The sequence below is a fragment of the Doryrhamphus excisus genome, linkage group LG4 (assembly GCF_037039965.1).
Source record: "Doryrhamphus excisus strain RoL-2023G ecotype Guam linkage group LG4, RoL_Dexc_Guam_v1.1, whole genome shotgun sequence".
In the NCBI taxonomy this organism is placed as follows: Eukaryota; Metazoa; Chordata; class Actinopteri; order Syngnathiformes; family Syngnathidae; genus Doryrhamphus; species Doryrhamphus excisus.
In genome coordinates, this window is record NC_136360.1 from 7,139,775 (window position 1) to 7,283,953 (window position 144,179).

At 40.4% G+C, this 144,179-nt stretch overlaps 1 protein-coding gene and 1 long non-coding RNA gene across 3 annotated transcripts; one reads left to right on the forward strand and one right to left on the reverse strand.

The window, feature by feature from the left end:
- Positions 1-22,494: 22,494 nt before the first annotated feature.
- Positions 22,495-75,268, forward strand: trabd2b (TraB domain containing 2B). 2 transcript variants are annotated; one of them, XM_058074208.2, is made up of 7 exons: positions 22,495-22,766; positions 25,220-25,789; positions 60,920-61,066; positions 62,534-62,708; positions 70,915-71,011; positions 74,225-74,482; positions 74,586-75,268. In XM_058074208.2, the coding sequence occupies exons 1-7, from the start codon at positions 22,650-22,652 to the stop codon at positions 74,818-74,820; spliced, it is 1,599 nt and encodes a 532-aa protein (XP_057930191.2). In that variant the 5' UTR covers positions 22,495-22,649; the 3' UTR covers positions 74,821-75,268. The 2 variants fall into 2 exon arrangements, with proteins under 2 accessions (XP_057930191.2, XP_078646007.1); XM_078789881.1 differs by having other exon boundaries at positions 74,228-74,482.
- Positions 75,269-77,517: 2,249 nt separating this feature from the next.
- On the reverse strand, positions 77,518-86,365 carry LOC131130084 (uncharacterized). Its single transcript, XR_013627219.1, has 3 exons — positions 86,127-86,365; positions 85,974-86,040; positions 77,518-78,261 (listed from the first exon to the last, which is right to left on the reverse strand). It is a non-coding gene; the product is annotated as an uncharacterized LOC131130084 (long non-coding RNA).
- Between the last annotated feature and the right edge of the window lie 57,814 nt (positions 86,366-144,179).

Below are 144,179 nucleotides of genomic sequence, written 5' to 3' on the forward strand. Positions count from 1 at the left end.
AATTCCATTTGAGACTGCCATCCTCAGTGATAAGACATTCTACCATGAAATGTACTTTATTTCTAAGGATATGTGATGTAAACACTTTGCTGACTCAATGAATACAGAGATTGACTGTGCTGGGAGCTTCATGGCCTGTTTCCATGACCAAGAAGCTCCATACAAGCCTTACATCAGCAAGCATGATGCCAAAGTTGTTAAAAAAAAACCCTGCAGCCTGCTGCCCCTGGACTCTGTGGAGTAGTGGAAAGTTAGCATGTGGAGGTATGAATCATGCTTCTCTATCTGGAGTGTGGATGAACGTTTGATGGTGCAAGGATAACAACTCTTGTAGAAGAACCCCGAAGATGCGTGTTTTGAAAGAAGGGAGATGATGAAATGGAGTTTCCAATAAGCTATTCTTGTTCATGTGGCCAGACAGCTTGCACTGGCAAAAGTTGGCATGGAGTCACTATGCCAACCGGCATTTTTGGCCATCAGCACTGTATGCACTTCATCCTCCACTACACTGTTTCCTTTATAGTACTACATGGAAGATTGATGATGGAGGGGCTCAAGTCAACAGAGTCGTTTTTACTAGTAGAGGGAGCTTCCAAACATCACTTCAGGCTTTAAACAACTCACCCCAGGTGATGGGGGATAGATCAGCCATAAAGTGCTCTCATGTTTTTGGACGAAAATTGTACTTGCACATGTACTTTGCATGTTGTTTCATTCCTTTGCTAAGTAAAACAAGGATACATCGTCATACTGTATAAATGTAGTTGATGAATCAATGAATCAATGCAATCTTGAATAAAATAATAAAACACTAAAATAATGATAATAATGCTAATACTTGAAAATATACAAATACAGTATCCAAAATATATAATGTAATGTAAAATATATTATACAAATTTCCATGCTAACATAATACCTCATAACAGTGTAGAATTTTTTTTTGTGAGGTTTGCACATGTTGAAAAAATGTCTTCCTTTTGTTCAATATTAGCATTGATTACTTATGATGTCTCAGTGTCTTTAAACCTTTAGAGTCCAGTGTAATTTTTATGAAAAGATTTTTTCATTTTTTGTGTGTTCACGTTCCTGTGGTACTGCTGTTATTTTTTTTAATTCTGAGAAAAGTGTATCATAATCAAATATGGGCTATTTAAGCAAATGTTACATATTTGTTGCCCAAAGAGTTATCAAACATAAAAATTGTAAATAAACTAAAATACAAATATAAAGCATTCAGAAGACGCAATGTTGTGGTGACATGTAGTATACTATATGTCTATATGTGCCCTGTGATTGGCTGGCTCCTGCATACCCCCGCAACCCTAGTGAGGATAAGCAGAATACAAAATAAATGAATGAATTAAATCATTACCTTTTCCATCTGCAACCAAAAGGCTATTCATGCTTTGATTTTACTTTACTTTTATTGACACTTCCAGAGACTGTGCCTAAAATATAAAAATAAGAAACAACGTGTTGAGACAATGACAAAATCATGGCAAACATTATTGACCAAGAATCTAGTTTTACTGAACCGATTTTCACCATTTAAAGACTTGAATGCAGTTTGAAGTCTGCACTTTTGCCAAAGTTGAAAGGGAGTACCTGTGTTGCTGTTATTGTGCTACAGTATCTAATATACAGTGAAGAAAATAAGTATTTGAACACCCTGCTATTTTGCTATTTCTCCCACTTAGAAATCATGGAGGGGTCTGAAATTTTCATCGTAGGTGCATGTCCACTGTGAGAGAGATAAACTAAAAAGAAAAATCCAGAAATCACAATGCATGATTTTTTAACAATTTATTTGTGTGATACAGCTGCAAATAAGTATTTGAACACCTGTGTATCATCTAGAATTCTGACCCTGAAAGACCTGTTAGTCTGCCCATTAGAAGTCCACCTGCACTCCATGTATCATCCTGAATCAGATGCACCTGTTTGAGGTCGTTAGCTGCATAAAGACACCTGTCCACCCCATACAATCAGTAAGACTTTAACTTGTAACATGGCGAAGACCAAAGAGCTGTCCAAAGACACCAGAGACAAAATTGTACACCTCCACAAGGCTGGAAAGGGCTACGGAGCAATTACCAAGCAGCTTGGTGAAAAAAGGTCCACTGTTGGAGCTATCATTAGAAAATGGAAGAAGCTAAACATGACGGTCAATCTCAATCGGAGTGGAGCCCCATGCAAGATATCACCTCGTGGGGTCTCAATGATTCTAAGAAAGGTGAGGAATCAGCCCAGAACTACACGACAGGACTTGGTCAATGACCTGAAAAGAGCTGGGACCACCGTTTCCAAGGTTACTGTAGGTAATACACTAAGACGTCATGATGTGAAATCATGCATGGCACGAAAGGTTCCCCTGCTTAAACCAGCACATGTCAAGGCCCGTCTTAAGTTTGCATATGACCATTTGGATGATACAGAGGAGTCATGGGAGAAAGTTTTATGGTCAGATGAGACCAAAATAGAACTTTTTGGTCATAATTCCAATAAGCGTGTTTGGAGGAAGAAGAATGAAGAGTACAATCCGAAGAACACCATCCCTACTGTGAAGCATGGGGGTGGTAGCATCATGCTTTGGGGGTGTTTTTCTGCACATGGGACAGGACGAGTGCACTGCATTAAAGAGAGGATGACTGGGGCCGTGTATTGTGAGATTTTGGGGAACAACCTCCTTCCCTCTGTCAGAGCATTGAAGATGGGTCGTGGCTGGGTCTTCCAACACGACAACGACCCGAAGCACACAGCCAGGAAAACCAAGGAGTGGCTCCGTAAGAAGCATATCAAGGTTCTAGCATGGCCCAGCCAGTCTCCAGACCTGAACCCAATCGAAAATCTTTGGAGGGAGCTCAAACTCCGTGTTTCTCAGCGACAGCCCAGAAACCTGACTGATCTAGAGAAGATCTGTGTGGAGGAGTGGGCCAAGATCCCTCCTGCAGTGTGTGCAAACCTGGTGAAAAACTACAGGAAACGTTTGACCTCTGTAATAGCAAACAAAGGCTACTGTACCAAATATTAACATTCATTTTCTCAGGTGTTCAAATACTTATTAGCAGCTGTATCACACAAATAAATTGTTAAAAAATCATGCATTGTGATTTCTGGATTTTTCTTTTTAGTTTATCTCTCTCACAGTGGACATGCACCTACGATGAAAATTTCAGACCCCTCCATGATTTCTAAGTGGGAGAAATAGCAAAATAGCAGGGTGTTCAAATACTTATTTTCTTCACTGTATTATGCAGCACCCACATACGTAGATTGCAGATACAAGGTTGTGGACGCTTGAGAGTTAAACACACTGTGCAGAACAATACAACATTCATCAAGAACAACTTTAATACCTGTCCTTTTCTTTTCACACTAAATGTTTACAAAGAATGAATAAAAGTGCGAGTGTTTTACTACAGAGGTGCTAAGTAACATGGAGCCATGGCACTTACATAAAACTAGCATTTTTATTAGGGTAACATCACTTTAGAAGGAAGAACAACATTCTAATAAAGTGCCTTTAATTGGATTTTGTGGCACACTAACTTAGCTACATCTTATCTGTAGCTGTGTGGTGGTTCTTGTTGTTGTTGGATATAGAAAATGCTTCTTCCCTCTGTTTTTCCCTGGACGCCTAACTTTTAAGTCTTGCTGCGTAAAGATGTTTTGTGAGTGCTTGCAATGAGGGCATTAATCATGCTGTCAACTCTCTCCTCTTATAGTCTGTGCACCACATGAGCCTTTGCATCATGGAAGAAGTGCTGGTGTATTATGCTTTTACTCCAAAAATCACAGATGATTGTTTACATTTTAGTATGAATTATTTCCATCGACTTCTTTGTCAAAATCAGGTCTATGGCCCTGTATTTGTATCTGTATTTGTGTATATGATGGTTAAGGGACAGAGTTAAGATGCAAGGAGTACAGGAAAATATAATATAAGAACATGTAACAACTACAAATTGAAGACGACCCCTAAAGTGTATACTGTACTAAAGTGTATATCTCAGAATTCATTAATATTAAAACATATTATGATTAAAATGTTTTTATTTAGAATAGAATACATTAGATTTTTATCCTGTGTATCGGCTTACTATACACATAATAAACAAAAATATCAGAGCTGCATGGTGGCCTACTGGTTGGGGAAGATATTTTTCAACCTCCACACTAAATATGTACTGAAAAAGTAAGTACTAGAGCAGAAAACATAAATATATACTGCATACTGCGGAGATGTCATTAAAAAGATACGACTGTTGTCAGGTAAAAGAAGAGGGCTTGCTGACATGTTGTAAAAGTGAGCAAACATGAAATGTGAGCGTAATTCTTTTTTTAAAAGGGTGCTGTATAAAGGGCCATGTGTGCGCAGCAGAGAGTGTGTAACTCAGGTGACATTTACAACAGTAAACCGGAGGAGGAAAAGTTTAGTAGGGAGTGCATTGGTCCATGAGATGACTTGGTGGGTGGAGCGTGGATGGCAGGGGACATAATGGACTCTGTGGCACACAGGGTGAGTGGTTGAAACCTCTGCTTGACACTGAAATCCAACACTAACCTCCGGTAAAAAACCCACAAACGTCTGTGTCAGCTCGGCAACCCTTGATGAGGATGACTGACACCCGTCGACTGACTGCTCTTACATCTCGCTATGGGTCACATCCTGCTGGTGCCGCCCTTCCCAGTTCCCATCAATATGACGGTCCAATGGCTCTTCTCTATAGACTGAACTCTAAACCTGCCATTTAGGCGTCCCAATCCTATGTAGTGTAAATCTCTTGATTATCATTGTTAATTGGTACTGGACCCAACCGTGATAAGTGAATTTCAAGAAGTGCAATTTCTTATTCATAAATGGAATATTTTTGTAGTTAGAGCAGAAAAAACCTGATCACAACCTTCTAAATAATTTGTAAAATTATTACCAGCCTCCAGACATGAACTAACACCCCTATAGTCACCTTTACATTTGTATCACCCAATATAGTAGATATAATATCAGGAAATATGCCACTTAAGACAAAAATAAAACCTGTGCTTGTGTGTGTTGCTGTAAATGTGTTCCAGTGTTGGCGGACAGGAAGTGACGTCGGGGGTTTAGAGTTGACTTTTAGCTTGGTGTGGGTTCAAGCCGCAATAGTAGTTTGTGTTAGAGATTATTGTAACTCAAACCAGCCAAAAAAGCATGTTGTTCCGGTGATCAAGTCTGGTGCTTGTGTGTCACACATAACATTACAGTAAGATTACTGACACCTAGTGGCCATTAGTGACCATAGTATACTACATGTCACCACAACGATGTGTCTTCTGAATGCCTTATATTTTTATATTTTATAGTTTATTTACAATTTTTATGTTTGACAACTTTTTGGGCAACAAATATGTAACATTTGCTTAAATAACCCACATTTGATTATGAAACAGCATCCATCCATTTTCTATGCTGCTTTTCCTCACTAGGGTCATGGGCAGGGGTGGGCAAACTACGGCCCGGGGGCCACATCCGGCCCGCCAAGTGTTTGAATACGGCCTGCCCAATCTTTCCAAAGTATTTCATTTAAACTCAACATACAACCTGGCATCATGGCCTGAGCCAACCTTTTGATGGTTTTATCAATTTCGTTTTTTGACATGGTCTGTTGTGTACAAAGTGCTCCTGAAAAAAGGGACACAAGCACATAATAATAATAATAATTATTATTAGATTATTAGATTATTATAATATTATTAGAACTATTATGATTATTATAATTATTATATTAATGCTAATTATTATACTAATTATATATAATATTATTGTTATATTTGCATATTTTACGTAATAATAATATAATAATTATTATTTTTATTTTATTGTAATTATTATAATATTGTATTATTTTTCAAATATTTAAATATATATAAAATAATAATAGCAGATTGCATGACAATTTTACAGATACAATAATACCAGGTGGACTGTTACGTGTAAAATATATAGTCTGCCCCCCCCGCCCCCGTAAATTTTGTCATATCAATGCGGCCCGCGAGTCAAAAAGTTTGCCCACCCCTGGTCATGGGCATGCCGGAGCCTATCCCAGCTGACTTCGGGTGTCAGGCGGGGTACACCCTGGACTGGTTGCCAGCCAATCACAGGGCACATATAGACAAACAACCATTCACACTCACATTCATGCCTTATTAACCTAGCTAATTAACCAAGCATGTTTTTGGAATGTGGAAGGAAACCGGAGTACACAGAGAAGACCCACACACACACGGGGAGAACATGCCAACTCCACACAGAGATGTCAGCGGAGATTGAGGTCTTCCCAATCTCTGGACTGTGTGGCCTACATGCTAACCACTCGTGCACCATGCGGCCTGAAACAGCATGATTTACTTAGTAATTAGTATACTTGTGAAAAACCTTGATAGAGTGATACTGCAAAGTATTGCTTGTTTCATAAATTAGAACCAGGTGGCAACCTTTGTAAGAATGACAACACTGACAAAATGAAGAAGATCAGTGACATGATGAAGCCAAATATTTAGCATCAATGCTAACCCAAAAGCCTTCAATGCACCAACAGTGTTTCTGTGTGAGAGTTCAACTGAGCACGTGTTTAACCACAAATGAAAGGTGACAACTTCAACACCTCAGTAATAACTTCCACGTAGGGTGAGGGCCTCTACTTTAGGTGTGTTTTCTCTGGCCATGGACTGACGCTAGAGCAGGTACATCACACCTGATCCATGACTGGTGCCTCTATCTGCGGGAAAATGTGCCCAGCCAAACACTGAGTGGTCACAAATCCACAGAACGCCTTCTCTGTGCTCTCACTGATCCTTAGCTAATGGAACTAGTCTCTGGTTTTGCGGGTTAAATGGAGTCAGATCCCGAGGGTCAGCACTATGGGAGGTTCATGTAGTGTAATCCAGGAATGGCAGGAACACATTCAAACACACATACGTATATACAGGGGATTACTCCAAAAACAACAGTATAATACAATTTCAGTATATTACATTATTTAAATCATATTCTATTAACTACAATAATTCACTAAAATAAAGGTTTTTTTTTCATCTGCTGGATGTGGTGGGAGTGTGACAACAATGCTTAACAATATTGAGACCTTTAACCCGCTGGTGACCCACAAATCCCTAATGCACAATCAGAGGATAAGAGCAGTTTGAGTTTGTGGGAAAAGAAAGAGACAGTGAGTTTGTTTCTGTAGTGTGTCAAAATGATAAATGATTTAATAACACTGCATCACTGTGTGGGTGTACTTTACAGTGTGCCAGTGTGGTAAATGTCCAGGGAAGCCTGGGATTGGTGGTGTTGGTCGAAGGGGAAATTAAACTCTTGGACTGATTTAACCAGTTTTGAAAAGTATGCAAGCCAATAAAAAAATTTGACAGTTTTGGTCTTTTTGCACCAATAAAACTTGATGTAGGTGGGATATCACAACAGAAAGCCAAGGTTTTTCCTTGCATTTTTGGGTTCGGTTTGAGTAGATGATTGACAAGTACCGCAGAAACCGCTGAACTGGATCAGGTGGCAAGCCTGAGATTGAGTTAAGATTGGGTCAGACAATGAACAGAGCGGTTTCAGGACTGGGACAAGGCCAGTTGTTGATACACAATTTTTATCCAGATCCGCTGCCTGTGTGGCCGCCAGAGTACACATCATTATGGGATTTGCAGTGAAGAGTAATGGTTCCCAGTAATAACGCCCAACAGAACCGATCTGCCTCTTGGGTTTTTAATCGTCTTGTGGTGTGTTGAATGCTGGGAACGCTGCAAGGAGGAGATGAGGGTTAACAATGTTGTATTTTCAGGAGATTATCTTGCATTTTCACACATAAAAGACCACACCCACTGGGTGAATATTTTATTCAAAATGTACATGTTTCTATTTACCCACTATCTAACCATTCTCTATAGCACATGTGTCAAAGGCCCAGGGTCCAACTCTGGCCCGTGCTGCAATTGGCCCGCCTCACTGAGCTTATCAAACCAAGTGTTTACAGCAACCTGAGTAAGTAAGCGATTCCTCTAGTATAATCTACTTGTCTGGCATTTGATTGGAAGTGGAATCAATATTGTATATGGCATTCTTAATAAGGGTCCCAGATTCAGAACAAAAGTCAAAATTATTTAACTGTACATGACGAAAAATGGCAGCAATCTAATTATTATACCCTGGCTGTACAAAATAACATCTACCTTAACAGGGACATGTTATGCTGATTTTTCTACCCTTTGTATTGAGTTGTGGTCTCCTGTAGAGCAGCTACACACAATAACCAGCACAGAAAACATTTCCGATTTTGTAGAATTTTATATTACAGTTGTATTTCCTTTGATTTGTTTTAATTAATTCCACCTACGGGCATGCCCACTCCGCTGTGATTGGTCACACGCCCAAAGTGCTTCCTAACGATGAAACATATAAGGAAGTCTGCCCCTCTGTGACATCACAAAGGGGCAGTTTTACCATGCCTTTTGAAACCAAGTGTTTAGAGCTATCCCAAACTTCTTTCAGGTCTCACTTCCAAATGCGCAAACCTCATTATCTGAAACTTTGGTATTGCTTAACAGGAGAATACAACATTCTAACTATAATTATAGGTCAGGAAAGTGGAAAAAGCATAATAGATAAGGCATAAGACAGTCAAAAGTGATAATTTTAATGACAGCAAAGTATTTTAAGTACAGCAAAGTAAATGTGTAATCTGCCCATTCCACTTATGGAAACTCTTCCAGGTTACACATCAAGGAGTTGATATAAAATACTGTAGCTTTTTCCGGACATTGAGAGAATGATAAAGAGGTGGTCGATCAACAATCATTTTACTGAAACGAACCACTACTCCAAAACAGCTGTAGTTGTGTGTCCACAATCAAAAGTCAAAATTTCAAACACGAATGAATGGACCCACACACGAAAAATGCACATTTCCCCCCTCTGATGTAAAAAAAAAATGTCCATGTGGGTGGAGGGTAAGGTCCAGTTTCCCCCACAACCTAAAGTAGGCTTTGAGTTTTGCCCCCCTATCCTGCTCGATAGCATTTACTCTGTTCAGGGTTGGTGAGATGGAGCCTTTCCAAGCTGACTGCACCCTCAATCACTGGACAATGGATGTACAAAAGACAGATATGTGATCTACTGCACTACCACCAGCTTATAGCGTTGATGTATCAGTACGGTGAACAGCAAAGCCAAGACAAACAGGAACACTGGCATTCTTCGGTCAGTTTTATCAACATCTTTTCCTCTCCAAATGTCTGTATGTGGTTAAACAGTTGAGTCTCCATCAGAGGGATTACAGTTCAAATGACTGACTCCGTGGCTCATTCATACTCCCGATCCAAGTACCTCGTAGACATGTTCGGTGATACGATAATGACATTAAATGTGAAACACATTTCAAAATAAGAGATGTTGTCCAGCACTGAAGGACTGAGGTTTTATGTGTAATACTTGATATTACATTTGTATCCAGAATGTGAAGGATAATATTGAGGTGTGAGTTCGCCTGAATGATCAGAGCGTGCAAATATGTGCCGTTGATACTGAGTTGTATATGAAATAGCCCCTCTCGACACTGTAACAAGGGTACATACTCTTTAATAGTCAATGTTTTATTGTACATAGTTCATATTGTGTATCACACATCCTTTATTTATGTACATTCTGGGTGCTTTATTCAATAAAATGTGGTCTCATGTATCAAGTGCTCCTGAGAAAGCACATATAGCAGATAGTATGACACTTTTACAGATAAAATAACAATAATAATTCCAGCTGGACTGTTAGAATTACAAGTGTAAAATAGTGTGCGTCTATCAAATATATAGTCTGCCCCTCCCAGCCAATTTTGTTAACTCAATACAGCCCAGGAAAGAGGTGCTGCCTATATTGGTATCGGTTGATATTGGTATTTTTAAATGTGTAAAGTGCATCAGCAAGAAAGCCAATATGGATCATATCTTCGAATACATTTATTTAATAACCTTAAGTTAACATTAATAACTGGTGAAAGGAGCGATCTCATTAATGATATGACAATTTTATGTTCGAGTGGGAGTCTACCCTGTGAGTTGAGCTTAGCTTCACTTAGCCTTTGAGAGACTTACGAGGGACAAAATCCAAAACGCGGCCCCATAAAAACAGAAGACTGTGTATATTCTGTACGCTCATATTACTTTGCAAATGTTACTCTGTCAACTTTGGTGGAGAGCATGCAATATCAAAACAGAAGCCAAGTCATTTGTGGGCGTGTGCAGTGTGATGAGTGAGGAGTCCGCCATACGTTGGCGGACTACGAAAAGGGACTTTCAATCACAGCGGTGTGCTCCCGGCCCAAATAGCTGAAATGGGCTCAGTACCGGCTCATAAATCAGTCGACTGTCTCTGTAGTGTTGGCTGTAGAGTTCTGAGCCCCCCAGAGTGTAATGTATAGTGGAACCCCTTTGCAGTCAGACCACACCACTCCTGTCTGACCTCTGTAGTGGTCATAAGGGACTCCCTCTTAAAAAAAAGTTAATTCACCTTAAGTTTGACTCAGCAGCTATTCATTCATAAATTTGACAACTTTATGGAGCACATACTGTAAGTGTTTTTATATACTATGGTATGATGACATCACTTTACCTCCAAATGATATAAGTATTAGTGTTGCCTTGGTTAGCGTCATTAATCTGTTCCAGAAAGTCAGACTCAAACCAAACTAACTCTAACCAAGGCAGGTTTTCACATATAATGTAAATCCAATTAATTTCTTCCCAACACCCGTGTTAACACAAACCACGCACGTGGGTGTCAAGAATAACTTGCGTATGACAAATAAGTACGACATGCAAACGCTCTGACTATACTCTACATCCAATAATCAGTTTATAAAGTGTGATAAATGATAAAAAATCCTTATTATTGTGGCCATGGTTTTGGTCGAGGGATGTCACACTTAACACCTATAAAAAAATGAACACCACTTAATCTTATGTAACCAAAAGCACAGTAGCCTATCTGTATGTTCAGGATATCGTAAATATATGTCCTCCTACATATTAATGACATCCCAAGTGGTGTTTTAAGACTCCCACTTTCCACCTGGGCTCCATCTGATCCACACAATAATTCATTTAAACTATGAGGCCCAGCAGAGACTGGAGAATATCTTTGCCATTATTATTATTATTATTATTATTATTGATGGTCGCACTTCAGTTATGGAGGTACATTTAGGTTGGGTCCAACATGGGTAATATTTCTATGACCTTCACTCATTCCAGACATATTCTTGTAGTTTGCAGCGGTGCAGAACCACTGCATGTATGGCTAGTAAGCTGCAAGCTAATTACTCCATTGAGGATAAATAAAGTTTCCTGAATTTGAATCTGAATCTGCATCATACTGAGAACTGTTCATACTATTTTGATGACTTTATGTAACTCCAGAAGGAACAGAATATTCTAAACAGCTCTCAATATGAGGCATTGCAATTGTACACCAGGGAAAACTGAAACTGAAACTCACTAGTGTAACTAACAAAAAATACAGTAACTCACTGTTACCTGGAGACCTGATTTCATTATTATTTCATTTGGGCCCCCTGGTTTGGGTCCCCCTCAGGGCCGCAGGCAATGCCTGTGTTTGTCTAACGGTAGGTCTGCCCATAACTGTTACATCTCTCTGACAGTATCACTCTGATGTGTGCAAACACATCTAGCCATGGTGCCACGTAGATGATGAGATCATCAACACCAGTCAGAACCGCACACTCCGTCTATAAACAGACGCAAAGGATAATAAATAAATGTTCATAAAGGTATATTTTCTTTTCTCTGTCTTCAGGATAAGCTGAAGAAGAAGAAGAAAATCAACCTTCTTATGTGTTTCTGTTCTCTATTTGTGCTGTTTAATGTTTTTATGGCGCCTGAGAAGCCGTGCTGCTGACGTGTTTCATTTGCGTGCGCGTCTACGGATGTGTGTTCACTATGTGTGTGCAGCACCGTCAGGCCAAACTGTTTCCTAACGGGCTGCACGCCTGTTGACAGCCCTTCTGCTTCCCGTCAAGCACCAGAACAGCTCAATGTGTCGGTGAAGAGAGGCTGCAAGAACGATGCTCACAGCGGCGAGTGCATGTGTGTTTATCGGCCGGGTTATTATTAGCAGACAAGTCTTTCAAAGCTCCTCTGTCCTCTTCTTACACACCATCAATTGTAGACACTTGAAAGCATCACTTGAATTATTTCATTATGCTTGGCGCGCCGAATCCTATAGTCATAAGTAAGATGTATTCATCTCCATGGTACCTTGGATTAAACTCTAAATGTGTCTTGAACATGTCTGCCTTTACATCCTTCACAAGCCACAACAATATTGCAACAATATAGAGAAGTGGATGTCATTTGACAGTCATTACAGTACACTCGCATCTTGTGCACTCTGAGAAAAAAAAATGGAAAAACTGTATAAAAAATGATGCCACTGATAATACAAGCAGATACAATAATACTTTACAGGAGTCGAGTTACGCAACTTGAACTCGAGTCAAACTCAAATCCACAACTTCACAATATCATCAAAGACTTGTAACTTGAGTCAGGAGTTCACTTGGACTTTCTTATGAGGACTTGAAAATACTTGAGATGTTTAGTGAATATGAAAGCCTATCCCAGCTGACTTTGGGCAAGTCGCCCAGCCAATCACAGGGCACATATAGACAAACAACCATTCACACTCACATTCATACCTATGGACAATTTGGAGTCGCCAATTAACCTAGCATGTTTTTGGAATGTGGGAGGAAACCGGAGTACCCGGAGAAAACCCACACATGCACGGGGAGAACATGCAAACTCCACACAGAGATGGCCGAGGGTGGAATTGAACTTGGATTTCCTAGCTGTGAGGTCTGCGCGCTAACCACTCCCTCACCGTGCAGCCCGGAATAATGTGTAATTATCTTTATTTTCATATTGAATATAATTATATGATGAACTACTTTGATTACCTGTAATCTTGGAGTGAAATGTGAATGTGAAGCTGAGAATCAAACCCAGGTCTTTTCGATCTCCTGACTGTGTGGCCAACATGCTAACCACTCGTCCACCATGCGGCCTAATTCTATAATATTTGGCAATTTGGCAAAATTCCTAAAATACTGCATTAGAAACCGCATTCAGCAAAGATCTACACCGCTGTACATTTAAAACACAATAATGAACACATTGAGCATTATTATTAAAAATGATTTTTGATGCGACTCATCATTTGTGTTTATGAAATGCTACAGAAATACCCGATAAAGTGCCCATTGAACACTGTCGAGGATTCTGTGAATGAGTCACAATCCTGAGACCTCATTATATGTCCAGACGGTGTCTAAACAGCTACTTCCTATCAGCCAGTGAGATACCTTCATACGTGAAAGCTTTGATGCCATGCTGTCAGCATACATGTGCCTTCAATAAGATAATCTTCAAAGAATCATGATGTCCATCTTCAAAAGAAGACCAAATCCTGACTGTTGCCGTCTTGAAGGAGAGTTCATGTGGAAGTCACGTGTGGTTGGTGCACACTGGAGAACCTCACAACACATGCTGTTCATGCTATGCTGCACCAAATGAAGACAAAATGCCTTATTTGCTGGCTTTGACATTGTATGGAGCAGCAAGACTATCGGCTGTATGTCTTCTGTTTCCATAATATTATGATATAATGAGCTCTATTGTCCAGTGCAGAGATTTGTAGATGTTGTTTCAATGACAAAAGGGGAGAACATTATTATTCCAACAGGTAAATCTGCTTAAAACAGCATGGATGAGCCTGTTTTCATCCATCTGCTTTGCTTCTTTTCTTAAGGGGGGGGGGGGGGGGTGAGCTTCTATGGATATGGGTAATACAATTACTCACAATGGCCGTGATCAGTGGGAGAGAGGATGCATCACGGGGGTGCCCACGCCAGCCGGCTTTGATGTGCTTGCAGTACTATGAGTGTGTGATGCAAAAAGCAAAGAAATAAACACTATAATCACAATAGTTGATTACTAAAATCTCAGGTCTGGTCAGGCCATTTGGGTAGTGCTTGTAATGGCATGTTTATGCCTCATATACTGAATGAAAATTTCTCCTTTATCTTTGAATGGGTGTCTTATTTAAGGAGTCCCCATTATGGGATGTTTTGGTATTGGCTGCCAAAAATGTTATAATAGATTTTAAGACCACTTTCTGGCCAGAGGTCTACAATTAAGTATTAAGTCAGCCACAACATTAGGTACGCCAGCACATTGTAATGATTTTGCCGTTACAAATGTAACAATGCTCAGTTTTGATGTAAACAGTCAGGGGGGCATCCATTTAACAGTGTTTATTATTGTAGTTTTGCAGTGAAAATTTTCATTAAAATAAAAATTATTTTGTAGAACCTGACAGGATAGCAAACCTGTCTTGGTTTGCTACTACAGGGGTGAATTGGGTCGTGAGATAGGTTTAAAAAATAATTTTGTAAATAACTATAACATTGAATTTTACATAAATAAGGACTATTATATTCTTGGAAAAACAATACTATTAAAGCCCATAATTTGTTCATGTCTTTGTTGTTTTGGTTCACCGATTAGTCACATTCACATTATTCACACATTGTTTATCAGTCCTTGAACACACCGTAGTACTGTAACTTTCTCCAATGCTGCAACAAATAGACGTCTATTTTTCCTCTTCTTCATTCACCTCTTTGTTGTTCCAAAATGCTAATGCTATGTGTGAATGCATAAATGTGAGGTATGATGATATCATTATATTTGTGTTGACATGTGTTTGTCATTTTTGTCTCAAGTTAATCAATGCTATCAAACTGTGACCCACACATCCAACAAAGACGTTATAACTGGACAACAAACACCAGGCTCGTTCCAGCGGTGAGTCTGTATTTATTTTGTACTTTTAATGTGATTTTGTTGGAAGCTATATTTCGATTGAGACTGTTATGGTGTTCAATGCTGTCAGGCAGGATTTAACACACAGCGCTTTTATTGTGAAGGCTGGAAGTTTGTTGTTTGGTCTTTAACTGCTGTAATGTGTGATGGGAAGACGAAGTTGGGTGTCACTTAAGGGCCTTTCGAGTTCATGACTGTCGTTCTTCCTTTATGTTGAGATATTTGGGGGCTATTGATATACTACAGGCTGCATGGTGTTCGAGTGGTTAACACACAGGCCTCACAGCTAGGAGACCAGAGTTCAATTCCACCCTTTGTGTAGAGTTTGCATGTTCTCCCCGTGCATGTGTGGGTTTTCTCCGGGTACTCCGGTTTCCTCCCACATTCCAAAAAAATGTTAGGTTAATTGGCAACTCCAAATTGTCCATAGGTATGAATGTGAGTGTGAATGGTTGTTTGTCTATATGTGCCCTGTGATTGGCTGGCGCCCAGTCCAGGGTGTACCCCGCCTCTCGCCCGAAGACAGCCGGGATAGGCTCCAGAGCCCCCAGCAACCCTCGTGAGGATAAGTAGTAGAAAATGAATGAATGATTGAATGATATACTGCACTGAAATTAAAGGATTATAAACCAATCCTCTATCTAGATCTTCCAGATTCTGCACCTACATTTATAGGTCAGAAAGGTGGGAAAAGCACAATAGGTTGTCTTTAATGTTTGTTGTCAGCTAATAAGAATGACAGAAGTATATTAATTTTTTATTCATTCGTTCATAAGCTGAGTCTGCAACGAGTGCTGCAAGTGTCAGTAAGGCAAGGCAAGGCTAATTGATTAAGAGAGCACCATTCATACACAAGGTAATTAAAATGCTTTGAATGACAGTAATAGTAATAACTTCAACTATCACATTAATATGCTCGATTTTATGTTGATTTCTTTATGAGTATGTTCCTAATGGTCATAACTTTTATCCCAAGCAATGATGAGAAAAAAATTCACATGCTGCTTTGCCGAGTATGACCCCAAGTGTGACCCCAGTCACTTTATCTCTTCCTGCCTGTCTGTCCTTCTGTGATTTTGACCCCTGAAATGATGAAGATAGACAGACAGCCATCCTGTGCATATGTTGACCTGCCTTTGGGGGGAGTGGACTATACACAGACAAGAGGGGGGGGGGGGACTCATCAGAAAGTGGATGCTCCTTGGGGTCAAACAAAACACTTAGGCCATAGTCAACTTGTCTGGGATTTACCTGTCTCCAGCAGCTGGACATTCTTTGTTAACTAGTCCACCTCCTCCTGACATTGTCCTCCTCCAGTTCCTCCTCTGCCACGTCCTAATTCCCACTTTTCTCAAGCTATCCGGAAAAGAGAAACCACAATAACAATTCACCGGAGACTCCGTCAATATTATTCTTTGACATCTTCAAAGCAGGACAGAGGATATTGGAGTCCAAGCTGGAGACGGGTGGAGATAGAGCGAGGGAGTGTGTGTCTGTGTGTGTGTGTGTGTTTTTCCAGCAGAGAAAAGACAGAAAGGAGTGTTCGGTTTGGGTCATTCATGTCTCAAGTATGGCTGCCTGAAGCTACGAGCTCCTCCTAGGTATCCGTCATCTTCACGTTTTCTTTGAAGCTCTATCTTTGAACACTAGGGTTACAAGCATATTTCCTTCATGTGCACTGTACATGAGTCAATGCCTCTGCCCAACACTAGGGGGCCCCGAGTGTTAAACTAACCCAGGGGTGGGCAAATACTTTCACTCGTGGGCCGCATTGAGGAAACAAAATTGTCCGGGGGGCCAGAACATATATATATATATATATATATTTAACACACACACTGTTTTATACTTATAATTTTCCTTGAATTTTTTTTTGTCTAATTTTATCTGTAAGTGTTATATACTATCAGCTGTATGTTTTCATGTCCCTTTTTTTCAGGAGCACTTTAAACATCACACCACATCTAACTACGTCATTTAATTTGACAGTTTTGTTGTTTTTTTTTTACTAAATAAGACTTGCAAGTCATGTTGCCAGTTTGTATGTTAAAAGTTGAAATACTTAGAAAGCAACTGGCGGGCCGGATTCAAACGCTTGGTGGGCCGCATGTGGCCCCCGGGCCGTAGTTTGCCCACCCCTGAACTAACCAGTCAGCTGGGGGTGGTGTTTTTTTCCATTGCTCACTCATAGACAAGTTATGATTTCAAGGAGCTGTGCTGCATTTTTGAGGCAAGATGACGCTGATGCTGATGCTCAGCATCAGACAGGAAGACCAGCAGTAGGTCATAAACCTACCATCTCCCAAGCGACTAATCCAGACTTCCAAATTTTGGCCTGCAAAGGCTTGATTCACAGTGGCTCCTGAACATGCGATCTCACCAGCTAGCTATGATTGAGACCTAGGTCTCCAACTTAAGATCAATCAAACAAAACTCATTCCTGACTCCGCCAAATGTTCTGAAACTGCAAACTCTTCATTAACTTGTTCACTGCCATTTTCAGAGAAGAGATCTCCATATTGCCAAACTGAGTTTTTGGCCATTTTTGCCAAACTTTCAAGACCCACAGAGTATTGAGTTTAAGTACTACATAAACATTGAAAGTGTGTAAAGAAACTTGAGGCTCTTTCATCAAACAAAAGAGTTTGTTTCTAGCCTTTTGGTGTCTTTATAAATCAGCAGTAGAACATAGATTTTGAACATAAACCAGATAAATTTTGCCTTTTTTTTGTTTTTGCAGAAACTGACTGACGACCATATTTTTTGTTTTTTGTTTGTTTTTTTTGACACCTCAAACATCTGAACAGTTGCTTACTTCTATGAAACAAACATAGGAAAGAAAACATAGGAAAATAAATTTTGATGAAAAAATAACTGCATTTTTTTCACAGATTCGGGAACATAACACAAATCATAACACTAGATAATCATCCATTTAAAGATGCAACCTTCGCAAACGCAATATATCCCCAAGCCAGATGAACTCTAAGCCAGTGTAAGCTGCTTGTAGTTTTGTCTCTGCTGCATTCATCGCCATTTCCCTCTGTCAGCATGCATTTCAGCAACTTCTGTTTTCTTCATATGCTGATCTGAGGAAAATTAGAATTGTTGCCCCCTACTGGGACAGAAATATATTGCCTACAAGTCACACACAAGATACACAACACTTTGATTTGTTGCTCCCGTGAAAAAAGCAAAAGGCGTCGACAAACAAATCCAGTCTTTCTACCGTGGTTGCCCTGACAACATCACCGTCATGGTGGTCAAGTTCAAAGGCAAGGCTGGTGAGCCGTAGGCAGAGAACAACTAAGAAAGAAGAAGCACCAACCCTGAAATTTTCTGACGTCAATAGACGTCTTTGGGAGTGAATGAGTTAATTAACCCGAACATCCATATTTTGGTCCATGTATTTGGCCTGCACAATATTTCTGTCCAGTGTCCAGTCCCTTAGACTGATCTTGAAACTGTGATCACTTCAACAGTCATTCGCAACCTAAACATTTTAGTTGGCATTCATTCGATCCACAGAAAGTGCCAAAACCGTAATCTCTCAAATGAGCAAGCCCGAGATTCCCCATTTGAATCCGTACACGAGTGGTCCACTATCCCCAGGAACCAATCTTGACCTTCAATTGTTCGACTTATAGGTTTCAACCCTGACATACCCAGCCAAGCCAAGCTTCACGTTCTAATCTTATCATCTTTCCCAGATGTGTGCGCTCTTAAGTGACCACCTCTTGACAACATTAAAAGTGTACTTTGATCCCTGGCTGTGCGCACTAATGCTGTAAGGACTGGACTTCATCCAGGACTCTCCTGGAGCCAGCAGCTTTGAAGCGGCCAAGAATGCACAAAAGTTCCTTCAAAGGAGAGAAGTGCGGTTAGAGCGGGTACTCGACTCCACAGGTGCCCACATTTGAGCTGCCGCAACCGCTAACTGAAATATCACACCTGCCGCAGAACAAGAGAAACACAGAATGGGACAAAGGATAACAAGACAATGAGAACCCAAAAGAGGAAAAGAGACTTGTCTTGATGAATGGTGCCCATGCAGTCTTGGCTTGGGAGTCATGGGTCAGTCACTTACAGGGTGCGACTGTGTTAAAAGACAAGACCATCAAAGAAATATAATGAGTCTCGCTGTGAACGGACAGAGGAAAAGACGTGGCCCAGGACAAAGAACCGTTTGTTCTACATTCGTCAGCTTTCAGCCCACAGTGAGAGGAGGGCCTGGGACCTCGATGTGATAAATGTCCCCACTACTTGACTCTGTCACTGGGTCCTCAACTTAGACAATGGCTGGGGTCAACACAGAGCAGAGGGCCCACTTTCACTCTCACTGTGTATGTTTATTTCAAAAGCATCTGCTCCACATCAGGACTGGACTGGAAAGTAAATAAAACACTTCTGACTGTTGTCTTTACTCAGGCCTGTTTATTTGTGACCATTCATCATGCATATAAGGACTCTACACTAGCGGCCACAGTTGGACTCTCATGCTGCAGCCTAGTCAAACACCAGCGGACAGAGATGAATGTAATCATGCCAAGAAGGAAGCACATGACAACCTTTGATTTATGCTTCATTTACATTTTGGGAATAGATTGAAAAACCAATAGTCATAAAAAAAAACTGCCAGACCTCCTGGCATCTACATCTACATCCCCACTGCAAAATCTCATAGAAAAGTATGTTGGCCGTTTGGTTAGGAGCAAATGCACACTCCAATAAGATCCTATGCCTTTACAAAGAATAGCACAGCTTTCCGACTCATTTTCAGTTTTGATTCAAAGTATTTTCACAATAACATAACATAAACATGAATTAAATTCATTCATTCATTTTCTACCGCTTTTTCCTCACAAGGGTCGCTGGGAGTGCTGGAGCCTATCCCAGCTGTCTTTGGGTGAGAGGCGGGTTACACCCTGGACTGGTCGCCAGCCAATCACAGGGCACATATAGACAAACAACCATTCACACACAGAGACTCCACACAGAGACGGCCAAGGGTGGAATTGAACCCTGGTCTCCTAGCTGTGAGGTCTGCGCGCTAACCAAGCGACCACCGTACCGCCCACACATGAATTAAATATGATCAAATAAATAACAAAGAGTTATTGTAGAGTTGTAGTAGCAATTTATATATATCATATAATGTCTTATGTTTTCCAGGATGGAATGATTATACAACACTTTGAACAATTCTTTATTCTTAGACCATCATTGAATTCCTTGGATTGTTCTATTGTTCTGGTTATTACTTGATCCAATGAATGCTGTTAAATAACTTCTTTATATGCTGCCAAAAAGAAACTATCAATTGCAGTCATGATCAAAAATGAGACGTTATTAGAGCTTAGCCTTGTCAAGTCAAAAACAATCTGGCATCTGTCAGCCCCACCTATAAAATTTAGGTGACTGTATGAACTGTATGGATGTATTTGAGCCGGTATGAATAATAATAACAATGAAATAAAAATGAATAATAATAAGAATTTTAAAAAATCATTGAAGATGTATGTTGTGTAATGAGTCCACTCTGGAAAAAGAACAGTTCAAATACATCATTAAGGCCCCAGACTTAATATGACATTCACACCCATGATGAGATTAATTCTTTTATTATCCCAAAGTGTGGAAATTACCATTACAGCATTACAGAAAAACTCACTCAGCTGTTATCATCAAATCACAGAAAAAAGACAATACATAAAATATGGCAATATGTTAAAGGGATTTTATATACAACACGCTCCAAATTACATTTATTGAAACCAAAATATGTGGACACTGGCTAACATCTATTACCAATAGTTTAAAGAACACATTGTACAAAAATGTCTATATTTCTAACAATACAAATTAAACTGCATAAAAATTGTCTTAAAGATAAGATATGCATTTATTTGTCCCTCAGTGGGGAAATTTGCAAATTAAACTTATGTTTAGCACAAATAAAATAACTGGCGTTCATGGCTGTCTCGTATGCACGGATGCATATACATGCACAAATGCACGGACAGATTGGAGTCAATATGATTGGCTATACATTCAATGATAGCTATCGTGAGCTAAACTTTGCTTGATTGGTATCGTTCGCTGACAACAAATATAACTTGTGTGTGTGTGTTACGTGGGACGTGGCTTACGTATACTCAGAGCAAAAAGAGGTGGGATATAAAGCTTTTAGTACTTTGGAAAAGGCAGTTGGATGACCTCTAAACTCTAAGTCCCTTTAAACCAAGGGTGCCCAATACATGGATAGCGAGCCATCGGTATCGGTCATGTGAAATCAGTCAGCTGACATTAAGGTCGCCTCTTGATTGCTCTTGGTCCCCGGTGGCGTTTCAAGCTACACAGGGAGATGCAACTGTCATTGTTATTATTAATACTACTACGAATTACGGATAAACAAATCGGTAAGATGTTGATAACTCTAGTTATGCTTTCACTTGTAGTGACTAGTTAGTTAGTTAGTTAGCTATTATTTCATGACAAAATGGAAAATATGCTTTTTGATGAAACCCTTTGAATATGTTGCCTTAACTTTAGTTGTATTGTCAATCACCATTCTTGTATATTGATCATGTTTGCAAATAAATGCAAATGTTAACCGGATTTAATACATGAATTGCTTGATACATGAACTGCTCGTCCTAATGAAGGTTATATGTAGTTATTTTAACGGTACTCAGGCTATGTACACAACTATTGCGGCATAATGTGTAATTATCTTTATTTCCATTCATTCATTCATTCATTTTCTACCGCTTTTCCTCACGAGGGTTGCGGGGGGTGCTGGAGCCTATCCCAGCTGTCTTTGGGGAGAGGTGGGGTACACCCTGGACTGGACGCCAGCCAATCACAGGGCACATATAGACAAACAACCATTCACACTCACATTCATACCTATGGACAATTTGGAGTCACCAATTAACCTAGCATGTTTTTGGAATGTGGGAGGAAACCGGAGTACCCGGAGAAAACCCACACATGCACAAGGAGAACATGCAAACTCCACACAGAGATGGCCGAGGGTGGAATTGAACTTGGGTTTCCTAGCTGTGAGGTCTGCGTGCTAACCACTCGACCACCGTGCAGCCCGGAATAATGTGTAATTATCTTTATTTCCATATTGAATATAATTATGATGAACTACTTTGATTACCTGTAATCTTGGAGTGAAATGTGAATGTGAAATATTAATCAGTACAATACTAGCTGCTTCTATAATAATACACAATAAAAAATTAAGCATTATTATCTTTGTCATCTTTATCATTTTTACAGTGTTTGGGAAGTTTACAGGCTGTCATCCTGCGTCCTGCCCTCCCTCTTGGAGCCTTATGAGCGGAGCTTGTGGAAGTGGAGTATGAGGAGGAGGAGGAGGAGGAGGAGGAGGAGGAGGAGGGGGTCCACTCTCCTCGTCCCACCTCCCTCCAAAGCAGAGACGCTCCAAACTTGTGGAGCGCGCTGCGGAAACTTTTCCAAAGCGGTTCACAGCAGCGACAGGACAGTCCGCATATTAGACCAAGTTGTGGGGGGATGATGGCGAGAAGTCGCGATGGTGGCGACGTGAGGCCGTGACGTTTTTAAAAAAGTTCTAGCCGGCTGGCCGCCAGTGACAACAAACACACACAGGCCGTTGGTGGGGGAGAGAGAGAGCGAGAGTGCGCAGAAGAGGGGATACAAGCTGCAGGTCCACTATGGTGCGTGTGCAGGGGCTCGGTTGGGTCCTCCTGAGCGCCCTCCTGCACCCTGTGGCACCCTGGGGTGCTGCTGAACGAGCCGGCAGACCGAGGCAGTGTGACGCGCCAAGGACGGTGAGTCGTGCTTTGGAACACTTTACGCATGCAAAACTATAACAATACAACTTTTGTTAAGCCAACTTGGGGATGCTTATTCATCAAAAGAATGTCATCATAATAATATAATAATAACATTTAGAATAACCACGATAGTGGTCTTTATTATGTCTTTCTCACTTTGGTAAACAACAAGGAAAATAATAATGATATGATAATGATAATTATAACAATAACCTCTTTTTCTAATAAAAACAACATCAGCAGCAACAAGAATACCCTGACAGATTTTTGAAAAAAATATTAAAATTGTACTTGAATTATCTCATAAATGTTTGCATCAAATCTTGCTAACATGAAATACGATAACATAACCTGTTGAGTGGAGAAAATGACAACAATGTATCAAGTCTAGTGCTACTACTAATAAAAAACAACAACATGCTTTAAAGGCTTCTAAACTAAAAGTAGATGACTTTCACAAATGATGAAAAAGTGAGTTTATGAATCGTGATATTTCTCTACCAGTCTTCTAACTGAGATATTGTATTATATACAACAAAAGTGAATGTGTTGAAGCAGATGACTGAAGGATGGTGCTCCTTTAATAACTTCATATGATTTGCAATGCGGCACACTGCACTCTGGTTTGTGTTAAGAATAATTACGGCCATAAAAAAACAGCTCAGAGCGTCAAGGCTCTGCAGAGAAGTCCATGGTATAAGATCACTTTTTGAAAGGCTTCACTTGAGTGTGCACGATCTCACTGCATGACACCATGACTAATGGCATGCAAAAATATGACATTCCATTCAATTTGTCTTAAAAGAGAAGATCGAATTAACGTTGTATTTCTGCGTATGTGGCACAGGGCAGGACGACGCTCTGGATTAAATAAAGCCTTCTGGATTTATTTTGTCTGGGAGGAAATTGTGCCAGATATTGCAATATGTTCATTGCACTTAATTTGGATGATAAAAAGCAAATCCTGCAAGACAATTTGACTTAGTTTTTGGCAGTCGACAAACGCAGCATTGGCAGCGTGCTATAATTGGAGCTGAAGGAAATCTCAGTTAAGATTTTTGAAGTCAACGGTTTCAAGGAATAACTTTAAATCCCGGCAATGGACTTGATCCCTCAAATGCCTGATTACGCCGTGTCTCCTAAGCCAGATGATTGTTTATAAAAGACCAAAGTGGTGACAATGCCAATTGCAAAATCGCAGCACATGCACTTTTGCAGAGCGTTTAACAAGAAACATGTTCTAATTCCAATCCGGTTTTACGCTGATATAATTCGCACCATGGCTTGCTGCAGCAAACACATGGTGTAATGTAAGAAGTAGGCATCACAAACAATGCAGCAAGTATGGCTGTCAGCAACAGAGACCCCCTGTGGTGTCAGAAATGTCCCAAACCAAATTCTCTCAGCAGGGTTCCAATAAGGAACAGGCTTCTTTCAGCTTTTGGACTTTATGAGCTCAGCATAGTATATTTGCACTGCGGCCTTCAAATACTTCCCAGGCCAAAAGAGGCTTTGGCAAGTGAAGTATGAACCTGGACAATAAACAGGGTTCTGTTTACAGCCAAGCGGTCCCCTCTGCAAACTGAGCCGTGGTAGCATCATATCTACTTTGGATCTTAAAACTATACATGGGAAGCTGGTGACATGACCCTTTTTGTATTCTGTTTGTAAAACTAATCATTCATTCATTCATTCATTTTCTACCGCTTTTTCCTCACGAGGGTCGCGGCGGGTGCTGGAGCCTATCCCAGCTGTCTTCGGGCGAGAGGCGGGGTACACCCTGGACTGGTCGCCAGCCAATCACAGGGCACATATAGACAAACAACCATTCACACTCACATTCATACCAATGGACAATTTGGAGTCGCCAATTAACCTAGCATGTTTTTGGAATGTGGGAGGAAACCGGAGTACCCGGAGAAAACCCACGCATGCACAGGGAGAACATGCAAACTCCACACAGAGATAGCCAAGTGTGGAATCAAACTCTGGGCTCCTAGCTGTGCGGTCTGCGCGCTAACCACTCGATCGCCGTGCTGCTAAAACTAATCATAAAGTTGAAATTATGCATTACAAGTTCTATTCTTAAAATGTCATTTTTTTCATTGACACGTTCTGTAAAACCTCACATTGGCTTGCACAAAACTATTACCAGTTTATCAGTCAAAGGTACAATCTTTTCGCATACACACACTGTGAACAACTGTCGATCCCTTCGCATCAGCATCAATGCTTGTCCATTCACTTACACCAGTGAACGTCACTGTTGTTTCGCATACACACCTGATCAGTTTCACATACACACAGTGTAACCATCTGTCTGTCCACACACATAAACCTACAACATAGTAGGTGTAGTAAAGGAAACCTGGGTCAGCAAATGCAGATGGTGCTTCTTTTATTTCTTCTTTCTCGTCCTATTCATAATTTCTGCCTCTCTCTCACAGCAAAGCGATATGAACTCTTTCCTGTGGCGGGTAAAGCGTGCGCCTCCACATCCGCCATCGTACCTTTTTGGCACCATCCACGTGCCTTACACCCGGGTGTGGGACTTCATCCCCAACAGCTCCAAGCAGGCTTTCCGCAGTAGCCACAACGTTTTCTTTGAGCTGGACCTGACAGATCCGCTCACAGTCTCCAAGCTGACCAGCTGCCAGCTGCTTCCCCACGGGGAGAACCTGCAAACTCTACTACCTCGAGACCTGTACCGCCGCCTAAAACGCCACCTGGACTATGTCAAGCACATGATGCCTTACTGGATGACGGCGGACCAGCGAGGGCGTGGCCTTTATGCAGACTACCTATTTAACGCCATCGCCGGAAACTGGGAGAGGAAGAGGCCCGTGTGGGTGATGCTGATGGTCAACTCGCTCACAGAATGGGATGTGCGGTCCAGGGGGACACCGGTGCTTGACTTGTTTTTGGCTCAGGAGGCTGAGAGGATGGGAAAAACTACAGGGGCAGTGGAGCGAGTGGAGGAGCAGTGTCACCCCCTCAATGGCCTCAACTTTTCTCAGGTAAGATGCTTTATCGTACATAAGTGTAATGACACGCCAAGCCTGTAAGGGGAATAGGCCGGTGATGCTCATGGTTGGTGAGACACTGACCTTTGGATTTTTTCTTAATGTTAAAGGGGGCCTATTATGCTCATTTTCTGCCCTCTGCATTGAATTGGGGACTCCTGTAGAGCAGCTACACACAATAAACCACTCAGATAGATCTTCCAGAATCTGCACCTATTCAAGCTGTATGTCCTTGGATTTCCAAAACAGTCTGTTTAATGTATTCCACCCATGGCCTGCCTCCAGGCATGCCCACTCTGCTGTGATTAGTCACACTCCCAAGTGTGCTTGCACTTGTGTAGACAAAGGGAGCACATAGCTAAATTGCAGAATTGTCAACGAAGGCACAGAACAAATTGGAGAAGTTGAGAAGAGCAGAGCACACTTGTCTTTCATTAATGTGTCTGGCTTTTAGATCTACTAAGAGGGCTGGAACAATCCAATACCACCATGAGCAAAACATCCATCTTTAATTAATGAACAAATTATGGGACGGAGCATCAATTTAAATAACGAGTCACCTAATCCTAAACTATTTGTTTCATGGGAGGTCCCATAAAAATCAGCAATGAGCCTTGACAGCATGAGGAAGAAGCTCCGCTCTAATTTATGTTCTTCCTCACTCTTTGATCCCAATGGAAGAGGAAAAATATCTCAGTCATGCAGGACTCCCAGCCTGACATGTGCACGCCATGCTGACACACACACACACACACACACACACACACACACAAGGTCCAGTGAGAGCTCGATACAACAGAATATGTAAATGCCTTAGCCTCCACGTGATAGGTCAAAGGGGTCCTGGGGTCTAATTTGAGAGGCAGTAGGCTCCCAGCATCTCCGCTTTCATCAGCACCTCCTACTAAGTACGCTGTCAAAGCTGAACTGTGTGCCCCTTACATGCCAGGAAGATTTGCAGTTCCCCAAATAAGTTTGGCAGTGCTTGTCAGTATGGAAAAATAATGCTGAAACTTCTACAATCTGAGGATGTACATTACCCTTAATTTCTAGAAGCCCTAATTTACACTGTATGGACAAAAGAATTGGGCCAAGGTCACCTCACTCACCACTATGAGCTCTATGCCAAAGCAGAGTAGCCTTCCTTGAACTCCCAGTGGTATACACATTGGATGATGTTGATTTATAAGTCTCTTATTGGATTAGTTCCATCCTACCTATGCTTTCTCCTTCACAAATGAAGATGTACCTATGCCTTACGGTATTGTACTAGATACCATGTAAATGTGCCTAGAGTTAGGACTGAATTTGAGAAAAGAGCTTTTTGTTATGCTGCCCCCACCGCTTGGAACGCTATACAGACTGAACTGAAAATGTCACAAGTGGTCTGAGTCAAAGCTTTTCATTCTATTTTAAACACTCGGCAGCGGGAAAACTATGAGCAATGCTTGTGTTTTTAATAATTTATGTAGTTGTAATTTATTGTCTTAAACTTTCTTGAATTTTGTACTTTTGGATTTGTGTTGCTGTTGACCTCTTGGCCAGGCCAACCTTGTAAATGAGATCCTGATCTCAATGAGATGATGAAAATGATCATATTAATGATGATTATAATGATGGTAATAATGATAAAGATTATAACAATAATGATAATAATAACAACAATAATATTACAATGATAAATTACAATAATTACAATAATAATATTACAATGATAATAACAGGGGAAAACAAGACAGTGGCATGAACATGATTATATCTTGCATTTATAAGCTTTTGCTTCGGCCTACTCCTTTTGGGCTTGTGATCAGATAGTTGAATAAAAATGTATATAATGGAAAGTTATATTTTGATTGATGTAAGAAATGCACTGTAATGTTTCATATATTAGCCCAAACAAAATAAAATAAGAGATTTATCTGGTTAAAGAAAGGTTAAATAAAACATGAAAAAAGGTCTATTCAGGGGTTCTGGAGAGGAGGATCTGCCGGACAGCTGAATCTCGGATTCAGTGGTTGTCGTCCTGAACTGAGGACCAACTCTACACTCTTGGCAGGAGCTGAGTTCAAAGGCAAAGCACTCAATTTACCGGTCAATCTACATTCCTACCATCACCTCTGGCCATGAGCTTTGGGTAGTTACCAAAAGGACAAGATCACGGGTACAAGGTATCTTGACTCAGGTATCTGCCCAAGATGCTTCCTGTAGGTTGCCCTTAGGAAGACCCTGGACATGTTGGAGAGACATTTAAATAATGCCGCATTTCAGAAAAATAAAATACCAAGAGTAAAATTTGTGATGGTCTGGGGACATTTCTTCAGGACTTGGAATACTTTCTGTGATAAATGGAACCACAAATTCTCCCGTCATTGAAAAAATCCTGAAAGATAATGTCTGGCCCTCTGTTAGTGACCTCAACCTTAGGTTCTACCGCAGGACAATGATCTAAAGCATACCAGCAAGTTCACCTTCGAATGGCTGAACAAAAACAATATGAAGGCTTTGGAGTGGCCTAGTCCAAGTCCTGACCTGAATCAAACTGAGATGCTGTGGCATGACCTTAAAAAGACGGTTCATGCTGGAAAACTCTCCAATGTGGCTCAATGACAACAATTCTGCAAAGAAGAGATTCCTCCACAGTAGCGATCCATTGCAAGGTATCTCAAATGTTTGGTTGCAATTGTTGCTGCTAAGAGTGGCCCAACCAGTTATTTTATTTAGGGGGCAATCAGTTTCTCACACAGGGTATTGTAAGTTTTGATTTTTTCTCCCTTAATGAAAGGTTTCATTGAAATACAGAACTTTGTGTTCAGTTGTGTTGTTTATTTAAATTCAGACAAGCATCACATGAAATCCCAACCTTCCGTCTAAAAATGTACGAGAACGACGGTGGGCCCAGCTGACATGGAAACCATTATTGTCAATTATAACAATTTGCGATTTAATCTGAACGCTACGGTTGATTGCATCCCTCTACGGTCAACTGTAAGAGTGGTGAGGTCAGCGGTTTGCATGGAGGATAGACGTTGAAGCACACGGAGAACACGTGGGTGAAAATGAGAAGAAAATCAAGTGAGATGGATAGCGACTGGGGAGTGAAGGCGGTGTGGTGTGGTCACTCTGAAACATGAGTAATGTTAAAAAGGAAAAATTTGTGTTGGGAAAGTGTCCAAACACTGCTGGCCAACATGCTATTTGTTCTCAATAAAAGTAGCGGCTTACAATATCCTGTAGAAACAAGAGGAGTAGTGATTCATCATGTAAGCACCTGGTCTTGGATCACCCAATGCCGCACTGCATAGATCTTGACAAGGGAGCCCAGAGGAAGTCATTTTCCGAGCTATTGGATCGGAGAAAACGGTGCAGGTGTTTTGGCGGCTTGTTTGTAGTGACCGCTGGTGCATCACGTCTCTCATTGTGTTCTATAATGACAGCTCCAGTCTGCCTGGGACCACTCCACAGGCCAGGGGTGTGGATATCTTTGCAGGAGCCACTTCATAGAATGTGGGGAAACAATGGCTGGTCACAGCACATGATTCTGGTCTTGTTGCGCTGATGTAGCTTGACAGTCTGGTTCTGCAGTCAGTTCTGAAGCCAGTTGCTTAACAGACACAGAAAGCTAAGATTTGTTTGGAAGACTCTCCATAAACGTCCTTATCATGTTGGCTGCATTTATACTGTCGGGCAATTTAATGACTAAATTCTCTTTACGCTCCTACTTTTAAGTCATTGTGCTTCCTTTCAAAGGCTGGATTTAGCCACCCTTTTTATGGGTTCCTGTTCTGTAAAAACAGCACTGATATTTAATGAGGAAGAAGTCATCCCCACAATATTATCCTGTAGGAGGTAATGAGACAGGATAAAGCCTGCATAAAAAAAAAATACCAGGACAGCAGGATCTGCTTACAAAGGAAACCATACTGATAATATCCTGATACTGCAATAATGTAATAATCTGTTTAAATTAGGGGTGTCACGAAGAAAGGTGTAAACATTAAGCTAACCTGCAATCTGCAATCTATTCTATGTGTCTTTACATAACTACGCGTCTACATAAATAATTAGTAGTAGCAGCTACAAGTGTTTTAATTGAATTGTTTTTCTTAAAAGTTATGTTAATTTTTGTAAAAAAATCGTAAAGTAAATTTTAATATTATTTTCATAAAAAACTACTTCTGGTGAACCCAATATCGTGCATTGTATCATCTTGTGTGTGAGTTTCTTGTATATATCTTTGTATGTCTGTATACATCCACAACAATTAAATGATTATTTAAATGAAATGAGGAAATAAAGAAATTGAGTTTGAGGGAGATGGCCGCCCCCATAGTATGTTAGTTGTGCTAATTGAACAACTATACACACTTGGAGGTTAGACAGCAATAGTATCAATATCAAATATTGTGATATTGGGTAGCATGATATTTATTTTAGTGGACTGTAGACCAGTAAAGCAACTGAAGTGACACATTTGAGGACATCCTGGTAATGTCCAACTGTTAAAGAGCTGGTGTCCACATAGTGTAGATATGCTACAAAACAGCTAATGCATGTATCTAATGTGTGGCTCCAGTCTGTGTGCCTTTCAGCAAATAAACACTTTTGTTTATTTTCCCTGGGTCATGTTGCAAGCCGACAGAAATTACATCATATCGGTGGCGCCTGACTCCTGGGCAGCGGGTCAGGGGTCACATGAGAGGTGGTATGAAGGGCAGCAGAGCGCTAAGGAGACTGGCAGTCTGCCGGGGGTCAAGTCTGGCCCCCGATGTGATGGAGTCCAACCTCTGACTACTTTTATTACAACTTAGACTTGAAAGATGTGGCTAATTGTTGCCGGTGAAAGAACAACTGGGGGAGATGGTGTGTGATGGTGAGGTGACAGCAGGAGGGCATCACCTCACGGGTGAGGCAGACTCATGTTTACAGCTTCAGCAGATTGTTACACATGCCTGTTTGCATCAGTGCACATTCCCTGCTTCCCCCTTGAAACACAAGGCCTCACGTGAGCTCAGTGTGCAGCCTCACGCCTGCATGCTGTTTTCTGGTGGGAGGGAACTTGGAAATGCATGCAGCCAAGACTGCAAATGTATCATGTAAAGTCCAGTAAAACGCAACACTGCACGTTTACAAGTTTACACCACTGCAAACTATAACCACAATAATAATGCGCCTCTTTTATCCAGAGATCCTGCAAAATAGTTGAGACCTAACAGAAGATCCAGCATTTATTTTTCCTGTGACTTTTACACAGCAAGAATAACTGGGCTGTAAAATGGCAGCAAAATCGCATTTTGCTATCAGATAATTAGATACATGGTGCATATTCAGATGTCCCACCTCTGCAAATTGCCAGAAGAGAGGCTATTATTCACAAAATGTGGAAACTTATTGGATATAATCATTTTCATTATTAATAGAGCAGTAACAGAACCAATAAAAAAAAAAAAACGCTAAACAAAAGAGTTTCATACCAATACCTGAGTAGCTCAACTGATATTTTAAAGCACATACAGAGCTAGATAAAGGTGCTAATGCTGACCACAGTATATTTATGAAACTACATTAGGAGGTTGCGGGCGGCACGGCGCTCTAGTGGTTAGCATGCAGACCTCACAGCTAGGAGACCAGGGTTCAATTCCACCCTGTGTGGAGTTTGAATGTTCTCCCCGTGCATGCGTGGGTTTTCTCCGGGTACTCCGGGTTTCCTCCCACATTCCAAAAATTGGAATGTTAATTGGCGACTCCAAATTGTCCATAGGTATGAATGTGAGTGTGAATGGTTGTTTGTCTATATGTGCCCTGTGATTGGCTGGCGACCAGTCCAGGGTGTACCCCGCCTCTCGCCCGAAGGCAGCTGGGATAGGCTCCAGCACGTGAGGAAGAAGCGGTAGAAAATGAATGAATGAATCAGGAGGTTGCCCGCAGCCACAGCTGGGATAGGCTCCAGCAAGAAGCGGTAGAAAATGAATGAATGAATGAATCAGGAGGTTGCCCGCAGCCACAGCTGGGATAGGCTCCAGCAAGAAGCGGTAGAAAATGAATGAATGAATGAATCAGGAGGTTGCCCGCAGCCACAGCTGGGATAGGCTCCAGCAAGAAGCGGTAGAAAATGAATGAATGAATGAATCAGGAGGTTGCCCGCAGCCACAGCTGCGATAGGCTCCAGCACGTGAGGAAGAAGCGGTAGAAAATGAATGAATGAATGAATCAGGAGGTTGCCCGCAGCCACAGATGTTAATATAAGCGTCTTTGATTAACATAACAGAGATGTTTTTTGGACTCATTAGATTCTAACTGAAAATGTGAGCCTCATATTGTGTAGGTGTACCTAATGACGCAGGCCTTTAAGGGATGCGTTGGCTGCAGAGGATGAATCTGAACCAACATTGTTCCCTCTTTCATGTTGACCTTCTCGCTCCTCTTAGAAGTCGCTTCCCTCCTCCTCCTCCTCACTCTATCACTCTGTCTAACATGTCCCGAGGCTGCCGTTGTCCTGTTGCTCACCTACTGCTCATCAGCACACATCAACACGCTGCAAAGAAAAAGGGGATGACAGAGGAGGAGCAGGAGATTACCTTTAAAGTGTGCAACCTGACGAGTATCCCCTATTTAAGGAGAACATCTGAGGGGGTTTTGCATCTACACTGTAATTACTTGGCCAAATATGTGGGAAAAAAAACTGTGAGGCAACATGTATCAACCCGATCACCTGGTCCTGTCGGCAAGCAGACGGCAGCGTACTGTTGCACTAATGACTTAATAGCCCCTTAATGACCAAATAGGCCGCTGCCATCCAGAAGCACTTAGACAATTACATGCCGGCCAGGACTGATACTGTTGGATGGATATGCTGAGAAAACAAAAGCACAGTACACTGCACACCTTTGAATAAATCAGTGTCTTTTACCTCAGTTTCATTTTTGCTTCAGGAAAAATGAAATAAAATAAGAAAACACAGCAGAAATCCCCATGAGGTTTGATTTTATACTACAGGAAACAATAAAGTATTCTATTAAAAGTTGAAAGAGTGTTTGGTGGTGGTTGGAGAGAAAATAGGTGCAAATTTTTGCCAGGAAGTGGCAAAAATTTAGCTTATATGGAAGTGTGATCATAACCACAAAACCAAGCACCACCTGTATTGGCATTTTCCTTACAGTCAAGGAAGCGCACCCAAACTAGGTTATTCTTTTTCCCTGGAATATGCTACATCCTGCTTTAATGGACGTTATGCTGGTAACAAACACTGAAACATAACCTGTTGTATACGTGCCATAACATAATTCACAAACATGGTGGGTGTATTGCGGGGAGGACTGGGTGTTACGTTGGGAACTCCTGCTTCCATGTCATTTTATTGAGAACTGGAGAAGCACTTGGAGAGCGAAGATCTCCACCGAGCGCCATCTTGTGATTCAGACCAAGTTAGTAATCCTATATTTTCTGGATCAATCTTTGATATTTAGTAGAACTTGTTGGAAAATTGCCCTCCATTTTTTTGTGGAGTTGTATTCACAAATGCAGAAAATGCGGGATCCGGATAAGTCCCTTTAATAAGTTTGTCCATATCCCATTTCTGACAATTCCTGGAAATTTCATCCAAATCCATTCAGAACTTTTCAAGTTATTTAATGATTAATGATTAAAGATGAATGATTCCTTCCATAGAGGAGGTCTGCACAGATTATTTAATAAACCTAATATCTAAAAGTCTAATATGTATGTTTTCTACTACTTCATTTATGCAGTACATTTTCCCAGAGTTAGTTGCGCACAGATGCATAGTATTTGTGTTTTTCCCACCAAGGTGAAAGTGGGAGTTGAGAGTTTGTTTTTCGGATGGAAGAACGGTCAGGTAGTTTCCAGGAAGGCTGAGGTTAATTTCAGGTTGTCTGGGCCAGAGGCTGATTGATCACAGACAGGAATGTGACTGACTGATTTCCTCAGAGAACCAATTGGCTCCTCTCTGGAATGTCGTCTTCTGGGACACTGTCCTTTGATAACTTGAGTTTACCTCCAGTTTAACCAATTATGGCTATGGTGGTCGCCTGTACCTGTAATATTATTTAAATATTATTTCTTCCAATTAAATGTGTTTTTCTTTTTGTACAACTATTGCAAGATTGCATCTTTTTGCATTTACACGACAATTAGTTATGTCACCATAATGGTTTGAAGATTTCTGGCCTACGTGGTTTGAACACTAGTGAGCATCTCTTATCTCTTATGTTCCTGCAGTCATCCTGTAGCCTGCGTAATGTGGTGTAAAAAAAAATAATAGTGTTGTTATTTCATGTCTACAGGTCTCTAATAATGTTAAAAAACATATTTAGAAAGTCATGAACAGGTTGTCTATGGTCTAACTCAGGGGTGGGCAAACTTTTTGACTGGCGGGCTGCATTGATATGACAAAATTTACGGGGGGGGGCAGACTATATATTTTACACTTAACAGTCCACCTGGTATCATTGTATCTGTAAAATTGTCATGCAATCTGCTATTGTTATTTATTATTTATATTTAAATATTTAAAAAATAATAAAATATTATAATAATTACAATAAAATTAAAATAATAATTATTATATTATTATGTAAAATATGCAAATATAACAATAATATTATATATAATTAATATCATAATTAGCATTAATATAATAATTATAATAATCATAATAGTTCTAATAATAATTATAATAATCTAATAATAATAATAATTATAATAATAATTATAATAATAATAATAATAATAATAATAATAATAATAATTATTATTATTATTATTATAATAATAATTATTATTATTATTATTATTATGTGCTTGTGTCCCTTTTTTCAGGAGCACTTTGTAAACAACAGACCATGTCAAAAAACAAAATTGATAAAACCATCAAAAGGTTGGCTCAGGCCATGATGCCAGGTTGTATTTGAGTTTAAATGAAATACTTTGGAAAGATTGGGCGGGCCGTATTCAAACACTTGGCGGGCCGGATGTGGCACCCGGGCCGTAGTTTGCCCACCCCTAGTCTAACTACAAAATTATTTTATTGATTTATTTAATGAATCCGACTTTACGGAAATTCGCTTATCAAGATGGGGTCTGGGAACAATTAACCACCATAAATGAGGGATAACTGTATTCCTAAAAACCTTACTAGTACAATAAATCAAAGGTTTATACTGGCAAAATGTCAATCTCTGCAATGGATTAAATCTAATTTCATTTCTTAAGAGAGTTATAAAAAAAATCCAAACAAATAAGCATGTACTGAAGTTACAGTAGAAAAGCCAAGTTGACACAAAGCGAAGAATAAAACCTTTAATTCTGTGTCATTAAACATAGGGCTCACCTTGTCCAGTGGAAGTGAGATGCCTGCACACTCCACTCCACTTAGGAAAGTGTTGCGCGTGGACCAGGTGTGTTAGGCAACATGGAAAAAAACATTTGCCAGTATGCCCAGGCATGCAACTTTCCATGTCGGACACTTTTTGGTCCTGAGATGAACTCAGCGTCCTGGGCTGTGTGTGACATCAGCCACACATAGTAACACACCTCACACACACACACACACACACCCAGGGAGCCAGCAGTTGTAAATAGGTGCCAGCAAAGAACAAGTGTGTGTGTGTGCATGTGAGGCAGTCTTGTTGAGGATTAGGTGGAATTAGCAGAGCCCTCTCACTGAACCCAGTTTTAATGTGACCCATGTATCTTTTGTGCCCCCTTGGCCTTGTACCCTATTATACACAAGCCAGTGGAGCACTTCAGCAATGCACCGCTCGCCTTTCTACATCATTTTCACCCTCATGGCTGCACTTTTCTTACATCATGTCTCTGATTACTGTTCTTCAACTAGTCACTTAGAGGAGTAGGCATGTTATTCAAACCTGTTCTCGCACAAATTTAGTAGGATTTTGTATGGAAGGTAAGTATTCTGGGGGTACGTTATCATAATAGGGTCCAAACTACCCCTGACTGCTTGGAAATTGTGACAAAATTGTTGCTTTTTGATACAGATAAAAGTAGCAGGATGTCCACCATGCTAATAGAGAGTGACACTATTAGGCTTGTTGGAGGGAATGACACCAATGTTGCTGGAATATAATCTGGTTTAAATACAGTAGATCATGATTCAGCATTTACTCCCCACAAATGTCAAGATTTTTGTTAAAATAAATATATATTTTTTGTTCAGTCGGTAATAGTTTATAATATGTGATAGTTAAGTATAAAATCATATGTACAGTATTCTACTACGTGACATTAGTGCAAAATGTTGGTGTCTCTCATCTTTCATTATCATTCATTAGTGGTGAGGACCTATACATTTTGTACTTTAAAATGTATTTAATCTGTGAGGCTTAAACCTGGATTGTGCTTCTATGTTCTTGTTAGCTTCCTTCGTCATGAGTGAACAATGACAGTTGATGAAAGATGGCAAGAGTTCTGGAGCTCAATCCAATCTAATAATTACAGCAGTGACTTTTAGTGCAAATGTTGATCTGAAATCGAATGTGTCGTGGAAATTTTTGTGGAAAAGCACAATTTTTCAATTCAGCAAAACAAAAGAAACAATGGAGCAAAATGAGGAGCGTTGCAGGCAGGAGTTTTGTGCCGCGTCTATTAGTTCCAGCTCCAATAACAAACTGCATGTCGTTTTCAGTCAGCATTGTTCAATACCAGAGATGTCACATTCGTAAACGAGTCCAGTCCTTTTGAACAGCTGTTTTAAATTAATGATGAGAATCAATTTGCGGTTGCTGTCTGCATGGTGGACGGGTGGTTATAGTATGTAGACCACACAGTCAGGCGATCGGGAAGACTTGAGTCTGCATGTTCTCCCCATGCGGGCATGGGTTTTCTCCGGTTACTCCGGTTTCCTCCCACATTCCAAAAACATGCTAGGTTAATTGGTGACTCCAAATTGTCCATAGGTATGAATGTGAGTGTGAATGGTTGTTTGTCTACTGTATATGTTCCCTGTGATTGGCTGGTGGCCAGTTTAGACTGTCTGACACTCTGAAAAACCTGCCTGTGAGGGTTTGGTGACGTGTCTGCACTGTGTACCTGTCAGCCCATCTTGGCACAGCCCAGTCTACCAAATTACCAAATTGACTGCCCACAGTGGTGCGCTGGACGAAGTTACCACTGTGTGCGATGCGGGTGCGCCGCGCTGCACCACGAAATTAGAGCCCTTAGACCAGAGGTAGGGAACCTATGGCTCGGGAGCCAGGTAGGGCTCTTTTGATGACTGTATCTGGCTCTCAAGCATTTCTTACCACAATAAAAATTTATTTTTGCTAACATAGTTAGCATTTGATTGTTAGTATTTGATTTATTATTAGACACTGCGCTGCTCACGAAAGTGTGCTGGCCACACCCCATTGGCGTGGGGTAGTGTGCCTGGTCTACGTAATTAGAGCCCATTATATCTAAAACGGTTGGTCTTACATAAAAATGCACACATTTTATTGCATTCAATGTTTAAAAAAATGTATATGGCTCTCACAGATACACATTTTAAAATATCTGGCCTTCATGAGCTCTCTTTGCCAAAAAGGTTCCCGACCCCTGCCTTAGACTCAGAGCCGGTCACACAGTAGCCTTGTGCATCAGCTCTAGCTGCTAGTAAGCTGCACATCATGGCACATATAAATAAATAAACACATTGATGATATAGGGCGGAAAAATGACCAGTAGCCACCACTGGAACCTGTCCATTGTGCTCTGGTGCTGAGTAAATGCATGATGAAAGAAACACTTCTTCATTTTTTTTCTTTTTTTTAAATGCGCACCGTGCAGTTATTCGGAGCAGTTATGATACAAAAGAAAAGAAAATATTTTTATGTAATCTGCCTCTGACGGTGCTTCTTAAAAACGAAACAGTTTCCAAACTGATCCAAACCAGGAGCCGTCCGTCAACGGCTTCAAGTTACATCACCCGTCTTTAAAACCCGGGGTAACGAACATGTTTTATAACGCTTTGCCCATGCAATCACCTTGAAAAGAAGGAGGGGTGGAGAGGTTCAGACGTTCAGAACTCCACTTCACCTTTGAAATTCCCAGTACTTTCACTGAGCCTGATTGACTGAAGGGGGGAGTGGTGGTGGTTGTCTTTGGCCTCTCGATGAACCCCCTAGAAGCCCCCTTAACTCACCCTCCCTACCAACTGAACGACCTCAACCAATTAGTCTCTGCAGATGACATTTAATAGGATAAACAGGTGGGAGAAGCATATTTTGGAACAAGACGTAAGCATATATGTACAGTTACTTCAGCGTCATAGTCATTTATTTATCCATTTTAAAACCTGAAGTGTGCTGAGATAGTGGGGGGATGCAATATTAACAATTATACAATTTTATAAAATTGTATAAATAAAGTAAGTTAAATGATGAAAGCATTAAATTAAAGGATTAATTATTAAGAACTACAAAAAGAATGAAAACTTTATTCACAATTCACATATGGCACGGTTTATGATGGGTCATCGTTAAAGGCGAATAGCAGCAAATTAAGGTAAAATAAAACAGTCCTGATTGGTGGTACTGGACTAAGTGGGGTGAAAAAGGAAAATAATAACACAGGAAGCCCTCCACTTTCTCCTCTTGACAGGTTCCGTTAAGCCAAAATCCAATAATAAAGTGGTGAGGTCTCACTCCTTTCACGGTCAATTTCACCCGTCATTCAGCGGCCAGCACTGGAACAGTTTAGGCGTAATATCGCACACATGGCAGAGTTTATAAATGAGATGAGAAATCAAATGTACTTTAGGGGGTACTCACACGAGTACATTTTGTGGCCAACAGTCTCCATCCTTCTCCTGTCCCCCCACTCGCACTCAACATCGGTGTGTGGCCCATTTTATTGTTGTCTTACTTATAGACTGTATTACTGACATTTCCTTATCGCTTATATCATGTTGTTGGGATTATTTCCCAAGTGTAAAATGGTGGTTTTCAGGAATTACTAGTGAGATGAGCGATTGCATTAATTAAATGACACATCATAATTACGTACATGAATGTAGACATGAGTGAGCAAGCAAGTCTATTTAGAGCAGGGGTCTCAAACTCAATTTACCTGGGGCCACTGGAGCTAGGGTCTGGGCAAGGCTGGGCCGCATCAGGTTTTCAAAAAAAAAACAAATTTCAAATATTCAAACTTTTTCAGTGCTTTGGTTCCGATTTTCTACAATAAAAGCTCTGATAAAACATTCCACTGTTCTCAAATATCTTAATTTTATTTTTTTTCTGCACAAAATAAGATGAAAAATAAATAAACAAATCAAGAATAAAGAAAATCAATCAATCAGTAATAAATAAATATAATAATAATAATAAAACGGCAAATAATAAAAACTTAAGAAACCACATATAGTTGGTGGGTAGACAAATTATTTTTTTCAGATTAAAATTAACAAAGCATTATTAGAGCCCTGTAGACATGACAAAACACGACTATAGTCACATTTATACTCTTTTTATTTACAACATATTGCGCAACTGCAGGGTCTTGAGACACATGCTAACTCGCAAACTAGAGAGCTAGCGACCTAAACGGTAGCCTTCAAGTTATTTCCTTTAAACTTAAATAGCCAAAAACTTACCACTTCCACACGGATAGGGAAGATACGTAACTATTAACAGTTATTTAACCTTTAACATGAACATTAACCAAAAGTAATAATTTTTTCTGGGTACATGATACCATACAGCATCCATATCAAACTTGCGCGGGCCGCACTAACATTAAACTTTCATATCAAGGCGGGGGCCTCAAACTAGTGTCCTGCGAGCCACATTTGGCCCGCGGGCTGCGTGTTTGAGACCCCTGATTTAGAGTATACTCACACTAGGCCCGTTTGGCTGGTGTGAGTCCATGGGCCGCCAGGGCCATGGTATGATTCCATGCACATGCATTCCTCATGATAACTGACACAGTTGATAATAGAAATAAGTAACAAAGACCAATAAGCATGGAATAATCAAACAGACCAGCAGGGGCCACGTGAGGGAAGTGGAATCACACCCAAGACTAGCATGGTATGAATAGTTCATTGTGTTCATCATAAAAAAACCTAAAAGGAGCGATCGCATTACGATCATTTTATGACCTCTTCCAATCGTGCTTGGGCAAGGATTTACAGTGGCGGTTCTAGTTATGGGCCACATAGGCAATTGCCCGGGGTGGCATTCTTTTGGGGGGACCGCAAGGAGTAAGATTAAACAGAAATCCCATGTATACAGTCAGCATACATTTCCTATTAGTGGCAGATGGGCGCCCTCTACAGGCGGGATACTCGTACCCTCCTGCTGCTCAGACATGATCAAACGAAATGTCCATCAGGTTAATTAGAAAGTTTAAAAAAAAAATTAATGAAATCAGTAATTGCTTAAAAATAATGTCATTCTTTTGAGGCAATGTTTAACTTAACATCCATCCATTATCTATATTGCTTATCCTCACGAGGGTCGCGGACATGCTGGAGCCTATCCCAGTTGTCTTCAGGCGAGAGGCGGGGTACACCCTGGACTGGTCGCCAGCCAATCAAAGGGCACATATAGACAAACAACCATTCACACTCACTGTAGCCCGCACATCCTTACAGACTTACTCTAGCTTTCGAGGAATGAGGGAACAAGACAAGAAAGAGGATCTTCTGTGAGAAAATGGATGATGATGATGATGATGAGACTCAGTGGGTGGCTCATCTCTCATTTTTTCTCCACTTTATGCGTCTCATCCCGGTGATGTGTGATTGGGCTGTCGTGGCGGCAGAGTTGTGCAAACAGATTAGCAGGGAAACATGTCAGCGTTAAGGGGCGGTGGCCCTTGTGATGAATGTATGCGCTGTGCCGCTCACACATGTGGGATTGTGCAGGGTTACGATGGGGGCCAAACACTAAATTAATGACGAGCAGGTGGGAGGGGGCGAAGTATGTGCTGTCTTGGTGCAAATAAAGACGTGTCTATTAATACGCTGATTTTAATGGCCGCTGAGTAAATCACATTTGAGCTCGTATTCCACAGCGTCTCTGTGGTTTGTGGATGGATGGAAGCTATGTGCAAAATAAACCCTTTAACTGCTAAATACGCTCTTGTGCAGTGGAAATGACACTTAGAGGCCACTTCATTAGGTACACCTGCACACAATGTAACAGGATCTCCTTTTTCTCTTTGTATGAAGTAGCTTTTGTTGATACTGCCAGAGAGGTAATAACTCTACTTGATGTTCATTAGCGATGTCCGAGTGGGTGTTCTGTCGTGCACATGGAATTTTATTGAGAGGTGTTTTAACATTCTGCCAACCTCTTTTCAGCAAACGGGGTGGAAAGTAAGAGAAACACCTCACAGTCCTGCTATAAAAATATGAAATTATATAGATGAGAACTATACATGGTTCTATTCATGTTGGCCCAGACAGATGCTGCATTCAAGACTGCTGGGGTGTTGGAAATACACTCATGTCCAGAATTATTTGGACTATGACAAAGTCACTTCAAGATGTGATTAAAGTGTAGTGTTTTCACCAAAATCTGCCATTTTCAAGGACTAAAAAAAGTACAATAATATTTGGGCAATGGCTGCCTTTACTTCTGTTTGGTGGGTTGAGATCAACATCAACAGTTGCACATTTTTATGTTGAATATGTATGCAACGGGGTCGAGTGGTTAGATCTCACAGCTAGGAGACCAGGGTTCAATTCCACCCTTGGCCACCCTCGGCCATCTCTGTGTGGAGTTTGCATGTTCTCCCCGTGCATGCGTGGGTTTTCTCCGGGTACTCCGGTTTCCTCCCACATTCCAAAAACATGCTAGGTTAACTGGCAACTCCAAATTGTCCATTGGTATGAATGTGAGTGTGAATGGTTGTTTGTCTATATGTTTGATCTATATGATGTCTATGTGATTGGCTGGCGACCAGCCCAGGGTGTACCCCACCTCTCGCCCAAAGACAGTTGGGATAGGCTCCAGCACCCCCGGGACCCTTGTGAGGAAAAAGCGGTAGAAAATGAATGAATGGATGAATGAATGTATGCAATGGCTGCACGGTGAGCGAGTGGTTAGCACGCAGGCCTCACAGCTAGTAGACCCGTGTTTAATTCCACTATCTGTGTGGATTTTGCATGTTCTCCCTGTGCATACGTGGGTTTTCTCCGGGTACTTTCCTCCCACATTCCAAAAACATGCTAGGTTAATTGGCGACTCCAAATTGTCCATAGATATGAATTGCTGCTGAATAAATAAATCAATATTGCAACTTCTGATCAATCCATGTCCATCCATCCATCTTCTATACCGCTTATCCTCATGAGGGTGGAATGACTTAAAATAATTTACAGATTGAACACTACCCATTTCTGGTTAAAGCATGCCCACTACCAGTTAATGCCCCGTTCATGACCCTAGGGATACAGATCATTTAGATGGGTGAACAGATACAGATACAGATAGTCCCTAGTCTCTATGGCTGCGTGCTGTCACTTTTCATTCGGACTTCAGGTTTTTTTTTTTGAATGCACCAAGATTCTTTCCCCCGTGAGGATTCCTGGATCTGAGCAGATGGCGGTCAGAGAAAGAAAGACTATATCAAGCTAAACATTTTTTAGTACTATAGGCCACTGAGACGTGACAGTTTAACTTGGCGGCATAAAAGACACACACACACACACACTCACACTTATTATTGCTTCTTGATGCACATGTCAAGTCACTGTGCCAGACCACCCGCACTATGGCAGAGGCCGCATCCCATTATGAGGCCATATTTTATCCTCCGACTCCGGTCTTTATATGTAACTTTCCCTTCTAGTGGGTCATTGTATGTTTTTGTAGTAATATGCCACAGTGGACGTTTTATCAACACTGGAAAAACATCTCATTTTACTCATTTTATACATATACTATAGCGTCTGACAAAAGTGAGCGCAACCCAACCATTTTTAGTACAGCATATCTTCCCAAGGGCAACACTATAGAGCTGAAACTTGGATACACTTAGAGTAGTTAGTGTCTAGCTTGTATAGCAGTATAGATTTACAATTCACTGAAAATTAGTAAACAGATAGCCATTATTGTCTAAATACATAGCTTCAAACATAAGTGAGTAGCAAGATAATTGTGTCTAGCCCACAGTCAAGCATGCTGATGTTCACGTCATACTGTGGAGCTACAGGAATGCTGCCAGCACAGGGGAGCACGGTTCATTAAGGGAAACATGGGTTCCAACATTTACTATTTATGTAGGTTTATCGTTGTATTCTGCATAAGGATATAAAAGTATGTTTTCTTTTATATTTATGTACTTTTTTTCTTGTGTATCTGGAACAAATCATATACTCTCTGTAGTTTTTACCCCCCCCCCCCCCAGCTGATCCACAAAGGTAATGGTTTCAACACGTTGAGAGCCAGCAGCCTCGGCGAGCGTGCCATTGTTGACAGGCACAAGCTCCGTCCCTGAGAAAGATCTCATAGATGGAGCGAAGTGTTGGAGTGGAAACACAAGTGTTTGTCATCAACGTGCCAACATACAGAAAAGGAGAAGGTGAAGAAAAATACAGCATAGTGGAAACTTTACAGTCGAAAGCCCACCATTTAATCAAAATGTGTATTGCCTTTCTGTGACCAAAACTAGAAGCACTTTCAGGAAGGGATGTTAAGAAAAGTAGAAAAATGGACATACAGTAGTTTTCTATTCACCAGAATCTAAATGTATGTATATATGAATATATACACTACCGCTCAAAAGTTTGGGATCACTTGGAAATTTTTTTGGCCAGTCTGAGATATAGCTTTTTCTTGGCAATCCTGCCATGAAGACGTACTATTTAGTGCAGCTGCCAGGTGACAACCTGTGAGGCGTCTTTGTCTTAAACTACACACTCTCAGATATTTGTCTTCTTTCCTGTCCTTGTTAGACCCAGTTGGTGCTGCTCTCTGAAGGGAGTAGTTAACAGCATGGTAAGAGATTTTAGTTTTACTTTAGATGGCTTTTCTAATAATCTATTAACCTTATAAAATGATTAACTTGGATTAGCAGCCATACCAGGAGATTGATGCAGTAGGCCTCTATGCAAAAATGTAGATCGTTCTTTGAAAATCATCTGATTAATTTTAATTGTTTGTGAAATTGATAAAAATGTTTGTGAAATAGAAAAAAATGTTTGTGAAATGCATGAAAATTTATTTTTCTTTGGAAAACAAAGAAATTTGCAAGTGATCCCAAACTTTTAAGCGGTAGTGTATATCAATGTACGTGAGTGACAGGAAAAAAAAGCTCAGACTTGCTTGGGAATAAGTCATTTGCTGCCACCTGTGTAAATCTCTAGCCCTGGCATGTATAACCTTTTTCAGACTTTTTTCTCGCGAAACAATACTTATATTTGGGTCACTTGATACCCTTTTAACAAGTGTGACCATGTGTCTTGTTATGAAAAATACACAATAATCCTGCCTGCATAATTACCACATCAGAGCCTGATTTACTTCTTTTTACACGTGTATGGCAGGAAACAATGAAAAATGCTGACTTTAAAAGCATCGGTTAAGAAATATTTCAAATCAAATATTTCCACTAATCCCTTTGGAGCTCAAATATTGCCTTCAAGAGCATGTAGTATGGATGACTTTTTAATCCAAGAGGGATGGGAGGCGGATGAGTGAAGAGATGTTCAGTGGATGAATGTGACATTTTGTCACTGTTAACCAGGAATGTAACACCACCATCCTTAAACATACTCTTTAGCTTACAGCGCTTTGTGAACTTGCGGTCTTTTGCTCCATCTGTCTTAGTTCTTTGTCATTTCCTCCCAGAGCTGCCACATAGGAAGCCTCACTTATGTGGAAATCACAGACTTAAGTGCCTTCAACACTCTTTAGTCTACAGATGAATGTCCAGCTGGCTGCCGCTGATGCATTCAGACACATATCAGTGTAAATTTATATCCTGTTGAGAAATGAAGTCCTAAGCTAAGTCTAAAGTTGAACATGAGATCAATTACAATTCTGACACATTTGCACCCTTGGTTTGTTATTGATTGTGTTGGAGTGGTGCTTCAAACGTTTGACATTATTTCCATTTCCTTACAGCTGGCTCGGTACAAGAGCACATTGATGGAAAACTTCACGACTTCCATTTTTGTTGTCACTTTTCACACCAGCTCCTCAGACTTGGCAAATGGAAATTATGATTGCCTGAATTTCTACACAATTGACTTTACAAGCGCTATTAATAGTTTTTCACAGCACATTTCGGGTGCGTTCCAACACCAGTACGGTATGTCTCTGATTATATTTGTGCTGCGTTGCCGAGGCAGCAAGTTGTGTCAGATAGCTTCTGGAAAAGAAGTTTCCTTGAATGAACAAAGAACATTTCATAGATGCTGCTGTCATCAGACTCAGTACAACAATATATCTCACTATCTGTGTCATATCCAACAAACTAGGAGCCAAGAGGAGAGCTACGATGCATTCTAGCCAATGATCTTACCCTCAGCCTGGCTGCTGTTTACCTCACAATGACCTCTGACCTAAACAAATGCCGCAGAGTCTGCCCTGGAAACCAAGTGAAGAGTGGAAAAAGAGATTATTTTGAAGGGAAAGTGAGGGAAAGATGCACGCAACAACCACATTAGCTGGTAACAAAGCACATAGAGAAATATTTAGACATGCAGCCAAGGAGTTTATGACTTTGGTGACATCAGTGTGTTAGAATGACGCGACAAGGCTGATTTGAAATGAACTCAACGAAGGAACTGAAGACAGAATGACATTTAGGGTGGGACAGCCACTCTCTCACCCTTAACGTCCAATCGTTGATAGCTTTAATGTCAAAATTATTAACTTAGGAGGATTGTGTGCAGAAAATCTGAGACAAAATGTGCTAAAAACCAAACTGAAACATATATAAATAATTAGAAAATGGCTAAATATGGGAATTAATTTCTCCTATAGTGGTGGAGAGGGGGAAAATTCAAATTGTAATGATACATAACAATGGAATTAAGCATGATTTCATAATATATTTGGGCAAAATACATTGAATTTAAGCAATTACTGAACTACCTGAATTCATGTAGCTTGACCTTGTGAGGGGCGTTTAATTAATATAATTAAACTTAAAAAGTATATATAAAATATCTATAATAATTATATATAATTATATATATATAATTATAATGAATAACATTAATAAAATTAAGTGACAACTTATACTTTAAAGATAAAAAAAACTTATTTTCCTGAAATATTGCATAATAATTATATTTTAATAACATTATATATTAGAAGCAGTGGTGCCTCGATTTTTGTTATTAATTCATTCCAAAAGTTCAGACAAAAACCAAAACATCTGAAAACAAAGCAATTCTTCTATAGGCACAGAATGTAAGTCTGATTTATCTGGAGGTTATTTACCAATCATACTCAATAAAAAAATACATCGACAGTGAGTCACTGATCAATTGTTGGGTGCTTGGTTAGGCTACTCAATTTCGTGGAATGATCCAGCACAGGGCAAATGGATTACTTTGTTATCTGCAATATTGTAAAATAACAATAACATACAAAAATTCGGGCAACTGAGCTGTGACTTACAATACATATTTAGAATGTATAATTTAAATATGATGATATTGAATTATTCACATAATCAGTTGTTGAGCACATTGAATCATCTCATTCAAAATGATTTCAAGGTTGAATCCATCATAAGGCACTTTTAAGTTTTCCCGTCAGTGGTCAATCACATAAGTGGTTTAGCTTAGTTTTTGGGTTTTACGCCATTATTGAAACAATGGATTCTAGTACTACAAGAGTATATTTAATTATAATACTATATTCATACAACCACCCGGTAGACTGCAAGGAATTTGATCCATCATCACTTGCTCTAAATCGGGATGCATTGGATTTTTTTGTGGGAGAATTATTATTATTATTCTGCTTGTTTTATAAGGTAAATGCTACGCAATGTTGTCTTTATGGCAGGAAAAACAAAACTGATGCTTGTTTTGGACATTGTGGGTTATTGTGAGTGACTCATTGAATGTGGATGAAATTATTGTGATTGATGTCTGCTTGGACTTCAGCTTCTTCTGCGGCCTCCTTTGCCCACCCAGGACGACGACCCGCTGATGTGGTTCATGTAAAAAAAAAAAAAATGATTCCACTTCTCTTGGAGAAACACAAATAAATTATTTTTAATCAGCCGTGAGCTCTTCAGGGGCTCATCTGGAAAGAATGTAATTGAAACTTAAGGTATCTTAATATTATTCATACGTGAACGTGCTTTTTCCAACACTGCTGCACCCGAGGGGCGACGGAGTGGCTCCCATGGACGTTTCACTCCAAGTGGCACTGATCTTGGCTCTAAATCCTTAACGTGAGTCATAACACTCGCAAATCATGTGAGTTATTCCAACAAATGGCTCGTCGGTAAGCCTACAATAACACGAGGCCCTCGGCTCTCCCTTCCTGTCTGTCGTCTTTCCTCCCAATGTTGGCTCCGCTCTCTCTGGAAGTTCCTGACGTGGGGAATAGGTCCTCCTCCCAAAGCAGATCCAAACCGCATGCTAACGGAAACGCCAAGCCTAACAGGGCCTGACAGCTCATCGTGCTGAGAGGAGTTTATGTGTGTCTTTAATGTGCCAAATATCTGTTTGCCTTGGTTATGAAAAAGGCAAACATTCTCGGAGAAGCTCATTAGCTCACATCTCCATGTTTTGTTTGTTTTTTCCACCCATGTGTGCCTGCAGAAATGTACACAAAGCAGATGTACATTTGTTCATATACATCAGCAATAATCAGGCGAGGAATTTGATAGGAAAGGATAAGTGACTCCCTCCTCCTCCTTCTACATCTCATCCAGCTCCCTCATGGCCAGAACCAGCAGCTTTTCTTCTCCATGATGAGAACCAGATGCGCTTACAGGGTAGTGAAAGTCAGAAATAAAAGGGACAGGAAGAGGAATAAAACGGGTATAAGTCACACGGAGGCGAAGGGGTGACAGCCTGATAAAGGCGATGAGGAAGTCAAATACCATGCAGGGAGTTCCCTTAAAGACAAACATGTCTGCTCGCGATGATATGCACTTGTAAGCACAAGCTGACACCTTGTTGGTTCAATCTCGCAGCTGAGTGTTGGCTGACACAAACCATCACAAACGCAACAAAGGCTGCAGATAGCAAAGCATCACTTCTGTTTTATTGCCCTTTGACCTCTGCAGTGTCTCTGACCGTGATAATAAATAAATAAATCATTTTAAAAAGTAGCTTGCACAGTTTGCTGTAAGTTCCTTTGAGAAAATTGACCACACAAGCTCTTAACGTCCATCCATTTTCTACCGCTATTCCTAATGATGGTCGCGGGCATGCTGGAACCTACCTCAATTGTCTTTGGACAAGAGGTGGGGTACACCCTGGACTGGTCTCCAGCCAATCACAGGGCACATATAGCCAAACAACCATTCACACTCACATTCATACCTATGGACAATTTGGAGTCACCAATTAACCTAGCATGTTTTTGGAATGTGGGAGGAAACCCACGCATGCACGGGGACAATGCAAACTCCACACAGAGATGCTGAGGGGGAGAATCGAACCCTGCGTGCTAACCACTCGTCACTCAAAATCTCTTAACAATTTAACACAAATATTAACAAAAAATGGAAGACAAACTTGACAGATAACAAAACAATTTATGTCTTAAAATTCTAAAGTCACATAAAACACATAAAAAGAGAGAAAGCATAATAACACACATGTGAAGTTATGGACTTAAAGACTTAAGATTGTGTTTTTCTGCCAAAACCCAAATACATTTAATTGATAATTGTTCATTAATTCATTCAAATTTAAAATATAACATTATATAATTATATTGAACTGATTTATTGAACAGATCACAATGGAAATATTAATCTATTTATATGTTTCATGGCATTTTATTTTATTTTTAACATTTGTTTTTATTTAATGTTACTTAAATTTAATTGATGAAGATTTAATTATAGTTGCAATTTGAACTTGGAATGGATTACACCAGTTTTCATTCTATTTCAATTGGAGCGGGTCAGACTGGCCATCCAGAGCACTGGGATTTTTCCTGGTGGGCTGATCAATAATAAGCTGATTGATGGACGTTTATGTATTTATTTAATTATTGGCACCTTGTTTTGGTAACACCAGTAACTAAATCTCCCAGGCCGGCCCGCGGACATATCTCTGCAGACACAACACAACAGAGGCTGTGAGAAGGGCCCCACAATCCACGGGGTGTGGGTGGGGTATTTTGGACAAGGGGCCCATATGCGCAAAGGAGCAAAGGATCGGCATTGCTGCTGTGACATGTGCATGCAACGCCAGGCCGAGGCTCTGTCACCAATTTGAGAGGCAGAAGTGGCAGATTCAATCCCAAACTGGACACTTTTTTTCCATAAATATGAGCAGACTCATAATAGGCAGTGAGGCTAGTCTGAACCAAATTGGTCCACCCCTGCACGGGAGATCTTGTTTTGATGCAAAAAGTCCGATTTGAATGACCGAGTGATGGTGATTTTTGTATGCAAAACGAATGAAACCAATGAAAATAAACTCTTTTATAACAAATGCGAATGGCAACAATTGTCAACTTGTTGATCGTGGTAGTAAATAACAGTATCTGCTCTACCCTTCAGCTACTTTACTGTGATACACAAGGATGTGTTGGGATGTCATTTTTCTCTGAACTGTACTGCTTTGTTGAAAACTCTCCTGTCTATCGCTTATCTGACACACACTTGGCCGCTATCTGCTTTAGTTTTAGATGTTTCTAAGAGACAGATCTAAACAGGCCTGCCCACAAGACATTGGAGTAGTATATCCCAGAATGAAAGAAGGACTTAGTAGTTTTTTTGTCCACTGTTTCTCATCCTCCACCCTGACACAGAGGACGGGAGCAAGCAGCGTCTGTGTTGACTCATCCACCGTATTGGAGGGTTGCCATGGCCACTACTTTCTTAAAATGAACCAGGTGTGGGGGTTGGGTAAAGATACGTGTGGGTAAGAGAAAAGCAATGAAGAGGGAGTGTTATGTTTTGGTGGAGTAAACATTCATGTTTTTGTCTTTCCTTAAGTCACACACACTGCAAATATCCCAACCTTTAGGCCAGTATGTGTTTGCTTGTGTAGTACGTCCTTTGTAATCTCTACACTCATAGGCAGAACGAATGAGTCACAGTGCAGTCTTTCCTTTTCATTCTTCTGCAATAATCCCAAAATGTGTGAGACAGCTGTCAGTGTGTGCATGTACTGTACGTGCACAGCCCGTGAAACCACGAGCAATCAGCCATTGCAGAGCACATAAACACTCCCGCCGTCGCGCTTTTTGATGTGGCTTCATTTCTGCTCAGTTGACTTTGACAGATATTGTTTTCAGCAACCCTCAGCAATGTGTGTGTGTGTGTGTGTGTGTTTGACATACCACGGGTGACACACAAGCAAGCCGACCTCCAACACGGACGCTGGTGTTAAGTCAAAAGTGATCCATGTCCGATCCCTTTGTTAATGATGGTTGGCTTGGGGCCAGCAGGGTGTATGCGGGGAGCTAGATGGGATAAAAAAAATGAAAAAGGTCTATTAAAGGTCTATGAAAAAGGTCTATTCAAAACAAACTACACAGTCTGGACAGAGGCAGACTGGGTGGAATACAAAAATGGATGCACACAACCGGAGCGTGTGAGTCGCCCCCAAAGGAATGAATCAGGCGCTGAAAATAATGTAAGACCATTTTTAATATACCTCAGGAAAGAAAGCAGGTCATGCCTCCCCACTTTAATTTGAGAGACTGTATTCATGCCTGAGTAGGTGCTGCTGTTTTGGTTAGCAACAGAGCTCAAATGGACATTGCAGTTACCTCTTTAGTGTCTGACAATGGAATGAAATGGAATGGAAGATGTACAACAAGATGGAGAGCTTCTCCTTTCAGTGCAGTAGTCAAGTTTGAAAAAAAGTATATAAAAGTCGAGTAAAAAAGACAATTTAACAAGATATATACAAGATAACCAAAATATACACATAGTATTGCACAGTAGCATATGCAGGAGCAGATATATTGCGGATATATTAATTTTAGTGCAATGATAAATGGGTCATAGTGCAAATAATGACTGGTGTATACAGATGAGTAAAGTCACATATGAGTGTATTGTATTGGGTTGTTAAATAAATAAATATGAATGAGGTAGTAACAGAGGCAGTGATGGAATATTGCACATTTGCATTATGCTAATGACCGGGTACGTTATATGTCTGAGTTCAGGGTGGTGATGGCTCTTAGGAAATAATGACAACTACCGTCACCAACAGTTTATTTTCCTGAGGGCAAAAAGGAGGCATCCATTTGCTGGCTTTTGAATTACAAGTAGACAATGCACTTGGCAGATAATTGAGACACGGTATCTACGTATATTAATGGAGGCCAATATTTGAGAAAAGCCCCGGGGCATTACATAAACATATACATATTACATACACATTATATACATATAAACCGCCAAAAGGACATTTGAAAAAGACGTTAATTGTAAGCAAGCAATAAGTATATAAAGTAATGAGAGTTTGTTATTTCTGAAATTTGAAATATATTTGTAACTAAATAAAAAAATTAAAAAAAGAATAAAGGAAGTGGAAGTGGAAAACACTGTAGTTGGAATAGCAGCGACAATAGGGAAGCAGTAAGACTCAAGTATGATTATTTAATTTGAGGTATTTTAAAGAATATCTCTCACTTTTATTTTTCAATCTCACTGAAACAATACCATAATATTGATGTTTTTTATATCCATGTTAGCTTGTGATGACTGGTGTGGTGACTGTATAGTTGGAGTGGTTCCTTTCTTTCTTTCTTTCGTACTGGACTATGTACGATACGATGACTAGTAATGAACTGGTTGCTCTTGGCACGTAGTTGGGTGCCTCAATCTGGGTGACGGTGGTTGGATGTGGGGTTTTCATTCTGGTAGACAAGGAATAATATATGTTTTGTTGGGATGAGGTTGGAATCTGGGTGGTTAGGGGGGTGGGACTAGATAAGTCTTGACTTCTTCCCATTCCCTTTCGAATTTGTGTTATTTGTGTTGATTTATGTTTGGTTTGTTGTGCTTTGGATGATGTTCGAAATAAAGAAAAAAAAAACAAAAACAAACTATATTTGTTAAACTCCATCAATAATTGTGAGTGCATGAGAAAGTGGAAAGGAAAACGTAGCTCTCATTGAGCACATGGTCACTTAAAAGTAGACTGCAAATAGCAGTAAGCAGCAACATTCATATTGCTGATTACATGAGCTTTTATGAGATTTCATGAGTTTTTTGTTAACAATAGTACAGTAAAACAATTCACTTGCTGACGCTGACCACCCTTTGCAATAATTATGACATCTGCATTGTGTGCCTGTAGTTCTGGTTATTAGAACTAATATCCTGGTTTGGGTGTCCATGCATTTTGCTTGTGTATTGAAAATGGAAAATACTGTACTGTAAGTACTGTATATCATCACTTTTATACTGTTACTAGTAGCTCCAAAGTGCTTTAAGTGTGTGGAAATGTGGTGGGGAGACAGTCATCCTACAGACAATGGAATGGGAAAAAAATCTACTAAGGTCAGGGGTCAGGCAAGGTTCATGTGTGTACATGTGGGTTCTTTCCACACACACAAAGCTAATAATAGCTGTCGTTGTTCCCATACAAACAAAGACCTTGTGGTCACCATACTGTAACTGGCCTAATTCTGGAAACTTTTCTGTTAACGTCCACAAGAGTTATCAGTGATGGAGCACCACTACTGTCTGCTGCAACATTCCTCAGCATCCGTGTGGTCCCTCTGATGATTTGTGGTGCGTTTAAAGGCCACAATCCTGTGATGTGCTGACGGAGGGACCACAAAACCGCCCGAGTCTGCCCTTTGAGCCCCTGTGGGCTCTGCATGCGCTGGCGCACACACAAGCATACACATGAACAGATGTGAGATGTGCCCACATGCTTAAACCCCACACATACACACACACACTCAATACTGATTTATGGCTCTTCCCCAATGGCTGACCCCCTCGATCAGAAGCCTGAGCCGAGCTGTGGTGGCAAACCCAGTGTTTGCCTAAGAAGAGAGCCTGGGTGCTAAAACTATTACAGGGAGTTTTAATCATATTGTATTTCTTCATAGCATGCACTTTCCCTGGAAGGCTGCAGGGCTGCCATATCTTGGTGTGTTTTTGTGAGAGAAAGAAAGAATGTAGGAAGGCGAGAGGAGACAACGAAAAGGGCCAAGGTTACTTTTAACTGATTCCAAGAGGGCAGTCTATGTCAGTCTTTTCAGTTTCATGTTTTTTGATGCACCTGCCAAGACAAGTGTTGCACTCCTTCATGCATAGTACAGTGTCTCACAAAAGTGGCTCACATTATGCTTATATTTTGCTTTCTCAAAACATTTTTTTTATTCTACTTCTACAACCCAATTCCCTATAGGTCTAGTGTTTCTTTCGTGCATGGAAGTTCTCCGTGCCATCCTTGTTTTTCCGCAGGCGGAATATGGTTGCATGAAATTGAACATTTCTGCGCTGATTTGCCGTGAAATGTGTATGCTTGTGTGGGATTACGCCGCCTTAGCTTCAGCGCTGAGTCAAATAAGGGCCGAGGGGGCAAGCCCAGTCCTCCTGTTGCTCTTTACAAGACAAAGTTTTGGTTGAAAAAATTAAGTACAAGTTTTTTTTTCCAACAACATGCATGTGCATTAACATATATTAAATTCTCACTACCCTCGACACATGGCAGACCTGGACAATCTAATACAACAACAATAGCAACAATGTGACAATAATTTTGGAAGAATCAAATGATCAACAAAAAGCATTGTTGGCAAGGAGTGGATTCCAAGAGTTACCACAGAGAAAATATCATGGCGACAGGGCTTTGAGAACTATTGAAAGATGTGGCGGCATGTTTAGTTTTGGAGGATGGAGGAGCTTTGGGAGGATGAAGATGGCTGATGGTGGAGGTCACAGCTGCCCAGATGTGCTCCAGACTTGACAGAGAAGGGCGGGGGTGTAGACGAAGACAGGGTGGAACCTCCCATCGCTCATTTGTTAACTGTTAAATATATACATTTATTCTCAATGACACACCATGCTCTTGTCTTTTTTTCAAATGACACAAAAGTAGTAGGCCTGTCACAATGACAAATTTTGTTGGATGACAAATGTGTTGTTTTTTGGGTGGTTTTTCGTTGTGGATTTAATTTCATATTGACTAATTTAGTTATTTTATTTACTTATTATTGAAGTATTTCTATTCTGTTCAATTTGCATGTCACAGAATCCCATTCGTTTGGGCAACTATTTCCTTTTGTAAGTACCACTTGGGGTATACTAAGTGTGTAAGCATGACAGGAAGCAGAACTGGAGGTAGCAGAGATGAGGATGCTGAGGTTCTCATTGGGCGTGACCAGGATGGATTACATTACATGTTAGAGACCTTGGAGATAAAGTCAGAGAGGCCAGACTGAGATGGTTGGGACATGTCCAGAGGAGAGATAGTGAATATATTGGTAGAAGGATGCTGCGTTTAGAGCTGCCAGGTAGGAGGCGTGGAGGAAGACCAAAGAGGAGGTTTATGGATGTAGTGAAGGAGGACATGAGGGTAGTTGGTGTGAGAGAGACAGATGCAGAAGACAGGGTTGGATGGAGGAGATTGATTTGCTGTGGCGACCCCTGAAGGGAAAACCCAAAAGAGAAAAAAGAAGAATTAAATGTTGTACCTCCTATTTTTTTTCAATATGTACGGTGCTGCCTCGGTTTTCTTTATTAATTAGTTCCAAAAGGTTAGAAAAAAATGTTCAAAAACCCCAGCCAATTATTCCCATCGGAAGTAATCAAATTAATCTGTCCAGACACCCAAAAATATTAGCGCAAAATACATTTTCTGATAATAATAATACATTTTATTTGTATAGCGCTTTTCAAAATACTCAAAGACACTTTACAGAAGAATGGAGTTGAATAAAAGCAAGTAAACAGAGTAGAAGACACACCAAAATACAACATTCATTCGATAATACACAGTTAAAACATGAGTAAAAGCGGGGCGGGGAACAGCAGTCAGATATAAAAAGTTAGACATTAAAAACAGATTAAAAGAGGTGGGTTTTTTGTTGTTTTTTGAAACTGGGAAGGTCAGGGCAAGCACTGACTGAATGGGGCAAAGAGTTCCAGTAATTTTCCAGTTTTTTGGTAATTTTAGTAATAATAATATTTTTATGTGCTTACTGTATACATCACAATGAAGAGACCATTCTCTGTTGACCAATCAATGGACAGAGCTGTGTCTTCACACTCCCCTTTTTAGGTAAAGACAAATGGTACAGATAACTTTGGTACCCTTAAAAGTTTTTACAATGGAAATGTAAAAACATGAAGTTACAATGGCAAACTGTACTTTATTATGTGTGAAGCCCACATTAAAATGTGTGTTAGTGTCGAGGTGGGTGTTGACATGCATGCATATACACAGAGCTTATTTCTTAAAAGGAGATTTCTTCGGAATTCGTTTGACGCAATTTTGCATGACAATAATACAATAACCCAGGAACAGCCTCCACGGCCGTAAGTTCAGTCACCTGGCCCTTCTAACCATTCCGTGTTCTCACATTTCAGCCGCACCTCTGATGTGGACTTTGCAAAAGGGACAAATCATTCTTTGGGAATTTCTTAAGCCATAAGTCCCGGCAAAGCTGAAGAGAGATAAGAGAGGAGAGTGAGTGGGCCAGAGAGCAAGAGAGGAATGTTTTAAACATATGTTGATATTTCTAGTGGATCCTTTCTCATCTGGTTTAGATAGGATCACACACATCGTGATAGGAGGCGAATAGAGAGGATGGAATTCAAATAAGGAAAAAAGGGTTGTGAAATGTGTCGGGATTAGCAGAGCTTGTATTAAGATCTAAGGACAGATCATGGATGTGGAACTCCAGGTCCAAAACTCCAGAACTTAAAGACTCAAAAGAAGGTCATAATTGGTTAATCAATGTACAGTCATGGACAGAAGTTTTGAGAATGACACAAATATTATCCACAAATTTCCTTCAGTTTTTATAATGGCAATTTGCTCATACTACAAAATGTTGTAAAAAGTGATAAGATGAATGAATTGCCAAATCAAAACATCTTTTAGTTGAAAATGAACTTAATCCCCAAAACACAATTTCCACTGCATTTCAGCCCTGCCACACAAGGACCAGCTGACATCATGCTAGTGATTCTTAACACAGGTGAGAATGCTGACAAGGACAAATGTTGACGATGACTCTATCATTCCGATTGAATGAGAATAACAGACTGGAAGCTTTAAAAGAAGAGCTGTACTTGGAAAGTTGTTTTCCCCACGGTTACCTACAAGGAAACAAGTGCAGTCATTGCTTAGCACAAAAAGGGCTTCGTTAGGAGATAGAGTTAGGACTGTCTTTGAAAGTTGATTCAGCTGCGTCATTGGGGCCCCACCAATGCAGCGCTTGCTCAGGAATGGTAGCTGGCAGGTGTGAGTGCATTTGCACGCACAGTGAGGCGAAGACCTGGTGTCAAGATGGGCAACAAAAAAGTAGACAATTTTGCCCAAGAACAAAGCCATGACTAAAGAATCGTACCATAGCATCCAAGAGCAACTTCTCCCAACCGTTCAAGAACAGTGGAACCAAGGCCACAAGGTTTCTTGTTAAAATGTCAAAACACATTCCAAGGGTGTCCAAAGTACGGACCAAATGCAGCCCACCATGAAAGAGTGCACAATTTTTAACTGGCCCATATCAAAGCCTAAAAATATAATTGACTATGGGCCACGTATAATGCTTAACTGTTTTGTACTTCTGTGTTGCAATCTGTGGGCCATTGGCTCCCTGTATCTCGTGTTTGTTGGGTGCACCACATGGTAGAAATAAAATAAACAAATAAACCTCCATCAAAAATGTGCAAAATTGAGCTGAAGGCACTATATAAAGACACAAAACTTCAATATTGACATTGTTAACAAGTACAATTTTTTTAAACGAAATAATGAAATAATGAAAAAATGTATACAAATATCAAAGTAGTCCCCACGTCCTTTGACTTTTCATTATGCGGCCCGTGCTGGAAAAAATTTGGACACCCCTCACATATGCCATCATCAGAAAAATCATACTGTAAGACTTTCCTCACATATGTACATAATTCTTAACTTAAAATTCAATCAATGCTTTCTTTACTCTTGAAACACCTCATAAACACCATGTTGTATTATTTCCTCAGCAGAAGTCATTTTATAGACACAAGCAGGCCTGACTACGTGTGTTCGCTACACTTTCGACACGTTATAAAAATGTCAATAAGCGTGGCAGCGCATGCATTCGGCTCATGCGTTCTTTGGGGCCAGTTGTGGCAGTGCAACAAGTTGTAAACACTGACAGTAAAACACACCGTGGATGTATTAACACCATATTACAAACCATTAGCAACATTATTAGGATCCATTAAGAGCTTGATGAACTATTTGGTTTTAAGATTTCAATGGGTGGAATTGCATGGTTCTTGTTTTAAGTAGCCTATTTTGATACAAAAAAAAATTGTGGTAATAAAGAATTGACAATGATATATGTGTTTAACAGAAGATCTATACTTACCATGCATTAATAAAATCAATGCTTCAGTGTCATAATCTAAAGGAGCTGACGTGGGTGTTACTGTAGCTTTGAATGCTCGGAAGCCTGTCAACACCGACTGATTCATTGGCTCATAATGGCTACTAGTGTATCATCCAAAGTATGGAAGCATTTTTGAAAGGGCTGAAGATGACTCCGGAAAGTAAAGTGCCGCTTGTGTCAGCAGCGTATTCCATATCACGCGACGACAAGCAACATCACCAGATCGTGATGAAATATTTAAAACAGGTAAGTCTGTTAAAACCTCAAAGTCAAGGTTTATTTATAAAGCACATTTTAGATGCACATTTTAATGCAATAAATTAGGCTGCTAATTGAGAGTTTTGGCAAGTAGTTGTTTTGCAAGCCATGTTGTTCCTATATATTATGTGCATTGTTTTGATTAAGGTAGATTAAGGTACTGTTTTTCCACACTTTATGTTTTATATAGTCAAAATATAAATAAAATAATTTAACTTATGTGCGTTCTAAAATCTGACAAAATGTTGTTCCATTTGGGTAAGCGCTCTTGATTGAGTGTAGACCATTTCCTGCTGACACAGGGACGTAATATTGCACTGGCAGTGATAAACCAATCAGAGAACTACACAAAATACGCACAGCACATATTTTAATGTCCGCCACTCCCCCGGAGCTGTCCAACAACACCGCTACTATCTTCCTGTGAAAAGCTAAGTGAAGTGAATTGAGAGCTTGCTAGCATTCTAGGAGTACCAAAGTAACGTTGTGCCCGGCGACCACGGACTACCTAACAACACCAGACACCACACACACCACAAGTTGAATGGACTATCTGACGATGACAGACTCCGACAATGTATTGTTTGAGTGTATTTTTAAAGATTCTCAAATTCTAGAACTTTACTGTGAAGGGACCAGCTCTGAGCTTTTTTTTGTGATGTTCAGGGGCGGCAGGAAGGCCGGGTGACTTGCGCAGCAGCGGTCCTGCCAAGTCAAACTGAAGGGTTTATTTGTGAGAGCGGAGGCAACACCCAGCCAAGCCCCCTGTCACTCCTATTCATTTTTATTCAATTTCAGTGCTTGGGGAGTGGAGCAAAGACACATCGGCCATCAAAAGCCTCAGAGGTGTGGAAATAGAATGGAAGGAAAATAAAACAAGGCTTTTCTGCGGAAGCTGGAAGCAGCAGGCCTTTGCCACTGGGATTGTCATAATGGTAATCCCTGGATTTCCTATGCTAAAACGGGAGGTCCAGCAAGACAAAGAACCCAAAATGAGAACTCAATTTGGGGTGGGCAATGTGAACATGCTGGTGGGTGTCTTTGGGAGTGAGCATGTGTTGGCATTATCAGGGACAAAGACGTTGGAAGGAGGCAATGACGCAACGCCAGATGAGATGAGCTGAATGTGCTGCTTACCTTTAAACAAGAGAGTCAAGTCCACATGCTGGAAGGCGCCAAGAGGCTGTAAAAGTCTTCTGGCGCAGGGAGATGTTAGACTGTTGCCTTGAAAAGCTCCTGACAGATTACACGCTTTCCTGGGAGAGAAGAAACCCAAGAGGAGACAACAGGGGCGCTATCATGTGAGACGACTTTGATGGGGTCTTGTGTGACACCATCTCTTCCCCTAGTTAATGCATTCAAGGTGATCCTCTTCTTCTGCTGCCACAGTGAGATACTACAGTAATGGAGAGGAGGCCGTTTAATAGCTTATTTTATGGGCCTACACTGTGGTCATGAAGGGAAAGTACTCTCTGCTGGGAAAACGGTACACAATATCTCCTATTCTCGGGCTGCCCTGGATGTTATTTCAACTCCGGTCCCGCAGTCCCCGCAGGGTGCTGTGAACCCAATCCCGTCTCGCCATCCAGCCCCAGAGGGATCCATCGGTGCGTGTCTTCAGGGTCAGGGGTCCAGCAAAAAAAAAGCCTTTTCAAGATGAAACACAAGCGGTTCTCAGTGAGGGAAAAGAGAAGGTGACCGAGGGGGAAACGAACCACCCTGTTTTCTTTATCAGCCTATGATTAAACGACTAGCAGATAAAGATGGAGAGAAAAGACTGTCATTTCGTTTGGTAGGTCCCAGATTGGAGTCGCCACAAACTTTGAATATCCAACAATAAGATCCAACATCAATTGTTGGAAACTCTTGGAAGACTTAAAAATCAGGACCACATTTTTCAGTCACCCTGTCACTCCATCACACAGTCAAGATTGCAAATTGAACAATGAGAACTGCCATTTTTGCAGCAAAACCACATGCTCAACAAAATTGAGGTCAATGCTAAGCCTAACTGTAAAAAGCATGGGATTGTTCCCAGCCAATCAGCACATATGTACTGATATTAAGGGACAAGTTACAATAATTACATTTGCTTGAACTGAAAAACCCAACTTCAACGACCACACCATGCACTACAATGAGTGATTTCATTTAAATATTTGGTTTTCTAGAATTGATTCATTTGCTTGCCATTATTTTGTATGCGAAGAAACTATTCTGCTAGCATCTGTTTCGGTTACAGTCAGACCTTCTGGGATGAATTAATGACTTTAACCAAGGTTTCACTGTATAAATCTTTAGAACCCAATTATGAGATGCCCCATCTTTTTCAAACATGTTCTATTTGGGTCAATACGGTATTTATGAAGCTGATTCCAATATCAGATCTAGTAATTTTACACTGCTGTTCTGTGTGAACAAATTTCAGAGGTAGTATCAGGGTTGATACAGTTCTTGGCCAAGTGTCCAATGGGTGAACAGTATGGTTGTGAAAAGAACATGTAATTTGTGTAAATTATGGCCCAATTCCCCAGCTAAATTGGCTATACAGATGTATCACACATAAGCTGCTATGCGAATGCTGCTATTCGGTCCAAGGAAGCCAACTGAGGTTTGAAGTTATGATTAGATGAGTCATTTGGTATAATCAAGTCTGCAAAGCTGTTTAGGTGCAATGTAGAAGTGTGTGAAATAGCTCCATGTGGGCCTCTTGGTTCCTGTAAGAGAGCTCAGTGGACATCATCAGCTGCCACAGCCCACATGTCAGACCAATCAGATGTGGCGTGGCGCTGTAGGAGGGGGGCAGGAGGGAGTAACCTTCGATTTGAACCATGGAGTGGAGTCACTGCACCGGCTGCTTGCAGTAAATTCTTTCTAAAGAGAGTTTACTTTTGGTATTAATGGCCGCTGTAGATTTACAGCCCCCCGGTGGAAGACAAAAAGGGTTTTAAGAACTCACGCCAAACTTTCTCCAGCCTTCACAAGAAAGTCTGAACGTGTATTTTGTGGTATGCTTTACCTGCAATTGACCTCACTGGAGGGATCTACCACAAAGAAAGTACCTCGGACATTGGCTGTGCTGATGCAGAGCAGAAATGCCAAACCACAAAATGAAGATGATGCATCATTGCATGTGTATAACCATTGTTCCCTCTTCTTGCAGGTGCTGTTTGCCTTGAACCAAACACTGTTACAGCACGAGGGTGTCCGAGCAGGCAGTCTGCAGGGCTCCTACACCACCGAGGACCTCATCAGCCACTACAACTGCGGGGACCTCAGCTCCATCATCTTTAACCATGACACATCGCAGGTTTGCACATGAAGGCTACTACTACAATAATTTTTATTTTTCTGCACAAAATAAGATGAAAAATAAATAAACAAATCAAGAATAAAGAAAATCAATCAATCAGTAATAAATAAATATAATAATAATAATAAAATGGCAAATAATAAAAACTTAAGAAACCACATATACTAGTTGGTGGGTAGACAATTTTTTTTCCAGATTAAAATGAACAAAGCATTATTAGAGCCCTGTAGACATGACAAAACACGACTACAGTCACATTTATACTTTTTTTTATTTACAACATATTGCGCAACTGCAGGGTCTTGAGACACATGCTAACTCGCAAACTAGAGAGCTAGAGACCTAAATGGTAGCCTTCAAGTTATTTCCTTTAAACTTAAATAGCCAAAAACTTACCACTTCCACATGGATAGGGAGGATAACTATTAACTTATTTAACCTTTAACATGAACATTAATCAAACGTAATAATTTTTTCTGGGTACATGATACCATACAGCATCCATATCAAACTTGCGCGGGCCGCACTAACATTAAACTTTCATATCAAGGTGGGGGCCTCAAACTAGTGTCCTGCGGGCCACATTTGGCCCGCGGGCTGCGTGTTTGAGACCCCTGATGTAATGTATTCCTTTCAAATTCGATTCCGTAATTGAACCGAATCCAGCCTGCATAACCAGCTCCAACTCCTTAGTCATGTAAACCAACGATAGAAGCTTTTTAACCAGCATGATGTCACACAATCTCGACAACTCAACACCACAAATACAGACACTACAAATCAGTTTCCCTCGCTGATCGTTTATAGTGTCATTAAACCTGACATACAATGTAACCCTAACTTTACGTGTTATTCACACCAGAGACCCGCAAGAAAGTGTGTGAGAAAAACTGGCTCTACGTGTCACTTTCCTGGTCTGCGTCCATACGTCTTTCTAACTGAGTCAGCCCCCGGGAGCTTGTTTCACTGCTCCTATCACCTGCAGTTGCCACCAGTCGTGTCTTGCATGCACTCTTTAAATCAGCAACAAATGGGCCGTAATGCCATGACATGTGCAACACATGCTAGAACCATCAGACGTACATGTGTGGTTGTGTGAGCGTAGCGTTAACATTAACACTGAGTTCACATACGTACACTTTTTTTTTTTTAGCGGGTCTTAGCGTCTGGGCTGTGTGTGAGTGACTGGAAGAAAAGCTATGAGGATAAGTTTGTTTGCATGTATATATCTCTAGACCCCAAAGATAGGACGAACAGTGTTTTTACATCAGTGTAGCGCTGGTTTAAAAAAAAAAAAAAGTTGTGATAGTACTCCAAGATAATAGTGATTCAAACCTGGACCGTCCAGGGACTAGAGTGTTGTGATGATTGGTCATTATATGATGCTAATGAGATGCTGATAGACGTAATTCAAATTTTCCATTTCGTTTTGTTCGTTACTCATACATTTTCTTTCCCTCACAGTTGCCTCACTTCATCAACAGCTCTCTACCAGCTCATGACCGCAGCACGGCCCAGCAGATTGACAGCTACTTCCGCCAGGAGCTGATCTACAAGCGCAATGAGCGTATGGCACGCCGCGTGTCCAATCTGCTCCAGAGGAACCCCAACCAGACCTACTTTTTCGCCTTTGGTGCAGGTGAGCCGATTACTTGTTACTTTCCTTTTCACTACACTAGAATGTCTTTCTGCTAAAGCTTGTTTATGGTGAACAATTCATACTGTGTTTGAAAGCATAATTGGAGAAAGAAAGCGGGAAAATAATAATAGCGCACAATGGTTCCCAGACCTCTGGCATGGAAAAGTGTTTTGTTTGTGCATTTCAACACACACACATACACACACATACTTGCACACGCACGCACACTTGCATTTAAAAGTCTCAATTACAGCTAGTTCCCACCTCACAAATGAACCATGAGCTGTTTGTTTCAATTAGCATTCCTGGCTAATGCTGCTAATGTTTCCTGAATTGTGTTCGTCCTAAAGTAAGTGTGTGCGCATGTGCATGTGTGTTACAAAAACACATGTGTGTCTCTACAAACAGGTGGTGGATGCTTTCGAGCGTGTTGGCAACCAACACAGGTTGTGTGTGTGTGTGTGTGTATTACATCAGGGTTTCTCAACTGGTCTCATCCTCTGACCCACATTTTCCCATAGTCATTACGATGTGACCCACTTTTATAAATGTAAAAGCATGATAATTTATTTCAAGATAAAATAGCCTTCAAAACACGTACATGTCTAACAACTAATTTATGCCAAATAAATCTTGTTATGAATGACTTTTTCCTTTGTTCAAATCAAAACGCTTCCTGTCTCACTTGAATTTGGGATGTGGGCCAATGGCTTTAACCAGTGGTGAATTTTTATCCACTATTCAATGCCACACAGCACCAAACAACAGCCCAAGTATCCCATTTTTCCAGAGTAGCACAGAAATTCTGCCTGTTCATACTTTACTTTTTGGGGGTTTAAAGAACGTGTAATAAGTGATGAGAATTTAACCAGACGTGCTTTAGAAAAAAAAAGATCCAGCGGCGCAAACTGTGTACAGTAACATGATTACATAAGATTAACCTTTATGTTTAGTTTTTGTATCATGTCACCTCCCCTTCTAACTTTGTGGGAAACGTTTAGGGAAGGGCCTTATCTGTTCCAGCAAAGTCTATAAATGCATGCATGGATGGGTTTGGTGTGGAAGAGCACCTTTGGGATAAATTAGAACAGAAATTGTGACTGACATGGACTCTCTCAGGTCTCAAACGCTCAGAATTCACACAGACAGACTCCAAAATCTTGCAGAAAGTCTCACCAGAAGAGTGGAAGCTGTCATATCCAACTAAATGTTTACTTCCTGTAGCCATGGAACCCAATGCTTTTGCTGTGGTATGCATGCAAGGGTCCACAACCACGGGTTTGGCAACCAAGCGTTTGGTATGGGGTTACATAGAAAGAATAGAGTTGCAAAAACACAAACGTTAATACAATAGAGCTCATGCACAGCAACTAGTACTATTTGGAGAGGCAAACACTCGGAAAGTGACTACTGGCACATCTGTCCAATCCAGGAGTTTTTCTACAGTGTAATTAAACTATACGACGTGTGGATAAAGTGGCCCAGGTTGGAAATCCATCTTTGTCCCCTTTTGCACACCTACACCTTCCTGACTGGAAGTACCCTTTATGCAGAAAAATGCTATTCTACTTGAACACTTTTACATCTGCATACATTGTTAGAAGTTCTCACCTAAAGCTTCTTAATGCAAATGACAGCGTTGCAAAAAATATCCCAGAAGTGAAAGATGAGAGACGTGTTCATCCATTTATCCATCCTATTGTTGTTTCTGGAAACAATCTCTGCTATACCTCAGGCAGTGAGCTCATTAGCATTAAAGCTACAGACCAGTGGGTAAAAGAAATTTCAAATGGTCTCCAGTATCAAGGCTCACACTTCCAAAACACTATTGTGGTACCTTTGAGACTTGTGTAAAATTGTGGAAAAATGTGAATATGACTGTATAACTAAAAAAAACAACTTTCCAATGAAAGACATTGAGGGCAAGGCTTTGGTTTTCCTCTGGACTAACGTGACTCACTGTTGTCTCCTCAGGCTGATGGTGGTACAACAGGCTAGGGCGGGTGTTGTTTTGATAGTTTATTACAATAGTTGATGTACTGTACTTTGACAGTTTTGAAGGCACTGGCTGCGGTTGAGTCATGTCAAGGGCGGCAACAGTCATTACTGCCAACTCTCAGACAATGATTTGTGCTGCTTTAAATCTTTAAAAAGAAATGTAAGTAGTAAATCATGCACTAGCGAGCCTCATAATCAGACACAGTCATACAATCCAAAGCCACGCATTTTTTGCTGTTCTCAAGGACTTTGTTGAAATGAGGATACTATTATTAAATATTATTAAAAAAACAAAAAAACAAGGGTCTCAGCAAGAAAGAGTGGGGGTCCTATTTATAATTTTTACCCTTTTGTTTATTAATCACACAAAAATCAATCCACGGTAGTTCAAGACATCCATCTATCGTTTTTCGCTTATCCAAGGTTGAATTGCGGGGGCATCAGCCGAAGCAGAGCCACCTCATCCAGTTCCTCTCGATGTGGAGGAGCAACAGTTCTACTCTGAATTTCTCCTGGATGACAATCCTTCTCACCTCAAAATGAGAATCCACTTTTTTTTTTAAATAATAGGCCATATTCAACCACGAAACGGCGATCATTTATTAATGAATTAATTTTTGAAAAAACGTGATAGAGCAAGGGAGCGACTGCTTTTTTCCCCTTTGAAAAAAGTCTGAAAAAGACAGGTTCTCTTAAAGTTGGGGTCTAGAGCTTTTCTAGACTCTAGGGAGAAAAAAAAGTGTCTCAAAGGTTGTTAGCAAGTTAGCAAACAAAAGGGGAGTTCTAATGCTAATTTTAGGATCACGATGAATGAAAACAGTCATCAGCATATATATATATATATATATATATATATTTAATCCCCCCCATGGCCTTGTGAGGATAATGGATGGATGGATTCATTTTGTCTTTAAAATTATTTGATCCAAAGATGAGTTGTCTCGTATTCAGTGCTGTCTTATATTCAGGTCTTTTTTCTGTCTATGCATTGTTTCTTTATGTCACTACTGTTCACTTTCTCCATTATGTATTGATAAGCAATCAGATGCAACTGGGCAAAAGTATGTTGGTAATCCTAACCTCCAACACCTTAGTCATGCTGGACACTGAATTAACAGCTAGAGCTCGGTGCCTCACGCTCTCCACTCTCATTTAGTTGACCCTGATTCAAGGGCGCAGGGCAGACCGGACGAGTTACACAACCTCCAGCTCATTCTAAGTGAATATCTCCAGAACAACAACACCAACAGCGCATGACACTTGACAAACACAAACACACACATTGTTGTGGTACAATAACAGACCATCATGCCCTTTTCCACCTTGACTTCCAGATTCCTAGCACACACACACATACAGTTCTACACCAGGTTCTCATTTGCCAGCTCTCTGGCTGCCGCTGTTTGGTGCTTATTGAAAACATCCAGTGGAATTTCCTGACGCGGCCACAGCTTTAGACGCCACTTCACACACATACACTATGTTGGCGACGGCAATCATGTGATCCGCAGTTATTGCCAAGAAGAGAGTAGGCTCTCTCCAAAATACACATGTAAGGTTTGTTTGTTTGAGCCACTTTCATTTCCTCTTCTAAGAGATGATTTTTGGGGGGGTGAGAGGCTGTACCATGTGGTCCAATGTGAGGGTGAAGCGAGTCCAAATACTTACATGAAATTGTACAAAAATTACTAAAAAGACAACAAAAACATATCAGGAACTATGTAAACAAGGTTGTCCTATATTTGTCAAAATGGTACCAAATTCTCATGAGGACAAGGTATCGCGGCATCGCTTCTCAGCTCTTTAACTGAGCTTGTTTGCTGTTCTCAGCCTCGCTCCCTGTTTGTCTCTCTACAGTCTGACTTCATCATTCATTCCACTTTGTTTAACTGTCTTGGCTCTCAGGCTGTGTCCACATGTACAAGGGTAAAAAACACAAGTCTGTCTAACTATAGGGCCAAAATAAATGCCAGTCCACATCACAAGTACAGTTAGACAAAGTAACAAAGTAACAGGTGGCTCTATCACCTTAAAGACATTTAAGACATTGGGAAATCTGAAAAAAGCAATTTCCAGGAAGATCTGTCTTTTTTGGGGTGTTTATTCTGCAGAAGACAGTTGAAACAGATAGTTGATAGTCTGCTGCAAGTGCCACCCCCTTCTCAAGGACAGGACAGAAGCATAGTTATTATCAGGACTTTATCAGATGCAAGAACGCATCCCGGGTTAATCAGAACCTGTTGACGTAGAGATGCCGTTGGAGAAACTTGCTTTGGAGACAGAAGGGCTCAAGCCACAAGCAAAGTCACAACACAAGCCACAAGCAAAGTCAAGTCACAACAAAGCATTGTGCGTTCCTCTAGCTAATCAGTCTGACCTTAATGCATATTAGCAAAAATAGTGTATTTCCTCGAATCAATTGACCTAATGCTAAAATATAACATTTCCATCACATGCATAATGGTGGTGGAAAGGGCTAAAGGGCCTCATGTGGATTGATATTCAAGTACAGTTACTTATTAGTGTAGTAGTGGTACTCTTTCCCCAAAATTATTTATTTCTGTACATTTTCTATCCTGGGCATGCTGGAGCCTATGCCAGCTGTCTTCGGGCGCATTTAGACAAACAACCATTCACACTCACATTCATACCTATGGACAATTTGGAGTCACCAATTAACCTAGCAGGTTTTTGGAATGTGGGAGGAAACCGGAGTACCCGGAGAAAACCCACTCATGCACGCGGAGAACATGCAAACTCCACACGGAGATGTCCGGGAATTGAACCCGGGTCTACTAGCTGTGTGGCCTGCACCACTTGTCCACCGTGCAGCCAAATTATTTATTATCTATGTCAATTCAAATATAGTTATCTCCTGGTGTGCTATTGAGGCGCTGCGCCTATGGAGTGTAATGCATTGTCTGGATGCTTATTGCATCAATGTTCAATGAAAAAACATTATTCATAAATTAAACAAAGTTGAAAATTAGCAGTGATGGGCTTATGGGTAAAAGTCCAACATGTAAACCTATAGACATTACATCAGTGTTATCCGTATTGTATTGTCTGTTCTATTTGATACTTTCGCATTATGCACTTCAAAAAATATCATGAAACGATGCAGACATGTGCTCATATAATTGGTAGTCCTTCTGAGAGTCTTAACATTTTATTGAGCAATATTATGGTTCGGTCTTCAAGCCTAGTTTGTGTGTTTAATGTGTGTCTGTGGTTGTGCAGGCTGTAGTGATCTGAAGATACTTTTGTACTGGATAATGGTTCTTTAAAGTGTACTCCCCTCCGCTGGCCACAAATCAAACCCAACAAGAGTAATTTGCGGTTTAATCTTGTCATCTGGTTTTATGACTATTAGAAGGTCAGGATACGCGAGTGTATCATTTTCAACTTAAGATGACTATCAGGAGTTCTTTATGGAGTTTGTCCCGTCAATACAGCTAATTCATATGCTTGCATTATTACCTAATAATAAACATTGCTTCGCCTGGGCCATCATTTTAATGTAGCATACCTTGGCTGCTGGCAGTCTAGTTGGCCCACATTCAATGCTCATTGCTAAGGCACACACTCGCATACCTGCACACTTACTTTTATCTCTTCGCTATCTTGGCAAGCCAGCAACACACTCCAAGACAAAAAATAACCTAAAGAAATGTTTTTAAGGAAGGGAAAATAAATAAGGAACTAATTTTAAACTTCCATGGATAATAAACTGCACTTTTACTAAAGGTTGAACGAGTGTGTGGGGTGTGTGATCAGATAGTTGAACAGCTGCTTCTCATACTCTTCTCATCCCAGCAGCTGAACAGAATACAAAAACAAACAACACCATCCCATCCGCTAAATGTTATCAGCTCTCCTCCACTGGGAGATTATTACATTCTGCAGAAGCAATACGTTGGAATATTTGAACACCATGAGCCCATTGGGCAACAAAGGCTCTATCCTGCAGTGTTTCAAGTGTGTCGTACGGCTATTAGAGCTTTGCAATTGACCAGAACATGAACCAGAACTTTGAATGTCCTTTAGCTTGGTACAAAGAGAGACAGACAGACATTTTGCTGCATGCATAGGAAGTGAAGTCATTATGGAGATGAGGAATGAATGAGGGGATGAAGAAAAGAGATTCTCAGTACATAAACCGGAACCTGGTGTGGTCGAACTGTACCTGTAGACACTCAACAAGCTCCACAATGAGTGGGGGAAAACCAATATACGGATGGAAGAACAACTGCAGATGCTTCCAATTGTGACTTGTTTTTTTCACTCAACACACGTTTCTAATGAATTGGAACATTATGAACAATATGGGATCATTGCAGCATGATTAAAAACCTGCCTCAAGGGATATATTTATAGACTTTAGGAAACACATTTACATACAACATTGAAGTCCACTTGCACAATCTAATAAGAGCCAATACCTAAAGGAGACCAATCTAAGAGACCAATCCAAAAAGCACAATAGAGAAAAGAAGACCATTTTATGCTTTTTTCCACTTTTCTGACGTGTACATGTTGTTAGAATGTTGTATTCTTGTGTTAAACCATGTCAAAGTTTCAGATAATGAGGTTTGTGTATTTGGAAGTGAGCCCTGAAAGAAGTTTGGGATGGCTCTGAGTGCTAGGTTTCAGAGACTCACTGTGATGTCACAGTGAGCCTTGTGAGAAGTCACTGGCTTTATCCAGCTGGTAAATTCCATATATGGGCGTGCCTGGGTACAAGCTGATATTGGCTATACAGTATTATCTAAAAAAAAGGGAACCATAAAATCACCTTAATTCATATGAAACATACTTTATTTACTTTTCAAGAGAACAGACTGCATATCACTTGTGAAACATACTGAGGATGAGATGCCTTCTTTAAGGAGATTTTTGATCTGATACACTGTCTGATGGAGGATCTATGAATTGAATTATTTTGTGTTACTTAGCCTACTGACTGTCACGCACAAACGGGCGAGTGTAGCCCAGCCTTAGCTGTGACAGAACCGTGAGCCTCAAAAACTCACCATAATCCGCAAAGTGTTTGTTCTTCAAAAAAAACTTATGTATTAAATTTAAGCCATCAACATGCTACCCCGCCTGAAGTTTTTTGTGACATTGGTTGCAAGATATTAACTTTTCACAAATGGCATATACATACGTTTCACACAGCAGACATGTTTGTTTGGGTTTATGAAGTAAAGGGGGTGGCGGGCACTACTAAAGACATTTCAGCAGGATACTACTACACTACACACAGCGGTCTCTACAGGCTGCAATAGCATGAAAGGCATTGATCAACATATGTCGATCATATACGAAATTTTCCATGGAAATTGGTCGATAATGATATAATAAAATGGTTGGTGAAATATAGAGTATAGAGAGTAATATAGTATTAAACGTCTGTTTACATGCTTAGAATTGAGACTAAATTTCACATTTGTGACACTTTGGCACAAAAATAGTAACTGTTCTATCTAAAACATCAAAAAGGATGACCTCAATTTAATCACATTATTCTACAAACTCTGCCTTTTCACCTCGAGTCAAAGTTTTAAGTTCATAAGTGGACTCTCCCTTCTCCATTCCCTCCCATAGCAGCCAATCACAGGCCTGTTTAGAAGTTAAGCTTCCAAAAGCAACATCTCTAACATATTCATGATATGATTAAACATGAGAAGCCGACAAAAGTCATGAGAGAGACAGCTGGGTATTTTAATGTGTTGTTAATATGCTGCAGGAGCGTTCTGGTACAGTATGGGATAGCGAGTGTATGAATTCCTGTGTGCATAAACTTGAGGCGTAGTTTGGTGTTATCAGATGATCTGATAAGCTAGAGGCCACATGTTTGATATCATAGTGATGGAATCATATGAGGGAGATGGTGGAAACAGGATGCTGACTCTGATGTTGATCAGATCAGATGATCAGATGAGTGTCAACAACAAGGAAGTAGTAGATGAAGATCTGGCCATGTTATGTTCCACCATGTGCTTGATCGAATAAAGCTAACCAAACGGCAACTCTTGGTCAAAGTCCGGGCCGGGAATAACATCCAACTGTCCAACAAGTTAACTGTCAGCCTCCCCAAAACAGCAGAGTACTGTCACATAAAATAAGAATAATAGTGACAATAGTTTTGTAAAACTGCGGCCACCAGAACAATTTAGTTGACCCGCCTGGCTTTCCCTTCTTTCAGGTCACTTCCTGGGGAACCACAGCGTCCTGGACATTCTCCGACAAGACGGTTATGAGATTGTTCACGTGAGGCCTGATGACCCAGAGCATGGGACACAGTGAGTATATGGAAAACTGAAACAACACTGATGAAAAGTCTATAAAGGCAAGCCCGGTCTGTCTGCTGTCTTGCAGTGTTTAACCTCACTAAATGTATTGAAGTGCAGTGCAAATACTGTCTAAATTGGGCTTTCAAATAAAAATAAAGTTTGGGAATCCTTCGATAATCCTTTGATACTTCATCAATTCACTCCTTCTCTTGCTCCAGAGGCACATGGCCAGCTTTGGTTCTGTCTGTTCTCAGCAGCCACTGGTACGGCCATCCAAACAAACACATGTGCATGCAAAGACTGCAGACTTGTGCACTGTGCCAAGGAGCAGGGGAGACAGTTTGTTTAATGTGCGCTTTCTCGTGAGGTTACGTGTTTACAGCAAAACGCCAAATCATGAAAGTACATGGTAGTTGCTTGTAAAGATAAAGACTTGAATTTATTTTCCAATATTAGCAACAACTGTGTTTACTGCACAGGGGAATAATACAGCAGCATTAAATTGAACAATAAAGTATCAATCATTCATTTCAACAGCAGAAGCATATGTGCCAATGTCAACAATATTAAGCATTATAATATTTTATCATTCTTTAATAAGTTATTGCTTATTTGATATCCAGCATTCATTTATACTGTACATCACAGTAATCCCTTGTTTATTGCAGTTCATGGGTTCCAGACCTGACCATGATCATGAAGTAGGATTCGATATTTATAAATTGAATATTTTTGCACAGTGGACTAGTGGTTTGCATGTAGGCCACACAGTCAGGAGATCTGAAAGATCTTTGTTGAATCTCCGTCTGGCATCTCTATGAGGAGTTTGCATGTTCTCCCCGTGCATGCGTGAGTTTTCTCCGGGTACTCCGGTTTCCTCCCACATTCCAAAAACATGCTAGCTTAATTGGCGACTCCAAATTGTGCATAGGTATGAATATGTGAATGGTTGTTTATGTGCCCAGTGATTGGCTAGCGACCAGTACAGGGTGTACCCAGCCTCTTGCTCGACGTCAGCTGGTATAGGCTCCAGCATGACAGACCCATGACAGTAGTGTGGATAAGCAGTATAGAAAATGGATGGATGGATGAATAATTTCATAGTCAGAGAAAAGAAAAGTGGTTTTAACATTATTTTACATGAAACACGTGAAATTTTTTACATGAAATAACACCCGTATCGTCACCATTACCCTTGTATCACCAAATTTAATAGTCATAATTACAGAAAACATGACATTTAAGACATAAGAGGCATTCTACATCATTCTACATTAGTCAATACGTGTCAGTAATGTCAATTAGCCACCAACAAACAATTATGCTCACATATGAGTCTATATTCAGAATCTGAATTAAGTAGATTGCAAAGTATAGCTCACACAGTATGAGGACTTTGTTCCGGTGGGTTGGTGCAATAGTAAAAAAGTCAAATAAAAAAGTACATGATAAAGACACAAATGCAGCTGTTAATTGGTTCCTGACCCAATAGCAATGAGTGCATTTCCGTAATACAGGATTCAAACTTAATAAATGGAATATTTTCATAGGGCATAGTAAACCTGTTTATGTAAATGTGTAAACCTTACCCTCATTGTTTACAACACATTGCGCAACTCTTATCCTGCAGGTACTTGAGACACTTTTTCTTTTTCGCTTTTTTTCTATCAGTGCATGAGCTATTTATCTCTTGCTACATTTTAAAAAATAATAATTTAAATAGTAACATTTAAACACAGGAAGTGAACAGACTATAGGCAGACACAGAGAAGGGGTATGATTAAATATAAGCTCTACTTCTTCCAACTCTATGTGGAATTCTTGTTGGAAGTGGAAACAAAATGTTCCTCAATGTAAGTTATTAGCATGTTCAAAACAAATAAAACCATGACCATGAAGTAACTAAGGGCTTTGAGTTAAATGGGAGGTAGTCTCCAGGAAACACACTTTGGCATCAAGTAGATCCCTTTTCACATGAGGGGTTGATCACGGCAATAAAACAGCAAAAGGCATTTGAACATGGATGAAAAAAAATCGGCCCCAAACTCTCTAAAATAGATAGTGAAAAACAACCACATTCCTCCATCCAGTGTGGGCTTTTGCAAACCTGTCTGCAAATTCCGGCAGTAATGCTTTCCCCAGTGCAGACCCCTTCTGGTTTAAAAGCTGACAAGTGGGCTGTTGACTGTGGTCATGCTCACACACAATGCAAGGTGACACAATGCACAAAGGGGGAATAAAACACCACACGGATGAATTTATGAAAGCTGTTATCCTCCATTGAGAATGATGCTGTGACTGACAGGCCCAGCAGAGCAGCGCTGGCTTGGGCTCCATGTGGAAGCCCGACCACAGGCCCTGGAGCTATCATCACCCTGACCAAGCCATCAAAAATGCTGCGTGGAGGCCGTAAAAGTAGAAAAACAGCTTGTTGAATACATTACAACACTATGAATGAGAGAGAGAAGGACTGCAGGAAATCCAGACATGTTTATCTTAAATGGCTTTTCAGACACAATACAAATGAGCATGTTTCACGTTAGCATGGTGGATTCATTTGATTTTATGTTGCACTTGTTACTGCTTTTGGTGTGGCATTAAAGGAATAAAACTGGGGCATAACAGGCTGTTTTTTCAAGAGGATCACGTGCAAGCCATATTGAAAGAATAACAAGGGGAGAGAGGAAAGATGAGTAATGGCTGGAAAAGAGAGAAGCATGGCAAATTATTTAATTCTGGGTGGTCTGCTTTTGAGCCAAAGTCAGACCTGATGCAGAAAGAAAGACCACATAAGTTACAACTTCCTCTTAATACAGTGGAACATCTAAGGTCATTTGCAGCAGGGCGAAGGTCGACCTACCATTTGTTTGCCCCATAGGAAATAATGATAATGCAAATAATCTGTTTGGGGTTCAAACTGTCGCAATCATAGAATTATGACATGCACAGCCTTTTTTAATGGTGGTATTAGTGTAAAAAAGACCTTAATCACCGTAACAAGAACAATGTGTCACTGGTCTAGTGATACATGGATGAAGTGTATAAAGTTAACACTGATAGTATAGTGGTTAACTTGGCTGACTTCCATGTAGACAGTGTGGGTTCACTTCACACTCACTGATGGTGTGCAATGGTCCTCATGACCACTTAGAGAGGAACAAGTTGACTATTAATTCTGACCTGAAAACTCAAACTGTCCCTCTATCCTGTTCTCTTCCTCAGCAGTAAACCAGACAACGAGCCAGGCATTGTCACAAGCACGACCCCTCCTACCGGCTGGCTGACCAGTCCATCCGAGATGGAGCTGGAAGAGTCCGGGAACATCCCCGGCATTGGACAAGAGGACCTTCCTCACATGCTGCAGCCTGACAGCCTGAGCCAGCTGGAGGAGTTTGGACGGCACAAGCGTCCTCGCAAAGCTCACCGCGGACACGGCAGGCCCCGACTCTTCAGTGACCTTTGGGTCCGTTTTGGAGACAGGTGAGATTTCTATCTATGACTACTATTTTCCTCAAAAATTGTATATGCCAATACAGAGCATCTCTCAGTAATCGACTAAACCTCTATGTTCCTCTTCCTGCAGCACTGCCTCGCCACCTAATGTGAGGATAATCAACGGTTACGTGACAGTGGAGCCTCCGCTAACCCACTCCCAGCCAAACAAACATGTGGAGGTCCACTCCACAGATAAACACCCACGTCCGGCATCTTCCACGCCACCCAGTCCCACCTCAGCGCAACCGCCTTCAGGCCACAGCTCACTGTCACTGACGTGGGCTTTAGCCTGGCTGCTATCACACATGCTGCTTTCCTCCTAACCTCAAGGCGGCATCATGCCTCCAGACAAAACTAGCAGTAGTGGAATGTACCAAAACAACACAACAAAAGAAAAAAAATAGCACAATGCAGGAATGTTTTTAGTGAAGCTGCCAAGCCCTTCAAAGTGAGTGGACTGCAAATATTATAAGGACTCTAAACCACAGGGAAGAGACACAGCAACACAATGGAGAGATAGCCTATTTAGAACTTGTGTAGTCACGACTATTACAAAGCGTAACACGGTATAGAAGTCTATGATTAACGTTGATATTGAGAATAGAACCTAATAACGACTATGACTCTGTGAAATAACACGGACAGAAACAGTGCTGTTTTATTTTTATTTTTTGTAAATTGTGCATTTTGTCCATAAAGAAATATTGTATATTTATTATGTCTGAATGAAAAAAGGAGTATATTTTCTTGCTTTTTAAGATACATAGAAAAATAAAGAGACTTGGAAATCTGACAATTTCTTCTTTATAAAATGTCTATTCAACTTACAATCTATTTATACATTTCCTATGCCGCTTATCCTCATTCAGGTTTCATGGGCATGCTGGAGCCTATGCCAGCTGTCTTCGGGCGAGAGGCGGGGTACAACCTGGACTGGTCGCCAGCCAATCACAGGGCACATATAGACAAACAACCATTCACACTCACATTCATACCTATGGACAATTTGGAGTCGCCAATTAACCTAGCATGATTTTGGAATGTGGGAGGAAACTGGAGTACCCGGAGAAAACTACGCACGGGGAAAAATGCAAACTTCATACAGAGTCCAGCGGAGAATGGAACCCAGGTCGGTCACCGTGTGGCCACAACTTACAATATATACAGAAATTAAAGATGTTCCTGTTTGATATAAAACAAGAGATTTGACATAACAGCAGATTTTGTGGTTTGCAAGCTGAATTCATCATTGCATAAGGTACAGTGTATATTATGTATATAGGTATGCAATGTTGGTAGTCAAATTCCCGCATTCATTCAGCAGAGCATAAAAATATCTTGCATTTGAGTTGTTTGTAAAAGCACCATGCCTCTGCACTGTTGAGGTGTTCAAGCACACTACATGTATCTGGGTGTTGTGTGAGCTTTAAAAAAAAAAAAAGTTTATTACACCTGCAAAATAACACACTATAACTTCCTCTACCTCAACACTCTCATAGCTATTGTTTACAAATATTTTTCTTTCAACTGCACAAAGGTGTTCCAAAATATTTCACAATCTTGCATACATAGTTACAGCGTTACAGAGTGATAATTCTCAGTCAAGAAAACAAATGAGCACCAGTTGGTCCATAGCCACCAAGTAACAGTACCTTTCACAAAGTACAGCACAGGGTCCTCTGCTCAACCGAAGAGGAAACCATAAAACTAGAAAGTGCCTACTTTATTATGCTATTCTTGCGCCCCACGCAGGGGTGTTATTCTTTCCTGAGTGGATCAATATGTATATCGGTCTGCATCTAACTGCATCTAATCCTGCTTGTGTCAGTCAAAGGTTTGGGTGTATGCGTTCTGCATGTGTAAACAGAACCAAGCAATCTGTCTGTGCAAAATTGCATTAACAGTGAATCTAATATTTAATTCGTCATTACTTTATTATTGTCTAATTCAAGTCTTCTGGTCTATTATTATTGTGTAATTCTAGTCTACACTAACACTGACTTGATGAGGAAATGAGTGCTGATTTCTCCCCAATGGCGCCCCCTAGTGAATGCCACCCTGGGTAATTCCTCATGTGGCCCATAGCAAGAACCTCCACTTTCTCTTTTTACCTGCATTGTAACCCCACCCAGTTACCTATTTTATCATGGAACTAGAATTAAAGTGGTTGACTTAAGAACATTTTAGATGCAGTAAATATATCATGAGTGTAATGACTACAATGTACTTAATAATTCCCCTTTTCCGTGCGTTCATAACCTCCTTTGGACATTGACTTGTGCAAGACTAGTCTTGTGATGTTCATTAATGTGATTGGTTAAGCATGGTCAAACAACTAACTATTCAACCATCACCATTACCATGATCGCTGTTTTTTTTCATTAACTCTCCCCCCACACTCACACACAATTTTCTCACATAGTTTGCTAATGTGAACAGAATATTACAAACAACAGTATGATGCATTTTCTATACCATTGAAAACCACAATATATGAACCATAAACTCTGTTATGCTCTGTTAGCGTTGACCTGTTACACCCAGTATGTCACATATAGAGCTCAGTTGTATATACGTAAGTGTATAAGTGGTTTGTTAGTATGTAGCCTCAGACTGCCACCTACTGGCTAAAACGAAGAACTTCACCTGGGGCAGTCCCTGCTAAGATTGCACAACAATTAAATAAGCATTCACTAATTGTTTCTTTCATCTTTATAGTAAGCTACAAGTTAATCATCTAAGGTTAGAGAAGGGAAAAACGAATTTCCTATGGCGATAACGAAAATATTTAGCAAGAGACTAAGGGCTAAGAAGCTGCAGTTTGTTTTTCCACCACGAGGTGGTGCCAGAGTCCCATGCTAACGTCAGGCGTTGCTTTGAAAGGAAAATGCGATTCTGTTTTCTCCAAATATCCAAATATAATAGATGTCTAAGGAAACATGATGGACATTGACACAATGAGTCACTTAATTTCAAGAGCCTTTTTAAAAAAAATTACATATTAACTTGTCTTGATTTTATCTTTTGTAGATGTTGAGCCAAATAATACATACGTTGTTTACGTGAAATTCAGGTGGCAATAACTAATACGCATATACATGTATTCAGCCACTTTGCCAAGCAATGACAGTCAAAGATCACAAAAATATTAGACGCATGTAACAATGAATTGCAGAGTACACACATAATTGCAATAAAAATATTGTTAAATGAATACCTATTAAAACTGAACAATATTGCTTTTTCAATCTCAAAGTTGATCCTCCCTAATATTGTGATAATTCTAAAAACTACAGTATGTCCAAATATACCAATACATCTCAGTGTAATTCAATTAATGTGTTCTTAAATGTATGAATTACTATGTATTATAACATAATGCTAAACAAGGATGGGTATGTAAATATTGTAATGTAATGTAAATATTAAAATGACTTGTAGAGATTCAACAGGCTGATCTCAACCTGACCCTGACTATTTTATGAAAATAAATGAATTTGATTATGTGAGAAATGAGAGCCACATTAATGAATGTCTCTTCCTCCCCCTTCTGCCCTTGAAACGCACAGGAAGTAAAAATAAAGAGTGAAGTTTTTTAGAACAAACAGCCTTTTGGGCCCCTTAAGCCGCGACAAGACAATATTTGCCCTGGCTACAATACCATTTTCCCTGGGCTTTGGAGCTGTTGTTTGAGTGGGTGGAGGCCTTGACAGGCTTGCTCCGAGGTGTGACCCCACCTCCCCGGTCACTCTTCTGGGGGATGCCTGCCGCATATAAATAAAAGATTACAGTGGAAAAATCAATTTCTGAGCAAACTCATTATAAATGCCCCTGCACCTTAAATGATTCTCATTTCCTTCCATTCAACCCTTTTAGGTGGCCCTTCCTCTGCCCCCCTCCTTCCCCCTGGTGGTAATTACTTGCACAAGTTGCTTTTCGCCCTTTGATTTGCAGCGTTTCACAAATGAAGGTTAAGTTTGTTTAACCGTGCTGGATTTGCCAGCCATGTTAGAGCATATAATGTGGCAGGCCTTCTGGTTTCTCCTCACACCTCCAGCACACCATGGTCTGCTCCCCTCTCAAGCCCCGACATGCCTACGCCACTGTGCATCTTGAAGGTGGAAGGGGGCGCAGGGTCCAAGGTGAAGGCTTATTGGATGGAGCTCTGAAGCCATTGATTTAAAAGAAACAGGGACAAGGAAGTTGTTAAAAATCACCTCATCTTTGCCCTGATGGAAGGGATGAGGGGATTATATGTGCCTCTCCTCAAGGTCTTGGTCACCACAATGTACAAACACAATGCAATTATTTGCAGGAAAAAAGACGAGATGCACAATGAGTGTGAAAGGGAGTATGTTGTCTTGATTCACGAGGTTGATCGATCCCTCACAAAAAGTCATAAAAGCCAAGGTGAACATTCATCGATCCTTTAACACGTCAAAATGTCTAGCACTGATCTTAAGAATTCACAACCGAGCCAAACAACAGACATGCAATGTTCCCATGTTGTTGTGTGTCGTTTCTTTAATGCCGGCTCTGTAATTACAATCCAAGGAAGGCATGATGTTCCGAGTCTTACTTTTGTGTTCACACTTGTGGTTTGCTAGTCTGGTTTGGAACAAAACATTTTAAAAGCTTATGTGACACATGACGTGATGTAATGTAAATATTACAAAGCGAAATGTCATCGTCTGGGTTGAATGCGTTGGTTATTTTTGTATTCTGCTATATTTACCATCTTAGATTTTGTAGATGTTAAGACAAATAATACATATGTTGTTTACGTGAAATTCAGGTGGTAATAACTAATACGCATATACATGTATTCAGCCACTTTGCCAAGCAATGACAGTCAAAGATCACAAAAATATTAGACGCATGTAACAATGAATTACACATATAACTGCAATAAAAATATTGTTAAATGAATACCTACTAAAACTGAACAATATTGCCTTTTCAATCTCGAAGTTGATCCACCCTAATATTGTGATAATTCTAATGACTAAATTATGTCCAAATATACCAATACATCTTACCGTAATTCAATTAATGTGTTCTTAAATGTATGAATTACTATGTATTATAACATAATGCTAAACAAGGTTCCAAGTCTTACTTATGTGTTCACACTTGTGGTTTGCTAGTCTGGTTTGGAACAAAACATTTTAAAAGCTTATGTGACACATGACGTGATGTAATGTAAATATTACAAAGCAAAATGTCATCGTCTGGGTTGAATGTGTTGGTTGTTTTTGTATTCTGCTATATTTACCAGCTTGGATTTCTCAAAAAGCATTTAAAATATACTTTCAAAGAGTGCAGTTGTCTCGCACACACATAAACACAAGAGAGGAAGAGAGCCGAAAGACAGCACTAATAACAGATTTTCTCTTATACATATTTGTCTACTTTTTTCTGTCATTTGAATGCCTGTCCGTGTCTTTTGCCATTGTTGCGTTCACATTTGAGCCCAAGCGAACCAAACTACACCAGCGTCAACTTGCACGTGGACGGACACCCACGCTCAAGCCGTATTTGTCAGAGCAAAGGCACCAGAGTTCATTTGAACCGAAAAAATATACAACCTTCCAAACCCTGGTGTACACCAAAACAATACCCAGAGGCAGAAATGACAAATGGACTGCATGCTCCCTCTGCGTGTTGTGTGTGGCAAGGGCACAAGATTTGGGGGAAAACTAAGATGGTAAATATAGCACAATATATCCACCAAAACAATAAAGGCATAAATAAATAAAGTTTTTAAGTTTTAAAGGCAATAAAGTTTTTGTTTCTGTTCCAGTCAGTAAATGGTGTGACCATGATTTGCCTGAACATTATACGTTGATATACACAGGTGAACACAGGTGAATTTTGATGGCAATTTTAATACATGAAGATAGCGTGACAAGATCCTGGGGCCCATTGTTGTGCCATTCATCCATTCGCATCACGGTATGTTGCAGCATGATAATGCACGGCCCCATGCCGCAGGAATGTTTAGGTTGCGTTTATTTGGTCCCACTTTGGTCCCATGATAAAATTGCCAGTGGGAATGCTAAGCGACTAGCACCACAGTACACACCAAGTGTTTTTTCATGAAAATTTTTGGTCCAGCCAACTAGCCAAAAGCTTTAGGACAACAAAAGTGTGTTAAGTGCCAAAGCAGATGGATGATAGAGATAGAGCTGCTCTCTCTTTAGATAATCCATCTGATAGCCTGCGCAAAGCCGCACTGTTTGGCGAGGTCTTCCAACTCAAAGCCAGTGTGTGTTTGTGCAGGATGAGACATTATTTCGCTCCATTGTCCACATTCCCTTGAAGATGTGCGGATTGGAGCAATTGTGTTGAGCCCGGTGGCCTTGAAAGGGATGGGGGGGGCGTCTTATAACTGGGATTCTGGTGCTTGTGTCAAAAGGCAGCTATAGAAATTTACCAGCATATAGAGTTCATCCTACATTTGTTGAATGTATTACCAAAATATTGATATAAAGTCACCGCCCTTTAATTACAGAATGTCACTTAGAGTGTGCAACTCCGCAAAACCTGAATTATTAACAAATTAAAATGCCATAAAAAATTGTTGCGTATATTTTTGTTAGAAGGGGACTATGGAGCATGACAAAAAGCAGAAAGAAACAAACAAACATTATTATTGTCAATTACTTGTTATTTTAAATAATCATTGGTATTATCATGGTAACCTTGTAAATTATTGTGGTCAGTAAAACTGAACTTTTTCTCAAAATAGTTTAGTACATGGAAAAAGCACTTTTACTGGTAGTCAATAGCTTAATTATTTGATATTCAACGAACAGGTTTAAATGATAACACAGCAGCAAAGTATTGTGATTTCAGCTGAATATGTCCACCATGTTTGTGTACAATAAATGGACAATAAATAAATTACAGTGGGTTATGGTACATGAATGTTGCTCATGATGCTCTAAAATAGTGTAGTGTTAATATAATATAGTCTTCATTTTTCGTATGATTTACAAGTAAATTGTCCAGAAAAGCTTAATGAGGGTTGCTCATGCTATTAAGAAAATATAGCAGTTTTAATGTAATTATGGTACTCCACCAGTGTTATCAGCTAGCTACACAATGACAATGTAAAAATAAAGTACATACGCAAATAATTTCAAATAAAATGTTGACTGATGCATTGGCTTAAAAAACATGAAAAATCATCAATATATAGTATTTACAGTATTTATCCTCATCAGGGCCGTAGGGGTATGCTGGAGCCTATCCCAGCTGACACCCTGGACTGGTCGTATTTGTATTCATATTTATATATATTCATATTTATTATATTTGCACAAACTCAATCTTATCCAAACATATTTATCTTGATGATAAAAAACAGAATAAGACTTTTTTTTGAAGATATATCTGCCTTCATGTGATGCTACACTATAAAACAAGAGTAGCAGTGTTTTCCAAGAAGAGTAAAGAAGCTCCAAAAGAGAAGGGAATACCATGTTTGAGTACACATAAATGTGCTAGCGCATGCATTAAAGCAGGGTGCTGAGAGTGTTGTGTTTCACAGTTTTTTGCCATGATATACTGCTTTATTATTACGAACAAGAGGCACTTCACATGTGGAATGGCTTCTCTTTGATATCGACAGCAGCTTGAGGGAGAGAGTGCACTCAACAACAGGCCAGGGTGAATTTATTCTCTGGGGGGGTGTGTGGAAAAAAACAGATAGTTGTGTACTTCCCTGGCAGCAGTTGGCGTGTATGCGACAAGTCCAAGCGCTTTGATGCTACGGCGGCGACACTCCACACGCTAATGAAATATGGTAATTACAGACACATGAAAGCCCTCCCAGAGAGGGCTGGACAAAAAGGTATAACAAACAAATATGACTTTACCCAAAGATACCACTGTGATTATTTCTCCTTTTCATGAACATATATTTTGGGCTGTTCACTTGCTGCAAAGCAATGAGCCACTGGTTCGCCAATGGCCGGGGGGAAGGAACACGATAGTCCGCATTTAAAGCATTTAAATCAACAGGGGGAGGTGACAATGTGAATGTATGTAATGTATGTAACAATTGTTCATTCATTCATTCATTTTCTACCACTTATCCTCACGAGGATCGCGGGGGTGCTGGAGCCTATCCCAGCTGCGGTACACCCTGGACTGGTCGCCAGCCAATCACAGGGCCCATATAGACAAACAAAAAGTGTATGGATGTGGTAGTTTTCTTTTTGTCCAGTTTTCAGCTTTTGGGTTGCCATGCCAATCTAATCTGCCTCGGGCCTTCAAAATCGGGAACGCTGGTCCACCTGAAGTCCATGAGCAATGGTCAAGTAAGCCCCCATTGGAAGCCCAGGAACCAAATGCACCACACAGCAGTGAATATCCTGATTCAGTTTCCATATTAACAAAACCCCGCAAGTGAATGTCGAGTATTGTCGAGAAAACTTACACAGACTAAAATGCCACATTTTCTACTTGACACGTACAGCCTGTAATTAGCTGAAGTAACACAATGCACTTAATGTCAAGAGAGGGACTGCGAGGGAGGAGGGGGGGCAGCATGTTTGACCATCAGTGTTTTCGCACAGCCAGACGGGCAGTGCAGCCCCACCTCCCCTTTCCACTCACACACACACTTTCCACCTTGCTGACCAGTCCTCCCCAAGGGATGGGGCTGGAGGTCAGGGAGAAGGTGGAGGTCAAATGGGCTCTACTAATAGGACAGTGTGTGTCCAGCCAACTGAGGCTAAAAGCTAGGTGAACAAACACCAAATGCCCCCCCCCCCACACACACACACATACACACGACTCATGAACGATGTATGCATGCGTGCACACTCTTTAAGGTCAGAGCACAGGGTGAGAATGTTAAATGGCTGAACTCAAATATTTTCCCAGCCATCACTATCAGCAAACCTCCTCTTGGTGTGCACGTGCATTGAGGAGACATGCAATCAGCAAGATTGGTTTCATGATATTGCGGAGTACCTCACATTTCATTTTTATTACAGTATATATTCTAGAGTGACAATACTACTGAAAAGGAACTTGGATGTACTGTACTTTAGTGGTACAGCTGTATATATTTACTATATAGTGGAGAATAATTCCAACACGCAGCTATTATCGTCTACGTAGCTGGCAACGCAAGTGAGCAGTAAGGCAATTTACCTTGTCTACAGTCAACCATACAGTCATATTGTCATGGTCTGGGCACTGGGGAAGCTGTGGTTCATTGAGGGGAAACACAAATTCCAACAGGTACTGACACTCTTGTGAAGCAGACCATGAGCCCCTCCCTCGGGCAGCATGGCAGTTTTCCAACATGATACCCAGTTTAAATACAAGTTCAACTTCAACACCAAATGAAGCATTTTTTTCTGGTTTCGGGTTTTATGATATCTACCTTATTGTGTGGCGATATGGGGAAATAACTATAAAAGTACACTCACTAACTGTGCTACAAAAAAGATGAATCTTTAATACTGCTTATACAGTACAGAACATACAAACCCTTTATTCCTAAAATTACCATCATTAACATTTGCTGATCTGGTAAACCTTCAATCAGGTAAAATTATTCATAACCCAAACAATAGCCTGTTGTTGATTATTAAATATTACTATATACTAAACTATATATAGGGAAAAACTAAACTTAAAACATATATACATGCAAACAATACTAAAAATGTTTAGCATATCAGTATTTAGAATGAAATTATGCAGCAGACTGAGTAAAGAAGTCAAACAACGCCTAAAATGAGTCATTTCAAGAAACAGTACAAACGGTTGATGTTTACAAAGTACTAGGTAGTACAAGGTAGGAGAGTCCTGAACCACTGTGTATATACATATTACATATACATATATTTATGAATGTTACATCATTTATCAAGACCTTACAACCCTTAACTCCCATTGCAACACATTATTATGCTGCCTTATCATTGTCATGTTATTTCAATGTAGTTTTTATTTTAAAATTGGTAAACAGTACATGTTGAATACAGAAATTGCAAGAACTCCTTTTTGGAAATTTGGAATTGTGATATGTCATTTGTTCCAATGTAAAGTGTATGCATGTTCAAAATGAAATAATACTATTACCCTTACCACACCTCCAAGATGACAAGTGCTTTGCTCAGGAAAGTGAAGGTGGATGTGATGGTGATGGAGTGCCCAAGTTTGTCTCCTTTAAACCTGAACCCTATTTGAGCACCTGGCATTCTCCAGCTCTATCGAGTTCCATCCATCCATTTTCTATGCCGCTTATCCTCACTAGGGTCGCGGGGGTATGCTGGAGCCTATCCCAGCTGACTTCGGCAGAAAGTTGCCAGCCAATCACAGGGCACATATAGACAAGCAACCATTCACACTCACATTCATACTTATGGACAATTTGGAGTCGCCAATTAACCTAGCATGTTTTTGGAATGTGGGAGGAAACTGGAGTACATGGCCGTTCGACACCAGAAGAGATAACTTCTTGTATTTGCCATAGTTTTCATTAATAGATTTATTCATAATGTAGATTTTATTCCCACACATCATGGAATGGACAAACAAATTGAGAAAAATATTAACACATATTGAATTGGGGAAATGGGGAATTACTGTTTCTTTATAGTGCTGTACCATGAAAATCATCATCATTAAATGGCTTCTGAAATGTGAAGGGTGTATACACTTTAGTGAGATACTGTACGGTGACATCTTCGAGACAGACATGGTTGGTTTATGTGGGCGCCAGCAGCCAAGCCTGTGCAGACAGACAGATGGAGGATCCAAGCACAGAAGACGCTCAGATAGGAACAGGGAGTGGGTGAGAATGAGTCGCTGTTATCACTCGCCTTCAGGTGTATCCAGGTAACTCCAAGGCCAAGCTGCTCTTAAAACCGCGACAGTCAAGGTAACGACTAATGGTCCTCGTAAAAAAAAGCCTGTTTGCCTACGACGAAAGTCCGCACCGCCGCCCATAAGTTGCCAAGCTTATAGGATGGACATGGACGGTATGATGTTTTCATCGTTATTTTAAGCACATTCTCTCACTTTTTTTTTTGGTCATGGGAGGTAGCCCATCTTCTATCTTCTTCTAGAGTTTTCTTACATTTAACTTCTTTTATCACCCAGCCTGTGTCCATATTTCTCCGTATTTTACGACTCACCTCTGGCTCCCTCCCTCTTTTAATGTTTGATTCCAGCGATAACAGGCAACTGAGGGATGAGTCTGACGGCAGCAGTTAATGTGGTCAAAGTGCACACAGGCTGTGCAGTGGGGTATAGCGAGGAGGGGCGGCTCCGACCACACGGCGCTCCGCCTTAAAACGGTGAATTGTGGCTGGTGGCCACGTGCCAAACAGCACAAACACAACCGTGAAAAACGCTCATATCGAAGCAATTGTGCGTCGTCATTATCTGACAAGGTATCAAGATAGAGATCAAGAGTTTGTGTATACGTACTGTCACATGTACTTACCCTCTGAACAGTGATAAGATCGCCGCTTCTCTATGCACACGAGGCTCGTAAACATGCTGAAAGTACTCTAAAAGACAAACAAGAGTACATGAATGGATGCGGTCGGTCAGTGTGGATCTACAAACAAACAAACAGCAGCTGAACTCGCCTCACCTCAACCCTCGCTTATTCTCCATCTTTGCTCGTCCTCTGTAACCCTGCTGCCATTACAAATTCATCGTATGCGGCTGCGGCTGATTGAAGTGATGGGCCGATTCCTCAGAGCTTCCCGCCTGATGGAGGGTGCTATAGCAAATAGCCCAATGGGTGTGTTTAGATAACACTGACCTCTCTCGCAAAACGCTGCCATGACTGCAGAGTGGGCTTTGAGGGGCACACCAACATATCTTTTAGGGATCTGAAATCATACAAATATGGTCATGATTTAGATTACTTCAAAAATGCGTCACAATGTACTTTATGTCCATCATGTTCACAGTTGCATAAACAAACAGGCGAATAATAAATAAGTAGAATTTGGTAAGTAACGGACAAGCATCCCACCTTTCATGAACAAAACTGGTAGTCATCATCAGAGTGAATTGTGAGGGGAGACCGGACCCCCAGATCTGCATTCAGTCCTATGAGGTTACCAGGGTAACGAGTACAGTACACCAAAGGGCCGAGGAGGAAGGGGGCACATGGAGAGGGCACTCACTCTTTTCCTTAGAAATTGATATTCATGCTTTTTTGTGGAGCAGGGGGTTACAATCGTGTTGATTTGGAGGAAATAAAAGAACATTTCAATAATAATGGTGCAAGCCTCCAAGATGATGATGGAGATGTGAAAAGCCTAGTTTTCCGTAAGGCCAACAGTATCAACAAAGACCAGAAAACTGACAGGTGAAAGGACACATGCGCAGTTAAAGAATCACAATCTCATGAGATTTCAGTTGGCAACTGGAAACATAGTAATATAGGACATGTGCAAAAAAAAAAAAACAACCTCAGAGTGAACCACACCCCCGGAGAAAACACATATGTTGAATTTGTTCCAATTCAGGAACTCAGCCATACATAGCAGACATACAGCACTAACACTGCTATACTCTGCCATAGAAATGCTATCATTTTAATTGTAACTCTTTAGGAGTTTATTGGTAGCATATGTACAGTACAATGATAGCAAATGGATGATAGAGATCACTACCAAATGTAGGGTTTGTGCCCTAAATTATTATTATTAAAGTATTGATGGTTTGGATAGTGTTCTTTTTTTTTTAATATAAATTGGATGTTTCGGCCAGTAACACCAATAGAGTTTTTTTTAAATGCTGAAATATAATTATTTTCTATAGCACAAACAAAGTAAAGCATTATTATTCCTTGAGTAAGATGCTAAATTCTAGTTCTGCATTGCATTCTTGAACAGAAAAATGTTAATTTTTTTAACGAGCGTGATAAAATATATGATTAGATTATTATGACTGAATTGCACTGTACTGTATATACTTTTATATACACAAAATCACACAAAATTCCCACCGACCTGAGCTAGTGGATCATGAGCCCTGCTCAGAAAGTCAAAAATAGATTACATAAAAACATGCATTTGATTTTGGACTTATATTTGAAATGTTTAATTTGAAATGTACAGCTGTTAAAACAATGAAAATAATAATGACGGCTATTTTAAATTTTGCCTTTTTAATGTAACATTTATTTGTACAATTTGTTTCTGTCTGAATCAGGGTATAGTATCTAATGTCTCATTCCATGTCTGTGAATGAATTAAAATAAATGTGTGACTGAAGTAAATGCTTTTTTAAAAGCTTTTCACATTATTTTACTTTACCCCTTCCTCTGGTATCCACTTTGTGCATGAAATTATACGTATTTATGTGTAAAAAGTTGAGACCAGTTGAAAAACATCTGTTCTATCAAGTCAGGCTGTATTGTACTGGCTGTCAGTCACTCAATTTGTGTTTTAATTATTAGAAAATGGCCCTAAACAAACATGGAATTTGTGATATCCGTCTTGTTTTTCTACTTTATACATAGCTGTTTTGTGCATGTTTATTGGTTGTCGTCGTGAAAGCGTGTCCGTACCCAAACCTTGTGTTTAAGTACCCACTTTATGGTCCACGACAGAACACACACACTTTTAAGTGTGCATTTGAAAATAATGGTCTGAGGCGTTATGCAACCCTTTTGCACACACTGGGCCTGCTTTAAAAGTTACAGGGGGGCAATACTGTGGTTCATCTTTGAAAGCTTGCAGGCTGTAAAACAACACTTGCAGAAGGTGTTTTACAAACACACCAGTAAAAGCTACAGAGGGGGATAGAGAGACGGACCGACAGCATTCCTCACTGCTAGGAGTGCAGCATGCACAAAGATAATGTTGTTTTTTAATTAAACTATCTCTGCCGTGTAGTGTCAAGTAAGCGGGGAAGACGACACAGACGTATTGCAACTTTGGAATGGTCCATGCAATCAATTCTGCGCAAATTATAAGGGGGGCATTATTAGCAGTGGCCAGGGAGGGCATTTGGAGAAATACATAGGTTAAAGTCGTGAGTGTGTGAGTGTGTGTCCTCTTTCCAGACTGCTTGCCAATTCAAACACGCTTAGTGGAAAGTGACTCTTGTGATCACAGCTATATTATGAAGTGTTAGCTTTAATTTCCGAATGAGAAAATAAAATAATGTCATGTATACGTACAGACTGTATGTAATGTTGGGGAAGAACTCTTCTCCTGGACCGCTGCACATAAAAGGGTGAAAATTTGTCAAAACATACAACTCCAGCATGTTGCTTGTGCTATCATTTTCCGGACCAATATACTGTTATTAAACAGCCAAAGTTCCAGTTTCTCACATGCCCATATGACTCAATACACTTTACATGCCACTCATGAGTAACTAATTGGCTGTACTGTGTTTATAGGTTATCACATGGTTTGTCTGGTATCAGGTTCTTCGGTCTCAGGCTGATACTGACATTTGGGGGCATGATACTGGGCCTGATACCAGACAAACCATGTGATGATCTTATTATCACATACTATTTAATCATGAGCTTATTATCATGTACTATTTAATCAAAAGATCATTTTGTTTCCAGAAACTTTTCAGTTTATTACATGTATTATATCTAAACAGTGTAAACACAATAATTGCAAAAATATTTCAACAATAATATTTAATCAACAGTTTTATCTTATCAATGTCTGACAATTAAAGTTCCATTAATCAAGTTTGGGTTTTTTGGTGACTGGAGAAACACTAGGAATATTTATAGTTAGTTTTTTCGATCATTTCAAGAGTGTCCTCCTCATTAATGGTGATAAAACGTTCCATTTCTAATATCCTGTTTGCTATTTTCCCTATTTGTCTTTCGCCGGGAGTGTCAACCGCTGACATGTTGACAGAGCACAGACGGCAGCAAAACAAACGCTGTGTGTTCACGCTCGTGCGCTGTTCTCTGATTGGTTGTTTCACGGGCACGATACCACAGCAGCACGCTCTGAGTGGACAGCTACGGGGGCTGATACTGGACATGGTTAAAGTCTATATTTTATCAGTATCACTGCCCTGGGCTTTGACACAGTATCATTTCTGCCTTTTCCCGTATCATTCATGGGCGGTTTCTAGGGTACAGGGCCAATTAATACTGTAGTATGTGATAAACTGTAATATTAGATCCTCCAAAGATCTTGCCAAAGGGGTGGATTGGACGGAAGTGTTTTGTTAACTAACCTCCATGTTCACCAGATCTTACACCACGAGACCACTCGGGGGATATACCACAAAGACAAAGTCGACACTATGCTGCTTGTGATCTTGCATTTTTAAAAAAATATACAAATTATAATAAACACCTCTAGTTGACAATCATTATGGGACACCAAATGTATTTTTTTTTCTTGTCAGTATGCAGCCCTCGCTGTAAAGCCCTGACCAACACCCATCGTACAAAACAGCTAAATTGTTCATTCCACCTAGTATGAGTCTTGAACGTTAAAGATTGCTTTATTGCAATTGCAGGCTATTGCTAAGCTATTCATTTGTACACAGTGGTCTGAATGATGCAGCATCAAAGTACACGCAAAGGAAAAATCAAGGCTGCCAGAAGAGAAAGGCAAGACAGGAGAAGGAACAAACACAAAATTAGGCATGCATTATGGATGCAGAGTTGAACATTGAAACCTGACTATGTGGGTGGGTTCAGGGTAAGGAGGGGGGGGGGGGGGGGGGGGCATTCAGGCTGCTTATGTACAAGTATACCTCTGTCTGTATCATACAGTATATATGCAAGCATGTCTTCCAAAGCATTTGAACAAAACAGTATGGGATGTCATTCTATGTCCCTGTCATTTTTCACCACTTGGAAAAAAAAGGCAAACTTTGTCTTCCTGAAATATTGAAATTCACTTTTTGGGTGGTAGTTTATGTTTGATTTCTTGACACAGTGCAGCAGCAACCTGAGCTTACACAGCCAGTCTGCACTTCCTTTCAGCTCAAGTGCTGGTTGGGGCACATCGACTATGTACTGCTGAGAGCTGAGTGGAATAATTCAGCTATCACAGTGCTGATCCACGTCCTGCGGTTTTGTCCGCCCGGCCTCAGGGCTGCTGCCGTGCGAACAGAAAGTTGGCTCGCCGTTCCGACGGCCGACAATTCCGCTACTATTCATTCAGACAGGAGGTCGCTCCCGCTGTTGCTGATGTAGTTGACACACTTGACGGCTGTAATTTGGGTCTTGAGCTTCCTTGTACTTCCTGCTGCGGTCACTAGGAGGAGGTATGAATGAGGACTGGCTCCTGTGGAATATGGACCACACACTGAAACATCAGCCTGCTCCAGTTGTATGTCTGTAGGCTCACCCGACACTTCATTAGGTATATCATCACACAGAGCTGCATCTTGGCTTTAAAAGGAGGTATTAATTTAACAATGTGTGCTACTGTGGTTGTAGCTCACTGGGGAACTACGCAGGAGTTCACAGGGTTGTAGTGCAACACCACAATAATAAACATATTGTTTAATGAAATCATGATTATCTGTAATGTGTCTAAATGTATCAATAAGGACTATACGCTTGTGGTTTACACCGTGTGACAAAATGTATAATGTGATTGAAAAATAGATAAAGTCCTGTTTTAATAAGGCTGCCCTGAGGAATTGCCTGGAAGTTGAGCTACATTAAAGCAGACTTCCAAAAAACTTGACTTATTGTTGTCCTTTAGTTTGCAAATCAGTGAAGGTCAAGTCAATGGCACCTCTAGTAGTGCACAGATACTGTATATACATTGCAGTAACACATTTCCGAGAAAAAAGCATTGTGAGTGACCAAGTTGTCACTATTATCTGCATATTGTTGAAATTTGATGAAAATAACATGCGCTTCAACTGCACTCTACAAATACAGTATCTCAGTCAATTGATTCATGAAGATTTTTCTTGATGCAATGGAAATGCAACATACAAATTCATTTTATATTTGCTGGCAGTTGACTAAAAACTTTGGATTGAGCACCAGAAACTGGCGCTAATCTTGCTATATAATATAAAATATAATAATATAATGAATCTTGACAATATGTTATGTTTTATGGATAAACCATGTACCGTTTCTTTCGTGATAGATGGCTTTCAATAAACATATTCATACACGTTATGAATATGGTTGACTGCAGCTATTAATCAGAAATTAAGCAAATATATTGATGGGCTTCAATGGATTTGCATAAATACATTTTGAAATGGTAAGATAAATGTGATGACATCTATCCATTCTCTGTACCGCTTATCCTCACGTGGGTCACGGGCATGCTGGAGCCTATCCCAGATGTCTTAGGGCGACACCCTGGACTGGTCGCCAGCCAATCACAAGGCACATATAGACAAACAACCATTCACACTCACATTCATACCTATGGACAATTTGGAGTGGCCAATTAACCTAGCATGTTTTTGGAATGTGGGAGGAAACCGGAGTACCTGGAGAGAACCCATGCACGGGGAGAACATGCAAACTCCACACAGAGATGCCCGAGCGGGGAATCGGACACAGGTCTCCTAGCTGTGAAACCACTCATCCACCGTGCAGCCTTATATGACGACATTTTATCAATAAAATATACATATACTGCTTGTACCCTAATCGATAAACATAAACACACTGTAAATCAAGATCAGGGTTGGGCATCAATGGGACCTGGGACTAAAATTGCGATTCTCCAGGGATCATTCATATTTCTTTATTTTGCCTCCTAGTTTTGATTCTCACTTCATAAATAGTCACCAACACCAACGAAGAAGAAGCTGGCAAGCACCAATGAAGAAGAAACGGCTAAAATGTTTGGCTTACCATCATAAAAAAAACAAAACTATTAGTTCAGTGTAACATTTGCAACACAATATCAGGAGGGTCAACATAATTAAACATCTATTTGAGACCCCTGTTGTAGGTAATGTAATGGTAGGGGTCCCCAACGACCGGGGATTGGGATGTGTCAAATTATAGCAATATAATTTGTCTTATTTATTATGTATTGTGTAAAACTTTGACAAACACAACATAAAATTAAAAATACATATTGAATACAGACCCACCAACCACCAGTCTGACTTTTTCAGCGCAAATATGCACATGGGTACTCATTACAGTCAAACCTTCTCTTTATGCATTCCCACATAGTATCAGCATTTGGGAACAAATATGAGGTGAATAAAATTATTTTTTAACAATGGAATAATAATGAATAATGGTCCATATTTCCAAACTGGATATGGATTTACAGAAAATTACATTTTGTAAGCATTTTTTTTTTAATCCTTGCACTTGAACGTTCCCTGCCAGGTGGTTGGGGATCCCTGGTAGAATTAATTTTAACTTTAATTAATTTTACTTTCTTAATATTACTTACTATATTAAGTACTCATGCTCATTTTCGGCACTTTGTATTGAGTTGCTGCGTAGTTGATGAACAACTTTTACGGTATAACAGTCAACACAGTTAGGATGACAGTGATGACAATTCGGTTTTGAAACAGCATCACGCTTTATCGATAAACTGCTAGATAAATAGAAGGAGTCTCATTTAGGATTCAGGTTTCCATCTGGCCTGCCTGAGAGCGACTTATCGCTAATTGTCCTGCTGGACATCTCACTTGATGGAATGCAAATGGTGAGGTCTATAGGGTGCACGGCGGCAAAGCCATTGATTGGGGATGAATACAGTGGCTACTCTCAGGCCCTTCACAGTTATTAGGACTAATAGAGAAACCTAAAATAGTGAAGGAGGAGGCACAGTTCGGCACAAATAACTCTTAAATAGCTGGCTACTCCACGGGCCTCTCGGAGAGTTTGGCTTGCAATTTGCATTCCTTTGTGTGACAACTTGTAATCCTCCCCTCAGCATGCCAAGAAACACACAACAGATTTATTGTCCCAGTCAACAAATCGCTTAGGTCATCCCAAACCTATTACTGGCAAATGCAGAAAAAAGAGAAAGAATGAGAGAGAGCAACCCCCCCTTACTCTCCATGCACCGCCTCAATAACCACCGGAGGCCTTGTGTTGACCACGGCTCGAGTCCAGTATACTCTAGCTGCTGCAGCCTGGGAGGCATGCAAAAGGCCAGAAAGCGTGAGGCTGAGTCCATATAGCGAGGAGCTGAGCAGACATGTGGTTTTCACACTGCAAGGCCCACACAGGCTGCGCGGAGACTGCCGCACTGCTCTAAGTGCACGTTTGCGGAAGGCGCAAAAGGGCCTACTTGCTGCGGTAGAATAACTGCAAATTAGCGACACAACCCACACCGCACGTTTTGGAAGCTATTCAAAATGCATGTGAAATGAAAAGAGGGCTGGAAACGTGCCGTGGGTTTTTTTGTCGACTGTTTTGTCTTTAAATAGCTGCTTCTCATCTTTCCATTTGCTTTTAGCTCCAGCTCTGCTCCTTTTTGCCTTTCATACTACAATTGTAGTTGAAAGCATGGGTGGCATGTTGAGCAAATCTTTGCGATCACTTCCTATTGTTTTTCCACAACATGACCAGAGCGTGACAGTTCAGGCCTGTTATTGTTTGTTTGATGGGCTGCAACCACATCCTCACGTGTCTGCAAAGAAAAACCATAACAACACTGTATTTTTGCTCGTCTGGGACATGCGTGGGCCAACTGACCAATCTGTTGCTTGTTTGTTGCTACGCGGAGGACAAAAAACATTTTTAGATATTTCACACAAGGATCTATGTTATGGAGTTATGGAGTAACTATGGAAAATAATAATATTTTTTCCCATAATGGCAATGTCACATTAACCGTGAATAAAATAATTTGCATTCAACACAATGAAAGCCAATAAGTCCAAAGACTCATTGTCAATATTAGTGTAAATACAAAGTACAGTACATTTGAAAGAAAATTTTAAGGCTATTAAAATACAATCCACAGCATGATAAGTAGACTGGGAACAAATATGTTATTAGGTCATAGAATTTCGACACTGAAGACAAAGTGTTACCAGAATTACTGCAGGACATAAAAAAACAAAAACCTTTTTACAGGAATAAATCTGTAATATTACATTGACATTTATGAGGACGTTGATGTGCGTCCATGCTTCCATCAATTTTCTGTAATCCTTGTCCTCACTATGACCGCAGGCATGCTAGAGCCTATCCCAGCTGTCTTCAGGCAAGAGGTGGGGTACACCCTGGACTGGTACCAAGCCAATTGCGGGGTAGCTGAGAGAAGTTGTTTTCACATTTTTATTTTAATATTTAATAATACTACCAAATTAACCCAGATCTTCATAGAGAAAAGGCTGCTGCTGCTAACATTTGTTGAAATAAAAAAGGCACATAAAAAATTAAAATTAATTAAATTATGGCTTTTTATATTTGCAACATTACAACTTTGCATTGTAATATTACGCTTTTTCACAAGTATTTTTCTTTACATTGTGGCCCTTGTGCACTCTTGTACCAATCAAGATAAAGCGCTACAAATCCCCCCCCCAAAGAGGATGGGGTGTTAATTGAACGCAGGCCATAATTACATAATTTGAAATCTTATTATCCATCCATACATTAATATTCTTATCCTCATTAGGGTCGCGGGTATGCTGGAGCCTATAAAACCCATACTGTACACAACTTCATTTTTAATTAAATGTATTAATAATGATTTGGAGTGCATGAGAAAGTGGAAAAGAAAAACATAGTTGACTATGAAAAGTCATTCATTCACAAATATATCCACAACAAAACAGCAACAGAACCAAGCCAACAATTGTAACTGATGGCGAGATGTTGTCAATATTTTGACATGCCCTTCTCTCGATGGAGAAATCAATGCAAAGACAGAAGAAGAGAAGTGAAGTGGAATGCCATTGAGCTGAATGAAAGTGAACTGGATTCACGGGAGTTGAACTGGGACTAACAGACAGATAATGAAAAAGAAAAAGAGAGAAGGAGAGACTAGAGTGAGAGCGGCCCATCTGTGCGTCTGTGGCCCGCACTGCAGGACTCAAACGTGGGGTCAGCTCACCAAGAGAAACGGCGCTCTCTCTCGTCCACCAATCATCTTCCCACAAACACAACAGGCCCTTTGACTCGTTTGTTTGGACACACGCATTCATGTCTAATTGTTGTTTTTCTTTTTCAGTCTGCCCCAGAAGGCACACAGGCATCACATATGGGGGGACCGAAGCTGGGGCCGAAACCACACTAAATGGCGCCGAGTTTTTGTTTTTTTCTTCCTTCCCATTGCATGCAGAGGAGCAGACACGGAAAAAGCAATCTCCTTGCTCTTACAGACATTAGCACAGCCATAATTATAACAGAAATACCATATCCCTTGAAGTATCAATGAGGAGGAACAGTGAAAAATACTATGTTGGCGTCGCAACACGTCACGCAGCACTTTTTTTACTCTTTTTCACATAAGCTAATCAGCTGCTGTGTGAGGAATTATGGTAATGTTCTTCGCATTTGACAAACATCTCTTAATAAAGCATTAGTTTTAATGTGATGCATCACTGCGCTGAAAGTAAAAACAAAAAAAACAATTATTGCTACTTATTATAGTAATTAGCACAGCAGCTATCATTGATTTTTTTTAAATCAAAATATTAACCCCCAATCTATTTGCACCTACATTTAAAATTGCATGAATATATGGAAATTTAAAAAACATAATTCAAAAATCCTGTGTAAACATAAATATTTACATTAAATACATTCAACTAATAATATAGTTACATTAAAGCCAACAAAGGCATGCACTCACAACATATTAATCTAAAAAAAAAAAAGCAGAACTAAAAGCAATTATCTAAATCAAGGTCAAAAGTACTTATCTTTACTAATATATATACTAATATTGAACTTAAAGTTCCAGTTAAAATAAGCAAAATAATCACAAAAGTGATTTCTTTTTGGTTCTTTGGCAGATTATTATTTTTTTAAGAATAAAAAGGGAACTGAAGTGCCCACTGGTATCAATTTCTGGCGTCAAATTCAATTCTCTTGTGTCAGCACATCAATGCCAGAGAAGACGGCTTTGAGGAGGGATGTTTGGACTCTGGTCTGACACAAAAAAGCTGGAGTGTTTCAAGATTTCACCGGATAGTGTTTCAGAGAGTACTTAAATAGTTTAGTTTAATGTTTTCTTCTTTTTTTCCCATCGTCATGAAATAATCTCTGCAGTTTACACCATGTATTATTCACATAAAAACTACATGAAGCTTTAGATTTAGTATGAAAATACTGTAACTGTAAACACCACAATAAAGTGTACACAGGAAGTAACAAACAGAAGAACACAGAGTCTCCCTGCAGGCGAATGTGACCTAAGAGACATGAATTTAGTGTGAATGTGTGAGCACATGTGTCTGGTTTATCTCCTTCTGAGACTCATGTAACCCAATCTGTGCACAATCAATACCCTGCCCTGAGCCTGTTGAATAAATACATTATTCAAAGTCGGGAATCGGGGGGTCACATTTATTGCTAAAGACACTATCAATGCAAAGATAGCAGCTGCCTGCTCCTCATTAGCTACGAGATCATTCTGGTTGACCCATTCTGCAGCTCTCCTGGATAGCCTCCTCTCCCTCCCTCCTCCTCTTCTTCTTCTTTTTCTTTTTGGGCCTTCGATCAAAGCTGGCCTTTCTGCCACAGCTGCCCATCAGGAGGGAGTTCCTCGCCCTCACCTACAACAACACTGCATGCTGGGAGTCGCTCTCTGATGCGCAACATACGGGTGCACATGTTGGAACACACACATCCACTGCCTCCTAGCTGTTCTTCTCAAAACAGTCCTCTATGAGCCAAAACTGAATTTTTTGTGACAATTTTTTGTCATAATGCCTGTATATGAAAAAAGGAGGCTTCGTTACACATCTTAAAGGGGAACTGCACTTTTTTATGGAATTTTACAATCCTTATGTGAAACAAGAATACATATTTCTTTCACTTTTCTGTGCATTATAAAGCCAGAATCAGAGTTAATATGAGCTAGCTAATATTGGACGTCATTAGGACACACGTATTTAGACTATGAAGCCCTCTAAAAAAAACCCTCTCCTAACATTTTCTCATTTTATATACATACCTTGATCATGCATGACCAAAAAACGCTCAGAACAAATGAGCATCTTAGTAGCGATGTTGTCAGGTCTAAGTTGAGAGCTGTTATCCTTCAGTCTGTCCTGTCCCAGTAGCTTGTGGGATCTCAAAGTTGACCAACTATTCGGCTTATTGCCACGACCTTCAAAAATACATGTGCGGATAGTACCATCTTGGTTGAACTTCAGTACACCTGAAGAAATGTGCAGCACAGTGAATTGACAGCCTGTTTCTTTTAGCTGTCTTGCTATGGTGATGAACAGGCATGAATGATGCGTTCACATCCAGAGGAAATTACGAGTCTACCACAGTTTTGATTGACTGCCTGGTTTGGATGGAATTTGGGGGTATCAAAGTAGTTCAGAGGACTTTCTTTTCAATCTAGTGCAAAAAATCTGCAGTAGGGTTTTTTTTTTATTTTTCCATTAATTGAAACAACAACATTCAGATTAATCAGATTAACTAAGAAAACTCAGTTAAAATGTCAATTAAAATCTTGTGTTTCTACATAGAGGCGGAAAACTAAAGAGGTGTTTTTGAAAAATCAAAAATATAATTGACTGATTAATCAGTTATTAAAATAATCATTAGTTGCACCCCTTATTCCATCGATTACATTGGACAAGTGCAAAGTTAGGGGTGTCCCGATCCAAATTTTTCACTTCCAATACAATATGGTTATGGCAGTCTTGAGTATCGGCCAATACAGGTATTGAGCCAATATCATTACAAATGATAATTACTTATTACTTATTTTGTAATTTTAGCAAATGCTTGAAAAAGTGATATTACTCAAAATAGTCAACAATAGCAGTACATATGAGAAAACTTGAGCCATTTATTTCTTTTTGCATTTTGCCATAATGTAGTTGCCACTAGGTATAATACAGCAAGGCTCGAGTTACTCAACTAAGCATTTAAACCTGACATTACTCACCACCAACAGCGGGTGGCTCCTTTCTCTTAAAGCTAATGACTTTTTGCTATCCTGTGGAAGTTTCCCGTGGGATGCTGTTCCAATGAGGTTGGCCGTATTGAATTCCCCTGGTTCTGTGCCAACATCTCGTGCATGTGAAGTCTTTTTTTCAGACTTAAAATACTGCCACACTGCTGACATCACTCTTCTCCTTGCTATATACGTCAGCTCATGCTGTTGTTGTGATCACCTACCTGTCAATGCTGGATAGACGTGTGGTAATCGAGTGCCAATATCAGAGATTGCAGGCCGACATAATCCGATACTTGTTTTGCTGATATCAGCCCACCACATCCTGATACATGTAAAAAGTAGCTGAGGTGCACAATTTGGCTTGTCGGAGGTGTCGGAGCCGAACATGGATAAACACAGCTTATTAGCATTCACGCTACAGACAAACAAAGCAACATGTCCCCAGTAGGGGACATTTAAACTTTTAAATTCCATCATCAAGGCTACCAATACTCAATTGTGACAGCACTGAGACTTTCTTAACACTGAGAAATGATTGAAAAAGAGCATAATAATTATGTGAGTGAGGAAGGTAGGGGCGCCGTGCCTCTTTTAGCACGTGCAAACAAGCTCACAGCGAGCGAGGCGGACAGGGAATGTTGTCCAGAGTACACAGCATGCTCAGATTGAGCAAACACATTATGCTTTGGGAGCTACATTTTCCACATACAAACAGACACCAGAACAAACAAGCGCCACAGCTTGCATGCATATGTACGAGAGCGCTCACTCAAGCCCCCACCTGTAAGCTTTTATCTGAAGGCCTGCTACTTCCTCTTGTGTTGTTGACCTCAAACACTCCTCTCATTTGGCTTGCGTCGACCCAATTAGAGACCCAAGAAACACTTTGGTCTGCCCTCCAGAGACACCCAGCATTGAACATTTTATAAGCCCTGATGTTCTACTAATCATGGCAGCAAATGTTTGTTGACTGCTTTTCTTTGTCTCTGGTAATGGAGGGTTGTTGGTTTCGCTTTGAAAAAGGAGAGTTCTTTACTCAGAACTGGAAGTAATCCTGTCAAAACATCTGGTGATGACTCAGGCTGCAAAATCCGAAACACATCACATGCGATTCATTATCCTGAGGTTGGCCTGTAGCGGGCAAATTGGACTTTGTATATTTTCAGGCTGTCCCATACATATACATGGGACCCGGCTGTGATGACACATCGGACCGATGAAAGTGTTTCCAGTGTTTGTGTCTCACTTCAAAGGGGGGCGATGGGTACCTCCACTGGTGATGTGACACAGGAAGCAGTGTGGGTCAATCCTTTCCACCCTCACCTACCAAGCCCTGGTCACTTTTTAACCCACCCTTCTAAACAACACTGGGGTCAATTAACTAATTACATGCCAATTAAAGCATCAACTATGTCCCGGATGTTGGGAGGTAACGTGATGGAAACGCAATAGCAAGTCACAAGGTGTAAGCAGTATTTCTTTGTCCTGAAATATAATAGCAGAGCTCATAATGAACTCACCACCTTCACTGAAATTGCCGGCGGGTTACTATTCCTCCTACAATCCTTACTTACGGTGTCTTAAACAAAGTGTTAAAACATTACACAGCAACGTAATATGTAGATAACAGACAAGGCGCTATGAACAAATAATGCATAATAACCAACAACTACACAAATGTGAGCTTTAAGCATATCATTTATTCACCATTCAAAACAACAGTACAGCAAAGCACCCTGGGAAACAGGAAGAGAACCCGCGTCGAGCGCTGAGCATACTACGTGTGTCAACATCACCGCCATGACAGCAAATGAGCATCTTGTTGAGTATTTGTAGGGAAATTGAGAGCTAGGTATCCACTCTTCCAGGTGCGAATTACGCCGAGACTAGCTATTAGTGACTCGTTGTGTTAGTCCGCGAGATAAAAACATTTTTTCATGCTAGCTGCTACAATAATAATATCAATGTAACTTGGTTAATATACAAGTTGGTTATGTTAAATGGTACAATGTTGTCATTTTATTTTTTTGTTTATTTTTTTGTGAGGGCTTTAGTGTAAAAATACGTACTTCACATGACACCCGTTGCTAGCTAGATAATATAAACTTGTTTGCACAGAATGCACAGAAAAGGGAAAGAAATATGCGTTCATGTTTCACATGAGGATTGTGAATGATGGGCAAAATTCCCCCCCAAAAATGCAGTTCCGCTTTAAGACCAGTTGAAAAATTGCTAGAATATGCATTTTGCACATTTTGACTTAATGAGATTTTAAGTAGAGCTACAATATGCAAAAGCAAGGGGGAGTGTGAGAAAAAACTTGTAATTTAAAAAAATAAAAATGAATAAACTGAAATAGGTTGTTTTTCACCTGATCAGGAGTTTAAGATCATATGGTAGAATAGCCAAATAGCCTCCTGGAAACACAACATCAAGCAGCGTCCAAACCAATTTTTGAAGTGATTAACAAGAACAGTGGAACTACTCATCACTGAGTTCTACTTAGAATTTTGGTAATTTTTGAGTGATGTTAGAGTAAATATTTTAAAGTCAATTAAGTAAAACAAAAATCAGCTGATAACACACTCATCATTCTTGCTTTTGTATATTGTAGCTTTACTTAAAACCTCATTAATATCCAAATGTGCAAAAGGAAAAATCTAGCTATTTTCCAACTTGTCTTAAGATTTTGATCAGGTCTGTATTATGTCCACTTAGCATTTGCTATCATACATTACCAATATACAATGAATGAAAATGATGATGCAACATACAATGCAGCCGAAGTCAAAGCTATATTCAAAAGGTTTCAGAAATGAACACATTTTCCAGTTCATCTTGAAGTAATATTTTAAGAAAGGGGAGCGTGTGTTTTTTTCCACAAAGTGAATCCATCAAACAATTGAGTTGCTAGCCACAACGTACGGACGGTTTATTGTCATTGTAGTCAAGACATACAACAGAATTACAGCAGCAGCTCTGTTAAATAAGAGGAAGAGTGCACAAATAATCATTGGCTTCTATAAAAAAAAACACTGTATACCTTACAGCAAGATGTAATCCACACGGCCATTCAACGCCAGTAAGTGATGTAATACTTGCTGACTGAGTATCGGTTAAGCCGATTGGACACGGAATGATGTCACCTTTTAAGTATTTCAGCAAGACAACAGATACTCCATGTGGACAAAAGTATCTGGACACGAGGCCAACAATGAAAATGTAAGAAAACTGCAGCTGGTTCTGCAGCTATAAGAGCTTCCATTTTCCAGTGGTCCCTGATGTTGGATGAGAAGTTACAATCTGTCATCTCAAAGATGATTGATGGGGTTGAGGTCATGGTTGTCTAGTTCTTCAACACAGGTGCTCAATTGGGTTCAGCTCTGGAGGATGCATACTTGGCCACTCCATCACCTTCACCTTCAGCTTCTTCAGCAAGGCACTTGATATCTTGAAGGTGCGTTTGGGCTCCTTATCATATTGGAGAACTGCAACGCAGCCCGGTTTCTCAAAGGGAGGGGCTTAGGTTGTGCTTCACAGTATCACATACGATGTTGGAATTCTTGCTTCCCCTCAATGAACCGCGGTCCTTATGTGACCGATAAATCGATAAGACCGTTAGTTAACAATTCTGATTATTCGATAAAGAATGCTATATCTATAATCATCAGCCATAAATCAAGCGTCTGCCGCAAGAGTCCCCCCGAAGGACAGTTCAGAAGCATAGTTATACAAACAATATCAGGACTTTATCAGGTGCGAGGACGGGTTAATCAGAACCTATTGACATGCAAACTCCCTTGCAGAAACTATTGAAGAGCGAGGGGTTCAAGGCATGAGCAAATAGTCACAAAAAACATATGTTGTTCTGCTAGTAATTGGTCTGACCTTAATTAGCATGTTAGCAGAAATGTATTTCTTCAAAGCAATTTACCTAATGCTAAAATTTCCATCCCAGTAGATTTGCAAACAGCCTCATATTGCTGAAATCTACACACAGCTATCCCTTGTTTAATTGGTTCCAGTCCCGTGATAGGTGACTTTCCATGAAGTTAGAATCAATATCAAAAAATCAAATATTTTTGCAGTAAGGGTATTAAAAATATTGTTTGTGAACTTATAAAACCATTTTTATATTAGTAGAGCACCCCTAATGAAATAATACCTGTATACTTGTATTATCTAATACAGTAGACATGATAAGCAATAATAAGACATAATAATTCATCGTTAGCATTGAGAAAGTTCCTTGTTGTTATATGTTATAATTAATGTGCGTTGATCACATGGCATTAAAAAAAAGACAGATCATCCATTAGCCTATCATCCTTCCTCACGACGGTGTTATCTTTTGACTGATATAGAGCACAGCCAGTCTAACATTAATCCGCCATACATAGACATACACGCCAACAATACTGCTAGCATTGTTTACAAATCATTGCCCACTCAATATAAGAGAGCTCCCGCTTTTTTAGCATAGCAATCTGCAGAATTAATCTATTTGTCAGCATGTTGCCAGTATAATGATTACAGAAATATTTATCATACCCCATGACTTTCTACAACCTATGTAATGTCTTTAATACAAGTGTAAAGTCCAAATTACCACTAATGTGATAATAAAACACACACAAAGGTCATACGCTTAGGTGTTCCACTTCCCCTTCCTAGTAGAAGCTTGTCGCTGATGTCCTTATACAATGGGAAAAAGTCAGCATTTACGAAAACTTTATTGAAATACATAAATGTCAGCACCAGGATTTAACATTCGAAAGCTAGCACCCTGCTTGCAGCTAATTTAATAGGCAAAAAGGAATTTAAGTTCCTTAAAATGAAATTCTAACTCCTACTGTTGCATTTGTAAAACTGTCAAGGAGAGTGATACAAAAGCGAGAAAGACGAGTAGTCAGGTGCAACGCGAGATGGCAACTGCTTCGTGCCATGGGCATTCCCTCACAATGTATACAAGCATACAGTGATACAAAGCGAAGAGACAATCCGAGGAATGCTGCCAACTGCTGCTCCACATGCCTTCAGTGATCATACAGGGAATCTAGTAAGCAGTAACATGAGGAATTCAAAATATCCAAAGCCATCGTTCACTTTCCTTCTGGTGAAGGAATTCAAGCCCCTTCTAAAACATCTGAGACTCATTCGTCAAGCAACACGGCTTGAGCTCGCCACACTTGAATAAAAATGAGCCAGCTAAAACAAATGCTCTGCTTCTATAGGCAGGTCACAGGTTAACACTTAAACCAGCAGCCTTTTATAAAATATTAGCCTCCGTGCTCAGACTGCACTCTCTCTGCGTCTCTTTATCTCGGGCTGTGTGTTTCTTCTGGCACTCAGCACCCCTGTCTGCATGCATCAACAAACATTAAGAGGAGGAACCAGCAACTGTATTAACAGATGGCCAGAGTCAATAAAACATGCACAAATCAAGTGTCGGACACATCTGTCGTGTACACAGAGTCTGGCTAAGCTTTCTGTGTGGCTCCACTGCAGTGATGGAATCACAGCAGGATGGGGATTTGGGAATGGGGCACGTCGCCCAGGGGACATGGCTGAGCTTTGTGAGGGATCGTAGCATAGAGATAATGCTCATTAGAAACGCCAGAGGGGACATGTATTGGTCTAATTAAGTTTGTAGCTCGGATTAAAGAGGCCATAATATATGAACCAATTATTTCGTTTCATTTATAGGTTTTATCAAGTGGTCGCCAGCAACATTGAGATTTTCAACAGAAGCATTTGAATGCACAGTATGGTTGTTCCGTCCTTTTTGACTCACAAACACATTGAGTTAACAAAATTGACCCTGGGATAAACTTCCGACAGTGGCCGTATGGTGGAGAGTGGTTAGCATGTTGGTCAAGTGGTTAGCATGTTGGCCACACAGTCAGGAGATCGGGAAGACCTAGGTTTGAGTCTCCGCTTGGGCCTGTCGAGTTTGCATGTTCTCCCCGTGCATGCGTGGGTTTTCTCCGGGTACTCCCGTTTCCTCCCACATTCCAAAAACATGCTAGGTTAATTGGCAATTGCAAATTGTCTATAGGTATGAATGTGAGCGTCAGTGGTTGTTTGCGATTGGCTGGCAACCAGTCCAGGGCGTACCCCGCCTCTCGCTCAGTCAGCTGGGATAGGCTCCAGCATAGCTTATTTTATCTGTGAAAGTGTCACGAAATCTGCTATATGTGCCAAATAACAAAAGTGAATTTTACAGTGTTTTTTATTTACCAAATACACACTTGGAATGTACGTGAATAAAGGCTCAGATTGGCTACTTGCAAGTCATGTTCTTGTGTTTAAAGTTTAAATTAAATACTTTAGAAACAACGGGCGGGATGAATTTGGCCCCCAGGCCGTAGTTTACCCATCCCTGTCTTACAGACTAAAATGTATTTATTTATTTAATTTTCTTTTTTTAAAATAAAGGCTATATTTGTCCCCCGGGCCTTGAGTTTGGCACGTGTGTTCTACGATATCTGGACTAACACAAAGCAAAATAGCTGCACTCAAACCTCATGCCAAAGCAAGAATTACTATTGCAACAACACATCATCGGTAGGTGAAAACTAACCTGTCTCACAACAGAATAAACCCAGCTCACAATCCAACTTGGTGGGTGGACAACCCAATGCTTGAACATCAGCTAGGAAACGTGATTGCCGTCTAAGATAACCAGAGCAATTGTTGACTTGCACGTCATGAGTTCCTCAACTCCTTTGACTTGTATGAAAAAGCATCTCCCTACACATGAAAGACTTGCTGTGGTGTTATGGAAACTTCAGGAAGCACAGACACAAACGTTCTTATGATCTTATGATAAAAAGATCAAGCCCAACCTTACAGCTCTCACTGAGTGTGAAACGATTCCAGATGAATTTCCACACCTGATATGGCTCGCCAGTTCTCCCATCTGAGACCCGTAGCAGACACTGATACTGTCACAAAATAAATATACCCACACCCTCATCCTTTTGGTAAGAAGCAATTAGCAAGTTCATAAGGTGAGACAACAGTAGATCCCAATGCCTTGACCTCAGGTTGTGTGGATAGAACTCACAAGCCACAAATTGTCAGATTGGCTGGCGAAGACTGGCTTGGCAACCAGTCAAGGGTGTACCCTAACTCTTGCCCAAAGACATTTGGGATAAGCTCCAGCATGCCCGTGACCTTGGCTGGCGACCAGTTCAGGGTGTACCCCAACTCTCGCCCGAAGACAGCTGGCAGGGCTCAACAATAACGATGTACCGATGGCCCGGGGCAAGTTAAATGGATTGATTGGTCACAATGAAACACCACCGATTAGATCCAATACGAAGTGCTGATTTTGCACAAGCTACAAAATCTAGCGGTTCCATTTCTCTGTGTATTTTTCTCACCTTTGCTTCACAAATTATTGTTTGAACATTGAGCATTTGTTTCTGGATTAAAAACACTTTACTAGCATATAAATGTGTCTATTCAATAATGTTTCATTGTGGTGCACAACTTATAAATATCACTGTTTACTACGACTACGCATGCTATGTTAACATACATCTCCACAATTTTTCAGACATTCAGTACTATCAGTACTATTATCTGATGAATTATCAGCATATATTGATATATGATATCATTATGGCAGTCTTTTCATTTTACATGGGGCAAGTTCGGGCAAGTAGTTCTCACCTTAAGGATTCCCCATGGGCAAGTCATTTTTGTTTATAATGTAGAGCCCTGGCTGGGATAGGCTCCAGCATGCCTGCGACCCTTGTGAGGATAAGCGGCATAGAAAGTGGATGGATGGAATATGTTATTTGCCAAGACACCAGTTCTATAAAGTATAGGGGGTAAATATATGAATAACCCAGTAGAGCTATGGACCGGTGTTATTCACTTAAAATCGACTGTGAGTAAATCATTTTCGGAAAACCACATACGCAGCAACAAGAGCACAGCGGTGAGTTGGCTGAAGGAGAAATGCATTTTGGGGGCGGCAAACATCAAACAGATATAATCAGATGAGCTGGATAAGCATTTGGGCTCAGTTAATTCCCAACAAATTATCTAATCCAGATGTTGCACTCTTAGTGTAAATACGATGTCCCGTAGAATCATAAAACAAATAAGCATGAAAAAGGTTTAAAGTTTCAAACGGGGCCTAACCTCGGACAGAGACCATCCCACTTAAAAAAAAAAAAAGAGTACACTACACACTTCCCCTCATGCTGCCTTCTTGAAACAAGAAAATGTAAATATGGTAATATTTAGCACGTGTTTTAAAACAGATCATTTTTCTCAAGCAGGGAGAATAAGGAGAGAAAGAGCAAGTGAGTGAGAGGAAAAGGAGAAAAAAAAAGTGGCCCACACACGAGAAGGCCTCCCCAGATTGTTGTGTGTGTTCCAGCCTGGTTTCAGCTTCCTCTGTTTGCACACATTTCCAGCATGAACACTGGCACCCCCCCCCCCCCCCCCCCGTCTAACGGGACAAACTTAACAATAAGAAAAGAGCACTGTGATGGGACAAAAACATTTGTCAAAGAGGAGGAAGTTAGAGAGAGGGAGGAGCAGAAATGGAACCATGCGAGACATATGGATGTGTTTAAGGACCACCAAGGAAGGGAAACTTGTGCATTTTCGTATAAACCCTGATAAACTCCAAATATGTAATTACACGGGGGTTTAAGGTTTGCCTGTTGCTGATTCATTCAGGAATTTCTGGTTACATCTCTCTTGGAGTGTTGGGCTGCTTTATCGTTCTCAAGTGGAGGCTGTGCTCAGCTTTAGTGCAGGGCAGGGGGGGCGAGCTTTCCACTTCCACACTTCAGCCCTGGACCTCAGTGTGAGAGTGCCATTGTACCCCCCACCCCCAAGCCCCAGCCCACCTTTTTAACAAGTGAAAGAAGAAAGCGGTTAAAAGAAATGCCTACATAAAAAAAGGAGTAGCGGGAGCCTTGTAAAATACCTGTAGTACATTGAAAGATTTCAGCACTCTGCAGTATTTATGGTTCTTCGATTCCTTGTCAGTGTTTGTAGCCAATTTGTTGCGCTCCAATAAATAGGGCGAACTATTTATCAGCAGACCACATGGCAGCCATTTATGGCACCTAACAAGAGGCAGATGTGTTGTTGTATATTTTCACATGCAGGTTTTGACGCACTGACAGGCCACGGCAGACAGCGGCCATGTACAAGCTTGTGCTGCCTTCAAGTACAGGCTGTAAAGATCAGCTCTGATTAGATCAAGCAAGACATAAATTCTGTTTCATTTTTTTCTTCTATTTACTTCTATTTTATTACTTATATGTAATTATGCATTACACTTTATCGATGATTTATTTACTTTTTTATAAATTTTACTCCCTTTATTATTTTTCCCTTTCCTTTCGTCTCTGCATTAGCTATATCTATTGTCAAACATTTTCTTTATTTTCTCTCCCTATTTGGAAATGCTTAGCCACGAAAAAGGAGTAGGACTTTTAGGCTCAGTTTCTTCCTATCCTCCTTTTCACAAATGATCTTTTTCTACTTCCTGTCGGGCTGATATGTTGCATATGAACACAAAGTCCATCTTGTGTACATTCAAGTGTCTATTTATTGTGTGTGTGTCAGTTATGTGTGCCTGAGTGTTGCCAATTACCCCGGCTATAAATACAAGATCCCCATCCGTCACTGAGTTTCTGGGTGGCTGCAGTGCCGCCATAATTGGTTTCAGATGGTCACCCAGATCTTTACCCTTGCAGCTCCATCGTTGCAGCGCTTGTGTGAGAGGAGGCTGCAAAGGAAGAGTGTGTGAGGTGGAGAGAGAGCAAAAGAGAGCGAGAGAAAAAAAGATGAGTGACAGGAGTGAATAAATACAGAGCCAGCAGAGGAATAAACAAGCAAACGCTAAATGTTGCTTTTGTCCTCAAATTCCTCCCAAAGCTACAGGAGAAGGGAAAAAAAGGAAAAGGAAAGGAGAATTTATCTTGTTAACTTGATACGGGTTCATGGTTTTGAAACCACTGCTTCCTTTTGGATGTCATTGATCAAAATCAGATGCAGGAGGCAGGATATTTGGGTCTGCTGGGATATTAATGTGGATTTGTTATTCATTGGTAGACTATTATCTAATTATAGATATTATATATTTTTTTGCTATTATCTAATCTAACAGGGATTTTTTTTTTACTTTTTGAAATTATGTCTGAACAGCAAGTCATTTCTTAAAAGGATACATTATAGGATATAATAGGATACACAATACATTATTTCTCAAATAGTACGGTTAAATGCAAGTGGGGAAAAATACACACTTCAAAAAAATATTTAACTTGTTAAATATCATTTGTGAATGTATACCTGGTCTGCACTGACATTTTTATAGCCCAAAATCATTTATTAAATAGGACACTAACCATCACATTAGTATGGAGACTCAATAGTATTAAACCTGCAATTCAATGTTTTTAAATGAAGCTTTATCGTATTCCCTCAAATTATCAACATCTTAATGATGCTGTCATTTTACTTGATGATGTCATGTTACACAGGGATTTAGGTGGCCGCTTTTTGTCACTGTGTTCCCACAGGACACTTGATCAATGGACAAATTAACAATAAATTAGCAGACCGGTCCTATTGATTGACACAGAAGGGCTGAAGCGTGATTCTGGTGACAGCTGGGGAGGAGCATGGCCTCAAAAGAAAAAAAAAATAGAGTTGGATCAAAGATGAATTGCAGGCAATGAAAGGGGTTAGGGTGTGTGTATGGTGTGTAGACACACACATAAGATAAGCAACGAATCCTGCTCTAAATGTAAGGCCAAATGTAAATAAATACTTTTTATTTTGATTAAAATAAACATACAGTAGTTTAAAGCCTCCAATTAAATGTCATGAAAACACCAAATGTGAAATATTGTGCAAAATTTACAATGAGCAAAAAACTTCAGATTTGCATGTTCTCCAAGTGCATGCGTGGGTTTTCTCCGGTTTCCTCCCACATTCCAAAAACATGCCAGGTTAATTGGCTACTCCAAATTGTCCATAGGTATGAGTGTGAGTGTGAATGGTTGTTTGTCTATATGTGCCCTGTGATTGGCTGGCGGCGACCAGTCCAGGGTGTACCCCGCCTCTCGCCCGAAGTCAGCTGGGATAGGCTCCAGCATACCCTTGCAACTCTAATCAGGATAAGCAGTAGAAAATGAATGAATGAAAGTTCAAATTTGGTTTTCCTTTTATTTTAATCAATCATTACAGCAACTAATTCATGCAGCAAAGTTGGGCCTGCTAGTCTGTTATTGGTGTTGCCCATTTAAAAAATGACTCTGACCCCACTACATTAAAATGAAAACATTACACACTGTTGCTACCAAGCAGACAAACATGGAGGATTCACCAGTTCCAACAGATGCATCTACCAAGCCGGCAAGCAGCCTGCGGGTGCACAGGAATTCACTGCTGCTATAAATCTATTAAATCCCTCTCATTAGAGCATGAGAAAGGGAGCTGCAGCGGCACGTGCTGGAGCTGGGTGTCAGCGTGGGCCCTATTATGCACACCGCACTCATCATTTACTCCCTGCATGTCTAATTGCCTGTCATTTATTGACAACCACTCATTTCTGGAAGAGTGTATAGGAGCGGTCCGCTTTAATTAAAAAGCTTGGGTAATATTCAAGATTAACTTGAAGATATGATGTTGAGCAGTGTTTTATGAACTTATTGCCCAACAAATTTGAAACAAGTGGGATGGCTAAAATAAATCAACACAAGAGGGCTACAAAATCAATGGATAACTGTACAAGGTTCACAAAAGTGTGTACCTCACATCTCAGCAACCGTTTTTAGTACAATTTATCTTCTTTAGGGACAATACTATAGAAACAGAACTTGGATGTACTTTAGAGTAGTCAATGTACTGCAGTATTGATTTACTCACCAATGAAAATGACTCAACACCAGCTGATAAACGAGTACCAAAATAATTGTGTACATGTGTTACAGTCAAGTATGGCGGTGGTAGGCTGTATGAGTGCCGTGGGCACTGGAGAGCTTCTCTTCATAAAAAACTGAGCCACATGTCAGTTTTCCAACATGATAATGAGCCCAAAACACACCTCCAAGATGACAAGTGCCATCCTGAGAAAGGTGAAGGTGAAAGTGATGGAGTGGCCAAGTATGTGTCCTCCAGACCTCAATTACATACTTGGTGGAAGGAAGGTGGAGGAGCGCAAGGTGTCATCCACCATCCATGGAGAAGTGGAAGAGGATCCCAGTAACAATCTGTGAACCTGACGACTAATTTTCTATACTGCTATACAAGCTGCACTCTGACTACTCTAAAGTAGTGTCCCTTGAGAGGACATACTGTAATAAAATAGTTGCTGAAATGAGAGGGGTGTGTCTTTCTGCCTTAAATGTCCAAAAATAAACAAACTGTTAAAACTTCCATGTTGCAAACAGTGTGTGTCTGTTAGGTGAGAGGCACATCTGTCCATCGAAAGGCTAACACATACGGATAGATGAAATTCAAAATAAACACTGCTCAGGTGAACACTGCAGCTATCCAAAGTGTGGACCACACAGAAAATTTCCAGGGGGTGGACCTATACTATACATGAAGGTATTTCATTGCAAACAAGGTCGACTGTAGTGCAAAGTCTTTTTTTTTACAGTATTATTCTATTTCATATTATATAGTATCACACAGGCTTGTTTTATCATCAAGCTAGGGAGCAAGTGAAAGAGGAAGCTAAAATAACAAAGCCCATATTTTCACCCCAGCTAATTTATTGCAATTCAAAATATCCAACAGGATCTTTACTGTGGATAGGAAAACTAAGTCGGTCATATGCACGGTGATCTCTCCCATCCTCCCCGAAAACTTGATTTACACATCGGTCCATAAATCAGCGTGACATTTTCAGCTGAATCCTGTTTTTCACGGTGTACTCGACGCCGTCTCTCAGCAAGTGATACGTCAGTGTCAGGATGGATTAAGACATGGCAGCATGGTCTCCAGAATTTTTTTTTTTTTTGTTAATTTAACAACTGGAGGAGATGGATGAAGAGAGCAGACGGGAGACAGGGGGAGGAGAAAGACACAGCCTGGAGGAAGACAGGGAGGTGAAGAAGAGGACAGCGTTCAGGCAGGCGGGCAGGCCCTCATCAGGAGGATGTCCAGGAGGGGAGCCACACAGGCCACCGTGTGGAGAGAGGGCCCTTGTGTAAATGGAGATGTACTAAACCTTTGCTAACCTGGATCACCCATGATAAAATATTTATACATGCTATTGTGTGACGGCGGCGCAGTTCCGAGTAGAGCCGTAATTTGTTTTTCTCCGCACCAAATTAATTCCCTCCCAGTCATCAGCAGGGGTGAACCTGTGGTGATTACAGACGGGTTCTCGCTGTGGCCCCTGCTGCAACAAACACTTCAGAGATTTAATGGTGTAAGTCCCCTTTACAATTACACTTCATCCGTGCCATACATTTCCATAGATTAAAAAGGTGAGGCTGGAGCACTCCATGGAGTTTTCTCACTGCCTTGTCCTCTCTCCAATCATCTCCTCATCTTTGCCAGACAAACTAATGCGGCAAGTGACATCTACTGTTCAACTGTTTACTCTTATTAGAGAGACACAATATAGTATCAAGAGGATGTTTACATGGAATAGATTGTATGTATACAGCATACAGCCTATCCTCTCATACGTTGAATCAGCAGAGGGAAGACAACAAGCAAGCATAAGCATATGTAAAATACAGGCAAAGGGCACATGGTGTGAACAATTGTTGCAGCCCAGCGCAGATTGACACTGATTGCCATGCTATTACAGGCAAATAGCATCACTTGGTTGCCAGTCGCCAGGGCATAATCATTTGTGACTAACAGCGACGGTGCTACAAAGAGGGAGGCAAAGGCGGCAGAGGCGCAAGCACTTTTTGTCTCGCTGCCTGCCATATTCCTCTTCTCTGAGTAGCCTGGAGGGGTGAAAAGGGAACACGATAAAAAGATGGGAGCCACTCAAAGTTTGTTGCTGAGATGCCCCCTTTCATCATATTTGGAGACAATCATGTTGGGTTCGACATGTGACATTATGACCAAATAGCAATCTTGGCTTGCAAAAGAATGGACGACAAGGCGCGGATGACTTCAAGTGCTGGTGGCACAAGAAACACCCGCATAATGACGTCCATTTCTTACTTTTCGGTCTTTTTTTGTTGTTGTTGATGAGTCTCCATGTTGCCATGCAGAAAAAGTGCAAAGAATCTTAAAATGCCCATTTCAAAAAGTACCGTATATATGAAGAGCTTGCAACCAAAAGGCGCTAAATCCAATTTTCACTAAGTTGCATGTTTTTCATGAGTTTAATAGACCTCTGTCATGTGTATCCAAATCACATATTTTGGTCTTGAAATCATTTTTAAAAATATGAAAAAAAGTGATATGAAATTTATGCTTTCAACCAAAAGGAGCTAAATCCCTTTCTTTATTCTTTATTCTGATTGGCCCAAGTTTCCCATCTATTGATAATCTGACCAATCAGAGAGAAGAATACAATTGGCACTGCACATACAGAAAGCCAGTATCAGTGCGCATCCTGTTTTGTTTGTGTACATTAAGTACACGTATGATAGTTACAGTATGTTATGCAATTCAGGAGAACACAAATTGTGTTTTTACAGTATTCTGTAACATGGAATTTTTTTTTTTCCATAAAAGGCATGTCTCTACCTTGACACCTCCAACTTTCATGAGAAACATTATTTTACTTGTACTAAAAAACATACAATGTAAAGAGTTTGTAATGAGATGATTTTTGTCACTGTCACCTTCATGGTGCAGTCAAATATGAGCACTGCTTTTAATAAAATTTCTATTAATTTAATTAATAATAATTATTTTGTATTGTATGTTGAGAATGGCTTCTGTGTTGTAATTATTTTATTAGCATAGCACATTAAAGCACCTTACATTCTTTTACACCAACGCCATTGAAGAAGTTAAAGGTGACTTCAAATTTATTTCAGCCTAAATCCATCATTTCAGCCAAAAGGCGCTAAATCCAAAAAAAAAATAATTAAAAAATATATATAAAATACATGGTGTGTGCAGAATTTTTATAGCATGCATTTTATTACCTATATTGATAGCTCTTTCATTTGCAATATAGACTTGATGACCAAATAGATTGATATGTGCGTGATTAAAAATCATTGATTTTCTTGAAATCAGTCAAAATGGATTTAGCGCCTTTTGGTTGCAAGCTCTTCATATACCTTGATGACACACCATATTAAGTATCTTCTAATCCAAGTCAACACAACAACTACATTAAGAATGTACAATGACAACAATGACATTATTAGGCATTGATTAATTTCATAAGGGTAAGAAACACCACTACACGTTTTTCTAGTATTTCATTAGATTGTGTAATGCTTCCCAATGTTGTGACCATCAAGGAAATACAGTATGTATAATGGGCTAACAAGAGTTGCAGTCTCCTATACTACTTGTTTATGTAAAAAGAATAAAAATCACACATAATATATTATCATTTAAATTTACCACACATTAATTGACACAATTGAACTGATCAACTGCAGTGGTTAACACATAGGCCACACAGTCAGGATATTTGGAAGATCTGGGTTTGAATGGGAGTTTGCATGTTCTCCCCGTGCTGTGTGGGTTTCCTTCGGTTACTCCTTTTGGTTTCCTCCCACATTCCAAAAACATGTCTGTTGGATAAATTGGCAACTCCAAATTGTCCATAGGTACATTTTTAAATTTAAAATTGAAAGAAATATTGATATTGATATTGATTATTCACAAAATGTGACTGAAGTAAACTAAGATAGGCTCCAGATGATCACAACCCTGGGCAGGGAAAGCGGCATATATATACATTTTTTAAAAAGAAGCTATTTTTATAGAAAAGCGGTGCAGGAGTACATGAATAAGCCTACTACATGGAGTAGTCAGAGCCATGTCAGTCCAAAGCATCAAGTGAAAGCGCCACACACAAAGTAGTCACTGTCCCTTAACATTTCCAGTGTATTTCCTCAGCAGCAGCGAGCCAACACAGCAGGAAATTTGCCAGCGCTAAGCCCAATTTCCTCTCATAATGCAAGTAAGTATAGGGCCAAAGTCATGAGCTGTTTTGATGGTGCTACATGTGCCAGAACGAAAATTGGAACTGAGGGACATTTAGGCTTTACTGTAATTAACCCCAGCCGTTGTTGCTGCTGCTGCCGGCTTGTCACTAGGATATTGCCGTTGTACTGTAGAATTATTTCATTTGGTCTACATTGTTTTTACCTGGAAAAACAATTATGTTTTGATGCAAGCAAGCAGTTGAATTGATCTGAATGAACATAGCAATCACTAAGTCATTTAAAATTTTGGCACAGCAGAAACTTAAAGTTTAAATTGAACACACCCAGAGCAAAGATAAACCCAAGCTCAATCTGCAACAACATCTGTACATCACTCGCTTTTCAGGTCTCGTTAAGATCATTTGGATCAGCAGTACCCACCAGAATGTAATGGCTGCTTTCCATCACTTTAATCCTTCCTATATAATTATTTTGTTTACTAGTATTTTCATAAGGAAACATTACACAATGTCGCTGATGGGCTTTGGCAGTTGAGGGATAAAAGGCTTAATAGATTCATCATGACACTGAAACGGAAGCAGGCTGGCTGTCAAAACAGATAAATGATATGTATGATTTTATCCACGGAATGTGGAGGAGGGATGACAGAAACAGCATGACATCATCACAGGGAGGGATAAGGGGAGGAAGCAACACTGTAAAAACAGGCCAAAAATTAAGTACCGTATGTCTAATGGAAGAGAGCCAACTGCTGTAGTATGGTTGACGTCAACTAATGTTTCCACCAATTTGGTTCTGTTATGCTGCACATTTTCCAGCATTTCCATTGACATGATTGTGAGATATATGACCCAAACTGTCCCATTTCTCATTAGGTGAGTCCAACTGTGTTCGTAATGTATTTTTTTGTAAATCATGAAAAGTCCCTGTCTGTGGTTAGCGCACAGACCTCACAGCTAAGCGACCAGAGTTCAATCCCACCCTCGACCATTTCTGTGTGGAGTTTGCATGTTCTCCCCGTGCATGCGTGGGTTTTCTCCAGGGATTCTGGTTTCCTCCCACATTCCAAACATATGCTAGCTTAATTGGCGACTCCAAATTGTCCATAGGTATGAATGTGAGTGTGAATGGTTGTTTGTCTATATGTGCCCTGTGATTGCCCTGCCGCCAATCTCGCCCGAAGACAGCTGGGAGAGGGTCCAGCACCCCCCCGCGACCATCGTGAGAATAAGCGGTAGAAAATGAATGAATGAAAAAGTCCTCCAAAAGTCTTCCAAAAGTCCCTGTTAGCATCATGTTAGCAGGGAAATTAGTACCGGCGGTCATTGCCCCCAGCTCTGTTACTCACCATTGGTTGACTCGGTAGTTGTTTGCTAACTAACAAAGTTATGCCACAAGTTTCTTATTTATCACGGCTGCAAAATAACCCACAATGGAGCCTAAGAAAATTGCAACTCTCAGCATTTGGATAAATAAGGTGAGAAATATATTCATCTCATAGCAAAACATGAAGGTGGTGGACTGTCAATCAGTGTAAAAGTGACATAAAATGTTTATTGCTGTCATTGATCATTCATAGTATATGCATTTAGAATTGATTTCTACTCAGAAAGCTATAATTATACAAAACGGACTAATTGGACTTGCATTATTTTATTAGGAAAACATGATTCTCTGTGACCAAATGCTCAATCAGCATAGTGGAACATGCATGAGTTTCACACCAAAAGCTAAGTAGCGCAAACATTTTAAAGCACATGTAGAGGTTGATGACCAGTCATGACACTACATGCAGATACTGCCATCTTGTGGAGTTAATAAAAAAATACATCAGCAGGTTGCCTACAGCCACAGCTGTCAATGGCAATGTTTTTTGACTCTGCGCTAATTGCTGACCATTGTGGTCATTTGCTTTAGCTTGCAGACTATAGGAGCAATTAACTAAATAGAGAAATTATTTGGAACGTTTACTATATAGAAGGAAAACAGGAAAGACATTCTGAACTTGTCCTCCCCTGCCCTCCATCATGATACACTTTGCAGTAGCTGCCCATCAAAAACTAATATAACCAAATTAGACGCTAGTGTTGTCCTTTGAAATGAGAAATAATCTGTGTCTAATGCAGTAAGCCAAACCTGGGCTGCTATGAGCTGAAAACCCGTTTTCCCTGATCACCATCTCCTCCAACTACCCATACTCTGGGACACCCTGGATTAGAGACCCTACAACCCCTGCGCCACCCTCTGTCTCCCCTTCTCTCATTCCCATCGCACCTATCTGATCCACTCCCTTCCAAACTCCAGTCTTTTTTTTTTTCAATACAGTAACACAATCTTAAGGAAAGCTGATATAATCTTTTCCAAACTATAAAAGTCAGTCACCCACAGAAACATCTGCATGGTCAAATTTAAAACAAACTGTCAGGGAGTCTGGTGTCCCCATAAAGAGAGAGGCGAGGAAGGGGAAGGAGCAACAGGCATTTTTTTTTTAGGAGAAATTTTTAGTGCTTTCCACTTGGCCTTATCTTAAACCTCTCAAGTACTTGAAAACACTTGCAGCGTCAAGCTAAAACCCATCAATGTAATTCTGATGGAATTAGAAAGTGGCCTTCCTGTTTTATGGCCTGATGACAAATGAGACTGTCATTTATGTGGAAGTCTTAATGGTGGTACCATCAGTGTAAACTACTTTTTCATATTTGGCTACATTGTGGTCCCTGGTGGTGTAAGTTTACAATATGTATGTGTTCCAGAATGGATGAAGACTTGTGTCGCAGTGAGTCTTCTGTCTTCCCCAAGTGATTGTGAGGTCTGATTCTTTCTAAAAGACATTTTTTCTGATTCAATCCCCGAAATCCGACCAGAACTCGGGTCATGGGACAAAGTGGGGGGTAAGTCACAGTTGATGCACTACACTGCTGATGGGGATATCATACAATTTCATATCAAAAAATCCAAACTATATCTTCAAGTCACTATACCTATTCCACTTCCTTAACCTTTACACTAAAGTGTCCTACGTTGGACAAAACCAGTAGTTCTCAACTATTTTCGGTCATGGCCCCCTAAGAGACATAAATGTTTTCACGCCAACCCCCCGCCCCAAGAGTCAAACTGTATGTTGAGTGCTATAAATTTGTACATGTTGGCAGGTCTGCACTAACAATGAAAGCTTTTTGTGCTCCCCGGGGACAGTTCACCTTTCACCTCCACATGAACCATCGTGGACTCTGAGAAGCTCAGGGAGTGGTGCCCAGAGTCAGGACTAAACAGGGTGAGGCTGCGTTTCAGTTTTATTCTTCCAAAATCTGGAACAGAAGACATGCAGAATCCTCAACTTGTTCAAATCCAGGTTTCTATTTAACAGTACATACGACAACTGGAAGTACTGCATTTTATCTGAATTCCTTTTTTGTTTTATGGAACAATTTATACATTATTTATTTATAAAGTGATTTTACTCTTCTTTTTTGTAAATCACTTTCAATCACCTAGTGTTCTGTAAATAAACCTGCCTTGCCGATGTAGCGGTTCTTTTTACAGCTGAAATATTAGTTAAGACATTATCTGTATAGTTCAGCTTTATGCTGGAGGGAGCTGGACCATGGAATACAGTGCATCCAGAAAGTATTCACAGCGCTTCACTTTTTCTACATTTTGTCATGTTACAGCCTCATTCCAAACTGAATTAAATTCATCTCTTACCTCAAAATTCTACACAAAATACTCCATTATGACAATGTGAAAAAAGGTTTTTTTGACATGTTTTGAATTTATTAAAAATAGAAAACAAAAAAAATCACATTTACATAAGTATTCACAGCCTTTGCCATGAAGCTCAAAATTGAGCTCAGGTGCATCTTTTTTCCACTGATCATCCTTGAGATCTTTCTACAGCTTAATTGGAGTCCACCTGCACTAAATTCAGTTGATTGATCATGATTTGGAAATATAATAACTGTCTATATATGGTCCCACAGTTGACTGTGCATGTCAGAGCACAAACACCAAGCATGAAGTCAAAAGAACTGTCTGTAGACCTGCGAGACAGGATTGTCTTGAGGCACAAATCTGGGGAAGGATACAGAAAAATGTCTGCTGCTTTGAAGGTCCCAATGAGCACAGTGGCCTCCATTATTCGTAAATGGAAGACGTTTGGAACCACCAGGACTCTTCCTAGAGCTGGCCGGCCTTCTAAACTGAGCGATCGGGGAAGAAGGGCCTTAGTCAGGGAGGTGACCAAGGCCCCGATGGTCACTCTGTCAGAGCTCCAGCGTTCCTCTGTGGAGAGAGGAGAGCCTTCCAGAAGGACAACCATCTCTGCAGCAATCCACCAATCAGGCCTGTATGGTAGAGTGGCCAGACGAAAGCCACTCCTTAGTAAAAGGAACATAGCAGCCCATCTGGAATTTGCCAAAAAGCACCTGAATGACTCTCAGACCATGAGAAACAAAATTCTCTGGTCTGATGAGACAAAGATTGAACTCTTTGGTGTGAATGCCAGGCGCCATGTTTGGAGGAAACCAGGCACTGCTCATCACCAGGCCAATACCATCGCTACAGTGAAGCATGGTGGTGGCAGCATCATGCTGTGGGGATGTTTTTCAGCAGCAGGAACTGGCAGACTAGTCAGGATAGAAGGAAAAATGAATGCAGCAATATATAGAGATATCCTGGATGAAAACCTGCTCCAGAGCGCTCTTGACCTCAGTAGACTGGTCATGTACCTTGACCATATAGACAGTAGACATTAGCACACAGCCAAGATCTCAAAAGATTGGCTTCAGAACCACTCCGTGAATGTCCTGGAGTGGCCCAGCCAGAGTCCAGACTTGAATCCGATGGAACATCTCTGGAGAGATCTGAAAATGGCTGTGCACATGTGACGTCTCCCATCCAACCTGATGGAGCTTGAGACTTATTGCAAAGAAGAATGGGCAAAACTGCCTAAAGATAGGTGTGCTAAACTTGAGGGATCATATTCAAAAAGACTTGAGGCTGTAATTGCTGCCAAAGGTGGATCAACAAAGTATTAAGCAAAGGCTGTGAATACTTATGTAAATGTGATTTTTTTGTTTTCTATTTTTAATAAATTCAAAACATGTCAAAAAACCTTTTTTCACATTGTCATAATGGAGTATTTTGTGTAGAATTTTGAGGTAGATTAATTTAATTCAGTTTGGAATGAGGCTGTAACATGACAAAATGTAGAAAAAGTGAAGCGCTGTGAATACTTTCCGGATGCGCTGTATGTCCATTTGCATTGTTGCACTGAAAATATCTCAGATGATTTGGAGTCTTGCAAGGTAAAGTGTTTTAATTGAAATGGTTACTGGTTGTTGTTTTGAACTGCCTTTTTTTGGGGCACATATGTTATCAGAATGTCTCACATTGTCTGAAAATAAATGAATAAATAAATACAATCCTAATCAACCAGGACTCTATCAAAAGCATTAGCCCAGAAATGAGTATATATGAACAATCCAATGCTCTCCAGCCCAATTCCCATGGGTGTTAGGTTAGAATGCCACTGAAGTACATGTTGAACACGAGGGCACAGTGCCTGCTCCACTCTGCCCCGTCTGTTGGGAGCAGAGTGTCAGATTGGTTTAATTGATTTAATGGGGGAGCACAGAGTCACAGCAGCACCGAGATGAGGAACACTGGATGCTTTGGCGAAGTCAAGTGTGTTGCACTACCACAATTCGATCTTGGATGACCCGCGGTGAGTCGGGAGAAACGGCAAATTGGCGCTCTGTCCCTGCTTAGAACACCACGTTTCCTTTTAATGGTTTGACTAACACACCAGAGTGCCACGGCTAAAACCCTCGGTGAGATGTGCATGTTTGTGTTCACACACACGGTGTCAGGGACACTGTGGCGGCCGCCTGTGCTAATGTGACACTGAATGGTGTGTCTAATTACTTGGCCTAGAGATAGCTTTTAGCTAAATCACCCCATACCTTCTGAAGAGCCTGTATCAACAGTGACAAGGGCTTGGACAATTACATTAGCTCTCTCCCCATCTAGCGGGTCCAGCACTAACAATCAGTGTGATTTGCAGCCGCTTCATTATTGTCATGCCTCTCTCCATGACAATGACGTTTCCCTGCAAGAGAGAGAGACAGCGAGAAGGGGATGATGGAGAGTCAGAAATAGACAAAGAACAAGCGAGAGATTGCAAAAGAGAGAGGCCGATATAGAAGGTAGGGAAGAGCATATTATGAGAAGAGAGAGAAATATAGAGGTCTTACTTATGCTAATGTTTTGCCTGCTAGTGTGTTGGATGCTGCAGAGGGCTGACCAGCAAGTGGAGTGAGCGTGAAGACTGTAATTGATCATGAAGAGGGGTTGGATTGCTCAACAAGCCAATGCACACACACACACACACACACACACACACACACACACACACAAATATCCTGAATACAATCACCAACAAAAAGTGCTACAAACAAAATAACTAAATCGTAAAACTGTAACAGTATGCCATATCACAGTTTGACTCAATTTCAGTACTGTAAAAGAACAAAATGCTAAATATAAAAAAGATGATCTTCTGTGTGAACAGCCCTCATGAGTTTTTAAATGAAACATGAAACACATGAAGCTGTTGCCGCTAATAACATTCTCCCAAAAAATATATATATATATTAAATAATAAATATTAAATAAATGTTTACGAGTACTGGCCTGCAGCTAAAATCTTGTGATATGATATGATGTGAAGATATTATATGATATGATATTGGCACTCGGATCTAAAAAAGTTGATTCGACACCTCATTCCAGCACATTTATCCAGCAGCAGCTAGATAAAGCCGCTGATACCACAACAATGGCGTGTGCTAACATATTCAGCGTGGAGTAGGAGTGATGTCGTCTGTGTGTATTTGTACTTGTGAATGAGTGCAAAACTTGTCATGCACAAGTTTCTCGTGGTGGCACAGAACTGAGGAAGTTTAATACAACTAAACATTGTGCATTTGAAGTAGTATCACACAGGAAACTTCAAGGGGACAACAAGAAGTTATTGGCTGTATAGTAACAGAAAAGATAACCAGCCCCTGTTGGTGGTGAGTAAAGTCAGGTTTAAACACTTATTATTCTACTATATTATTCCAAGCTGCCACTTGTGGATAAAAATACAACCCAGACATACAAGAAGTAAAGGGGTCCATTTTTCTCATACCTACAGTTGCTGATTATTGTTGCTTTCGTCTTATCCACCTGTCTTTGGCCATTCACGTATTTCACCCGTAAAGTCAAGCGCTCCCAAACAGGAAACTTCAGCAACGGAAAATTGTTTTCAAGCGCTGACTTTTCTTTGCTCTCTCTTGACTCCTGCTATCCAAATGCTGGGTTGCATTGTATTTGTTTACAGACACATGATGATACTGCAAGGTAGTTCATTATACCTCTAGTCAATAGAACATGCTCTGAAAAATGGTGTTTTCTCGTCAGTCGCTGTACATTCCACATTCTCATTTTCTGGCCCTACATGTGACTTTTGCGGACATATGAGGCGCACACAAACACATAAAATGAAGCCAACAGTAGTCGCTGGGGACTAACTTCACAGTCGCTGAAAAGCAGGACTGACGGAGCACGGGGAAGATGCAGAGTTAGAGGACTCAGGGTCACCAAATGACCTTTGAACTCCCAGCCACGTCAAAACCACCAAGAGTTGTGGGTGAGCAGAGAGTTGAAGGGAATGCCGCAATACCTCAGAGAGACACTAAACATCGCTTGGAAGTTTCAAGAAAAAGAAACACATGGAGAAAGAGGATGAGGGGAAAAAATAAAGAGGCAGGCAGGAAGAGTGGGACATGGACACTATGGGGATCTAAGTGCTAAGTGGGGTTGGATCACTCGACAGCAGCCTGCACAACCCTATTACCCTCCGATCACCCCCGCCTCTCCCCTCTGTCGTGTTACACCACCAGTCGCAATGAAATGACACCAACACTTCCTGGGTGAAAGGAGAGTGAGACAACAAGAGCGAGGAGATGATGGGGTGCTCTTCAAATGGAGGGCTTTTGCAATCATTGTGCATATTTTATGGATGCACACCTCATTTAGATCACTGCTGACATCTGTGAACGGGAACTGCTAATTGAATTATGCTTTGGCCCAGACTCAATGCACTAAACTTGTCCCTGAAGGCATCTCTGAGGGATGAAAACTTGATGCAAACATCTTTAAAAAAAGGTATCCTCTTGTGCAAAATTGACTTAATAATGATGTTCTAAAAGTAATGTGTCCCCAGCATCAAACATGAGAAACAGCTATAAACGCCTCACTTTGCCCCACTTTTGAGAGACAAGGTGCCCAAACACTTTGAAGTTCCGTATTCATGACATCATGAAGTGAAAGTGACTGAGAGTGAAAATAAAGCACTGACAACTATTCAGTCAGCAACAGACGTGAGAGCTGTTTTTTTATGAATAGGTCAACTAATTTGATGCTGCATTAAAATGTGACTGTAATGTTCACACTGTGACTTACATACAGTAGCTATGCTAGTGTTGCTCACCTTTGTGTCCTCCTGTCCAAGTGCTTCATGGTAGCCTAGTTTTATGTGACATATGGCATTTGTTACATTGGTCAACTGCAGAGTTACAGTGTCTATGTAAAAAGTGGGAAAAAATACTCATTAGTGTTAAAGCAGGGGTATGCATTTTTGGAATAGCGGAAACTGGAGTACCCATTGAAAACTCATTATTTACTCATTATTATTCATGATAAATTTTTGATTTAGACTTTGTTTGAGTAAATAAATGAAATTTTGACATTTTTACACCTCAAATTGTCAGTGTGATTAACACGTGTCTCACCATTTCTTTAGTGTTTCTGTGCATACACACAAAGTGAAAAATTATATTGTGTACGATTGTGCACTCTGTTACAATTTATGATGGTGAGGCTTTTTCTTTTCTTTTCTCTTTTTTTAATGAATGTATTGGAATGTGCAGACAAGCTTTCAGATAGAACTAGTTTGCAGACACGCTGTACGTTCTGAAAACTACAATTTTTGCATCATTTTGCCCAAGTTTCCTAATACTGTATCTTGGAAAAAAATAGCCAATCTGCACTTCTGACTTACTTTTTCTTTATTGGTGGCCTAATCCAAGAAAGATTTCAATACTTTTGTTCCAGGAGCATTTTGTTTGTAGACCAGTGTTATACACAACAGACAAGAAGAAAGTATTCAACTGTTTGCAGTATAGTTTTACATGGTTGTAGTTTCAAATAACTGTCTGTGCATCATGCTCTTTGAAGTGACGACACCCTCAAAGTGATGGCCCCCTCACTGGTACCCCTTTTGGAAGAATCACCCTATAGCATGTCCAAATAGGACCATTAGAACCGTGATGTTTACAAGTCATAAGAGGGAGGGATTCAGTATGGGGATGGTGTCAAAGCAGGGATGTGTGAGAGGGAAAAGTGGAGCACTTTCTAAAGCACCCAGAGCTCCTGGTGTTAAGGAGGTGCTCCCAGAGGTCCAAAACAATGGTGCTAGTCAACAACAGGAGCAGACGTGCCTCTCCATCTCTGCCTCTCTCGCTCTTATAGTACCTCTTCTCAGTACCACACAAAGGCCTGTTGGGGCAACAGTAAGGTAGCAAGGGTCAGCACAACATTTTAATGATAGTGGAGAGAAAAAAAGAGGCGGTGGGCTGGGGGGCATCAAGAAGAACACATATGACCCCTCTTTAACACCTCGTTTTTCTCCCCCAAACACACAGGTAGCAAACATGTAGTATAGACCACAGACATGGTCGAGGGCCTTTTACCTGAATGATTGCCCTCAATTAAATCCATACCCTGAGTGGTTCATCACATCAAATATACATAGAGGAGATGCCTATGGGGGTTGAAGCCAGCAGAAAGAAACAAAGCAGGTAAGAGACTAGAAAATGTGCAGAAAAACTATTACAACAAAAAGTAAACAACAAGCAGTGTTAGACAATTTGGGGCTCCTCCACATTCCTTCTGCTTAAGGATGCCCTACAGGTGCACAACTGTGTTCGGGTCCAAACCACTCCGTCACATTCACAATCCTTAGCAAGGCACTAGTAGAAGTGAGTTTGGGTTCACTATCCACCATATATACCACAGTATATGTTGGTCTTCATGTTTCCCCTCAAAAATGGGCGCAAATGGGCCAAAAAAGGCTCTTATATTGTTGCTAGCAAATGTAGGACACCGGATATAATACAACTTTGAGGCAATAGCTACAGAACAGGAGTCATTCAGAGTGGTCCGCAGAGTAACCCTATGTTTCGTTTTAGCCTGATTCGTAGACACTTTATAATATATATATATTATATAATAACAATCTGCTAAGAAACCTGTGCAGTTAGATAAGTAGGCTATTCATTGCAGTTTTATGGTAGACAATAGTAGCACAATATCTAGCACAACCATACACATAACTACATCCAGAGGACACCCACCATTCCTAACTGCTGCCCACTAAAACCCAGTGTTTACTCTGTTTTGTTTTTAATCAAAGCAAGCCAAAACTCCCAGCTGTAATTTCCCCCTCTGCGTACACCTAAACACAAACACAGACACGTAGAAAGATACACATACACACTAACATGTACAGTATGGCACACGCTGTCCTACAATTACCCTCAATTAAAGATAATAACATGACCACTTCCTGACCAATCACCTGCAGCCTTGCTGTGACTCACACAGTGTCTAATCTCTCACCACACACACACACACGCATAGTGTGGAAATTTAGTGGTAGATGTAGAAATCACTGGTTATTTGGTCTGACTACCATGCTTTGTGATTTTCTTAACATCAGGCAGGTGGAGCAAAGCTCCGAACCCTCATTTTATGGGAATAAATGTTAGCTTTCTGTGGTTTCCTGTATATGCCAGCTACAGTCAAGACACTCGCATACACACTGACAAATAACATTCTCTGGCAAACTAGAAATAACTTTTTTTTTGTCGCCCCATCTCATGGATGAGTGAGAAACAGCAACTCCTCTCTTCTGTTTGCTTACCCTTGCTTTTTCTTTCCATAGAAGGCGGCATGAGATTTATCTTACTGACATCAGGACCACTATAGTTAGAAAAGCCCTATACCTCAAATTACAGAGTATAGAATAGACGTTAACTCAAGAAGAAAGCTTATTATTTAATAAGCTGCAATCATTTCTCAATAAAGTCATAGCCACTATGAGAAAACGGACCTCAAAAATATAAGCAGCATTTAGGGCTGAAATTTTAACATTTTCTCCGTAGGAAATTCAGATTCTACACAATAGGGAACCATGTTTAAAAAAAATTTCGGAAAGTAAAACTTGTGTATTTTTTTACCATATTTTGTAAACAGAAAGAAACATGACAGGACACAATTATATATACGGGTCAGTCTCATGAAAGGGTAATACCAGAGTGGGTGCCATCCCTTCAGGGTGACTACACCTCAAGTACGGACGATCAGAACTGCTTTCAGACTCCCTCAACTTTAAATCGCATGAGCAAGAGATACAGATTCCTTGAAATAAACTAGCTGCAAGTGCTGATAGCTGCTAGCATATCTAACTACTGAACTACCTCGCGGCAATGCCAAACAAAGCACAAGGCATAATTATGCCTGCCCAGGAATCGGAAATTGGGTCGTATAACATTTGACTCACACATTCTATTATGGCAGCATTATGTTGTTATTATTAGCAATGAGAGATTACGTTCAAAAACACCATAGTTGAATTCACATGTTTAGAATATACTTAAATGCAGAAAACGATATTCTTGCATTGAGTTACGCAGTGCATGTGAACGCATCATTATCTGAACAGCGCCTGTCGAGCACATACAGCACATTGCTTGTTAGGTCCTGCTCTGATGCAAAGAAATGGGACTTTATGCAGGCGGCCATTGTTTGTGTGCATTGTATTTTACATAAAGAGTGGACTGCTTGTAGTGTTAGTGATAAGAATATTGTTTTCTTGAATATTGTTTTCTTTTTCTGTTTATTTAGACTACACATAATAAATATGTCCAAAGTGCCCATGAATGCACCTTGCGTGAGTGTGTTTCCGAGTTCTTTACAGCAAGCGATATGTGTTTGTGAGTTGAACATACATATATGGTGTTGGAATTGCACTGCTGTTGAGGTGTTCAGGTCAGAAGAATGTCATAAAACAGCATCAAACACTGTGCCACCCTGTGTCCCGTCTGCCGTCATAACAGAGAGGTGGGATTTTAACGTAATTAAATAATTTAGTTACGTTCTTTTTCAAAAGTAAATAGTGCACTACATTTTCTTGCTGTTTTTTTTTTAACATCACGTTAGAATACAAAATGACTTTGGGTAGCAAAATTACTAGTTCCCAAATTCATTATAATGACAATAATAATCTACATAACTGGATAAGTCCTGGATACTAATTAAGGGAAAATACCCAACAAGAACTTGCCCATGTAGTAATTCCACACAGAAAACATTATGAGATTGACACTGTCACACTGGCCTATCCAGCAGAGAGGCTTTTCACACATAATCACAGCCTCTCATTTCCCCCCCACCCTCGAGGAACAGGTGCAGGCAGAGGAGAAGGAGAATACTTCAGCCTTACTGTCTCCTCGGGCTTAGGGCCTTTTTCCTGGCTCGGAGAGGCCTGTATTGACAGAGACAGAGGGGGGACGCCAGCACCAATAAATCACTGTGAACATGTAAATGCCACCGGACCACATTCCCCTCAAGAAGGCAGGAGGTCAAATGGCGACAAGTTCCTTTCCCTTTCTTTTTCTGTTGTTTTAAGACGAGAACCCCTCCTACGACTCATACTATTCGTGCCTGTTTTTGTCTCCCTCTTTGTCCATTTTTTCTCTGTTCTTCCAGGAAGCTCATAGCATAATTTGAGGCATTTCCTCTCTGCTTATATCTCTTTTCGTCCATGCCATTAGTATGTTTCATCTTTGTGTATTAATACATACTGTACATATACGTATCTATATGTGTGTGTTCTACAAAACGTAGTATTATAAAATATATTATGTCTGAAAGCCCACTCAAAGTTACCGGTGCAATTGAATACATCATCACATGAATGAATTGATCACTCCGTGAGTATTATATGAACAACAGAGGTTTGTAGCTTTTCAAAGATGAGGTAGTGGAAGGTAAAAGGTTAACTGGATTTGTTGCTGGAGCAGTAATGGTATTCATCCCGCAAAGCCAAAGAATGGTACATCGCATGTTTGTATATTATTGATTGTTCCATGATAGTGGCGGTCTTAAGAGGTGGATTAGATCGCTTAAGTCTGCACTGGAAGCCCATTTACCACATGCAACAGAGCACAGGCGTGTATTTCTCTGTTTTCATTTATCACTTTATTTAGGGCAGAGCCTTGCATTGACATTACATACCAAATTATGTTGATGGTAGAAATAGCCCAGATGATGCAACATTTTCTGGATATAAAAAGTGATATGTGAATATGAGACCCATTATTTAGAAAAGGAGATGTGGAAAGATTAAGAGGTAGCTTTATAGCAGATGTTTTTCTAACTCCTGATTGACTCTACATAGGATTATTATTAGCAGTCAGTCGGCTCAGGTTCTTCCAGCGAAATCCTCTGCGGAACAGGTATTTGGCCAACCTTTATCCCAGTATTTTGTTGATGATAATAATTTCTCCAGCGTCTGTGCATGTGTTTCTATGTGCAGGCATGTGCTCCTTGCACGTGTACAAAGCTTTGCAGAAATAGATGAAAACAATGGTAAACACAATCTCAAAAAATTATTAGTTTATGACTGCTCATGCAACTCTAAAATTCTACACATTTTATTAAGCTAAGAAAGGCTGACCCCATAGCTAGAGTTTCTATGTTGCACATTAGACCCTGGAGTCCCCAGAGTGGTCCTACACTAGGCCTTCACCTATCTACATACTTCTTAAAACACAAAACACCTCTGCACCTCCACCCCCCACATCAAAGGCCATCAATCTCCCGCAGTACAGGGGGAAAGGCAAATATTTAGAGAAGGACTGAGCCCCCATAAATCTGTAGTAGGAAAGAGAGAGCGAACATGATACCCAACATACACCTCCAAACAGTCACCCCCGCCTCCACCACCATCCCAGTCCCTCAGCAGTCTTATGTCTTGACAGCTAAAGGAAGGCCTGGGAGGCCACAGGAACCAGAGAGGAAGAGAGAATGAGGTCTGTGGCAACACGGGAACGAAAAAGGACTGGCCAGTGTGGAGAGAACAAGAGCAAAGCCCACCCTCACAGAGAAGCACATTGGCTCAGTCAAAAAAACTAATGCACTAACAGAGAGCTTACACACAGTTAGCACAGCGGTGGGAGTGTTCTTCTTCTTAGCTTTTGATTTAGACTGAATAAGACTTAAAATATTAGCCAGTCATGTTCTTTTTTTAAACAAACAATATATTTTTTAGTAAACTGACAGGTCAGGGTTGAGAGGTCATTGAGAGAGTAAATTGGGGGCAGATGAGATCCTGAACAAGGCAAACTAGTCTAAAAAAAAGTAAAAAAAAATGACCAATATAGTTGACCCTCAAAAAGGTTCTAACACTAAATATTCCGGGAACCTTCGATTGGTTCACTACTAATACCAGTAAAACATAAAAACATTGCATGTTTGTATATTATTGATTATTATTGATTAATTGATTTGATTATGACGAGGATTTCTAAACTTAATTAACAAAGAAATTATGCATAGGTTGAATAGTGTAACAACAGGCAATATCATTCAAGTCATTTCACTTTCGATACAATACAGATATTGCAACCTTATCATACACCCTTTTATCCTTTGTTTTGTAGTGTGGATTGTCAGAAAAGTCACTCAAACAGAGAACAATAGTCTCAGATGGCATTGGTTGTTTGGGGTGCAGCTTCAGTTGTGTTAACCTTCCCTGGTTCTGTGCCACCATACGAGACTCTGACGTCTTTTTCAGACAACATCAGGCAAGAGGTGCTGCCACGCAGCAGACGTTGGTCCTGCCCCGGTTAGCATGTTTTTGTCAAAAATTTATGCCACGATTTTGCCTTGGTTAGTGTGTATTCTCCGGTTAGCGTACAATACAATGTGTTGTGTTATTTATACACTGTGTGAGTCCATCTGTATTCCTAATGCATTTTTAGAAAAAACAAACAAAATGGCAACCGCACATGGCACAAGTTATGTCACCCTTCTATGATACCATCAATTTACCCTCAGAAATATTAAGACAAAACACATTTTTATAGTTTTACATGCATAAAACAATTCGAATGAAATGGATAAATGAATGTTGAAGACTATACTGATCCCAAAGACACGATGTGGCAGCAAAACACCACACAGACACCACCTTCATGTTATGTATTGTATTCAGTAGTGTTTCACATCTTATTGATCAAAATGCTGACAGTTAATTGCAACTTCCTTCTGCTCTATTTTGGGTAACAGTGTTACAGTGTGAAACTCTATTGTATTTAAAAAAAAAAAACATTAAAAACAGACAGGAAGATAGTGGTGGTTGATCACTCTTACACATTGTCAGATCAAAAATCACATCTTCAATGAAAGTAAAAGTAAGTTTATTCCTTACATTCATCATTTATGTATGCACATTTCAAATTGGTTTCTGCATGTAAAACTATAAAAATGTGTTTTCTGTTAAAATGTTGGCTTCCTGGAATGGATTAATAAGATTTAGATAATTTCTTAGGGGAAAATTTCATCCTGTTAGTGTCTGTTTTGGTTAGCATCAGACCTTCCGGTAGGAATTAATGACACTAACCAATGTTTCACTGTATCGTAGATTTTAGATGCAGACCGATATAATCTGATACTCATATGGACTGATATAATATATTAATATCATATCAGAATGCAAGTTTGTTTGTTTTTAAAATAAGAGTCACAAAAAGCAAAACACACACTCGTGATGTCACACGAAGCAGAGGTTCAAACTAAGACTTTTTATGCAACTTAAGAGGTGTTAAAGCATACACGGTCACACAAAATCTGTACCCTATGGGCGTGGGATTGTGCGAGGGATTTAAGGAGCTTTGCATGGATCTCGATGCCCCCACCAGCTAAGCGAGAGTCCCGTGGGTGGGGGGGTGCTGAAGGGCATTGATCCCTGTGCAGAGTGCGTGTCCTGCTCCCCTGACAGACTTGTTGATTGACTTTTCAGTCCCCACCGGGAGTCAGCACATGCAGCTAGAGACATATAAATGCCTTAACACCAGTAGTAATAGTAATGCATGGAAATTAAGATGGGACGTGCATACATTGTCAATACAAGTCATGTGGGTATACATACAAACAAAACTGGATAGATATCTAGATATGTATGCCTACAAGCACTTTTACAGCTGCCATATTCATGAGTGTGATCTGTCATGAGCTGCATTATTATGGAGCCGGCCTTTGTGCTGCCCTTTGTTGGCTTTGCTATCTGCCTGTGCCCCAGTCAAATGTCATCTCTCTGCGGATTCTATATTTTGAGCAACAGTGTCAACAATAAGACATACAGCCCCTATGCACAAAGCTCCTGAACATGTCTCATCTATTGTTTTTTTTTTATTATTTCCCTCTCACTGGTGATCAGACAAATGTAGAAAAGGAGCATCTGTCAGAGGTCAGTCATATTACAAAATGACAAAAGTCATCCTTTTGTCACTTTGATTTTCATCTAATTGCACACACAGCAGAGAGCCACGTTCTTTGTTATCATAAACCGACTAAACTGGGGCCTTCTGAATACTGGATTTCTGTTTTAAATGCATGACTGTGCCTTGCCGTTGCCTTTCTCCCTCAAACACACACACCGCTTGCGCCTGGGGGAGGATAAGCATTGGGGATGTGCTGGGAATGGGCACCTAATTGCTTCTTACTGATCCAAATAGCACATCAGAGGCAATGGGCCTCCGAAGAGGTCCGCCAGTTCGGGCCTGTTCATTACCCTACTGACCCCCCAGTTCGACCCTTCATACACAGATATTACCCACACACCTCCACCCCTTCACCTACCCCGGCTCATTGTCTTGGGGGTTTAATTGGAGCGATGTTCCCCATTGTGAGCAGGCTCAATGGCGGTGGAGGACTCCATTGTGGGGCTGAATGAGGGCAGGAGTGTTCATTAGGTGAGTCTCTGAATAAGGCCCTCTGAAGGTACGTTACTGAGAGACTAGGCCTGCCAGGGACAACAGAGATGGGTGAAACTGTGTGCTTGTCTCCTCTCTTCCCTGCTCCTCTCATGTGGTCTTCCTTCCTCAACAGCCTGACGCTTGGCCCTGAAAGGCAGCTGCATTTTTTTTGGCGGGGGGAGGACAGCCTTTGTCCACGCCAGGAGGATGAATCATAGCGGAGAGAAGAGAGAGGTGGATCAAAGACAGCCATCAGTAAAAAAAAAAAAAAAAAGCGAGGACCACCTCTCTTGATGGGAGGGAGAACTGATGAGCCTTAGACTGAAAGAAGTTTCATCATGACCCCACCAGTGATCGAAACCTAAGTACTTAATAAAACACTACTGTAAAAGTGATAGGTCATTGATGCGTGTTGGGATTTTTTTTCCTTTGCCCGATCCCACCCGCACAGAGGCACTTTTCCATGACCAGCACTCTGAAAGCACTTACTATTAGTCCAGCCTGCAAATACTGAAAATACTATTTCATCTACAGCCTATGGGGAAGCTCTTGAAAAAGAATAGCAGGAAAGGAGAAAACTCTCAGGGCTGTGGTTTAAATGAATAGTGGCACAAAAGGGAGCTCAAAATATTGATATGCGTGTGCAAAATAAGTACTCATGGGGAACAACAATTCCCACTGATATCAATAAATAGAACTCATGGCATTCACATGTATTTGCTATATTAGTAGGGCTGCCAAAGTTATGGAAGTTTCCTTTAAGAACACTATTTTTTTGGATGCGCGATGAACGTGTGCATGTCCTGTTTTACGCTTGGCCTACACCATTGTTTACAGAAGTAGCGATGACTGTGGAGGCCCAAACAGGAGCAAACATTCATCAGGAATGGAGAAAGTATATTTTGATTGGTAATTTAGCTTCAAAGCCCTGGCAGATGGTTCTCACAACAAGACCAAAGTTATGTGGTCGCAATGATTGAGATTGTCACCGACTGTCACCAGAAAGAAGCGGGAAGGTACTGAAACACTGTCTGTATTTTTTTATTGTCATTTATACAACAATATCTTGGCATATGAGTGTCCCAAATAATGAGTGTTTTGTTGTTTTTAGATGCGAGCTGTCTATTTGGGGGCTTATGCCAATATGACCATGGCTGAGGAGCTAGCAGTCATCAACACATCAGTTAACATACATACTGGTGACCTAATTTATCTTATTTATAATGGATTGTATTTATAATGGAAACATCATCAAATTGAAAGTACAAAATGAATACAGACCCACCATCCACCAGTACTAGCCTGGACTTGTTAATATGTCAAAACCCACAGACGCACAGTGTAAAATTCTTGTATAATCAATTGCTCCTTCTAATACTTTTTATAACTGCCACCTTGAACAACATACATAAATGACCAAAATAATACAAAGTCAGTTGCAGTAATGCAGTGTTATGATGTGATGGCCCAAGTAAACATGCTAAATCATGGACAACTGCATAACAATTAGAATTAAATTGTAAACCACAATCTTTCCACCTTGGCAGAGGTTTGCACTCCATTAAGAGCCATTGCAGTTACATTTAGTGTGCCACCTGTTGCTTTGGCATGAGCTTGACAGCCTACACGTATTTCATGGACAAGATTTGTTTTTCATAAAAGCCACTTGGTGTTTTCGGTCCCAGAGTGTCTACATCAGAATGTCAAGAAAATTGAACGGAAAACCATTTTAAGTGTATAATTTGAAATCCAATACCAACATTGACTGAGATTGTTACTTTCCGCCTCCCAGAGCTTAAACATTTAAGCTGCCATAGAGCTGACAGATTCTGGCAGACCACCATCAAGCCAGCGCTGGGTCCCTTTCCAGTGGTGGAGTCAGAGTGCTTGACTGGGAGTCTGGAGTGTGCCAACGTTGTGTGACATACTCAACTGTACACTGACCAGAGCCCTTTCACTCATTGCCTGCTCTGCCGCCAATGTCGTCATCTCCTTTGCCATAAATGTCCACATACAAACATACCTGTGGAACTTCTCTGCTGTTTTGATTCTTTTTTCGAAAAACGTTAAACGTTGTATTTGCAACATACTCTCTCTCTCTCACACACACACACACACACACACAAGGCCAAGATCACTCTTAATTCTAATCTGACATCATCAGAGTGGTGTGTAGGGTTACAAAGGCTGATGTGTACACACACACAGAGCCAAGTCCTGGAACGGTGTTATTGCTGCTACATACAAACACATATTACCGTTTCTTAACAAGGGTGCGTTCAGGTTTCTGAAACAGGATGATTCATCTGTCTCTGCAGCTCCACTCTGCAGCTCTCTGACTTCAAACAGGCTCTCCTTCCTCTACTCTACCACTGGTACTATTTATTTTTCTGTCTGAAAAGCTTGCATAAAGCCTGGCATGCATGGACAGTGTAGCGTCCCATCGCTGCCTGCCTTTTACAGTCATGGAAAGAGGAATGCCAAAGGCGTATGCACCAGGGTGGAGCATAAATTCATTTATGGGGGCATACTGACAGATATTTACCACCCACCACACTTGGGGTCCACGTGTGGTCATTTGAAGGTGTTCAGGTAACAGAAACATTTGCAGTTGCCATTGAAATGACCAATAGCAAACTTTATCCACTTTGAGAGGAGCCGTGGAAGGGGTCGGCATTGGAAGTCCCCAGTGACAGTCTCTTGTCCCTTCCTGTTTAGCCTGGGCGTCTGCCGCATGTAAACACTGCAGGGCCTCCTTCACTCCATGTGGACATAAGGGGTGGAGGGCAAGAGTCATGGTTTCAATCCAACCTCAGAAAAGGTCGGAACATAAGACAGTGTGGTGTATTGTGGATGGACAACACTTTAGACATAAACATCTGAAGAAATTTGAATTTCCTAGACAAATACATTGCATAGATGAATTATCATAAACGACCACAACATATAACACCTAGTCACCAATTCTTTATAATGTTCTACCTCCATTTTTGGCCCATGTCCATATTCCAAGTACCACATGCAGTGGTAAACCAAAACTGACAACTTTGAATTTCGTCATCATATAAATGAAAGCCCTTTATTTAAAAAAAAAAAATGTAAAATTAGTACTTGTCTCTACCTACAGCAAGGAATTTTAAGTATGCATCTGCCTTTGTAATTCCATTATTAATATGTCACGGTATGTGTTATCGGTGTGGCAACCCAAACTATGTTTACACTGCCATTGTAGGATGTAAAAAAAAAACGAAAAAAAACATGACTTGTGTGGGGTTTTTTTTAATATACACCAGAAGTTAACAAAACACATTCGCTTGGTATTACAGTTGACAACGCAAATTGGTGTAATAGCTAATTATTAATAGCAATAATACATTTGTTATTTTTTTCCAATATTCTGAGGGCCAATAAAAATACAAATGTTGCCGACATATGTCCCACACTTTGGATATTCTTGTTTTAAACAGATGATTGACAATAAAGAAGTAATTTGTCTGAATCGGAAAATGAATTGAATATAAACAGCTTTTAATCATTTTAAGGAATTATGTATTACTTTCATTTTTTTCAATAAATACAGCGCTGTATTTTGTCCCCAGTACATTATAACTATTACAAAATCTGCATGATTACATATGCCCAAAAATACTTCCTCAAAATGTGTGTATGTTTGTCCATGTATTACTGTAATGTATGTGTTCATGAAAACTCAATTTTTAAAAAGATGAACAGGAAGAACAACCAAGTCACTGGCTGGTGCTCTGATCACAGAGTGAGATCTGGTCAGGCATAATGTATTCAAGCACACAAAGCCAGTGTCGCCGCACCCAAGCCGCTTTCATCTTAGACATGGACGGGAACCATTATGACACCATATGCAAGAACCACAAGAGGGGACCACACGCAGGAGCCTAACCATTCATCAGTGTGAACATCTACTTTTGGTTTGACAATGATAAGATGATGTGGCCCACTGCTGTCTGTCCCCAGTGTGATTACAATACAAATGCCATGATTGCAGTATGACTGTAACCAAGACAGACTTTTTCTAAAAATTTTTTCCTTTGTGTTGCGGCAAGATGTCTGGACACAAAAGCTCTGTCCCAGTCATCGCTGTTTTGCTGTTTTTGTGAAGTATTGGCATGATGTAACAACATATGGCAACCAAGTATGTGTGCAGTCCACAAACACATATTAGGTCAGAGGTTTACCCTTAATGATTTATTGTAACTTCTATTATACCACATATTCATAACTTTGACAGCCCTAAAACAAACGATCGTTCATACAAGCATTAATACATTTTTCTTATTATATTTTCCCATTGACTTTAATTGGTGGCGCATCCATAAAGTGTTATCACTTGGTTCATATCCGTACCGAGGTCCACCATTTGTTGATGGCTGCTATAGGTCAGGCTGAAGGCTGAAGGTTTGCAGCTATCCATATCAGCTCCACCTATTGATTTTAGCAATCAAGTAATCTATCAATTATTTTGTTTAATTAACCGAGTAATCATAATAGTTTACATTATTTGTATGCTTTGTGGTAATATGCTGCGGCATCAATGTAATACTGTACAGCCAATTGCAGGACCACATTGTTTGTCTTGCTGAGGATGAAACAGCTTTGTCATTTCCTTTGGGATTTTTCTACTCTTTCCCCCTTGTTTCTGTTATTTTACTTGACAAACTTTCTCCATCACCACTCTACACCGCATGCGGAAACAATTTCTATGTTTTTTAAGTACTGGTTACTCAATGCGGTCCAGATTTGATATGTTTTTATTAGTTACACTCAACAAATACACGAATCATCAAAGCATCAGAATAGAAATAATAGCTTTTTTATAATGGAATGAATCAATGAATTGTTGCAGCTCTATTCCAAAATATCTTTTAAGGCCAAGGCTTATTAACTTCCTATGAGTAATTAGTGAACACGATTGACTGCAACCAATAGTATCTAGTGGCAACATAAAATCATTTTTATTGCCTTGACCAATACCTAGAACAATGGGAAAAACAAAAAACTTAGTGAAGCTCTTGGAAGGAGAAGTCTTTTGGAGCAATCAGCAAGTTCTAAACAACTGCAGCTTTTAAGATCATCAGTTAAAACAATTTCCTTGGACACTTTATTGTCAAGAAGAGGTCAAGAAGACGACCCATACTGTCACCCACTGGTGAAATTGGATCGGAACTCAACCCAACTGCATGTGCACGTACTTGAACTGCAGCTAAAGGAACTTGGCAACTGTTGTCCCCTGTAGCATTGTGAAAATGCTTCACAGGCGAGTGCATAAAATTCTCCAGTTTGTTTGTTTGCTTTGCCTCTGTACCATAAAAGCTTGGGGACGGCCCATTGGCACCGCCCTGTTTACATGCCGATTCTGTGACTCCGGAGAGATGAAGGCAAGTAAGTCTAGGGAAAGAAAAATTTCCCCACGCCACCTCACCACAAAGGCGGCCCAGATTAAGGCAGCCGGGGGGAGAGCCTGACGTGTGAACAACCTGCTGTGGTTGAACTGGACACACTGGGGAGGAAAGAGCAGAGGGTCTGCTGCATGCATGACATGCCACTCTGTCTCTCATTTCTCAAATACAGCTACCACATGGGAAGAAGGAAAAAAAAAGATAGAAAGGAAGAGGAAAACCAAAATAAAAGGATGCTAAACACATCCCCCAGTGGTGGATATGCTGCCTGAAGGAGTGCCATCTGTGGTTGAGCATTGAAAGGCAGAACAGAGAGCGTAAAGCCCGAGTTGGGGTCCACAAGGTGGGAGTCCAGCTGGGTCCCATTAGGGCTGGACCACATGTGCCTATGAGGGGGGTAGCGGACAGAGGGGGCAACAGAGAGCAGAGAGGGCAGTGGAGAGGAAGTGCTGAGAGCGATAGGCCTAGACCCTGTGAAGCTTTATTAGCCCTGTCGTCTGCTTTTCTCAACAGGGCCGGCGCTCCAAACCCCCACTCCAGCAACCCTCCCCAGCCCTCGGGCACCGCCGAGGTACAACAGTATAAAACTATTAGAAGGAGGGAGATGGGGCTAGACCACCCAGACACACACACACACACACACAAACACACCCATAATAGCTACCAGGAGAAGGCCCCAGCATGCGAGCTGCAGCTGGAGTGGGTGAGTAGGGAACACGTGCAAGCAAAGTGTACAGTCTTTCATTCATGTCACTAACATAGTATGTGGAAGTATTGTGTCAATGATGAGTTCATATCATCACCTAGGGGTCTCTACCTATTCCTCGTGTGCTACACCAACGTCCAAAGTTGAATTTTAAGGTATCAGTAGACAGACAGATACTGCTTGCATATTATGGATATTGCATCCATTTCGGCATACCTGACATGTCTGCAAGCCCATCTGCCTCTCACCCCTCCAAAAGCTGCCGTACACCCCCTGAACCACCACCCCCAGGGGACGTGTGAGAAAATCATGGCTGGAATCACAGCCTTTCCTGAAACGCTGACCAGCCATGTCAGCAGACATGTTGCGGCTTTAGTGTAGTAATGGTGGCAGTTGACTTGGGAGAATGACCACTGGGGCATAGTATGTCAGCATTAGCATGGAGTTCAAAGAGTGTGGCGGAGGCATTTTAAGGAAAGTAATAGAATCCCTTGACAACATGACAGAATTTTAACTCTAGTGTGAGCCAATTCGGATAAGCTCAAGGGACAATACAAAAGAAACAAATCTATTATATAGAGTAGTCAGTCAGCTTGTATAGCAGTATATATTACTACCCACAGAAAATGACACAACTTAGCCATGATTGTTTACTGTAAATAGCTGGCAGCAAAATTGTGTCTTGCCTACAGTCAAGTATAGTGGTGGTAACTACATTGGTCTAGGACTGTGTGAGTGCTGCTGGGACTAGAGAGCTGCGGTTTAAGGGGAACCATGAATTCCAATATGTACTATATTGTAAAGAACTGGAAACCTGCGTAATATGTCAGTTGCTCAGGAAGGCAATGGTCCTTTAATGTTTGTGGACTTGCACACTGGAAGAGGCGTTGCAATTGAGGCAGAGACAGGCTTATTAGGAGGAGCAATGATGGTCATGTTCAATAATACCATCTGTAGCTTAGATGGGCAGTATGCATCCTCTTCGGAATTCGGAATCTAACACACAGCTGTATATTAAAAGCCGACATTTTATAAAGATACATCGACATTTATTATCCACTCTTATACCGTTTGCAGCTAGCAGAACAAACCAGAAGTGAAGTGAAGTGAAGTGGGTGGAATACATTAAATCAGACCATTTTCACGGGAACCACAAAATCCAAAGAAATACAGCTGAATAGGTGCAGATTCTGGAAGAGCTATAAAGCTTTGTGTAATGCTTATCGTGTGTAGCTGCTCTATAGGAGTCCACAACTCAATACAAAGGGGCAAAAAATGAGCCCTTTGAAATGAAAAATAGGTCCCCTCTAAAATCTATTTTCAGCACCATTACCATTCCCAGTTTGCACAGGTTGTTACTGGACTCCTTTTCCTCTATGATGACATCGCTGTTGGAGTTGGTGGACGTTAGACAACTCGGACTCCTCCACATTCCTTCTGCTTAAGGATGCCCTACAGGTGCACGACTGTGTTCAGGTCCGAACTACTCCATTACATTCACAATCCTTAGCAAGGCACTCATAGAAGTGAGTTTGAGTTCATTATCAACCACATATACCACAGTATATGTTGGACTTCATGTTTCCCCCCTAAAATGGGTGCAAGTGGGCCAAAAAAGTCTTACACTTTTGCTAATAAATTTAGGACAGTGGATATAATACAACTTTGAGACAATAGCTAGAGAACAGGAGTCATTCTGGGTGGTCCGCAGAGTAACCAAATGTGATACATGGATGGTTTTGGAATTACACTACTGTTGATGTATTCAGGTCAGAACAAAGTTATAAAAGAGTATCAGACCCTATCTATTTATATTACTGTGTGCCTCCTCAATCTGCCATAACAGAGAGGTGTGGCTTGACTGGATGTGAGTGCATTAATTGCGCTACAAATTTTTATGAAATTAATTAAATACATTTTTTACTGCCATTAACACATTATTTTTGACTGCCCTCAATGCACCCTAAGTGTATTGTATTATCTGAGGGGAGGCTCAATGGGCCACACTTTGAAAAATGCCTGGCATAATGCAACAGTGTCTGCAGTAACAACTTAATGTTTAGTTGCCGCATCTTTGTTGCTGTATGGTGATCAGTTAATTATAACAAAATATGGTGTTTCTAACACTGTAATACAACATTATTTTGAGCCAAAATACAAGAACAAAAGCTTGCAATATGGAAAACAACTTGCAGAAGATCTCCTAAAAATTAAAAATAGGTTTTTATTTTCACATACATATCACGTATCTTAAAACTGAACTGAAAATAAAACACGTGCATTAAAACATCCTCTGCCTAATTCTGAATACAGGAGTGTTGAGTTTGAAGGTATTTAAAAACGTGCCATTTAAAATGACTAATTTAAAATGTAATATCCACTCCAACATTAAATTTACTGAGGTAATTGCTCTGCCAACATAACTTTAAGATGACTAATGAATAACTGTACTTGAGTGTGTCTGATACAGCACTTGTGTCTCTCATTCACACCTTCCTCCTCCTCCATCCAGGACAGGATCCTACACAGCCAAAGTTCCAAAGTTGTGAGATTTAATACCTCAGCCATTCGATCATTTAAGTTTTTTATTGGTTTTTTTGCAGCTTGTCTCCGGCCCTATCCCACTCATAAAGAAAATAATATTTGTCTTTCCAACTTGCACTGTGGACCAAAACGTCTTCGTGTTTTATTTTCATTACAGCAGTAAAAGTGTGTTCTCTTCTCCCATGCCAACCTACGTATTTCCACCATAAGCTGTTGTTCTTGCTTGCTAATTGAGGGCGTAATATGTCTTGCATACCATTAGGGGGGAAAGTGAAGGTCAAAGTTATGTTGACATTTGTTACAATGCTTATGTATGGTTACATTTCTATAATACAAATGTGCTGCATACTTTAAACTGCAAACTCACACCCTGTTTTGCATTACCAACAATGTTGTTCAATGTTAATGGTTTTAGGTTTTACATTATAGGTTCGCTGTATATTGTTAATTTGTTGATGGTAGTTTTTTCATAGTAGCTTGTTTATCTTTTCTGTAACAGTGTGGAAATTTGGTACGAAAGGAGCACCGAGTTCCAGCATGCAACACACAAAACGGTGCTGTCTGCTGTGGTTCAGTATTGCATGGGAGGCACTAACTTCGAATGCACATAATGCAAGCATTATGTACGACCCCCTTCCTGTTCTGACATTGCAAGACACGCCCCATGCAATACACACAGACGCACACACACACACATTAATTATGTTTGTTACTAATAGTGATTTGGCAAAGTTTAGCTACTAATATCTTGCCATATTTGAGCGGCTAGCCTCTAGTTCCCCTTTACATGGGGGACAAGCAGTATAACTGTCCATCGTCATGCATCTCTTCAGTGCAGCCCAGTCTTTGGCTTGCAAGAGTCATCTCCTATAATACCTTGCCATCCCTATGAAATATGTAAACGGAAAGCTCAAGTAAAAGAAAAAAAGAAATGTAAATTAAACCATGGCGTTACACCCTTGGTATTTGCTAACCAATCCTTCCCTATGACTTTCATTGACGTAGCAGATCAATTATCCATCCAACCTTTTTCGATGCCGCTTATCCTCACTAGGGTCGTGGGGGTATGCTGGTGCCTGTCCTAGCTGACTTTGGGTGAGAGGCGGGGTACACCCTGGACTGGTTGCCAGCCAATCACAGCAGATCAATTACTGAATAAACAAATATTCCACAAAGCAAAAGACTAATGGTCTCAACATATTTATGTATGAAAGTGACTAATTTGCCACAAGTACAGGTGCAGCGCTCATGCCTCATTAGCTAATCAAACCAGAGAATTCAACACAAGGAGAGACGACGCATTAAGTAGGAGAGGAGATAAGAGGGACAGAAGAGCAATCTTGGGAATTATCTTTAACAGTTACGTCTTTCTATGCGTGCCAAAGCATAAACTGGAGATTAATCAGCACTCAGGAAGCAGATTTTTTTTCCTCTATCCCTCATGCACAAATTTGCTTGAGGTCAAAATTGTGAAGAGGAAGTGTTTCACGGAAGCACTAATGATTTGCATTAATAGTTTCCTCAAGTAAAAAGCTGCTGACCGCCATTTGTCATCGATTCGATTTTGACTAATACATTTTCTGGACTAGACAGCAGCTGCAAATCAGCAGTGAAAGCAGCACTGAAGCCGAACATTGTTTATGTGTGTGGAAATCGGGTTTTACTATACAAAATACAGCTTTACGGTAATAAATTTATAGGAAAATGGAGAAGCAGAAACAGCTGGATGGAATGTGTCAGGGGTCACTGTTGCTATGGCGAGGAGGGCCAGTGCACATTAGTGACAAATTCACTTGTGTATTAAAAGTAGAGCTACATAATGACAGTGGATGCAGGGTCATTTACGGGGAGGCAAGATAGAATATAACAACACAAAGCTCATTGCAAAGCATTGCGCTAAAGTAAATGTTAGCTGGATGACTTTACTGTGTCTCTTAGTTTCATTGTCTCTGGCTGCTGTCAGGCTGCAGCAATAAAAGAATCGAAAGATCTTTGTTTATTTTCATCAAACATTAACTCATTTTTAATAGATTTTTTTATTGTTTTGCTTGCCCGCATTCATTGTCCACTCTGTTCTCTTTTCCACTCCTCATTTCAGCTATAGTGGAATGAGGTAGCATGCAGAGTGTATCAAACACAATGAAGTGCCATATTTCACACCTTATCAGTTTAGTGATACAATGAAGGGCAGCAATCTGTGGCTACTGCAGAGTGAAAAGCCAAGACCTTATCGCTGATTTACAGTGCATGTTAACATAATCCTCCCCTCATTTGTGCCTTCCACATCACCACATACAAAAAGTATTCCCAACCTTGCAGGTGTTCAACAGCATGGAACAACAGTGACAGAACAGCGCCCACTACAGCATGCACTGATGTACTGTCCTGGCAAAATGGATTCATTTATAGGGCTTCATCTGGCTAATATACCTGCCTGTATTGCTTGACCCCTGACTTCTAAAGGGGCAATCAACATTTGGAACAAAAATCAGGAGCATCTTGAGTGTCATCTGCCAGGAGTATTAGTGTCAATATCATGAACCTCATAATAATTGCCAAAATTCACACATTGAGATGATGACATCCACAGTAGCATGACTGATTTGAGACTACTTTAAGAGTGAAAGCTCCCAAGTGAAGCTGGGAGACACCAAGGCAATGAATGGACCTTCACACCAAGGCCAAAAAAATGATTGAGTCATTTCATTGAGAAATTTTGACCCATTATGTGATCCTATTCCACTCCAGTCCTGTAGGTAGATGTAATGGCCTCGACTAATTAGGCCTTCGAATGCATTCCCTCTATAAACTGACAGGGACAAATGTTATTTAACTGATAGCTATGGAGCAGAATCGTGTTCTGCATGTATATAGCTCAACATCATACAGCTAACATGACAATTATGTTCATCTTCTTTAGATGACAAACTACCGTCAATTCTGGACTATTGAGTGCACATGAATATATAATTAATATCCACATACAGTTACATGGGATATTTAAACAGATAAACAGACACTAAAACAGACACTCCAGCAACCTTAATAATAAGTGGCATACAAAAGGAATGGATGGACACACTATAAACCTTGCAATCCCCACACTTGGTGTTCCCAAGTGAAACGTGAGACTTTTTTTTTTTTAATCAGAGCTCAACAGCTGCCACAGTCCAGGCAGAAGATGTAGTAATTTTACACTTAAACTTAAATGGGAGCCATTATACTCATATTTTGGTGCTTTGTATTGGAGTTGTTGATTCCCATAGAGCAGCTACACGCAATAACCAGGACAGAAAACTTTCTAGATCTTCCAGTATCTGCACCTATTCCAGGTGTATTTCCTTGAATTTCAAAAATTGTCTTTTTTAATTTATTCCCATGGCCCTCTTCCGGGCACGCCTACTCCGCTGTGATTGGTCACACTTCCAAGCACTCCCTCCGGACTACTGCCAAACCCCACTTTCTAATTTCTAAGTATAGGAACTGAAAATAAATGAATAGAACCTTTGGAGAGCAATTTGAAAAGAGTGGTAACTTAGGCACCACTGATGCGGTGGAGCTCAGGAGAAACAGGACATGACGACGCTGCATCCACCTTGCCTTGTCATTATCAGACATACTTTGTCAGAAGCACTGCTGGTGCCGTGTCATGCAAGTCTCATATTTGTGAAAGTCAGCTCTTATACCTATACCTAAATTAGCCACT

Bases quoted from the DNA above. Each gene is read 5' to 3' on its own strand.
- trabd2b (XM_058074208.2), top strand. From the start codon at position 22,650: ATGGTGCGTGTGCAGGGGCTCGGTTGGGTCCTCCTGAGCGCCCTCCTG. The intron at 22,767-25,219 runs GTGAGTCGTGCT...TCTCTCTCACAG, and splicing joins AGTGTGACGCGCCAAGGACG to CAAAGCGATATGAACTCTTT. The intron at 61,067-62,533 runs GTTTGCACATGA...TTTCCCTCACAG, and splicing joins TTAACCATGACACATCGCAG to TTGCCTCACTTCATCAACAG.